General features: G+C 39.8%; 1 protein-coding gene and 1 long non-coding RNA gene across 8 annotated transcripts; one reads left to right on the top strand and one right to left on the bottom strand.

Moving 5' to 3' along the window:
- Window positions 1-2225: 2225 nt before the first annotated feature.
- On the bottom strand, window positions 2226-67478 carry LOC127432755 (PHD finger protein 24-like). Of its 5 annotated transcripts, XM_051684156.1 has the most exons (10): window positions 65763-67472; window positions 43533-43957; window positions 38087-38272; window positions 27946-28170; window positions 23897-23975; window positions 23167-23369; window positions 19264-19430; window positions 16407-16448; window positions 3822-3911; window positions 2226-3511 (listed from the first exon to the last, which is right to left on the bottom strand). In XM_051684156.1, the coding sequence occupies exons 2-10, from the start codon at window positions 43953-43955 to the stop codon at window positions 3415-3417; spliced, it is 1512 nt and encodes a 503-aa protein (XP_051540116.1). In that variant the 5' UTR covers window positions 43956-43957; window positions 65763-67472; the 3' UTR covers window positions 2226-3414. The 5 variants fall into 5 exon arrangements, with proteins under 5 accessions (XP_051540116.1, XP_051540117.1, XP_051540119.1 ...); XM_051684157.1 differs by lacking the exon at window positions 16407-16448 and having other exon boundaries at window positions 65763-67478; XM_051684159.1 differs by lacking the exon at window positions 27946-28170 and having other exon boundaries at window positions 65763-67452.
- LOC127432799 (uncharacterized) lies at window positions 34230-38290 on the top strand. Of its 3 annotated transcripts, XR_007895792.1 has the most exons (4): window positions 34230-34645; window positions 35491-35537; window positions 35693-35728; window positions 38144-38290. It is a non-coding gene; the product is annotated as an uncharacterized LOC127432799 (long non-coding RNA). The 3 variants fall into 3 exon arrangements; XR_007895790.1 differs by lacking the exon at window positions 35693-35728 and having other exon boundaries at window positions 34242-34645; window positions 38144-38285; XR_007895791.1 differs by lacking the exon at window positions 35693-35728 and having other exon boundaries at window positions 34242-34645; window positions 38100-38248.
- Window positions 67479-144179: the final 76701 nt, after the last annotated feature.

The raw sequence follows: 144179 nt of genomic DNA on the forward strand, positions 1-144179 counted from the left end.
TAATACGTAACGCCATTACATGTATTCCGTCACAGCCCAACCTTGATCACTGCTCATAACATGTCCTCCCTCAGATTCAAAGGAGGGTTCTGTCATATGAGTGCAGCGAGTACCAGGTTCCAGATTGACACCATGAGTATGGCTTTTCAATATTTAATGTGCAAAGACTCTAAATATCCAGACTGCATCTGAATGACTGTAACCTCTAGTCGGGGACAAGGCACTGGTTTCACTTTATGACCACAGAGAGTTTATCTGGCTTGGTAGAGGGTAATTGAACAAAAATGAAAATTCTGTTATCATTTACTCACCCTCATGTCATTCCAAACCTGTACGATTTTCTTTCTTCCTTGGAACCCAAAGGGAAAAGTATAGAATAATGTTTATGCTGCACTTTTCTAAACAATGAAAGTGAATGGTGACCAGGGGCTTTTAAGATTCAAAAATGAGAAAAATCGGCATAAAATCCTAAAAAAAAACTTGTGTGCTATATTCCAAATTTTCTGAAGCCATATGATAACTTTTTTTTTGTGTTCAGGAAAAACTGAAATGTATATTGTTATGAACTGATAATCTTCTTTTTCTGCCAAAGCTCTTAAATCTCATTCACTTTCGTGTACATTCAAAAATAAAATGTCACAAAATGTCATAGATACTTGCGTGTCTTATAAATTATTGAATTTATACATTTATACATTTTAATTTTAATTTACTTTTATTAATTGATGATCCTATTTGGATCTTGAACACCCCTGGTCACCATTTTATTTCATTGTATGGAAAAGAGCAGCGTGTGCATTCTGCTAATCATTTTTTTATGGTCTGCGAAATATAGAAAATCATAGGGATTTGGAACAAATCAAGGGTGAGTAAATGATTATGAATTAATATTTTTGGGTGAACTATTCCTTTAAAAGTATTGTAAGCTCAAAATGCTATTCAAAGTGATGTTCTTCACTATTCCATTCCAAATGGCAATCTGATATTTCCAAGAGAATGTCAGATGCAGGACAGACCCCATGGGACAGTACATAGACAGAGGCGCTCTGCAATCACAGATGTGAAAAAGCTCCCTGCCAGGGGCCATTTCATTCACACCTGCTACTGCAAGTTTCCTTAGTGCTTTTGGCTGAACTTCTGTTCATTTTAATATGGGGCCATCACCATCTCCAGATGTTCCTACTGATGAATGGCTCTGTATATCATTAGGGACGAGAAAGGTGTGAATATCACAGTTTGTAATGATATTTCACATTATCTGAATCAAAAAATGAATTTAATGAGCAGAAAAGTGCATACAGTTGACGGTGAAGTTGTGTCTCATGTTATATTTGTTAAGTAATATGAATGTGATGGAGTTTTTGTGTGTGTGGCTGATACATGATTATTTGAGCAATTCTACAACATGTTAATTTAGCAATCTAAAATAATTTATTTAACTGCTGCCCTGAAAATGTTCTACACCAGCTAAAAATGGCAGATAGCTCACAAAGGATAACACTGTGCACTACCAACAACACTTAGATTAGATTATGTCTCAACAGGAAAAACAATTCAAATTAAATTGAATTGAATTGAAGAATCCTTTACTGCACATTGATCTAGCTGGATGTTTGGATGTTTGTAGGCAGTTACTAGGGGGTTCTAGCTAGGTGGTTGCTATGGTGTTCTAACTGGTTGCTAGGGCATTTCTAGGCAGTTGCTAAGGTATTCTTGATGGTTGCAAGGGTGTGTCCAGGTGGTTGCTGGGGTGTTTCTAGGCGGTTGTAGGGGTGATCTGGCTGTTTGCTCAGCCGTTTCTAGGCAGTTGCAAGGGTGTTCTGTATGTTTGCTTGGCTATTTTTAGGCAGTTGCTAAGGTGTTCTGGCTGGATGCTAGAATGCTTCTAGGCTGTTAATAGGGTGTTGTGGCTGGTTGCTAGGGTGTTTCTTGGTGGTTGATAGGGTGTACTAGCTTGTTGCTAGGGATATTTTAGGGAGTAGCTTGCAAGTTCTGTCTAGTTGCTAGGGTATTGCTAGGCAGTTGCTAGAGTATTTTGGCTGATTGCCAAGGGGTTTCTTGGGAGTTGCTAGGGTGTTCTGGCTGGTTGCTAGGTTGTTTAGGAGGTCAATAGTGTGTTCTGGCTAGTTTCTAGGCATTGGATGGATGGATGGAACCTTAAACACTACCAAAAACACTCAGCTGAGATTATGTTATAATAATCAAGAGCCCACACAATTCTAGTATAATTTTTTGAGTTAATGTCATGCATTTATTTCCAGCACTACCAGCAAAACTTGGAGTATTGCACAATTCCTTGAAATTTCTGTCTTCAGTGATCCAACATGAATGAATTTTCCACAAGCAAATAAATAATGGAGACCATAAGACCATATAAACAGGAATATATGTTTCATAAACCTCATACAGTTTGATATAATAGGTGTAAAGTGAGGTGCCATTTTAAAGGAGAGTGCATGGTTTTACGCCTAACAATAAAGCGGTTTTAGATATTAGAAAGTGTTTTTGTCTGCTCCAGAACTAAAAGCAAATTCCACAAAATTCTATTGCAAAAACAAGGAAGAGTCAGTTTGTTCAGACAGTAAGTTCGAAACCTGATCATGAACAATTTGAGGGTGAAGTATTTGCTCTCTCTTGCCTTTTAATTAGCATTTGACAGTAAGTCTTTTGGAAGATTGTACATTTGCCATCTTTACAGGCGTTACATCTTTTACAAATCCAGTAAAATACAATACGTATGAAACTAGTGAGTTAAAGAAACAAAAAGCACAGGTATGGGAATAAATACACATACTAATATATATACTGTATATATATATATATATATATATATATATATATATATATATATATATATATATATATATATATATAAAGGCCTATATATATCATCTCTCTCTTTAATTCCTATGTGGAACCTTAGATGCCCACTATATATATTCAGATTTTGTGGTGACTGTAAAATTAGATAAGCAATGATTTGACCACAGCTCTCACATCGATCCTATAACTCATTTGGCTAGATCCACAATTCGGAAATGGTACAACAAAACACTATACGCAAACGCTGTGGTGCCGTAATTTCTGTGCTAATGAGTGACAGTGTTTTCTCCCTCTCGTTTAGCCACAGGCTCTCTTTAGATTAATTAAATGTTTTTTTTTTAAAAAAGCATACAGCTCCTAAAACCACAATTTTATAGTGGTGACAGATGTGCTATTGTTCAAGAGCATCGATTTTGTCTTTAGTGGAAGAATCAGTAGATGGCTTGTTCAGTCTGTTGACTATGGTGGTGTACTCTTTAGTTTTTGGCTCTCATGGTGACGGGGTTTAGTCCTCAGCACTTCTTTCTCATGAATCCGGACCAAGGAAATTCTCTACAGCCTCTCTGCAAGTCTCAGGCTATGGGGCCGCGGTTAGAGCGGCAAACGGATGTGCATGGCTGAGCTGTTGGGTCTTGCAGCCAAGATGTAAATGGCACTCTCTCTCAGGAAGTTGTCCCAGGTAACTGGTCTGGAAAACATAAGACATATTGTGAAGAAATGCGGTTGCTTATGTGTTTTGAGTGCTTTTATGTAGGTGTTCTGGGTGGTTGTTCGGTGGTTTCTCACTGGCAAAAGTGAAAAGATCCCACCCCCAAGTCTCTGCGCTATTCTGGGACCTATATATGGCTCGGTTCTCTCTTACAATACACGACTACAGGATCCCCCCCCCCCATGATATGTTCCCACAATGTAGGTTTATCAGGTTTTACAATATTTGTGGGGATATTCATCCCCTACATACTGTAATATCAAACCCTGACACACCACCACACACTAACCTGTTGTCATTCTCCAAGGCTTTATCTCTGCTTCTCTCACTGCTGGAACTGGCTGGACTGCTCTCAGATATTGGACCAACATGGCTGATACTGCAGATGAAGAAAGCAAGCTGAAACACATGCTGTTGTATTCAGTCTCACACACACAAACACACTATGGCAAGCCATTTTGACATTTATTCCTTAAAATTTACTAGTATCTATTTTTATGTTACTAGTACTTATTTTTTAGTGACTAGAAACCATTCCATTAGATACTAGTACTTGTTCATTATTTACTAGTACTTATTCTATTAGTGACAAATATCTATTTAAATGTTACTATCCTAGACAATATAAGTACTAGTACTTAATTTTAATGACTAGTAACTATTTAGCCCACAGATATCCCATACTTAATAGGCACTAGTACTATATCTAGAGCACATTTGCATTCTATGTAAATAGTATGTTGAATATTAATGCAACGTCACTTTTTTTCTTAAAAGGGAAGGATCACTTTACACCCAGTGTGCCTACTGACACCTAGTGAAGAAAACTGAAACATCAACGTTGCTGAATAAATTGACATTACAGAACTGCTGAGCAGCATTATGAAAAAAATAAATTAAATAAAAGGGTGTCATGTTTTTTCTATATATCCCACACATAATTTAGTAATACAATACATGGCTAATTTAATTATAAGAGGCAGTTGTAGTCACTTTATATTTCTATTTTAGATTGTCTTATTTTATATATATATATATATATATATATATATATATATATATATATATATATATATATATATATATATAAAGACAAGACATACAATGTAAACTTGACATATAATGTAAAAAGGATAATGTTAAATAATAAAAATGAAGTTGCATATAAAGGAAAAAGAAAATGTTACTAAAAAAAATAAATAATAAAAAAATAAGAGAGCCATAGTAAAATATTATAGAAACACAGAGTCAAGTCAGTTCACTCACTGTCTCTCATTCTGTGGCAGACAGACACATTGTACTAATAAGAAGGGCAGTTTTTCATCACTTGTTAAACGGTTGTCTGTGAATTTTATGCATTTTGTTGGGAAATGCAGCTCTGTCTCAATGTTTTGTGTTTTGATCACAGTGTGGACACAACCTTTCTTCCTGTGGTAGCCATGTTTTCCTGTGTCTGCCCTTTCTAGAGTGAGGTTGTGTCCACTGAGTCTGATCCTTGTCAAGGTGGCTCTCCGTTTTTTTATCTGTCACGGTGTACAGATATTCTGCCATGGTGCATTCTATTTTTAGGGCCGGACAGCATTGCATTTTACTCTGTTTTTGCGTATAAGTTTCCCAATAAGTGATATAATGTAGTTTTATTTGTGCTGTAATTTGTCTGAATCTAATTAGTTTAACAGTATTGTCCTGGTCCAGGTCTTCAGTGTGATGTAGAAATCATGATACCGATTATTTACTCATCCATCATTTAGCGATAAAAGGGACACCATTGAATATTGAAAACCCTGTTGCTCTTCCACCCGTTCACTAAGACATCACACAGAACAGAATGAATCTGTTACGATGTTAACAGCAGTAAAATATAAAAAAATGTTTTAACATGCATTAGAACTTCAGTTGTGTAATTAATGAAAGCAAACTATGGCTATCAAAGTTAATGTCAACCCGTTTTTGGTCGTTGAGTCGCATCTTGCTGTTTATTTCTTGCGTCATGAGCATTGCGTTTTTAAGACAGTGAGTAAAATTGAAAGCAAATCGAGACCCTTGCATTCAGTTCCATTCCGTTTTGATCCGTCTTTCTGTTGGACGCAAGAACGCGTATTGTGTGAACAGCCACACAGTTAAAGCAGATTTTGGGAATTGTTGGGTGTGATGACTTTAGGTCCTTCAACCAGTACTGTCCATTAAGTAACATTAACACTGATTAAATATTTCTCTTTCAGTGTTTACCTGATCCTAGCCCTGCACTGAATAATGCACTACTCCTGTCTGTCAATTTTTATCCTTGTTACCATACCTTTTAATTTGCTGAATATGTATCTTGTGCTTCAATGCTTTAGTATTTTTAATTGTCATGTCATGCTCTAGTTTCCCTATTCTTGGCATGCTCCAATAAAAAAATAAAGAATAAAAGACTAAAGTAATGTGTTTTCTTTATGAAGTAATAATAATAATGCAAAGGCAGCTAAGTGAAAATACAGATAGGCTAGATGCTATTTACAGTAAATAGCAACAAAAAGCATCTTCTTTGTACTAAGTGTGAATCATGTTAGATATTATTTGCACTCCCAATTAAATACTAACATGCAGTATAGCAGCATCTTTGCAGCGTGTTTATTGTGTTTATTTAGAGTCCCACACCATCCCCTACCCCTTAACCTAACCTTAACCTTACAAAAATTAACTATGGTTTTACTGCAGTAACCATATATTACCATGGTATTTTGTAGCATTTTTATTTATTATTATAAGTAGTATTAAAGGAAATATAAAGAGTAGAGACAGGAAACAGGATGGGGAGAAGTGGGGAATCCAACCCGGGACTTCTGCTTCATAAAACATTGATTTGAAACTTTTTTTTATAATTCTTTGATTTCTCTAAAGAATAGCTGTAAAGCTGGCAAGACATATCTTCTTTTGTAAAAAAACAAAAAACAAATAAAAAATACATTGTATTGAAGATTTAAGATGTATATCTGTCTGTATTTGATGGATAAGTGATGCAGACATGTAAAATTTGTGGTATAAGGCTGTTATGCATTATGCATTATGTGTACTTATGTACATGTGATTTTTTTTTATTTTTTTTTTTTATTTTTAATAAATTTGCAAAGATTTCAAACAAACTTCTTTCATGTTGTCATTATGGGGTATTGTTTGTAGAATTTTGAGGAAAATAATGAATTTAATCCATTTTGGAATAAGGCTGTAACATAACAAAATGTGGAAAAATTGAAGTGCTGTGAATACTTTCTGGATGCACTGTATATATATATATATATATATATATATATATATATATATATATATATATATATATATATATATATATATACACTGTATATAGCATATTTTATGTAAAGGACCCATTGGGAAAGATTAGTTTTAGACCTTTAATAGTTGTGTTTTATATGCCACATTGTGTTTATATATTTTTGTTTGAATGCACCCCTTTATCCCTGCACAAATATAAGGATTCTTATTTTGAAGTGTCTCCCAGTTCTCTGTTCAGAGACTGGTAAATGTTTAATTTGATGATGAATTTAATGATATAACATCCATCTTTTCAAAAACAAACGTCAGTCGAGTCTTGCCCTTCATTCCAACAGGGCACTATATCTTGCAAGATATAACTGATGCAACAAACAGCCAAATTCAACTCATTTCTCTTTCTTTGTGTTTTCATTGATGCTATGCTAATATTCCAAGAGCAGGTTAGCTATAATCATATTAAAATGATCCATTTCGATCTATATGGTAATATAGATGTGTTAAATCCATGTAAAATACCACGAATATGTTAATAGTTGAAAGGTTCTCATGTTTATGCAATGATCAATTTGAATGAAGATCCACATTCTTAATAGTTTGTTTTATTGTTGGAGATATCTCCAAATTTAAGATACTAGTACCTATTTTGTTTTTGATATAAACTGTTCACTTCTGACTAGTATGTATTCTGATAGTTACAAGTGCTTATTTATTAGATAGTAGCACTTATTCATTAGGTACTAGTACCCGTCAAATGCAATGACTAATTAGAATGGTTACTGTAGAGTAGAATTACGAATCTTACTTGTAAAATAAAAAGTCTAACTAGTAACATTTGGAATAAGTACTAGTATCTAATGAATAATAACTAGTATCTAATTAATAAGTACTAGTATCTAATGAATAAGTATTAGTATCTCTTGAATAAGTACTAGTACCTAATGAATAAGTACTAGTGTCTATTGAATAAGTACTAGTATCTAATGAATAAGTACTAGTATCTAATGAATGTGTAATAGTATCGAATGAATAAGTACTATTATCTATTGAATAAGTACTAATATCTAATGGGATAGTTACTAGTGTTTAATGAATAAGTACTAGTTTCTAATGAATAAGTGCTAGTATCTAATAAATAAGTATTAGTATCTACTGAATAAGTACTACTATCTATTGGAATACATACTAGTAAGAAGTGAATAGGTGATATCTGAACCACAGATCTCCATAGGAATCAATGGCAAAATTTTGAAATGTGTTACTAGTAGCTAATGAATAAGTACTAGTTTCTAATGGAATAGTTACTAGGATCTAATTGAATAATTACTTGTCACTAAAAATAAGTACTAGCTAGTAACATAAGAATAGATACTAGTAAGTTTTAAGGAATAAATGTCAAAACAGCTTGCCATAGACACACTCACTGCTGGACAGCTCACAGCAGGCAGCAGCTCTCTCAGTTTTCACTCTCTAATTTGTTTTCTTGACACCTCAGAGCCCAGACAATGATACCCAACTGTTGAAAAGACACAACTTCACAACACAAGACTCAGTTCATTCTGGTGAAGAAACATGTATTATTGTGAGAAATTATAGCTATTTGTATTAAATTTGCCACAGGGCACAGTATCAAGAATTACATTTTGGAATGCTGTGTAGCAGTGCAGCACAAAATGCAGAATTTAAGATTGGCTCCTTTTAAATTCATGAGTTGAAATTTGAATTGAATTGGCCACAGCCAAAGGATGTTCAATTTGGAATTTAGAATTTGAATGACAGGAAGAGGAATGTACTGAATTGCAAGAAAGACAAGAGAGGAATTTCATTAGTCCAAAGCAATAACAAAATGGATGAGAATTCTATCGTGTCAGCCTGCTTCATGTTGTTTAGCTATATTTGGAGGCTCTGGGGTAAATTAGAGCATATAATGAAATGAAGTGTTCTTCCACCATGTTTCAGAAAATATATACAAATTTATGAATTCACTGGTTCATATAGTCCTGAAGAGCATTAAGGAAAATGTATTTGGCATGCTATCCATAACAGAGGGTCTCAAGCCCAGGATTGGAGATCTGAGATCGGAGATCTCCCCCTCGAGTGGTTAAGTTCATATCTTCTGAAGCAATATGATTGGTTTTTCTTGATGCATGCTCAGCGCCCTGTACATGCGTTCTGTACAAGCACAGGGAAGTGTAATTGAGCTTCTATAATGAACGCACCAATGAGACTGCAGATGTCAAGATTTATTATTTAGGGCCCTATTTTAAGAGCGCTAGCACTAAGTGCAGCACTATGTGATAAATCGTAAGTGCAAAGTCAGTGGGCATGGCCATGAAGTTTTGGTATTTATGTACAAGCATGTAATTTTTCTCTATTTCACCCAAAACTGATTGTATCACTTTAGAAGACATGGGGTGCTCTCAATGCTAAGAACGATGAGAACTGACTTGCATTCTAATGAAGACCAGTCTTGCCAAGCTAGCTTGCAAGAATGAACTCGGAATGACAGGAGGACAAAGAACGCATCTATTGCGAGCTTTGAGATGTGCTGAAATATTCCTATTGCACAGTTGCCGTCCCAGCACATTTGTAGCCAGTGAGAGACATCCTTCGTCCACCACCGTAGTACCGCTATGACTTCTAGGACTTCAAGTGGGTTCTTGTCCACAAGTCACCATCCAATGCATCCTTGATATTCGGCCTGATCAAGAACACATTCAGGTAATTTTATACATTCTCTGTACTTATGTATTGGAATTGAGCTTGGGCAATGGATGATGACATTGAACGAGTCCACAAGAATGTAAAAATGCACAGTGAGAAACAGCCATAGATTAAACCACTAGAGTTGCATGGATTACCTTTATGCTCCCTTTATGTCCTTTTTGGAACTTCAAAGATATGGACCCCATTGACTATGAGTTTGAGACGGCATAAGGGTAAGTACATTCTAGAGAAAATTATAAAGACATTGATAATTTTGGGGTTAACCAACCCTTTTAAATTCTACTCCTTCAATTTAAATTCAATTACAGTTCTGGATCCTGTTTGCTACCTCTGTTTCCTGATCTGGAAGTCTGAATGGTGCACAACTCTGCCTTTCAAACTTCCAGACTTGAAGACAAACGTCATGTCATTCAGTACACTGGAATGATTTGACAAATTTCGTCCACTGAAATAAATTTATTTGAAACGAGAACTCCCGCTAATTAAGTTAAATGAAGTGTGAACTAAAACTGAGTGCAACCATGACCAGTGTGTGTTGAAAAGCAACCCAAACATCTCTTTCAAAACTGGGACTACTCCAAGTCCAGACTGTCTGCTTTGACCACAAAGCCCTTGGTCGATTTTAATAAGCATAAATTAGAATGCAGGCTTAATCATGCCATGAACGTGTCAAACATACACACGTAAACCCACACACAAGCACACTCACACCCAGGCACTCATTTAGCCTGCTGTGCCCCTTTAAGCTAATGAGAATTATTAAGGAACACTTTACAATATTGAAAGTTTATTGTTGGTGAATAAGTCCTAGTATCTAATGAATGTGTACTAGTATCGAATGAATAAGTACTAGTATCTATTGAATAAGTACTAGTTTCTAATGAATAAGTGCTAGTATCTAATAAATAAGTATTAGTATCTACTGAATAAGTACTAGTACTAATTGAATAAGTACTACTATCTATTGGAATACATACTAGTATGAAGTGAATAGGTGATATCTGAACCACAGATCTCCATAGGAATCAATGGCAAAATTTTGAAATGTGTTACTAGTAGCAATGGAATAGTTACTAGTCACTATTGGAATACATACTAGTATCTAATGAAGAAGTACTAGTATCTCATAAGTACTAGTATCTATTAAATAAGGAATAGTAGCTAATTAATAAGTACTAGTATCAAATGAATAAGCACTAGTGTCTAATGGAACTAAACTCAAGATGGCACCGAGTATGGCTGCTGCGTTGCGAGCTCCGACACAACATTGCAGTTTTTTGTTTGTTTTGTTTACAATTCTTATGTTTTTTGTCTTGGATGTTGTCTGCCTTATTGTCTATGACAGACAAACACTTTTGGACATTGGTTCTGCAATTGCACACCGTAAACCGGACTTTAAATACCTCGATGCCGACCCGCTGTTTACAAACACGCCAGCAGAGCCGTGAACACCGCTGCCTCTCTCCCGGATGAGCTTAATAATTTTTACGCTCATTTCGAGGGAAATAACACCGCCCTCGTGGAGAGAGCTCTTGCGGCCAAAGCTACAGAGGTTAGTTCACTCTCTGTCTCTGTAGCGGATGTAACCCGATCCTTCCGACGGGTGAATATCCATAAAGCCGCGGGTCCAGACGGCATTCCGGGCCGCGTCATCAGAGCGTGCACGAACCAACTGGCTGGTGTTTTTACGGACATTTTCAACCTTTCCCTCTGCTTGTCTGTGGTCCCCACATGCTTTAAAACGTCCACCATTGTGCCTGTACCAAAGCAATCCAAAATCACTGGCTTAAATGACTGGCGTCCTGTTGCTCTGACCCCCATCATCAGCAAATGCTTTGAGAGAGAGACTAATCAGAGATTACATCTACTCTGTGCTGCCTCCATCACTGGACCCATTGCAGTTTGCTTACCGCAACAACCGCTCCACTGATGATGCCATTGCATCTACACTACACACTGCTTTCTCCCACCTGGAAAAAAGGAACACTTATGTGAGAATGCTGTTTGTAGACTACAGCTCAGCATTCAACACCATAGTGCCCTCCAAGCTTGATGTGAAACTCCGGGCTCTGGGCTTAAACAGCTCGCTGTGCAGTTGGATTCTGGACTTCCTGTCAAGCAGACGACAGGTGGTTAGAATGGGCAGCAACATCTCCTCATCACTGACCCTCAACACTGGAGCCCCACAGGGCTGTGTTCTCAGCCCACTCCTGTATTCCTTGTACACACATGACTGTGTGGCAACACATAGATCCAATGCCATCATTAAGGTTGCTGATGATACGACGGTGGTAGGTCTGATCACTGACAATGATGAAACAGCCTACAGAGAGGATGTGCACATGCTGACACGCTGGTGTCAGGAGCACAACCTCTCCCTCAACGTCAGCAAGACAAAGAAGCTTGTGGTGGACTTCAGGAGAAAAGACAGAGAACACAGTCCCATCACTATCAATGGAGCACCGGTGGAGAGAGTCAGCAGCTTCAAGTTCCTCGGTGTCCACATCACTGAGGAACTCACATGGTCCGTCCACACTGAGGCCGTTGTGAAGGCTCATCAGCGCCTTTTCTTCCTGAGACGGCTGAGGAAGTTTGGAATGAACTGCCACATCCTCACAAGGTTCTACACCAGCACTGTAGAGAGCATCCTGACTGGCTGCATCACTGCCTGGTACGGCAACAGCACCGCCCTCAAGCAAAGCTCTGCAAAATGTGGTGCGATCTGCCAGACACATCATCGGAGGTGAGATTCCCTCCCTCCAGGACATCTATACCAGGTAGTGTGTGAAAAAAGCTCGGAGGATGATCAGAGACTCCAGCCACCCGAGCCATGGGCTGATCTCACTGCTACCATCAGGCAGGCGGTATCGCAGCATCAGGACCCACACCAGCCGACTTCATGACAGCTTCTTCCCCCAAGCAATCAGACTTTTGAACTCTTGATCTCTCACGATCAATATACATCAGCACTGCACTTTATTAATCTTATTATCTCACACTGGACTGTCATAATTAACAACACACTGGCAACTGACTATCAACCGACGGCCTGAATGTCAATACAGTACAATACAACCTACTGTATATTTTATATATATACTATATATACTATTTTTATTGTATAATGTGTATTCTATATTGTGTGTATTGTATACTGTACAGTGTATATTATTATTTGTATATTGTGTTGTGTAAATCTGATGTTTATTGTAAATTGGTATATGTCTCATCACTGTCATGACTGCTATGTTGCTCGGAACTGCACCCAAGACTTTCACCCACTATTGCACTTGTGTATGTGGTTGTGTGACAATAAAAGTGATTTTATTTTATTTGAATAGTTACTAGTATCTGATGAATTAGCACTAGTATCTAATAAATAAGTACTAGTATCTATTTAATAAGAACTATTATCTATTGAATAAGTACTAGTATCTAATAAATAAGTACTAGTATCTAATTGAATAATTACTAGTCACTAAAAATAAGTACTAGTAACATAAGAATAGACACTAATAAGCTTTAAAGAATAAATGTCAAAACAGCTTGCCATAGACACACTCACTGCTGGACAGCTCACAGCAGGCAGCAGCTCTCTCAGTTTTCACACTCTAATTTGTTTTTCTTGACACCTCAGAGCCCAGACAATGATACCCAACTGTTGAAAAGACACAATTTCACAACACAAGACTCTGATGAAGAAGCATGTATTATTGTGAGAAATTATAGCTATTTGTATTAAATTTGCCAAAGGGGTATTGGCACAGTATCAGGAATTGCATTCTGAAATGCTGTTTAGCAGTGCGGCACAAAATGCAGAATTTAAGATTGGCTCCTCTTAAATTCATGAGTTGAAATTTGAATTGAATTGGCCACAGCCAAAGGATGTTCAATTTGGAATTTAGAATTTGAATGACAGGAAGAGGAATGTACTGAATTGCAAGAAAGACAAGAGAGGAATTTCATTAGTCCAAAGCAATAACAAAATGGATGAGAATTCTATCATGTCAGCCTGCTTCATGTTGTTTGGCTATATTTGGAGGCTCTGGGGTAAATTAGAGCATATAATGAAATGAAGTGTTCTTCCACCATGTTTCAGAAAATATATACAAATTTATGAATTCACTGGTTCATATAGTCCTGAAGAGCATTAAGGAAAATGTATTTGGAATGCTATCCATAACAGAGGGTCTCAAGCCCAGGATTGGAGATCTGAGATCGGAGATCTCCCCCTCGAGTGGTTAAGTTCATATCTTCTGAAGCAATATGATTGGTTTTTCTTGACACATGCTCAGCGCCCTGTACATGCGTTCTGTACAAGCACAGGGAAGTGTAATTGAGCTTCTATAATGAACGCACCAATGAGACTGCAGATGTCAAGATTTATTATTTAGGGCCCTATTTTAAGAGCGCTAGCACTAAGTGCAGCACTATGTGATAAATCGTAAGTGCAAAGTCAGTGGGCATGGCCATGAAGTTTTGGTATTTATGTACAAGCATGTAATTTTTCTCTGTTTCACCCAAAACTGATCGTATCACTTCAGAACGAACTTGCAAGAACGAACTCGGAATGACAGGAGGACAAAGAACGCATCTATTGCAAGCTTTGAGATGTGCTGAAATATTCCTATTGCACAGTTGCCCGTCCCAGCACATTTGTAGCCAGTGAGAGACATCCTTCGTCCTCCACCATAGTACCGCTATGACTTCTAGGACTTCAAGTGGGTTCTTGTCCACAAGTCACCATCCAATGCATCCTTGATATTCGGCCTGATCAAGAACACATTCAGGTAATTTTATACATTCTTTGTACTTGCATATTGGAATTGAGCTTGGGCAATGGATGATGACATTGAACGAGTCCACAAGAATGTAAGAACGCACAGTGAGAAACAGCCATAGATTAAACCACATGAGTTGCATGGATTATCTTTATGCTCCCTTTATGTCCTTTTTGGAACTTCAAAGATATGGACCCCATTGACTATGAGTTTGAGACGGCATAAGGGTAAGTACATTCTAGAGAAAATTATAAAGACATTGATAATTTTGGGGTTAACCAACCCTTTTAAATTCTACTCCTTCAATTTAAATTCAATTACAGTTCTGGATCCTGTTTGCTACCTCTGTTTCCTGATCTGGAAGTCTGAATGGTGCACAACTCTGCCTTTCAAACTTCCAGACTTGAAGACAAACGTCATGTCATTCAGTACACTGGAATGATTTGACAAATTTCGTCCACTGAAATAAATTTATTTGAAACGAGAACTCCCGCTAATTAAGTTAAATGAAGTGTGAACTAAAACTGAGTGCAACCATGACCAGTGTGTGTTGAAAAGCAACCCAAACATCTCTTTCAAAACTGGGACTACTCCAAGTCCAGACTGTCTGCTTTGACCACAAAGCCCTTGGTCGATTTTAATAAGCATAAATTAGAATGCAGGCTTAATCATGCCATGAACGTGTCAAACATACACACGTAAACCCACACACAAGCACACTCACACAAAGGCACTCATTTAGCCTGCTGTGCCCCTTTAAGCTAATGAGAAATATTCGGTAACACTTTACAATATGGTTCCAACATCAGTTAATATGCACTAACAATGAACAATAGTTTTACAGCATTTAATAATATTAGTGTTAATTTCAACATATAGTAATAAATTTTAAATAAAAAAAGTTGTATTTGTTAACACTAGTTAATGCAATATGAAGTAACATGAACTAACAATGAACAATTGTATTTTTATTACCTAACATTAAGAAAGATTTATAAATGCTGTAAACAACAACAACATATTGTTAATAGTTTGGTTATGATACAGTACCTATAGCATTAACTAATGTTAACAAATGGAAACTTACTGTGAAGTGTTGCCATATTCTTAAAGGAATATTCTGGGTTCAATACAAGTTAAGCTCAGTCCACATTTTTTGTGGCATAATGTTGATTGGCACAAAAATAAATTTCGACTTGTCCCTCCTTTTCTTAAAAAAAAAAAAAAAAAAAAGCAGAAATATGGGGTACACTGAGGCACTTACAATGAAAGTGAATAGGAGCCAATTTTTGAACACTAAAATACTCACTGTTTCAAGTGTAGCCACAAGACAAAACAATATGTGTGTCAACATGATTGTGTAATAAATGAGCTTACTAAAATTTTCTGTTTAAAGTTTTAGCCAATTTTACAACCTCGTTGCCATGACGATGCAATGTCATTTTCAACCAACCCTAAACCCCAAAATGACTGTAAAAATTATGATTTAAACAAATTTACAGCTCAAAAAATACATGAGTTTTAACAGAGTTAATGTAAGAATTAATGTAAGTGCTTTAATAAAGTTAAAAACATTTCTGTTTTTAAACCCTCCAAAAATTTTACACATTCACTTCCATTGTAAGTGCCTCACTGTAACCTCGATTTTTGCTTTTTTTAAGAGAAAAGGAGGGACAATTTGAAATTAATTTTTGTGGTAATCAACATTATGCCACAAATGCTGTCAATTGAGCTTAACTTGTATTGAAACCGAAATATTCCTTTAAGGGCTTCTCTGTAGAGAACAAAAGCCCATCTTATGGTCTTGATAATGAGAAGGCAACTTTAGTCTTATTTAATACAGCCATAGCAGCTGAGAGAAAAATAAACTGAAGAGAGACTGAACAGTGATTACAGTCATAAACTACTGTTTAGTTTGGTACTTAGATATTTTTAGCCATTGAATCTTTGGCTTTCACTCTGGTGTACAGAATAAGCTGGAATAGTCCGTAAATGAGGTGATATGAATATGAATAGGAAATGATTGTAATGAGGATGAAGTAAGGAACAGGGTTTGATGTTTCTAAGGGGAGGTCCATGCAGGTTGAGTGACTTACCCAGTATTGAACAAAGGGGCACACAGTGACAGTCCCATAAGTCTTCAGGACAAATGGACATTCAGCAATGGTGACAAGGATGGAATGATTGAAAAAAAAAAAAAAACAATGAAGCATGGAGGATGATGTCAACAGACTGTCCTTCATGCACAAACACTAAACACAAAGTTCATTCAGGCTCATGTAAAATATATATACCTGTATATAACAAAAATATGCTTCATTTGGCAACAAAATTAACTGCTTTGATTCAAGTTAAAAGGTTTTAACTATGTTAGGTTAAACCAACAAAACGAATTTTAATGGTTAAATCAGATAGAAATAGGTAACAATAACAGGTAACAATAACCCTAAGGTAAAATTGCAAGTTACCACTTTTTACAGTGTAGAAAAGAAACTCACAAATGAGATCTCTTTAATATCTCAATTCTTTTTCCTAGGCAGCAGTTAGATTAAATGGAGAGCTCCTGCTTCTCAGATTTGTATAATCTCACATTTTTCTCCTCTTGAGTTTCAGAAGAGATCTTAAACGTGTTTCAAACTGTGCTCAGATTTGACAAGAATTTAAAAGCTGCAAATATGTCAGAGATTTCCATATGAAATAATTTCTTATCAAATTCTTCCAAGACCAAATTATTGAGCTATTATTTTTAAATCTCTAAACTCTTTTCTGCATGTCAGCAACTGTCTTTTTTGTGCTCACTTTTATTTATTTTAGGAGAAACTTCAGAAACCAAGTTTATATATAATTGAAGCATAATTGAGAACTCCATTATATTTAATGAGCTATGACAGAAACCTATAAAAATAGGTTTCCTTTGGGCTGACATGTCAAAAATGTCCCTACCTCTGAAATGACGTTCGGAATTGGCTAAACTGCCCAAAAGAATATTTAAAGCTGCTTTCTGTTCAATTACATTGCACTTCATCCAATCTGATCTCACGGGAAAACTGCTTATAGAAGGTCGATTTTATTTTTCCATTCTATGCTTTACGAATTTCAGAACTGCCCTCCCAGTGGCCAAAATTGGAACTAAAGTTGTGCATATGCGCACCTTCACGGGATGCTCTTCACATGAAGACATGAGCAAACATTATATGAATTAAACCTTTGAATGGATGTAACATGAAAGGCACATCATGTGTGATTTTCTGAAATAATTACTTCTGTGCAAAGCCGAAGATCAACAGGGATGTGACATCAAAGGTAGAGCACGGATGATTTTCGAAGCATTACAATTTGCCACATGGAGACGCTTGTCCATAATTTGGCAAATTATTTGGTAAAACAGGGATTACCTGTGTGATCTTTATAATAATAATCATTATAATAATCATAATAATAATTTATAAAGTGCTTTTTATTGCAAAGTAATCTCAAGGTGCTGGACAAAAAAGAAAACTAAGACGGCAGAAAGATTAGCTGGTAGAAATGGGTTTTTAGGACTTTCTTGAAAGCTTCGGGACATTCTGTATTACAGAGATGAGAAGGTAGGGAGTTCCATAGGCGAGGACCATAGACTGAGAAGGCACAATCGCCCATGGTATAGAGTCTATTTTTGGGGACAGTGAGGACTGAGCTTCCTGAGGACCTTAATAAGCAAAGTCTGTGCAACTCAGTAAAGTAGGAAAGGTCCCAGACCATGTAGGGCTTTAGTGTGATTATGGCTTCATCTAACTGTTTTTAACTCTAGAACATTTTCTTTGTTAACAGCCCCTAAAAATTTCAATTTATAAAATGAATGTAGATAGTATAGCTCAGATAATTTGGTAATGGAAGAATTTGAAAAGGAATGTTGACATGACTTTTGTTTGCAACACTGTGGTATCTCAACAAATAGGAGCACAGTTTTGAGAAACTGTTAAGATGTCATCTAAAAATTGAAAGGGGACACGCGTTAGATTACAGAAAGAACAGAACAAGCATTTTCTCACTTGCTCATTTTCCATTAATACCAATGCTGTCTAAGAGAAACAACTGAGATATTAAAGTGATCTTATTTTGTGATTTTTCATTCCAATGGGTGGTGGACCTTGAGGAATGAACGGTTTAGAAAAACAAATGATGCATTTAAGGTACCTGGCTCCACAAAACTCCACAAATCACTGCAGAAATTAATCATTCTGACTTAGGCGCTCTCAGAGTCAGGTCTGAATTATGATATGAAGGGCAAAATGTGCTTTGTCAAAGTCTGTCCTTGTCTCTGTTTTTCTCCGTCATTAAGTTTTTCCTTTTTTCCTTTTCCCTACCACAGATGTGTTACCTCAACAGTTATATCATCTACTTTAGGTGATGCATTATTCCCAAAGTCAGACCTGTCAGCTTAAATGATTAATATTCCCTCTGTACATCTTCTGAATGCAAAGTCATGCTGTAATTCATGAGCAAAGATGGGGCATACATGCTAATGAAGTGAAAGCAGTTAGCACTGGCTAACAGTTCATGCAAGCATCGGCTGCCTTTGATATGGCTATAAAAGCTGGCAAGCTTGAGCTGATTTGTTGCTCCCAGAGGCCAGACACATTGGACGAGTTCCTGAAATGATTTACAAGTATTTAAAGTTTATTGTTGGTTAAGCGATGATTGAAAAGCCGTTTAGGATTCTCTTGCTATCTGTGATTATCCTAAATGATTGTCATATACTTAAGATTTTCCACTGGAGCAGTCCTCAGAAATGTCCCTGTTTATTATTGTGTGCTAAAAACAGCCCATAAAGTGAATTAATACCCAATGTGGCAAAAAAATAAATATATAGATCATAAAATTGGACATTTAAATGATATTTTTAAAGCTGAACTAAAAATGCCACTGTTTTTAACTTCAGAAATATGGTCACCTTCCATATGCTTGGCTCACCTGACGTTGCAGGACTGTGAATCTTTGTTAATCTTGTGGAACCAGGAGGTCTGGGCCCGTTTGGCTTCTCCGATGGTAATGATTCCATCTTTGTCCTGGTCTAGACTCTGGAATATGGCTCGTGCCCGATCCTTCTCCTTCGCTGTGAGAATTCTCACCAATGAGTTCTGGATAAATTGAATAATTGTTTCAATTTAGCATAAATATTAGATTTTTGGAAGGCATTCAGAAGGACTTGCTTTAAAAAATAGTACATTAATTCTTAGATGAAGATAAGTTGCATTTTCTAGCAAAAGCAGAAATAAGTGTACATGTGACTTATAAACACTAAACGACCCATTGCATTGTTTGATTTTCCTCATTGGAAATTTCATGAACGTTTAAAATGTTCCGACTCAAAAGTACATTTTGATTGGATGAGTCTTGTTTAAAATGTCAATAAATGCACACTTGTGACCACACATTTTATATAAATGCCGTAAAAGCAATAATGTACCACAGTGTTTACCCCCTTTAAAGATTTTTTTACCAGAGGTAAAATCCCTGCAATCAACTGGATGTTTTTTTTATTGGATATACAGTATGTACTGTATACATATACTGTATATATACTCCTGAGACCCAAGCATTTTTCATTTCCCTTTTTGATTTGTAATAAGTAACCCCTAATAAACTTGCAATGTAGATATATATATATATATATATATACACTATATTGCCAAAAGTATTCGCTCACCCATCCAAATAATTGAATTCAGGTGTTCTAATCACTTCCATGGCCACAGGTGTATAAAATGAAGCACCTAGGCATGCAGACTGCTTCTACAAACATTTGTGAAAGAATGGGCCGCTCTCAGGAGCTCAGTGAATTCCAGCGTGGTACTGTGATAGGATGCCACCTGTGCAACAAGTCCAGTCGTGAAATTTCCTCGCTACTAAATATTCCACAGTCAACTGTCAGTGGTATTATAACAAAGTGGAAGCGATTGGGAATGACAGCAACTCAGCCACGAAGTGGTAGGCCACGTAAAATGACAGAGCGGGGTCAGCGGATGCTGAGGCGCATAGTGCGCAGAGGTCGCCAACTTTCTGCAGAGTCAATCGCTCCAGACCTCCAAAGTTCATGTGGCCTTCAGATTAGCTCAAGAACAGTGCGTAGAGAGCTTCATGGAATGGGTTTCCATGGCCGAGCAGCTGCATCCAAGCCATACATCACCAAGTGCAATGCAAAGCGTCGGATGCAGTGGTGTAAAGCACGCCACCACTGGACTCTAGAGCAGTGGAGACGCGTTCTCTGGAGTGACGAATCACGCTTCTCCATCTGGCAATCTGATGGACGAGTCTGGGTTTGGCGGTTGCCAGGAGAACGGTACTTGTCTGACTGCATTGTGCCAACTGTGAAGTTTGGTGGAGGGGGGATTATGGTGTGGGGTTGTTTTTCAGGAGCTGGGCTTGGCCCCTTAGTTCCAGTGAAAGGATCTCTGAATGCTTCAGCATACCAAGAGATTTTGGACAATTCCATGCTCCCAACTTTGTGGGAACAGTTTGGGGATGGCCCCTTCCTGTTCCAACATGACTGCGCACCAGTGCACAAAGCAAGGTCCATAAAGACATGGATGAGCGAGTTTGGTGTGGAAGAACTTGACTGGCCTGCACAGAGTCCTGACCTCAACCCGATAGAGCACCTTTGGGATGAATTAGAGCGAAGACTGCGAGCCAGGCCTTCTCGTCCAACATCAGTGTCTGACCTCACAAATGCGCTTCTGGAAGAATGGTCAAAAATTCCCATAAACACACTCCTAAACCTTGTGGAAAGCCTTCCCAGAAGAGTTGAAGCTGTTATAGCTGCAAAGGGTGGGCCGACGTCATATTAAACACTATGGATTAAGAATGGGATGTCACTTAAGTTCATATGCGTCTAAAGGCAGATGAGCGAATACTTTTGGCAATATAGTGTATATATATATATATATATATATATATATATATATATATATATATATATATATATATATATATAAAATAGTTTTCCTAAATATTGATGCCCTCATATGGGGACAGTGGGATTAAGTTGTGAAATTCTAAATAATACCAAGCTATAGTAATATCCCAGATTGTTTGTTTCCAGGAGTGTTGGTTATTCACGTTTTTAAGACGTTACAGCTGATTTTCTGTAAAGCTGCTTTGTAACAATGTGTATTGGGAAAAGCACAAACCTGTCATGAGACACTGAGAGGAGTGAGGACCAAAATGCAGAAGGACAACTCAATAGACTTTATTCAAAAATAAAAACAAAACCTCTCATGAGGGAAAAATAAACAATAACAGGAATAACCAAAACTAACCATAAACATGATCACAAACAAAACTAGACCAGCTGAAGAGAGCCATGAACCGACTACAGACAAACTCATGGAACAAACTGGCAAAGACATGAGGGTAAAAGACATAATAGGGAGGGAAACACAAGAGGAACAGATGATACTAATTAACACAACAAGGACGAAATGAGGAGGTTTGGTGAGGGGAAACAAGGAGGCGGACTTAGGGAAGCACATGGCTGACACAAACAAAAACCCAGCCATGTGCCACACACACACACACACACACACACACACACACATGCTGGTGTGGCTATCCTTATGATGACTCTCCATAGACATAATGATTTTTATACTGTATGAACTATAGACTCTATCCCCTAACCCTACCCCTAAACCTAACCCTCACAAAAAACTTTCTGCATTTTTCAATTTAAAAATAAAAAACATTGTTTAGTATGTTTTTTAAGCTATTTGAATTATGGGGACACTATAAATGTCCTCATATACCACATTTATAGCATAATACCCTTGTAATTACCAGTTTGTAACCTAAAAAAATGTCCTCGTAAACCACCCAAACCCGCCCACACACACACACACTCACATACACACATACACACACACAAACGAACCAAAACAGACAGAAGGGAAAGCAGTCCAGCCAGTGTGTGACAAAATAAAAGACTATACAAATAAAACTGATTTGACTTTTATGTTACTATGGTTTTTTTTTTTAAGCCTGAGAACACTTACCTGAAACATTTATTTGCTGTTATTAAGGATAAAGGATGCTCCACGAATGACTGACTTTAGGGGTTGAATATTTTTGACATGACATTTGTGGAGAGAATGAGTTATTTTTTTATTTTAAAATTTGGGTAAACTGAACTCTTTGTTCTCAACATCACTCAAATGTGTATTAAAAACTTACTTTGTTTACTGAGGTTTTAGTTGATGTGTTTTAATTCACATCACCAGAATGTACTGCTGGTCAGGGGGACTGTATAATTTTGATTGCAACTGTAGTTTTCTTGGCGTTTCTTCCAAAGATTTACTCTGCTGTGATCTGCGGCATATTGTTTTGTTACATGGCTCGGTGTGGCAAACCTTTAACCCTTAACTGACAGCCCAGAGTGCTCTGAACTGAAATCAGTCTGTTTAAATGTAATTAAATTATGCATATCATATAGCAAAGACAAAACACAATGTTCACAGGAGGATGTGGGGTCGCGCAAGGTTAAAACATTTATTTATTTGACTAATATGATAATGCTTTCTGCTATCAACAGAGTGTTTTGCACTGAGCTCAGTTTAACACATTTTACCATATTTAAATCCATTCCAGAAAATTCCACAGATTTTCCCCAACAAACATTTACTTTTACGTTTAAATGTCGACTTCCCGTGTGGAGGATATTACAGAGTAAAATTCTACAGAATTTATCTGGTAAATCTATTTTGTAGAATTCCACAGATTTTGCACACAAACATTTGCATTTGTATTTACATTTACACTAAGATGTAAATATATGTGAGGGATTGTGTTCTGTTACACCGATCCAGCTCTGCATGTGTTTACCTCGGTGCGGAACTTCTGCAATACTGAAAGTGTCTCATGGTAGAGGAAGTCAGACCACTCGATCTGGCCCTTTTTATCTGGATCCAGAGCAGCAAACTGGGCCAGAACGTCCTCTTCCTCCTCATCAGTCAAGTCCCTTTCAAAGAGCTGCTTGGTCACAAAGTGCCTGTATTGCAGGAGTTCATCGGACACCAGGCACGACTCTGATCAAAAAGTAGGTGAGAGAGAAGTTAGGGCATCATCGATTAACGGAAAAGAGACACACTAATTACAGAACTGATGTGATAAATTAGCAAACTTTTAATTAGCTACCTACATTTTACCCCACAAAGTCATTTATTCAAACCACAGCTCACGGAGATGCTATTACACTCTAAACTAGAGTAACTAAAAAAATTTGATTCATGTGGTAGCATCTAAATTAACTTGTTTTATTCAAGTCAAATCAAAAATAGGATTTCATATGACTGAATTAACCTGACAAATTTTTAAGGGTTAGATCAAATAGAAATTTATCTTTAAAGGCATAGTACACCAAAAAATAAACAATGAAAGTGAATGGTGACTGAAGCTGTCACGTCTCCTTTTGTGTTTTATAGAAGAAAGTTGTAAGGGTTTGTAAAAACATGAGGGTGAATAAATGATAAAGGATTTTTAGTTTGTGGGTGAACTGTTTCTTTAAGGTGCAGGTTTACACTGTATACAGTGTAGAATGAGACTGAGAGAACACCTGGAATGATCTTGCACTGCTTGAAGGTCTCCATCAGACTGTACATCTCTTCTTCAGTAAGTAGCAGGTTCACATTATCCTGAAGGATGAATAGGGAAAGACTTTCACTTCTGTCACACAATAAAAGACACATCACTTTAAAGAGCATATTAGATGTTAACTAATTCTACTATAATAATGGAGATTTTGTATGAGAATGTCTGTTTCAACAGGATATTCTTTGTGAATACTATTTCTATTAGATGTTTTTCATAAAATGACGATGAAAAAATATCTTTCACAAAGCCTCAGGGCCTTTCAGAAACTGTGTATTTAAATATGATTTTTAAAAATGTTTTACTGCTGAATAAATGAAAAGTACTTTAAAAAAATATGTTTAAAATCATGTACACTCATATGAGATGAAGACTGCAGTCATATCAGTATGCTAATGTGGCCGCCTCTTGGTGGCCACCATGTTGAGATCACATGACCAACCGAATACTACTTATTTTATCATGGTAACCCTCCTATTACTCGAAACCTTCACTCACAGAATAAATTAATCATGGCTGACAACAAACCGCGCATTTCTACAATGGCATCGCAAACCTAGAAATATAACTTTTGTGTAGATGCTGCATCCACACAACTAGGTGTCAGTATAAGTCGCAAAATAAAAAAAAAAATTTGAGTGCACCTTTAATTTGTGCCACTAAGGGCACCAAATGAGAGCCCTTCTATCAAGGGGAGCCTTTAAGGTTAGCAACAATATGAATAATGAAATGGTCCCATAGACATTCTTTGGCGGTACACTGGTGAGGAGTTGTCCATGGCAGAGATGCTTCAATGTGCTCAATAAACTTCTTTTGTGAGGAAACATCTTATTGAATTGACCGCCTGTCAACATGTTTTTCAGTAAACAATCCTTTTGGAGATTATTGTGGAGATTACTACCATAAAATTGCTGTTTTATAAGAGAAGACACAGACAATTTTGAGACATGTAGGTGTCAGTTTATGCCTCTCCCCATTCATTTGTATGGTATCCACAAACTTGACTTACTGTTGTAACACACTAGATGACCGTTACGCTCTATCCTATGGTAAAAACATGAAAGTTGTTTCTCAGTATAAAAGATCAAAGGAATTGCAATCTTTTTTTTTCTTTTTTTTTACCTAACAACAGGATGCGGGGCTATCTAAGAGGCAGGAGTGTTTTAAACTAGCTTGAAAACAGTCATTATTTTTGCAATTCTGTTTGGTGCTGCTAGCTTGTGGCACAAAAATTGTGCACTTCACCTTTACATTTTTACTTCAGCTGCAGGTTTTCTCTCTCTCCATTTATCTCGGCAAAAAGGCTAACAAACTCTGAACTAAAGGTATTAATCAACCTGTCTCAACTCTTAAAGATATCTAAAGAGTTTGAAGTGTGCGAGGTGCAGGAAGAAGCTCTCAGACATCAAATGCTGCCTTGTCCTTTCATTTCAAATGCACAGTGAGAATTTTTGTCTGGCTCAAGCCCTGCCTTCAAATAGAGGCTTTCATAGCCCAGTAGCCCTGGGAGTAGCTGTATTTTCAATCAGCTTTCCCCAGCCTGGTGAAAATTTCTCTGAACAAAGGCACTAGTGCAAACGGGGAGAGTGGGTCTCCATTTCCTGTCCGTTGTGTCTCATATGACTGTGGGATATATTTCACCTCTGAGGATGAAGATTTAAATGAGATCTCACATTCAGGTCCATCATTTTATTTGAGACCCATTCTCAACAGACATGGGTAAAAAACCCCAAAATAAAGAAAAGACATTACAAGATAATGCTTAGTAAGAGCTGGGATAGATTGTAGTTCAGAAAGGCCAGAAATATTGTCTATGTAAATAAACTGCAAAAATGCGAATACAAGGTCAACGCAATGGCAATGCGCTGTCCCGCTGTCCCGCTGTGTGGTGGTAACAAAATTCAGAAATCAAGGGGGTGGTAGAGTTACCATCAATAAGTAAATAATTACAGTCATAATCTCTTTTCTGACAATGTTGCAGTATTGGCATTTATTGAACAGGTATGCGATTATCATAAGACAGTATAATTTACCATATTTTGAACATCTGTCTCTGCAAACGTTTGCTAAGCAGCTTTTATTATGAGGTAATGGAGGAAATTTCACTCATCTATTGATATTATTTAATCAAAGTGAATGTGTATCTTTATTTACATCTGGGTGCCGACATGTTTTATTGACATTACGCAACTGCATCTCTGCGAAATTGGAGTTGAAGATTTCCCCACGAGTTTCCAAGCTGGAAGTCCGACTTCAGGGGGCATTCCATTGCACATTTCCTTGTAGGAAGTTGGAAATTCAGACTTTCCGAGTTGAATGGAACACAGCATAATGCCTACTATTTTACTTGTGGTGTCATTTTCACCACACTAAACAATTTTGACCCTAACAAAAACAAATTTCAAAGTAAATGTGCTTGATAACCAAGTCGACAAAAGTGCTAGTGACGAGAATGCTTGGATAAAATATGAGACAAGTAGAAAATAAAGAAAATTTAAAGTAAATATCACATGTAATTTCCAATCAAGCTATAATTTGGCCAAATTATGCAAAAAGTATGAAAATATAATGTAATTGCGTTTGATACTCAAAATGTTAGCTATGAAATTAGCCTTAGCAAGACACAGGTGTCAGCATTTTATGTCGGCTATACTATTGACCTGAAAACACTGTAAAAAAAGATGGGTATATGCTAATGCTAAATGTATAGCAAATGAGCATATAAACTAGAAGCTTTTGTGGTCACATACTAACGTGGTGTATCTTTTGAGCCTAAAGACTACTAAAATATATAATTTTCCACAAGTATTAGTTATGACTTTAGCCCTCATGTTTGCTGAAAGTCCAAAAGATTAAAATTCCACAAGAAGTCCAAAAGATTAAACTAGCATAAAGAGCATAAACACAGCTGAACTAGCCATAGAATAAACAGAGAAACACTGCAGCAGTTTCAGCACAATGTACCCCTGCTGGGTGACATTTTCAAACCAGAAATCTCCAAATATATCAGTCTTACTCTCTAACAAGAAAGAAAAGATCACGTCTAGACTATTGGGAGGCAGGGACAGCTACCTGGAAAGACAATACACAGCTTATCTGTTCCAATACACAGCTTATTTCTGTTTACTGTGTGACCAGATCACTTAGAGATGTCCAGGGCGTTCCCAATCGTCTATGACTTTCCTGAATTATTAAAAAAAAAAATATGTGCATATCTCCACACCAGGTGCATGTCATATCAGTTTGATTTTGCTTTCAAGTGGAGTGTCATGATTAGGAGTTACATGTAAATGTATGGCCAAGTGTAGTCGTATTTAACTTGGAATTCTCAATGATACCCAAGTTGTGGCGTTGGAAGGGGTGTGTCCACGTTAAAGATGGCAGAAAGCAGTCATACAAATTTGGAACAAAATGAGGGTGAGTAAAATAAAAAATTTTAGTGACCCTTTAACTAAACCATAATCAATGCATGAATAAATGTAAGTTGGTTGTGTATTCACTTATGCTTATCCTCCACTTGTACTAGAGAAAAAAGAGATTTTGCTGTCTTCATTTGTTCTGATTGTGCTACCATAGTATTTCCAAATGAAATGCTTGACAATTTGTAAAGGCAACCGCCCAGCACCAAAGTAGGAGCTCCTCAGGTGCATAAGAAGGCAGCTGTCTTGTTTAGTGTGTATGTGTTTTTGTGCGAGGAAGGGCTGTAATTATCTAAATTGTCACACACACAATGACACTGCTAATTCTATTGACTGTAGAACGCTGCTTGACAAGTGCCAAAATCAGTTTGACAACCTCGCTCGGACTCTCTTAAAATAAATTTTTCATCCCGGTCTTCTCACTAAAACCTGCTGATGCAAAATGTCATGCCTATGTATTCTCCATGCCTCTATCATAATTTCTCTGTAACAGGGTTTAGAATGGGCAAGGAGGAGGTGGGAACCGGCTGAACAGTCAAAATAATGTTTAATGAAAACTTTAAAAGACACAAACATAAACACACAAGGTAGCTACGTGTGTCTCTCTCTCTCTCGAACTGCTGAATCCCGGCTTTATCCCTCTCCTCGGCTGATTAGCCCGATTGGGGGCCGGCCGTGTGCACCCATCCTCCTCCTTGTCACGCTCCTCCCTCCTTTGCCTCAGGCTGGAGAATCCCCAGCATGATGTACATCCTTTCCAAGGGGGGAGCGTTGCCTCACTGGCCGCGCCTGCCGGCAGGCTTTCCAAACCTCTTGAGACCTAGGAGGGAGACAAGGGGAGGGAAAAGGGGAGAGGTAATGAGCGAGAAGGATCGATAGTGAGAGAGAGGAGAGAGTGAAAAAAAATTGCTCGCCGATTCCCAGACACACCTTCGCCTGGTCCTCGACCACTCCTCCACCTTCTGGCAGATGACAGCCGCTCCTCCCCTGGTGGACAGCAGTGTGTCCTCTGACCTCTGGTGGATGGAATACCCCTCCATGTTCTGGTGGCCAGTAGTGAGCCCCTACGCCCCTGGCAGCAGCTCCACCACTCCAGGTGGTTGGTAGAGAGCCCCTCCTCCCCTCGCGGATGACGGCCATTCCTCTGACCCCTCCACGTTCTGGCGGCTGGTAGTGACTCCTCCATCCCCCAGCGGACGGCCGCGGCTGCTCCTTTCGGTGGACGGTGGTGGCGAGGACTCCACGACAGCGCATCCCTCCTCCATCCCGTGTTTTGGCACCAATGTAACAGGTTTTAAAATGGGCGAGGAGGAGGTGGGAACCGGCTGAACAGTCAAAATAATGTTTAATGAAACCGTAAAAAGACACAAACATAAACACACACGGCAGTGCATGTGGCTCTCTCTCTCTCAAACTGCCGCATCCAGCTCGGCTTTATCCCTCTCCTCGGCTGATTAGCCCGATTGGGGGCCGGCCGTGTGCACTCATGGCCCGGGCCACCCTCCTCCTCGTCACATTTTCATTAAGCCCAGGTTTGTCCCAATGCACTGAAATACACTTGAAGATATTGTATGATGCTACACGGTATGATTGCAACAAAACATCTGTATCCCTTGAAAGCTGTACGACACTCTAATCCCCATTCTCAAAATCTCTAGTTCCTGACACACACTTATACACATGTGGATTAGGTAGTAGTGAGGGCATAGTGAGAAAAGCTTAGCTTGTGAATTAGCTTTCTAAAGAAATATGCAGCAGACATTTTGGCAACATCGTAGAACTTTGCATATTGTTTCGAAAGATGTTATTGTTGCAGTGCAGCATTTTTCAGTGTGAATCTAGCTGGATACCCAACTTGTCCATGACAAGTCGTAACAATAGTACAAGATCAATCATACAGCCCTGTTATACAGCTATAGTCTCTTACTTGCTATAACGTTATTAATCGGATGCACAACTGGCCATAGCTTTAGAAAATCAGATCACAGATGAGATATTGCCTGTAAAACTAAGATATCGTAACCTCTAATAATTTACATTCTACAGGGGAGAGTGTTTTTACAGAAAAAGCAGCCATGCTCAGTGCATCATATCATGAAAAGAGCTATCAATGTCTGAAGCAAACTCACTCACAAATGCTGATAATTTCTGGTAAATCATCCAATTTGACAAGGAATCAGTTTACTTACCACTAAAAATTAGCATCCTGGATGGGAAGGTGTTTTTTATATAAACTGCAACAGTGCTCAATGTATCATATCATGAAATAGATACACTATATTGCCAAAAGTATTCGCTCATCTGCCTTTAGACGCATATGAACTTAAGTGACATCCCATTCTTAATCCATAGGGTTTAATATGACGTCGGCCCACCCTTTGCAGCTATAACAGCTTCAACTCTTCTGGGAAGGCTTTCCACAAGGTTTAGGAGTGTGTTTATGGGAATTTTTGACCATTCTTCCAGAAGCGTATTTGTGAGGTCAGACACTGATGTTGGACGAGAAGGCCTGGCTCACAGTCTTCACTCTAATTCATCCCAAAGGTGCTCTATCAGGTTGGGGTCAGGACTCTGTGCAGGCCAGTCAAGTTCTTCCACACCAAACTCACTCATCCATGTCTTTATGGACCTTGCTTTGTGCACTGGTGCGCAGTCATGTTGGAACAGGAAGGGGCCATCCCCAAACTGTTCCCACAAAGTTGGGAGCATGGAATTGTCCAAAATCTCTTGGTATGCTGAAGCATTCAGAGTTCCTTTCACTGGAACTAAGGGGCCAAGCTCAGCTCCTGAAAAACAACCCCACACCATAATCCCCCCTCCACCAAACTTCACAGTTGGCACAATGCAGTCAGACAAGTACATTCTCCTGGCAACCGCCAAACCCAGACTCGTCCATCAGATTGCCAGATGGAGAAGCGTGATTCGTCACTCCAGAGAACGCGTCTCCACTGCTCTAGAGACCAGTGGCGGCGTGCTTTACACCACTGCATCCGACGCTTTGCATTGCACTTGGTGATGTATGGCTTGGATGCAGCTGCTCGGCCATGGAAACCCATTCCATGAAGCTCTCTACGCACTGTTCTTGAGCTAATCTGAAGGCCACATGAACTTTGGAGGTCTGTAGCGATTGACTCTGCAGAAAATTGGCGACCTCTGCGCACTATGCGCCTCAGCATCCGCAGACCCCGCTCTGTCATTTTATGTGGCCTACCACTTCGTGGCTGAGTTGCTGTCATTCCCAATCGCTTCCACTTTGTTATAATACCACTGACAGTTGACTGTGGAATATTTAGTAGCGAGGAAATTTCACGACTGGACTTGTTGCACAGGTGGCATCCTATCACAGTGCCACGCTGGAATTCACTGAGCTCCTGAGAGCGGCCCATTCTTTCACAAATGTTTGTAGAAGCAGTCTGCATGCCTAGGTGCTTCATTTTATACACCTGTGGCCATGGAAGTGATTGGAACACCTGAATTCAATTATTTGGATGGGTGAGCGAATACTTTTGGCAATATAGTGTATATATACAGTACGATACAGTACTGTATATATACAACAATATATATTCAGTATATGTCAATAGATGAAACAAACTCATTTTCTGACAGGGTTTCCCACACATATTTTGTTTTACTATATCGATGTATATGGTTACAGACAAATTACAAAGAACAGTGAAATCAATGATTAACTTCTCTGTCTTGCCTGAACTCGACACCAGTATCTCACATGGTACAGATGGCATGAATTTCACTCCTATTGGTAGTTACTGCACAATATCATTCTGCATTTGCATAAAGTTAAACTTTTTCCAACTTTGTTGCGTCTCTTGACACACCCTCATTCTGTCGCCAGCTCTCATTGAAAATAAATGGTTTCCTGTCGCTTTGTGGCTGCAAGTCGCTTACAGTGTGAATGGGGTTTGTGAAAACATATGACTTTTACTCCATAAAGAAAAATAAACTAACCAGCGAGAGATGTTATTGTAACGGGAGCCAGCTTTTACGTGTTAGCTGTGCGGTATGTGTAAACCTCAATCCCCTGGCCTCAAGAGGTGCTCTAGCGACTAATGCTAGGGGCTGTAGACTTTAGTCTCCTCGTTAGAACTCCCGCCTCCCATGCCGGCTGACGCTGATTCAAATCCCGCTCGGAGCGGGTCGAGCAAGACCAGTTACATTATTACGATTTTTCCTAAGTATAACCCCTAACTCAGACCTAAACCTAATAATTAAGTCTAACCCCTTGCCCAAACCGTAAACACAACCATTATTTTAATTGTACCACTGAAGAAAGAGAAATATTAGGGTTTTGAACGAGCGTTCTTAAGATTTTTCCTAAGTTTAACCCCTAACCCAAACCCCAAACCCCAAACCTTAACCTAACCATAAATTCTAAACCCTGCCATGCTTTTAAAAGTAAAATAACTTGTGTACCATGGAAGAAACAAAATATTATAGTTTGGAATGAGACAAAGGAAGCATATATGATTTGTTGGACTGAAAGCCAAATTGTATGATATTTTCGATCTTGTCATCTCATGAGACAATGTTGGGACATCAGCAAGTGCATCTAAAAAATGCACTGCAAAAAAATCTTTCTCTTAATCAGTATTTTTGTTTTAGTTTTATAGATAAAATACTTCAAGATAAATGTACTTGAGGAGCAAAATTGCATAAGATCTTACTGTAATCTTGAAATAAATTATATTTCTTACCCCATCTGCAATTTTTTCTTGTTTTAAGCCTAATATCTTTTTATGGTTTATGCTTGAATAAACCTTGAACTTAAACATAATTCAGATAAGAAGATGAAAACAAGTCTTATTATGTTATTTTGATTGATAAGGTTGTCTCTTTTAAGGATGTTTACATATTCTTACTGGAAAACAAGAATAAACAAAAATACTGGCAATTAAATTATTTTTGCAGTGTATTGCATGCCATGGTCCCCACAAGGAAAATTAATTAATAAACATACTAAATGTTGTTTGAAATAAAATGTTGTTGGGCCTCATGTATTCAGATAGAAGACAAAGGCAGGCCTAACACAGTCGTAAAAACCTAACTCAAGCCCCCACATTCCAAGTCGTAAATTATACTGATAAAAATCGCGCCAAAATCAAACAAAGGGAGTCCAAAACAGACTACAAATCCCATGAAGCCTTTCTCACTAAAGGATCGAACTCTCAACTCCTATTGGATGAGGCACACAACAGAACGTCCCTCAAACATGACATCATCAGGAGTTGAAATACCTCGGAATGCTTCCGGGATTTGCTTCCAGCAACTTTGTTCACCGAGTATGGACATAGATTATCGTTGCTCTCAGGTGCAACCTCGTGGCACAAGGAAGTAACGTCTGACTTGAAACTGTGGCCATACAATCTCCATCTCGCTGGGCGAGTTGAGATTACTCTGTGTTCAACCGAACACTCTAACGGATCCGAAGGAGACCACCGAGCAATTCACATCTTCATCCGTTTGCCTACAGAAGTGAAGAGATTAAAGATTTCTCTTCCATCTTCAATCAAGTCGACATTTCTGAGTTCTCCGCCAGCCCGCCGAGAATCAACAGCCGTACCGCCCGCCGAGAGAGCGAGGAAACGGCCTCCCATCATCACCCGAGCCTCAAGGAACCGGGTCGGAGTTAAAGGACGGAGGAAAACACATTGTACCTGTGTCCTCATGCGATTCAAGTAAGAGGTTTACGTCTGGGCAGTGATAGAATATTATAGTGTGTTATTCTTGTGTTTCAAGGTTTTTTGCTTGTACAGTTTACGGACCGCCATGTCCGCTCATTATTAATACTCAGGGTATTAATTATCACGAAATTGTGTTGCTGTATTGTGGTCCAACCAAATTGGATTATTGTGCAATTTCGCATCGCGGGTAAGACAGCAACTGAGTTCATCCATTAAAGAGTCAAATAACGCGGGACTTTTACGAGCCGTCCACCGCGTCTCTGAGTGATAAACTAACAGCTGCTTTCTCTCCCACTATCGCGAAATCGGCTTTAGGGCTGTCACTTAATTCTCTCTCTCTCTCTCTCATACTAACCACACACCCACACACACACACACACACACCTTATGTGTTATAGGATTATTTTTATTTCCATATCTAATCATATCACCGTTTAGTTTGTAGTTGTAAGTCGGAAGTTTATTGACCGCATTGTATTAATTATTAATTGATATTACTGCATAAATAAACTTTGTTTATATTACAAAGAGAAGTGTTTTGGTTTGTTTTGCATACGCCTGTGTCATGCTGACGGGATGTCAGTGCTCGGATTCAAACCTTCATTCATTGTTTTTTTCCCGAAAATCAATATTCTTCGGATGTCGATTTTCCTAATAAAACAATCTAATATTGAGACTGTTTTACTATTTGGTTATTAGTCCCTGATTTCAGGGTGGTGCCCCGTCAATGTTAATCCTAATTAATATTCTATTGATTTTTGATAATTGATAATTATCTTTGATGATTGTTGAATTTGAATGATCAATAAGCTAGTGTTAATTTTAATTAATGTTTCATCGATGTTAACAGTTAACGATTATCTTTGATAATTGTTGATTTAAAGGATTTTTAAAAGCTAACATTGATTCTCATCAATGTTCTCTTGATTTTAATAATTAATAATTATCTTTGATAATTATTAATTATTGCTAATAACCAAACCCGCTCCTAACGTAGCACACTACATTTATTGGAGCCCCATATGAGGTTTTAATGAGTTAGATTCAATTGATTAATTTAAATATTAATTAATAACTACAGAAATAATTATTAATTATTTCTGATAGTAACACTGATCTAAACAACCAGTAAAGCCCTACAATGTATAACTGCAAAAAGTTTCCTGTAAGGGGTAGGCTGAGTGGTAGGCATAGGGTTAAGGCATAGAAAATATAATGAACAGAAGTCAATGGAAAGTCCGCACAAAGATATAAAAACAAACATGTGTGTGTTTGTGTGTGTAGCAACAGGCTGTTTCACCATCCTAAGAGTGTTACAAGAAATGTCTTACACCCTCCAAACAGCCAACAGACGATTTAAGCATCAACAGCCTGTGTGACTGAGATAAGCCCTCTACTTCACTTTGAGGACGCTTGCACGCTTTGACAGCCCACTCTGTAATTTTAGTGTCAGACTCATCTAATGCATTGAGAATGAGCAGTCTGAACAGACCCTCCAGAATAACACCATTAACTTGACATGCTCATCTCCACAGTGACCTTTGGGAAGTGCTCTACGGGGTAAGGATCTGCAGATAAATGCTACCATTCCAGGTGAGATATACAGTATATCTAAAGCAGTGTATCAGCACTTTTTGCAAGATAAAGATATTATATAAAGACGACAGAAAATCTAAATCAAAATGATGATTCATTAGTGCATGTTATTCTAATTTTAAAAAAAGGTTTGCTTTAATTAAGTACATGTCCACGCTAATAGATTAAATTACAGTGACGTCACCCAGCAAGCAACTGCACTTTCTTTTTGTAATCTTTAATGGTGAACAGCTGCAGTTTTAATAATCTTTTAAGCATTATATAATGTAATAATATTTGTTAATGTGTAATCATGAAATCTGTAAATAATGCAACAGGGTTTTCAATGAAAAACGCACTACTGAATCAATATATATTTTCTTCTGATGTAAACAAGGATGTACAGAGGAGAAAATTAATGTTAGAAATTAAAAGAAGACAATAATATAGTCTACTTTTCACAATTCAAACCACAATGGATAAAAACAAGCCCTGCGTTATTTCCCTAAATATTTAGTTTAATAAGTCACATTATGGAAGTTAAATGCATTGCAAATGCCATTTTATGAAAGCATCTAACCAATTTTCCAAGTGTCTTAATGCACCATTTTTGAGTATATTAGCAAACACCAATGAGATTTGAGAGCTACGGTGGAAGGGAAGACTGCCAGTATATAAAGACGTCGCTCTCTTACTCACTCAAAGCCTACATTTTGCTTTAAAATAATTGGAATATAGTACACAAGTTGTATGATCTGTACTGCTTTTTTGTTATTTTTGGAGTTTGACAGCATCCGTTCCTATTTACTTAAAAAGTATGGAAAAGAGCAGCATAAGCATTCTACCAATGCATTCTCCTTTAGTGTTTCACAGAAGAAAGAAATTCACACTGGTTCAGAACAACATAAAGGTGGGTAAATAGTATGAGTAAATAGATATTGTTCATTTTGGGGTGAAACATTCCTATGAGACATCAAGGTATAAATAACAGCTAATAGTGACATTGAAATATCTTAGTAGTGCAGTTTTACAGACATAAATATGCTGCTGATTCTTGCATAACAGATCAGTTGATTACTGGTACCAATCCATGTGTTGGAGGTGAGTAGATACAGTATGCATTTGTATATATGTACAGGATATGAATATGTTGTGCATCTGCATGTGTGTGTTATGTCTGTGTGTGGGTAGTACCAAAGACTGTTTAGCTATTGTATTAAAGGAATAGTCGCCCAAAAATGAAAATTCTCTCATCATTTACATTGGCAGCCAAAAGTATGGAATAATGTCCAGATTTTGCTATTTCGGAAGGAAATTGGTACTTTAATTCACCAAAGTGGCATTCAACTGATCACAAAGTATAGTCAGGACATTACTGACGTAAAAAACAACACCATCACTATTTGAAAAAAGTCATTTTTGATCAAATCTAGACAGGCCCCATTTCCACCTTATCCTTGAGTAATTATGCTAAATTGCTAATTTGGTACTAGAAAATCACTCACCATTATATCAAACACAGTTGAAAGCTATTTGGTTTGTTAAATGAAGCTTAACATTGTCTTTGTGTTTGTTTTTGAGTTGCCACAGTATGCAATAGACTGGCATGTTTTAAGGTCAATATTAGATCAAAAAATGGCAAAAAAGAAACAGCTTTCTCTAGAAACTCATCAGTCAATCATTGTTTTGAGGAATGAAGGCTATGCTTGAAATTGCCAAAAAACTGAAGATTTCATACAAAGGTGATAATACAGAAAGAGATGTGAAAGGCCAGATGTACAACTAAACAAGAGGATAAGTACATCAGAGAATCTAGTTTGAGAAATAGATGCCTCACATGTCCTCAGCTGACAACTTCATTGAATTCTACCCACTCAACACCAGTTTCATGTACAACAGTAAAGAGAAGACTCAGAGGTGCAGGCCTTATGGGAAGAATTGCAAAGAAAAAGCCACTTTTGAAACAGAAAAACAAAAAGAAAAGGTTAGAGTGGGCAAAGAAACACAGACATTGGACAACAGATAATTGGAAAAGAGTGTTATGGATCTTAACCCCATTGAGCTTTTGTGGGATCAGCTAGACTGTAAGGTGCGTGAGAAGTGCCCGATAAGACAGCCACATCTATGGCAAGTGCTACAGGAAGCATGGGGTGAAATGTCATGTGAGTATCTGGACAAACTAACAGCTCGAATGCCAAGGATCTGCAAAGCTGTCACTGCTGCACATGGAGGATTTTTTGATGAAAACTCTTTGAAGTAGTTTAAGAAGTTCTGAAAACATTTTTCAAATTGTAATAGCTATTTTTCACGTTATTACTGTCCTGACTATACATTGTGATCAGTTGAATGCCACCAATTTCTTTCATTATGAGTAAAATCTGTACATTATTCCAAACTTTTGGCCGCCAGTGTGCTTACCCTCATGCCATCCCAGATGTGTATGATTTTCTTTCTTCTGCAGAGCACAAACAAAGATTTTTAGAAGAATATCTCCGCTCTGTAGGTCCATACAATGCAAGTGAATGGTGACCAGAACTCAAAAGGCCCAAAAAGCACATAAAGGCAGCATAAAAGTAATCCATATGACTCCAGTGGATAAATCCATATCTTCTGAAGTAGTGTGGTTGGTGTGAGAGAGAAACAGATCAATATTTAAGTACTTTATTACTGAAGATCTACACTTTTTACTTTCACTTCCACACTCTGGTGTGGAAGTCACTTTCACATTCAGCCACCTACTGGTCGGGGCTGGTCAGAGGTTGAGCTTTATTGTGAAAAAAAAGGACTTACATTTTTATCTGTTTCTTACCCACACCTATTCTATCAATTCTGAAGACATGGATTTAGCCACTGGAGTCATATGGATTACTTTTATGCTACCTTGATGTCCTTTTTGGAACTTCTGAGTTCTGGTCATGCATTGTAAGGACCAACAGAGATGAGATATTCTTTTAAAAATATTCATTTGTGTTCTGCGGAAGAAAGAAAATCATACACATCTGGGATGGCATGAGGGTGAGTAAATGAGAGAAATTTCATTTTTGGGTGAACTTTCCTTTAAAATTAATGGAAGAAATTGGAACACCCAATATGACAGATGTTGAAAAGGAAGTCCAGCCTTCTAGGTAAAAGATCCAATCAGTTTTTAGATACAGACATCGCCTGTCAGTCAACTTAAGAAAGTGCATGTGCATTAGCCTAACTAGCCTGAAAAAAAGCGTTTTTTTGTGTGATCTGAGCTAAAGAAGCTAAATTTGTGATATCAGCATTGTCATATTTAACTGCTTATTTGAAATATGTTCTTGGATCGTAATCTTGACCAACAATTTTGGAGATTTAGATAGATAGAAGCTGTACTTTAATGCCACTTGTATCTATAGAAAATAGCTGCCGGAAGTGTTCCATAGATGGCAGCCAAGTGGACTGACTTTCCTTGAAAGGGACTTTGGTAGTACTCACGCAGTAATAACAGCTCCAGCCGGTGGTGGTGTGGGCTGTCTCTCTCATTTCCTGCAGGGCTTCTGTGCTCAGGTAGCCCATCTCCCTCAGACAGCCATCATGGAAGACCCGTGTGCACATCCGGCAGGGGAACAGATCATCTGCTGTCCACACCTCACAAACCTCACACATCTCATCGTTGACAGGCTGATTGCAAAACAATGGGAAAGCAGACAGACAACCAGACTGTTACTGATTTTCTGAAAGAAAGTCCATAATGCACTTTGAACATGCATAACTACTCGTCACAGGAAGTGTGGTGACACACCTACAGTGTGTGCTAACACTTCCATACCTCCCTCCATTAAAGATCAACAAATATAGAAATAATCTCACTTGACATTCAGTGCTCATTTAGCATCTCCCATGGAGCAGAGTGCTACAGCATTTGAATCTGCATGTGGTTTATTTTCATGTCATGTTATGAAGACTTCATGCAGGTTTGATGAATGCTGTACAAGATAAGATTTAACTGCACTGATGCAAGGATGGAAATTAATTTTAATAAGTAATATTTAAACTAAATTCAATCAATAGAATACAATAGAATAGAACAGAATAAATTAGAATTACTTGAACCTAAACATGTGTTTCATGTGGTAATACCTAAATAAACTGGTTTTATTCAAGTCAAAATATTATTTAGCATTACTAAATCAACCTGAATCCATTAGGTAAAGAAAATAATTTAAGAGTTAGATTCAGGTATACATTATCTCCTTGAGGTAACAAATGTGTACCACATTTTACAGTACCTTTTTTTTTTTTTATTCCTTTGTTAATCACTGTGCCAATGTGGTCACATGCATTTTCAATGTTTTGGACTCTGTTTACACCTGTCTTTAGCATTGTCCTGTTTCAAACGGATCACCCAAAAATAGCATCTTGATACCAGGTGTAAACTGGGCCTCTGACTGTGTTTAAATAAAACTGGCAAAAATGCCCCAAAAAAATATTTAGTGAAAAATATATATATATTGAGCCTGGTCTATAATAACATACATACTGTACCATTTTAATGTATTTACATACATTATGGCCCTTACATTGCATAGCCAAATTAAAATAATCATTACTGATGTTAGGAGTCATGCACTTGTACATTTAATTTTTATTTACATTTTTAATCAAATCAAATTATAATAAAATCAAATAAAAAAATATTTTAAAGGGATAGTTCACCCAGAAATGAAAATGCACTCATTATTTACTCACCCCCATGATATCCCAGGTGTGTATGACTTTCTTTCTTCACCAGAACACATTTATTGAACAGCTGGTGTCGTATCGATGACGTTTATGCTGACTATCTGTGATTTTTGGAGCTTCAAAAGAGAAATCTCCATTCACTTGCATTTTAAGGACCTACTGAGCTAATATATTTGTCTATTTATCTTCAAATGTGTTCTGGTTAAGAAAGAAAGTCATACACACCTGGGATATCACGAGGGTGAGTAAATAATGAGAGAAGTTTTATTTTTGGGTGAAATATCCCTTTAATTGTATTTAACTTTATACATTTTAATGTTGGATGGACAGGAGAACCTTTAGCTGAACTTTAGATTCTTAACCTTAGTTTTGGTTAAGTTATATTGTATTTTTGTTTCACATATATTTCCATTTTTTCACAAATATTGCTTGAGCTCAACCAATAAATGGTGGATCCCCTGCAGTACCACCATGGACACACTGTTGAAGACCCCTGGTGGATCACTAATGATGGAATCTGCATATAGTCAAGTCAAGTCAACTTTTATTTATAGAGCACATTTAAAAACAACAGAAGTTGACCCAAAGTGCTTTACAGATCAAACATATAATTAAATAATGATATATTAATGATAATAATATAGCGAGCTCTTGCATTGTAGGTGTCTTATTGCATGCTGCTCATCCTTGCTGTGTTGTATTCTGCCCAAAGACAGACTGTGTAGACTGGGTATAAATATTGACAACCTGTCATATTAATGCAGCTCAGGGTCAAGGCATTTTAAAGGCTTGGGAACAAGTGGAGACAAAAGTCTAGTTCAGAGTGTTAACCCTAGAATGTGGGTGTAGACCCAAATCTGTTTGGCACTGGCTGCGTTCCACTTCACTTTAAACATCCACTCACTAACTCCCCTAAGCACTTCCGTTTGGTTGAATCCCCTCTGCCATTTTGGAAGTCCGTTCCACTTTGTTAAGTTGGCGAGGGAAATGTCTGCTGACAGACCCTCTACACCTCGATTTTGACAGAGGGAGTGAGCCTACTTTGATGTACACTTCTAGCAGCTCCATATCCCACAATGCAACTCAATTGTGACAACACAGCACAGATCGCGCTTTAATTACCCCACCCCCAAACAACTCTAGTGTATGATGGAAGTTAAGTTTGGTCAATTAAGTAGTTTAGAAAAGTTATATTGAGATTTTACAGCATAATGCTTGTAGCTACCTTAAATTAACTATTTGTCACACAGTTATAGCCCATATGTTCATTGTTATGTTACCATTTTCATTTTTTTAAAAAAAAACTTCATTAATCCTTTCTAACAATTAATTCTAATAATTTTTTTTTTTTTTTTTTTTTTTTTGCATGAATCTCCAAAATCATCTTCTCAGGTGCAAAAATCACTAAATAATTCTACAAAATGACATCAGCCCTCAATGTGCTCCAAGTGATCAAGGGCTTAGGGTGCTCCAGTTAAACCCATCGCACAGGTTCAGCCAGTAATGGGCACTCGTGCAACGTAAGCAATGACGTACATCCGAGTCCATGAGATGGAGGGAAGTTAGCGAGGGAAGGGCAGAAAAATTTGAAGTTAAACACAGCCACTGGCAATTTCGTTGCCTTGCTATCGTGGGGCAGCTGCTACTTTTTCTCAAGTTGGTACCACGGTTTTTGCCACACTGTAATAGATCAGATACACCTGCCCCTATTGGCTTATAAAAATAAAACCAACTGTGGTTGGTTGGTCTACATGATGGTCAATGAATCTTGGCCAGAATAAGCTGCAATGTGGATCAGACTATTTATCATCTAAGCAACGGTCTGGCTACACTGTTCAATTATTCTGTTTTCTCTCCATATAATCAAATTATTTCTTTATGAAATCACTTCCTTAAACAGGAGCTTTACACACTCTACACTTAATAATAATTCTAGATGTCATGGCACCAAGAAGCCAGGGATCAAATACATTTCTGACATTCCAGGCATAACATTCATCCTGTTCTTGCATAGGCACCAGACACATTTTTATTTTATTTTTTGCTCTTCAAATTGTGACATCTGTCTCTGTGGAGAGTGTGGATCGTGATATGAGTGAGGGGGAGAGGTGCTGAATTTAGAACTGGGGTGATTAGATCAGCCAAAGGATGGTCACTTTGCCAGTGAATCTGACTCAATCTATGTATCAGAATCCTGGGCATCATTAGGTCTGATTTGTTTTAACTGCTGAAAAGGTCATCGACCTCTAGTTTCCACGAATGATAAAAACAGATATGATAAAAGTGTCATTACACAATTTTGTATGTGTGGGATTTATAAATACTGTATGTTATATATTATTATGGATCACCTCACAATGTTGGCTTGACAGAGCCAACATTATATTACAGTAAAACTTGACAAAAGGCCAACATTTCTAAATGTAACCCCTTGAGCCTGTTCAGAACTTCAGCCTGCTCTGACTTGGGTTGCTTTATCTTTTCTAACTGATCGGATTGACAGTTTTCCCTTAACTGACAATCAAACATCTCGCATTCACGTCATGGCAACCAGAGTCGGAATAGGCCTTCAGCCTGTTCTGACTTAGAATGCTTTATAATTTTCCAATTGATTGTCTGTATGGTTGTCTGTTAACTGCCTAGCAATGCCCTGGAAACCACCCAGAATACACCAGCAATGTCATAGCAACCACTCTGATACTCTTAACTACATAGCAACACCCTAGCAACCACCATGAACGCCCTAGCAACGCCATAGCAGCCACTCAGAAACTCTTAGCAACTGCTTAGCAACACCCTAGCAACCACCTAGGACAACCTAGCAACCACTAATCTCTGTTTTGAGCTCTGTGCAACCAGCTAGAAACAGCCTAGCAACCAAATCTGAAACTCTTAGCAACTGCTAGCAACCTAGCCACCGCTTATCTTTCTGTTTGTCTTTAAGGCCTGTTATAACCTTCAAACTTCAAACAAGCCTTTAAAACTATTTTAAACTTTCAAGCAAGGCTTTGTCAAGCCATCATCAAAGTTTGTCTTTGCTAGTCTTTATAGTAATATCTTGTTCTAAACCTAACTGTTAATTGTTGCTTAAGTCCTTTGGTGCAGTGACGGTGTATTTAATTTAACTGTATTCAATTTGAATGTGATGTCCAAAAATGCTGTCTAGGTAGGCAACTTAGGTTTCATATATATTTTGAGACACTCCATGTATATTCTCCATTGTTAAATTAAAAGTAAGCTTGCTTAATGAACATTATATCCACCAATCCACCATATATTTTACATTCCTGTCATAACTGAAATGTATTTTCCTGAGAAACCCAACATCAACAAATATATCTTCACATAACTCACAAAGACAAGCCAAATTGCATCTCGTGCCTGCTCTTGTTTTTAGTATCTGATGTGAGAGACAATGCAGGTAAACAAATACGTTCTTTGGAGTGGAGTTGCGACTCAATTAATTTCGTACTGAACACGGACGCCACTGCAGATCGCCCAGCCTGTACCCACTACCTACGCACTGTCAACAAACCTAAACTGCCATTTAGGTTGAGCTGGGTTCAGCTTTCCTTTCTCTAAATCTTGAAGATGTCCAACATACATGAGACATCGAACTGGTTTCTGATCAGAAAGAAAGGATAACCTCCACCAACACCCCTCCTTTGTCAGCTGAAGGGAAAGACAGACTAGTTTTATAAGTACATAGAGTATAGCTACGTCATCAGCTCTCATGTATTTTTAGTTAGTGGGCTTTCTGGTAGTGCAAATTACCAGATGTGAAGGTCAAGAGAGGTTGTATAATGAGTATTGGGAGATTTCTTAAATCTATGATTGTTTCTATGATATCTCATTTTTTTAAATCCAGACTAATCACACTGTGAATTCAGAAACAGTATGTCAAATGTTCTGCTGCTGAAATCTGTCTGTGCTTTTAATGAAATTCAAATCACTGCTCCCAGTGGCTGAAACCGGTAGTATTGTTGAACTTATGGGCACATGTAAGCTCCAGTGTCCTGGTGAAATGTCCACAGAGTGGCGCCAAAAGCAGGTTCATTGCATTTCAAAGCATTTAGTTGTAAATGCTGTAATTCAGTCAACAGGAACATATATTTTATGAAAACTACCTCCTAACCTCATATGTGAACATAATTATTTCCTGGTTTTCTTGGGACCAGTTATTATTCAGCCATATTACCTGTTCTTTTTGCCCAAGCGGCACATCTACTGGCTGGTCGTCGTTGGCCTCTCTCTTTGGCCGCACAAATGCTGGAGGAATGAGCTGATGTGCCTTGTTTAGTTCTTCAGGCTCCACCCCCTTCCCATCACGGAGACGTCCCCAAGCCTCCTGATTGGCTTGTTTCTCCTTTTTGGCCAGGGCAGAGTCCTGCTGAGTAGATAAAGAGCATGGTTTGTCATCTTTCTCTTTCTGTTCAGTCTGATCTGTGTTAGGCTGGTGGGATTCTTCAGCAGATCCATCACCGTTCTCGGCCACGACCTCCGTCTGGACCACAGAGTCCAGGGCCGCCCGGTCCTTCAGTCCATCTTTAAAAGCCGAAACCACAGCACTGCACTTCTGCACCTTTTCCACCTGCTGTTTCTTGGACATCAGCACACCCATGGCTGCAATGGAGTAACATATAAAATGTTAGATCAACATAAGATGTTATTATATTAATAGATGATTCTTCAATTAGGGACACTGTTGAAGGAATGGAGCTTAAATTTACTAATTCTTTTTACATATCCATTTAAACAGCCTTTTCAAATAATGTTTCAACATAACCACAAAAGTTTGAATAAGATGTTATTATACTAATAGATGATTCTTCAATTAGGGACACTGTTCATGGGATGGACCTTAAATTTTCAAATTTTTTTACATATCCATTTAAACAGCCTTTTCAAACAATGTTTCAACATAACCACGAAAGTTTGATTACAAGTTAGTCACAGTGCGTTTTTGAGCCTAAATAGATGGTCACAAGAACGTTCACCTGAAGAGGTTACCATAGTAACAGTATGGTGCTCGAACAATTTACATTAGTACAGTGTCAGTATTGGATGGTACAGTAGGTACATCAACAAAAAACTTTACTGTTATGTTAAAAAAGGTTTTGAGACATTTGGCTAACTGTGCTAAGGGCAGCAAATTTAGGTTGCATGACACAAACTTCAACAGATTGCTGCCCAATATTTACCTGTACAGATAACTGAGTGAGATGGAAATGACATTTTTAAGTTTTTAGAGAAAAAGTTGAATAAGACTTTTTCATTTGCTAACATTTTACAAGTTAGCTAGCAGTCCATTAACTTTGAATTTAAAAGGAAAATTAAGCCCAAAATATTGAAATTCAGATAAATTTACCCTTCCATCACTCAAGAAAATAAATAACTAAAAATAAGGAGACAATAAATTTTTTTTTTTTTTTAAGCTTTAAAAATAACATGTCTTTTAAAAATTATTGTTTTTAAGCATTTTTCTTTTACCCTCATGTCTTAATAAATGTTTTAATGTTTGAGGTCCCAGAGACCACAGTGATGTATGAGTTAGAATAATTTTGAAATTGACCACTTACGCAGATATTATTGAAGCTTTATCCCTCTGTTGTATCACAAACTAGACATGCACTTTACAGAAATGTGTGTGGTAAAGTTATTTCTGTCTAGGATTAATTTGACGGCAGCAAAAACACAATAATTTGTTAAACAAATTTATTTGAAAAAATCAAATTAAAAGAAATAAAAATAAACAACTGGCAAGAGTGTACGTATCTAGGAGTGTATTCATTGTTTGTAATCGTGTTTTAATGTGGGGTCTCTGGGACCCCAAACAATAGTTATGTAATATTTTTCATGGAGAATGTAAGATGTGTGTTATCAAGTTGAAATTTTGTTTCTTGTAAGATTAGGAAATGTCATAAAGTATAAACCTGATACATTAAAGTTTATTTAAGTATATATTTCGAGCTATTAAAATGGCCTTGGGGTCGCTGACACCCTAAACAGTACATAAGGGTTAAAATCATCCTAAGGAACAGAAAGGTTGCCCTAATTAAAGAATCACAGTAATATAGTAACCATCGGGCTATATTATAGGCTATACTGTACTAACATCCAAAAGCATGAGAGGAACCAGACGTGACACAAGCCACATACATCAAAGGGTTCAACAGACATCAGCTTCAAATTCAAGATTATATTCATAACAAGAGTCAGTGTTCATCACTTGTTGCGCTGGTGTTCGTGACCAGTTACACAATAAGTAATGAGTCTCAAAGCAAGCCCAGTTTTAATGACTCTGGCTGCAAATCATTGCTATCGCAAAAATAACATACACCCACTTACTAGATCAAGCAGATTATGTGTAGCAAACCACCTCGCTAATGTCTCCTGAGCTGTTACTCCTGTGATTGATTGATCACTAGAAGACCTTCTTGTATTAATAATAATAATTCCTTACATTTATATAGCACTGTTCTAGGCACTCAAAGCACTTTACATAGTATAGGGGGAGTCTCCTCAACCACCACCAGTGTGCAGCATCCACCTGGATGATGCAACAGCAGCCATAGAGCAACAGAATGCCCACCACACACTAGTTATTGGTGGAGAGGAGAGTAGAGTGATGTAGCCAATTCAGGGATGGAGATTATTAGGAGGCCATGATAGATAAGGGCCAATGGGGGGGGGGGTTACCAGGATACCGGTGTTATACCCCTACTCTTTACGTGAAGTGCCCTGGGATTTTTAATGACCACAGAGAGTCAGGACCTCAGTTTAACATCTCATCCTAAAGACAGAGCTTTTTTTTACAGTATAGTGTCCACATCACTATACTGGGATGTTAGGACCCACACAGACCATAGGGTGAGCACCCACTGCTGGCCTCCCTAATACCACTTCCAGCAGCAACCTTAGTTTTCCCCAGGAGGGCTCCCATCCAGGTACTGGCCAGGCTCAACCCTACTTAGCTTTAGTAGGCAACCAGGCGAGAGCTGCAGGGTGATATGGCTGCTGACGGTATTGGTGCGCTGCCACAGTTCATCAATCATTCCTAATGGCGCCATGTGGCAACTTGTGATAGCAAGGTGTACAGGGAGAAAAACCAATGTAAACCTGTTAAATCATAAGAATTTGTGATTCGAAAACAAAGGGTAAAATTCAAAGTCTTTTACAAGGCAAGTCAGTCCACTCGGCAGCCATCTTTGGAACACTCTTGGGCAGGCTGTACAGCTATTTTTCTATGAATACAAGCAGCATAAAAGTACAGTTTTTGAAAATCAGATTAAAAAAAAAACAAAGGTACAAGACTGTGTACTTATTATCGTTCATGAAGGCATGAATACAAACTACAAATGATGCAATCGAATATAAAATGATGGGAATATATAAAAGTATTGATTTTAGGTTGTTGGTCATAAACAAAATAGTTTACACTTATTGCAAAATATTCTGATATATACAAATATACAGTATAAGTAGTTTGAGGGTGAAGGAAGACCAATTCGTTTGCGTCATTGACAGTCAATATGGGAGTGGGCGGATGTTTCTGGGCATGTTTGGCGGGTATTCTTGGCTGCAGCTCTCTGATTGGTGGATATTTCCCTGCTGGACCATGGGTAATGTAGTTGTTCACCAGGAACTCCACATTAATTAAAAAAATAACATGCACTGATGGCTTCAACAGACACATATACCATTGATGAACAACCTTGGGGCTCACAATTTGTCTGTCTTTAACAGTTAAAAGTTAAAATTAATTTGTCTCCCTTACAAAAAAACTAAACTAGCCGCTCGTTATTTTCACATGCGAATGAGCTTTTGATTTGCCGCAAATGTTTGCCAGAAGTTTGCAGCTCTTCGTCGGTAGTAGTGAACCTCAGGCAAACCTTTGGCAACAATGGACAATTTGCCGCAAAGCTCATTTGCAAGTGAAAATGATCAGTGGTGAATTTGTGGCAAGTTTACGGCAAATTTCCCATGAACTCTTGAACACTTGTATGAAAAAATTAATGGGATTTTTACTTCCAGAACCCGGCTGTCACACTTTATTTCTCCCATTCATTTTAATGCTAGTGGCCCGTCTCTGCTAAACTGTCTGTACAATTTTAGCTGGCTAGCATGCTAGCAGTTGGCCCCTGCTGGTAGATGATGAAACCCCACCATACGGGGCAAAATGGATCTTTCTTTATTGACAGCGATTCAAAAGAAGCCATGTTTTAAAAAACATTTTTTTTAAAATGTATTCTTTATTTTTTATATTTTTATTTTGCAAAAGTAGAAAATACTTCATTATGTTAATTATATGCTATTATTTCAGGAGCTCATGTTTTCATGTTTGATATATAATTAAATAATTGAAGGTTTTAAAATTTTTCAAAATGTTTGAATATTTGGTTAAATATGTCTGTAACAATCTGATACCTGTTTTTGTCATTTTGCACATTATTGTTAATTAAAGTGTTATTTTCATTTGTTAAATTCATCTATATAAACTGTCCGCAATAGGCTGAGAGGGGCTGGACTGAGGGCTTGTTTACCAGACATCAACAGCAACAACGTCGCCTATGGGCACAAACCCACCTTCGCTGGACCAGACAGGACTGGCAAAAAGTTCTCTTCACTGACTAGTCACGGTTTTTTCTCACCAGGGGTGATGGTCGGCGTTTATCGTCGAAGGAATGAGCGTTACACAGAGGCCTGTACTCTGGAGTGGGATCGATTTGGAGGTGGAGGGTCCGTCATGGTCTGGGGCGGTGTGTCACAGCATCATCGGACTGAGCTTGTTGTCATTGCAGGCAATCTCAACACTGTGCGTTACAGGGAAGACATCTTCCTCCCTCACGTGGTACCCTCCCTGCAGGCTCATCCTGACATGACCCTCCAGCATGACAATGCCACCAGCCATACTGCTTTTTGAAAAAAGGGGAATTGGCGAGTGGATTTTGCATGCCACTCCCCCGGACATACTGATATAAAAGGAGCTGGTATGCAACCACTCATTCAGATTTTCTCTTCGGAGCCCAGCGGTTGTGTTCAGTGAGCTGAATTACTCTACCGATCCATTTACCTCAAAAAACTGTTGGATTTATGGATTTACGGCGCAATACAGAGGCTTCTTCCCCTCTTGCACTGGTGAAGTGCAGAGAACGCCCCTGGGCACTTCAGCAGCTAAAAGAGTATATTCTTCCTACTAAAAGAGTATATTTTCCCTTCTTAAAAGAGTAGCATTAACGGAGAGTATCTTTTTAAAGATGCCTCTCCGTTTGTGTGTATTTCCTGGTTGCGGTCATTACCTGTCCACTTCCGATGGCCACGATCGCGGTCTTACGTGCTTGGGCGCTGCCCACACGGAGACAGCGTTCGTGGACGGGTCATGTTCTCACTGCAAGAGCATGACCTTGGCAATGTTGCGGTCACGGTTTTTCCTTCATTAGAGGGAGAGACCACCATAGCGGCTCCCCGCCTCGGCCCTTCTACCTATGGGTTTGAGGCCATGTCGGTTAGCACTGGGGGCAATATGGGGACCCCAATGGGAGCCACTCTGCCGGGTAACTCCCCACAGACCTCCCATTCCCCAGTACGCTCGTTTGCCCCCCTGGGATGAGACCGCCGGCTCGTCTCAGGGCGGGTTTGCAATCTCATTTCGGCACTCGCAAAGTGGATGAGCTCTTGATTGCAGCATCGGAGAGCGGGCTGTCCAGTCTGATGCTGAGGACTCGACTGGGCTCCCACCTTTGGGTGTGGTCACCCAGTTGCAGCCGGACACGCAGCTGGCAGCCATGTGTCGGGCTGGAGTGGAACCCTCCATCTCCCCTGAAACTTCGCAACCTGAAGATTGGTTCCTGGGCCCGGAGCGCCGCTCACAGCCGCACCCGGCACCTTTCACTGCCTGGACCCAGTCTCTGAGCTCCTCCGCTCTCACTACCCTCGATGGTGGGGCTGCCAGGGGGTACTCGGCGATTTCCCCAGATGGACAAGGCGGTTGTGGTGCACCTGTGCCCGCAAAACGGCGCCACCTGGTGGGGCCATCTGAGATCCCCATCCAGCGCCTGTAGGGTTATGTCGTCTCTGGCGACTAAGGCCTGCAGTGCCATTGGACAGGCCACCTCTGCCCTGCACGCCATGGCTCTCCTGCAAGTGCACCAAGCCAAGGCACTAAGAGAACTGCACGAGGGTAGTCCTGACCCTGGATTGATGCAGGAGCTGCACTCGGCGACCAACCTCGCTCTCTGGGCGACGAAGGTCATGGCATGGTCTCTCGGGCAGGCGATGTCCATCCTGGTGATCCAGGAGCGCCACCTATGGCTCAACCTGGTCGAGATGAGCGAGACTGACAAGGCACGGTTCCTTGATGCTCCCATTTCCCAGGTCAGCCTGTTCGGCGACACCGTCGAGAACTTCGCCCAGCAGTTCTCGGCGGTGAAGAAGCAGACGGAGGCTAAACAGCATATCCTGCCCCGGCACGGCTCAAGACCCCGCATCCCATCTGCTTGTCACCAAGGGTGTCCTCCTTCAGCAACAACACCGGCTCCACAGCAGCCTACCCCCGTGGCCCGGCCCCGGCGTGGAGCCCACCGCAGGAAGCAGATGCCACCCGTTTCACGGCCGGCCGCCAAGAACCCAAGGATGGCTTCAAAGCGTCCCTGAGACGGGTGACCCAGGGACAAGGAGACCCGCTTCTATGGAGCTGGTGGACAGACGACTCGATCCCCTGGTGAAGGGCCGGGAGGAGAATCTTTTTTTTTCATTTTTTGCCTCATGTCCAAGAGGTTGTGGTATCCAAACTTCAACAAAAGAGTGGTTTTCTTGTTCCCTGGTTCACATGTCAGGTGTGCACGGGCGTCGTTATGACCACCGTCCACCGTCCTATTTTGTCAGGTTTGACGCTCCAGCGGTGGACCCCCCGCCCCTGTGCGCCCAGCTGTGGCACAAACATGCCCACACCGAGTTGGTTCCGACGGACTGCAGGGACGATATTCCTCCTCCCCTCTCCTCGACCAATTTTATGGTGAACGTCAGGAGCCATGTAAGTGCTTCGATGTCTCCAGACTCAGCACAGCCACAGGGTTTGAACCCCCTCGACATGGCGCCTCAGGCTCCGCCCCACCACGAGGCCCCACCTGCCGGTATGTCCGACTTGATTGTCCCCTTGGTTCCCCTCGGCGTGGATGCGTGGCTCGCGCTTTCCAACCCATTGCAATGGCTGACCCAGACCGTCCGACTTGGCTACGCGATTCCATTCGCCAGGCACCCGCCCAGGATCAGCGGTGTCCGCTTCACCTCAGTGCGTGTGGAGATCGCTACCCTTCTACGGAAGGGTGCGATAGAGCCTGTCCCTCCGGTCGAGGTGAAAAAGGGATTTTACAGCCCCTACTTCATCGTACCAAAGAAAGGCGGTGGGTTGCGGCCAATCTTGGACCTGCAAGTACTGAACCAGGCCTTGCACAGACTCCCATTCAAGATGCTGACACAAAAACGCATTTTAGCGAGCATCCGGCATCAAGATTGATTCACGGCGGTAGACCTGAAGGACACATACTTCCACGTCTCGGTCTTACCTCAAGATGGGCATGGTGCCACAGGACACATCGCGTGGTCATCATGCCGATCTGTCACCGCCTCTTCAGCCCTTGGACCAACCTTGCATTTCTATGGGTAGGGGTTCCACTAGAGCAGGTCTCCAGGCGCACCGTGGTTACGACGGATGCTTCCAAGATGTGCTGGGGCGCCGTATGCAACGGGCACACAGCCACCGGCTCCTGGACTGGCCCGCGGCTGCGTTGGCACATCAACTGCCTCGAGTTGTTGGCAGTACTGCTCACCACTTTACACATCTATTTGGATCACACACAGAGCTTTAGAAGCTCCGAGCATCTCTTTGTCTGCTTTGATGGACAGCGGAAAGGAAGCGCTGTCTCCAAACAGAGGATCGCCCACTGGGTCATTGACGCCATCGTGATAGCATATCACGCTCAGGATGTGCCGCCCCCCCGTGGGGTTACGAGCCCACTCTACTAGGAGTGTAGTGGCCTCCTGGGCCCTAACCAGTGGCGCCTCTTTGGCTGGCATCTGCAGAGCAGCGGCCTGGGCAACACCTTTGCAAGGTTCTACAATCTCCGGGTTGAGCCGGTTTCATCCTGTGTATTTTCAGGTACGAGCAGGTAAGTTCCTGGACAGCTGGCTGGGTGTACCGCTTGCGCATAGTGCCTTTCCCCTCCCTTGAGGTGAAGACGTACGCTTTTGACTCCCAGTCGTGTTCACAAGCTGTGATCCCTGGATGACTTTCCTCCTTAGCCCTGTGGCAGACGAGTTTGTGGCGAAACTCGCTGCCGGCCCAGTACGTGTGCTAATTAGTTCAATCCTGTTGTTGAACACAACATCACCGTGCAGCTGGGTGCAACTAAAGTAACGCCTTCCAAATCAGTCAGAAATCTAGGGGTAACCATCGACAACAGACTAAAGTTCACAGACCACATCTCAAAGACTGCAAGATCATGTAGATTTACACTCTACAATATCAGGAAGATAAGACCCTTCCTCTCTGAACATGCCACACAACTGCTTGTCCAGTCACTTGTCATAACTAGACTGGACTACTGTAACACTCTCATTGCAGGCCTCCCTGCATGTGCAATTAGACCCTTGCAAATGATCCAGAATGCAGCAGCATGTCTGGTCTTTAATGAACCAAAGAGAGCACGTTACACCACTCCTTGTCTCTCTCCACTGGCTGCCAGCTGATGCACGTATCAAATTCAAGGCTCTGATGCTGGCATACAGAACAGTCACTGGGTCTGCTCCAGCATACCTAAAATCATTTATGCAGAGCTACGTGCCCACTAGAAGCCTGCGGTCGGCTAAGGAACGTCGCCTTGTTGTACCTACACAAAGAGGCACCAAAACACTTTCCCAGACTTCCAGCTTCATCGTACCACGTTGGTGGAACGACCTTCCTAACTCCATCCATGAAGCTGACTCACTCTCTGTCTTCAAAAAATGACAAAAAACACATCTTTTCCATGAGCACTTAACCAGTAATAAAAAAATAATATAAAAAAAACACATTTCCTGTTGCACTTTATTCTGTTTTGAATACTATTATTATGCTAGTGAAACTTTGTAATACAGCACTTTTCATACCACTGTCTCCTTAAGATGATTCGCTTATGTTTTCCTCTTTTGTAAGTCGCTTTGGATAAAAGCATCTGCCAAATGAATAAATGTAAATGTAAATGTAAATTAGGCCCTGTTCTGAGGTAGGTGCTCCACATGTGCTGGTTCCCCATAGGTGACCCCATGTGATATCTTCCACTAAATCATTTCCCTGTCGGTAAACTGCATCTTCATTGGGCAAAGGCCCCTCTGCCCCTGGTCACCATGTTTGTAGAAACTCTCCCCCCCCCTCAGGTAGGACCTACCATACGACTTCTCTACATGACATACTTCCGACAAGACTCGGTAAGACCATGTGATGTATTTCCACTCAAAATACCCCCCCGGGCAGGGTGTGGTCTCCGCGGTGTCTTCCCCTTGGGAGTGAGTGTCAGCATGATGACAAAAGACTTTCTCATTCAACTGAGAGAAGCTGTCAGTATGGAAAGAGAGGATAGAAAATACAGTTGAAGTCAGAAGTTTACATACACCTTAGCCAAATATATTTAAACTCAGTTTTTCACAATTCCTGACATTTAATTGAAGAAAAAATTCCCTGTCTTAGGTCAGTTAGGACACTACTTTATTTTAAGAATGTGAAATTTCAGAATAATAGTAGAGAGAATGATTTATTTCAGCTTTTATTTCTTTCATCACATTCCCAGTGGGTCAGAAGTTTACATACACTTTGTTAGCATTTGGTAGGTTTGCCTTCAAATTGTTTAACTTGGGTCAAACATTTTGGGTAGCCTTCTACAAGCTTCTAACAATTAGGTGCTAGAATTTCAGCATATTCCTCCAGACAGGACTGGTGTAACTAAGTCAGGTTTGTAGGCCTCCTTGCTCGCACAAGCTTTTTCAGTTCTGCCAACAAATTTTCTATCAGACTGTGGTCAGGGCTTTTCTGATAGCCACTGCAATACCTTTACTTTGTTGTTGTTAAGCCATTTTACCACAACTTTGGAGGTATGCTTGTGGTCAGGCATTTGGAAATTGCTCCCAAGGATGAACCAGGCTTGTGATGGTCCACAGTTTTTTTTCTGAGGTCTTGGCTGATTTCTGTTCATTTTCCCATGATTTCCCAAGCAAAGAGGCACTGAGTTTGAAGGTAGGCCTTAAAATACATCCACAAGTACACCTCCAATTCAGTACACCTCCTATCAGAAGCTAATTATCTAATTGCCTAAAGGCTTGACATAATTTACTGGAATTTTCCAAGCTGCTTAAAGGCACAGTTAACTGACCCACTGGCATTGTGATATAGTCAATTAAAAGTGTAACAATCTGTCTGTAAACAATTGTTGGAACAAATACTCATGTCTTGCACAAAGTAGATTTGCCAAAACTATAGTTTGCTAATATTAAATCCATGGAGTGGTTAAAAAATGAGTTTTAATGACTTCAACTTAAGTGTATGTAAACTTCTGACTTCAACTGTAGAATTTTACAACTGCTCATGTCTATCATGATATTACATCATAGGAAAAAACTGTTTGAAATCTGATTGGACTGTTCAGACTGAGACACAATCCCAAAAATATGATTTACGTGGTTTTAAGTGATTTAAGTGATGTGGTTTGGATCAGGTTTGCAATCATTGGATTTCATGTTCTGTTCTGTTCTGTTCTATTCTGTTTTTATGACTATAAATAATAATAATAATAATAATAATAATAATAAAAACATCTTTGCTTTGTGGGCACTCACAATTCTGAGCCAATTAGATAAGCTGTAAATGCCATGTGACTGATAGGGTACAACTGGGCTAAAGGCACACCGTAAGGAAAATTAGCTTTTTTTTTCTGGCCACAAAATGTATAAAGATTCAGGGAAATCCATTTGTTTTTACTGAATAATGATGGAGGAACATTATATGTGTGAAAATAAATAAAAACAGACAGTTGTTTTGAATAAAATTCAATAAAGGCCTCTAGGGTTTTTTTGTTTTTTTTTCTCCCCAATTTGGAATGCCCAATTCCCAATGCACTCTAAGTCCTCGTGGTGGTGTAGTGACTTGCCTCAATCTGTTTTGGACGAATCTCAGTTGCCTCCATGTCTGAGACCATCAACCCGTGCATCTTATCACGTGGCTTGTTGAACGCATTTCCGCGGAGACATAGCACGTGTGGAGGCTTCACGCCATCCACTGCGGCATCCACACACAACTCACCACGCGGCCCACCGAAAGCGGACCACAATATAGCAACCACGAGGAGGTTGCCCCATGTGACTCTACCCTCCCTAGCAACCGGGCCAATTTGGTTGCTTAGGGGACCTGGCTGGATTCACTCAGCACGCCCTGGGATTCAAACTCACGAACTCCAGGGGTGGTAGTCAGCATCTTCACTCGCTGAGCCCTCCAGGGGGTTTATAGTGATATTGTGTAGGTACCGGGGCATAGGGCACAACTGGTCAGCTTATGCTAATACTTTTGAGACAGCAAGATACTTTTTTTTGTAAAAAATTAAGATAATGCTTTAGAAGTGTGCATACTTTCTTGTTAATTTAAATCACATTTAGCATTTCATAACATCTCATGTATTCTATTAACAAATGAATCTCCATTGTGATTGGATCAGTCAATGTGAGCCCATTTTGAAAAATTGTCATAACAAATCTATTCCCCCCACTTAAAATACAAATACATTTTTCCCATCTGAATCCATACATTAATTTCTGAGTGCCGAAACCTTTAGACATTACATACAATGATCTCATGGATCGGGAATATTTTGCAGTGTATTGTGACAAATAGGTGTTTAGGAAAGTGGTGTGGTAGTTTTTGATGACATTTAGTGTTTTGAGAGATAATTAAATCAAAGGAGCCTTTTACCCCTCGGAGCCTTTAGCCCCGTTGTACTCTATATTAGAACTCTTTGTAGCAAACAGGGAAAAACACAAGTGTACTTTAAACTGTTCTGAGCCTTAAAAAAATAAAAATGGTCACTGGTGAAACATCTATTCTAATATTCTATTTTGTTTTCTAATATACTCTATGTATTCAGATAAAAAATAAATAAATAAATAAATAAATAACATTATTTCATTAAAATACATGGCTACTTTTGATTGGCCATCAATGGAGAAATATGCTTTTTACCAATATATAATGGTGTAGTTCATCTACCAGTAGGGGCTAACTGGGCCATGCTATCCAGCCAAATCTTGACCACTTGACTTCCACAGCTTTATCTGGCAACAAAATGCCCTCTTAGACAAGGATAACCCACCTGACTGACATGTAAACCACAGTTAAATGTTTTCGGTTATGTTTCAGGGCAATCAAATCTGAAAATGGACGTAACTCTTAGAACAAAGCAGAACACACAGTTCAACAATAGTTTTTCCTCTGAAGATTAATGTACAGTATCAGCCTGGGGTATTGTAAACGTAATTTTGTTTCCCCACAAGATCTGTGCACCCTGATGCCCGGAAATTGCGTATAACCCAGACAATCAGATTGAAACTAGCGATTGCAGTCAGCTATTGCCATTTCAGTGTGCAATATGCATCAGACGCTCCCTGAATGGTCTGAGGATTGAACTGGAACTGTTAGACATACTCTTGTGAATATATACTGAAAGATGAAGAGTCCTCAGAGGCAAGAGGCAGAGGAAGAGAAAGGTCACAGCAGGTCATCTCTTGGAGCATAAATGATGAGAACGTCTCTGGCTATAGAGCTGTTGAGTCAATCTCTTTGTGAAACCCTCATGATAATGACTTCTGACAAGAAACCCCACTGCAACAGTGCTTTCAGCACACATTATAACATGTACATTCCAGTGGTGGCTGGTGCTTTTCAAAAATGGAGAAGTACAGATGTCACAACTCGATGGACAATGAAAAAAAGATCTGTTGTGCACTCAATCAGATTTTGTCTGCAATATTGCTATTTAAAGCAGCTTCTCAAACTACTACTAAACACTGAAATAACTTCATGAGTATAATTGACTAAGCACAGAATTATACTCTTAAAATAGGATAAAGTATTTTAAAATCACATTTATATAACCTTTCAAATTTACAAAGAATCAAAATAACCAAATTGACTTTCTTTATATGTGTTCCTTTTGATTTGCACGTTTCATTGGTGCCTGTTATTCCCCAAACAATAATTTGTAAAAAAAAAAAAAGTATGTTATCAACATGTAATAACTTTCTTTGTCTCTTTATGATAAAATTAAACACAATCAAGGATTTACAATACCTCATAAGTAATTGTAAAAAATTCTTATGAATAGGAGTGGGATATAGCTATGACACATCGAGGTAACTATACACTAAATATCCCTAACACTAACCCATTCTTTATTAAAAGATGGTGCCTGTGTGTGTCGGCATGCTGTCGCTCTCTAGCCTTTCTATATTTTTTATTGTTGAGCACCTACTTTTTTACAGTAATGGACTTTTCTCGCTTGGTTTACGATCGGCAAATGTTGTTCGACATTCGCATTGTGGTTATTGAAAGATGTTCGTGGGAATCTGGAGGCGATTGGTACTCATACCCTCAACCCACGTCATTCAAAACAACAAACAACTGGAACCTAATAAGCATTTTTATCTCAAGTTTAATACCGGACTAGAGCGGAGGAGTTCCTGTCTACAGTATATCTGTCCGATTTCATGTGTGCCTACGGTACGAACCGTCTCGGCTAGATTATGGAAAAGTGGCAGAGGAATACAGCACAGCAATTTACGACATGTGGAATACTCACTACCATCAGCTAAGGCCAGTAGCCAACAAAAAACTGTCACTTCTGTTTGTACTACAGCGACTGTAGCACTGGTCACTGCTAGATCAGTTGTGAACAAAACTTTTATTTTAAATTATTTCTTTATATCATGGGACCTGGACCTTTTATTTATTACCGAAACATGGCTTAATATAGGGGATTTAAGCCCATTATCCGAACTTTCCCCACCTAACTGAACTTAAAGTTTTAGATAATAATTTCTCTGACCATAAGCCTATTGAGTTTAATATTACATTTCAGTGTGACCCTCCAAAACTACAGTCACATACCTGTCTCGCTCAAGTATTTTCTCGAAATACAGTCAAGACTTTTTCAGAAGCATTTAATGCTCATTCATTATCAGAATCTATTGAACTTTTTCCTTCTTCTGTGGGTACAGAGGAATTGGTTACTTTGTTCAATATAGTATGTACAGAGATTCTAGATAGCATTGCTCCATATAAAATAAGGAGAAAGAAAACTAAAACTCAACTTTGGCTAAATGAAAATACTAGGGCCATTAGACAGCAATGTATGAAAGCAGAACGAAAATGGCAAAAAGATAAGTTTCAGGTATCTTATGAGGTCTTACAAGAGTGTTTAATTAAACATCAAAAAGCTGTTAAAACGGCAAGAGCTGAATACCTCTCTGATTGCACAGAATGTTCATAGCCCTCAAGTATTATTCAAGACTATAAATACCATTTTAAAACCAGGAGACAATGTTTACTCAGATCTATCAACAAATACCTGTGAAATGTTTTTAAAGTTTTTTTATTGAAAAGATTGAGAATATAAGAACTTCCATTACAGCTGATCCATCTGATTATTTGATATAATCCCTTGCACTAGTAAATTCAGTCAGTTTGAGGCAGTGTTACTTTCACATATTAAGGACATTGCTTCACACATAAAATTAACCTCCTCACCCTGTGATGTTGTCCCTCCTAAATTGTTTGTTCAGCTTCTTGACATAATTGGTCCTAGCATTCTCTCAATTATAAATAGCAGTTTAACCAGTGGTTTTATTCCATCCAGCCTTAAACATGTGGTTGTCCAGCCACTTATCAAGAAAATAAATCTAGATCCTTCAGATCCAAAAATGTTTTGGCCTATCTCTAAGTTGTCATTTATATCCAAATTATTAGAAAATATTATTTATACACAGCTTTCCTCTTACTTAATAGAAGATGAGATTTTTGATTAATTCCAATCTGGTTTTAGGTCTGGACATAGCACTGAATCAGCTCTTCTTAGGGTAATGAAGTTGGATACTAGTAGCTGTGTTGCTTTATTGCTGTTGGATCTCAGTGCAGCATTTGATATAATAGATCATAACATCCTTATTGAACGGTTAAGGTTGCATGTTGGAATCTAGGGAAATGCTTTAAGTTGGTTTTCCTCATACTTGAATAGGTCTTTTTCTGTAAAAATGGGCAATTTCGTGTCATCATCAGCTCCGATAACCTGTGGGGTTCCGCAAGGATCTATTTTAGGACCAGTTTATTCTCATTATATATGCTTCCTCTTGGTGCTACTTTTTAAGAAATATGGTATTTCGTATCATTTTTATGCGGATGACATGCAAACGTACCTCCCTTTGAAGCCAGGTGATGATGTATTTGTTAAAACTCTCTGTGAATGTATGAAAGATGTAAAAAGCTGGATGATAACAACTTTCTCCAATTAAATGATAATAAGGCAGAGGTTGTCATTTTTGGCCCTAGTAGCTGTGTAAATAATTATACAGAAGGTCTAAGCCCATTGTCATCTAATCTGTGTGCCTATGTCAAAAATCTGGGTTTTATTTTTGACTCAGAGTTAAAATTTGATAAGCAGATAAATACTGTGGTAAAGAACAGCTTCTTTCAATTCAGAAATATTGCCAAACTTAAATCTGTCTTATCATTTAATGATTTGGAGAAAGCAGTTCATACTTCATTTCATCACGTCTCAATTTTTGTAATGCACTATATCTGGGTATTAATCAACAATCATTATCAAGACTTCAAAGGATACAGAATGCTGCAGCAAGACTGCTGACAAACACAAGAAAGTGGGATCATATATCCCCTATTCTGGCATCTTTGCACTGGCTACCTGTCCAATTTAGAGTGCAATATAAGGTGTTGTTGTATGTTTTAAAGCCTTACACAATCTGGTTCCTGATTATATCTCTGAACTTATTGTCATTCGTAACTCCCATAGATTTCTTAGATCGAATAACCAGCCGCTTCTCGATTCCCCGATCACGGTTCAAGGGTAAAGGAGATTGTGCATTCTCTGTTGCTGCACCAAAGTTGTGGAATGGTTTACCTTTGTCTGTCAGAGCCTCAACATCTGTCAATATGTTTAAAACCCGAATCAAGACAAATTTGTTTAGTGAAGCATTTGGAACATTATAAAGGTTCTTGTTATTTTTCTTTCTTTTAATTTAATTCAATTTAATTTTTAAGTCTTTTTATATTATTGTATTGTTTTATTGTAATTGTACAGCACTTTGGTATACTTCGTGGTTTTTTAAAGTGCTCTATAAACACATTTTGATTGATTGATTTTGATTGATTACAATCCATGCACAGTCAAATACAATATTCACATCCTAAAATTGATAGTCATAGCTGAATATTTGTCTTTCACCAGGGAAACCGTGCGGTCCCTGAGAATGAACAGACTTGGGAATGCATTTTTGCACAGTACAGATGATGCAGGGAGTCAGCAATTTCATAGAATAAATAAGTGGGACATTTTTCCTATAAGCTCAAAGGCTGAGTTGTAGTTTTGGGCAACAGCTGTCTCACTAACACTCACAGTGCAGCAAGACCTCCCTGAAAAATGCTGATGACTCTACTAAAAAAAAGACATGAACATTGCATCATTATATGACACAATGAGACACAGTTGTAGTTTAACGTTGTCTAACGCTGTTTTATAATTCCAGGAATCATTCATAAAATACATCCATTAGTATCAAATTTAATACCTTTAATGTATTAGACAGACAGACGGATGGACAGACATACAGACAGACAGCCAGACAGATAGCTAGATAGCTAGATAGATAGATAGATAGATAGATAGATAGATAAATGGACCCCATTCATCTCAGAGAAAGACTGGGTATTAGCTGAATTTTTTTCCCACAATATCATGTCAACAGATGTGCAAAAACCATATATGCAAGGTATGCAATGCACAGGGGCGGCATGTAAAGGGGGGCAATCCTCGACCACTCTAACACCCCCCCCCCCCACACACACACACACACACACACACACACACACACACACTTATTATGGATGACATAACCCACCACCAACACCCCCCCCCAACACACCACCCCTCGCTTGACAGATACATGGAGCACAAAATTTTGCATACCCACTCGGAAATGTGTAGTTGTGCCCATGCATGTCAACATTCTTGAATAACTGTAAAAAAATTATGATGATGGTAAATTTTATATAAGTTCATCTCCTGGAGGTTTGTTTGGTCAACTTTTAAGAGTAAAGTATCACATAGGTGGCTACAAAGCTAACAAACATGGACTAAAAGCCACAAAACACCCATTTTTATTTCATATACTTGTTTGCTGTTGCAAAAACTCTGAGTCTGTCTGTTACTATTTGTGATGCAGTGCACCTACAGGTTCAGAGGTCTTTGTTTTCCCCTCTAATATTATTGTAATACCATGTTTCACAAATCAGCTTCGCACTGTCAGTTGTTGCTGACTGGAATCCCAACAAACAATGCCTTTCATCATCTGCTCCTGTGGGGAACTGTTCTGTGAATAGGATGGCTACAAAGCATCCTTTTTTCCATGGGAATGCTTCCCATTGATGTGAATATCCCATCCCCAAGCACATGAAGCAAAGGTCTGGAACTAATCACACTAACGAGTTCACTAAGGCCACCTCCTGCCAGTGAGCAGAATCACAAACACCCACCGGAAAAAAAAAGCATCCAAACTTTGTAAATAAATTCGCCGACGCTCTCTGTAAAAGCTAATGAAGTGATAAAACACATAATATTATTTTTTTGTGCCATATGTGCTTGTATATTTGAGTTTCATAACACTCTCACCATTTTTTATTTTTTTGTCCCATAGTGTCTGGCCTTGGGCACTCAGTGGCCCAAAAGCAAAGTGTTAGGGCCAAACTATAAGGATAGGGAGTTGAAATTCCACTCGCACGCTGGCCCATGGGCATGGAGGCGTTGCAGTGTGGAGGAATTTGAATGTAAATGCAACTAGAGAGGTAGAGGAGCCCCCACGTTGGCATTCAGTTCCTGTCAGGCCCAGAGTCTATGCCAGGAAATCTTCTGAGAAGAGCTGACAATGAGCACCGTGAGAGAGATGAGGGAATGAAGACTGACTGCAGGGTTCCAAAACTGACACTCATGGTACTTTGTGTCTAAGAGGTAGGACAGTAGAGAACTGAGTTCCAAAAGGTGGAGGACAGTCCACAAGATGTGGGACAGTGACAGGCAATATTTGCACCCTGGAATTGACTTCAGGGACATTTTTACCTATGAGGGCTTCTTCTTTACCTGATTTAATGAATTGAAGTAAATTCCTAATCTGAACAATTATTGCTGTTGCCTATAAATCTATATCAACATCAAATACAAAAGTAGCTGTAAATAATGCATATCATATCACAAAAAAGATATCATATCAAAATAAACACTCTCTCAGATCTATTTTAAATTATTAGCTAGTGACTATGTTAGATCAAACATCTTTCTCGTTTGGTATAATCACCGTTTCACATTTTGAAGTTCTTTGGAGTGTCTATGTTTGATGTATTCAGGGTTGAAATTGTAAATATTTTGGGCACTTTTGTCACTTTCAGTGGCATTTCTGGTTCATTTCCGACCCTTGTGGGTTGGAAATGCTATATAGATTAATGGGCACTGTTTTGTAAGTTCCTTAAAAATAGTAAACTACTACAAATTACTTCTCTAAATTTGTAAGCAAATGACTTTACTGATTTTTTCAGGGGAAAGTAATCACATTACTAATTACTTTACCTTTTTTTATTAACAATTTTTTATTGATTCCATATACAAATGTAAACAAACAACACAAGAATACGTGGAACAAATTTTTAACAATTATATTTCTCAAGAGTCCCATAACACTGTAAAGACCACAGGTGAGACAGGCCGATAGAGAACACAAACATTGCGGTCCAGAGATAAACAAACATCCTCAGTAGTATTTCACCGCTAAACACCATAGCATAGATGGCAGACAAAACAGGAGAGAGTTCACAGCAAGGACGTAGTTATTGCGCAAAAGAACTTTAGACACAAATGGTCCATATTTCTATTATTCTAATGTTTACATACAGCCCATTTACACCAAATTATTATGAATAGGCTTTCTTCATTTATATCGACATTGAGGGAATGGGATAGGTAATGGGATAATCGAACACAGACGACGGTACAATAACCAGAGAAAATACTCAGAATTGAATTGCACTTGACCCAGCCCAATAGTGCTTTGTAGGCTATGCTCAATTTCACCAACCCATTTGTGCCTAGACTTAGCAAATAGATACGCAAAAATATTAAAACTTCATGGCCATGCCCACTGACTTTGTGTGAATGACGTATCGCATAGCACTGTGCTTAAGGCAGAGCACTCTTAAAATAGGGCCCAATGTCTCTATTTCCTCCTTGTTCAATGTTGTTATCCCTTCAGCTGACACAGAAACACAAATATACATCATATGAACATAATTAATGTTTTAAATGTATTCTCAACAAATAATATTATTGAATATATGTGCGTAACACATATATACACATATATGCATTTAAAAGTAAATGTAATTGTAGAAAATTTTCTCAAAGATGGAAATTATAGGCATAATAGGCATAATATAGAAATTATATATCCTATGAATCATGTTTTATTTGTTTGCATAATAGACTAATATTATTTTTATAATAAATGTTATTAAAATTGTTATAATTAATATCACTTTATTAATATTAGTATCTAAAAGATAAATACAACGTATTAAATTAATAGAAACAAAAACATCTACATGACCGGACCTGAAATGTAATCACCATAGGGGCCGTTTACACGACAACGTTTTCAACTAAAAACGGAAAACTTTTTATGCATTTTGGTTGTTCATTTACACGACAACGGCGTTTTGGGGCCTGAAAACGCAAACTTTTGAAAACGGGTTTCAAAGTGCAAGTTTTTGAAAACGATGCTGTTATCGTCTCCGTGTAAACATACAAAAATGCGAATTTGTGAAAATGATGACGTCATGCGCACGCTTATTACGTGTTATATAAACAATGATGGATTGATAGGCATCGATTTGAGAGTATAATTATCAATATGAATACTGGTGTCTGTGCAAATAACAATAATCAACAATGTATTCATTTGGAGTGTTTTGTATGGAGTGTGAACATTGTACAGTAGGCAGAACCTGCAATTTGAAAATCTTGAAATTAATGTATGGATTCAGATGGGAAAAATGTATTTGTATTTTAAATATTATTTATTTACTTAATTTTATTTGATGTACCTTTACCCTGCAATTCATTCACCCACCGCTTATGTATATAGCCTATAGACAGAGATGTGATGCCATGTACAGTATTCAATGATATGCTTAGAATATGAAAACATGAGGCAGTGAAAATGCATGTTAGATCCAGTGTACACAAGACCTCTCTCTCGTCGGAAGATACCCATATATCAGAGTTCTGTCTGATATCCAAAACCAGTCAACATCAACAGCTTGTTATGTTAACTTACTCTCCTACCAGCCCAAGGGGGAATACAGAAGAAGGCAGGAGATGAAGTGATGGTAAAAATTAGCAGAGTTTATTGAATAATCTTGAGAGTTCAGTCTATAGGCATGCGCGTGAGTACTTCAAAACAACGCGCGAGACATTCAAAACTACAATGGCGGACTACAGGACTGTTTATTGATGCTTCTCCAGCAAAGTAATTGAAGAAATAAAGCAACCTCATCGTCCGTCCAGACAAAATTGCTCGATGCTTTCTCCATCTTCATTGTTTGTATTCACCGCTCTGTGGAAGAATGCTTATGTGCGCAGGCGCGTAGTGTTTCTTTACAAAGTGACATCGCCAACTACTGGCCTGGCATGCATAATACAGCATTTTTAGTCGTTTTCGTGGATCCGTGTGAACGGGGATCGTTTTGACAACGTTGTCGTCTGTACGTTAAACTTTTCAAAAACGCAAAGGAAAAACGTTTCCGTTTTTAGTCCATCGTTGTCGTGTAAACGTACCCTTAGAGAGCATTTGTAAATCAGAGCACCTCACTTCACTGTCTTAGGGGCCATTAACACGACAACGTTTTCAACTAAAAACTGAAAACTTTTTATGTTTTGGCTGTTCGTTTACACGACAATGCCGTTTTGGGGCCTGAAAACGCAAACTTTTGAAAAAGGGTTTCAAAGTGCACGTTATTGAAAGCGATGCTGTTATCGTCTCCGTGTAAACATACAAAAACACGAACTTTTCAAAAACGCAAAGGACCACATCGTTGTCGTGTAAACCTACCCTTAATTGCCACATAAAGCTGCGTTCACACTGCCAGAGACTTTATCGCTGCATGTCGCCAGTGACTGGCGGTTAGGTCGCTAGTGGTGTGTATGGAGAGTCCTTTCCTCCATCTTTCTGTCACTGCAGGAGTTGAGAGAGAGAAGGATCATGTGAGCTCTACTGTCTTCTCTCGTATTGGCTGTCGCTTCCGAAAGTCCCTCTTCATTTGCATAAAGTTAAACATTTCTCAACTTTGTCGCGTCGCCGTCGCTCGTGTCGCCGGAAGTCTCCAGCTCTCATTGAAAATGTATGAGATGAGGTCGTTTTATCGCTGCATGTCGCTGGCAGTGTGAACGCAGCTTAACACACTGCTGGGCTGTGACGTCAGAGTTGATGCACAAGGGTCTTGCGAAGAGAGACTGCAATTGATCTGGCAAACATACCTCTGCAGTGCTGCTCCTGGAGCGTGCACATAACTTCACGCACATATACGTAACACAAATGAATTTAAATTAATATCCATTCTTAAAGCAAAGATGTAGCATGCAACGATCAGTGTCTGTTGCAAAAGTTATTGCATAAATAATACTGGCCTATATTATGGGTATTTCTCAGTCATCCAGAGTGGGGGGAAAAATGCTATTTATTTATCTTGCATTACGTAGCTGAGTAAGATGCACAAACTCGGTTAATAATGCGTGGTTGTCTTCCACATCCGTCTAACAACACTGACCTACATCGCCCAGGTAGGACAGCCTGCACAGGGTGTTTTTCTGCACCCACACACACAACAGTGATGCATGAATTATCTAGCTCGCGATATTTACATCCGTGTAGTAAGTTGCACGCTTACATGACGCGTGATTTAAATGCGCGTTAAAATTCTAAGCTGTCAATCTTAATTGCACCTCTTGCAAGATTTGAGTTTCGAAAAGCTCGATTGTCTTGATTTATTATGTATCACAGTTCAAATAAAAATAAGACAAACCTGGGATGGATTCAGATGGTGCTCCGGGACTTGGGACTCGATTTCTTCTGTTCCTCTTACGCACTGCCAGCAGTCATTTCGAAGGGTTCGCTGTCGTCAATGAATGCTATGTGTCTTGGTATATACTACAGCCTTTTCGTATCGTGTGTAACCCCGTGAAACAAATATTCCGCAAGCCAAGAAAAACAACGTTGTTTGATGAAGCGCGAGCTCAATGGAGCGTCTTGCAGGAAGGCGGAGAAGAACTGGACAGCTCCGGTGCTGAATTCTTCAGACTGTGAATGAAAAGTGTAACTTTGCTCTGGGTACAACCTACGGCTCCAGTAAATAGGGCAGCCCTGTTAAAAGTTGTATAGCTGCTTCAGCTGACTAGACAGCTAATAGATTTACAAGGTTCCAGTGTTCTTTGAGCCTCTTCGGGGGACTTGTTTTCAACCTGCTAAAGGAGACGTTTCATTGGTCTGCTCAAATGACGTTCGCACTGGGAGATGCGATGAGCCAATACGTAGAATATGGATGCAAACTTTGTTTTAATATTTCAGGTTTATGAGAAATGAAGATACATTCCCTTGCTGATTTTGGTAATAATCATTAATGGTTGACCAATATGGGGTTTTCAATGCCCAATGCGGATGCAAATGATCTAGACAGAAGAGTGGCCGTTTGATTAATATTCATATCATATAGAGGACGTATGTAATAGTGATAATATATAGGACGGGTCACGTACTATTAAGCTATTCAAATTCAGCTATTCTATTAAGCGATTCAAAAATACTTTATAAACAAATATTACTTGAATACATCTCTACTATGAGTATGATGAACATGTTTTAAATTTCTTGGGGGGCTTAAAGTCAAAAAGGTCCAAATGCTTAAATAATAAAATTAAATTAAAAAAATAAAATCTCATTCAAGGCTAAAATTCTTGAAAAAATAAATGTTGGTAAGCACAATTTAGAATAATCTTTTATTACTATTACTTAAAAAAAAAAAAAAAAAAAAAAATCAGTAAAGCCATTTTATTTGAAAATATTATTTGAAAAACTTTTGTTCACCAGATCAAAGTCAGCTGGTGTTACCAACCTGCAGGTAGCTATTATGTTCTCATGTCAAAAACATAAAACAGAAAACCCGTTTAGGCACTGTGTGTGAAGTTTTAAAAAATATATCAGAAAGTTTGTATTTTTTGTATATATCAGAATGTTCATGTGTCTTGTTTTCATTGTTTCATTGTTTGAGTTACTCTTTATCAGTCTTGCCTTTTCATTGGTTTTAGTTTATTAGTCTTGTTATCTTATTTATAGTTCTGTCTGTTCATTGGTTGACTTGTTACCCATGTCCATGTATTTATACACTCATGTTTGCCATAGTCCTTTGTCAGGTATTGTTAATGTATCATTGGTTGGTTGTCAAGTCAAGTCAAGTTAAGCCATGTCAAGTCAAGTCAAGTCAAGTCCAGTCTAGTTCATGTTTATGTTTATGTTCATGGTTTTTGGTTTTCACGTTTATGAATAAACTGCACTTGGGTCCTTCATATCATCATCGTCTTCGTCTGCCTGTCTTTGCCAGCCGACGTTGCAATACCTTTTACCTGATATTTTTAAGTTATTAAATGTATATTTTTTGTAGAAAATTCTATCATAGTTTTTAAAAATGTATGAAACCAACATGGATACAAAGATAATATTTTTACAGACTTGACATTTATGTTAAAGACTATTTTTTCCACCTCGGACAACCTTGTTTGTCAATGACCCATTCATAAAATTGCTGAAATTAAATGCACATTTATTTAACACATTACTTAGCCAACTCAAAATTAATAAAAAAATACCTGAAAACAAAAAATGTGCTCAGATTTTGTTTATCAGACAAATAAACACAGTTAATGCAAGTATACAGTATGTCCAATACATAGCCAAATATCAGCAGAGTAATCTGCTGGGCCTATATATTGGTTAATCGCTAATAATCATCATGAGAAATGAGGGTTGAGGTTTCACCAAATGGGGCTTAAATATTTCATGATCTAAAGACCACTAATTAGTCACATTTTGTTTTTGTTATGTAGCCTTGAAGTAATAATTATGATTACTAACAATTCTTCTTACAGTTTTTTTTTTTTTTTTTTTTTTTTTTTTATCAAGATCTCAAATAGTCTCATTTTAGTCCTGCGTAGGCAGTTATGTCCAACATTTCCCAGTATGTGGTCCCAGTGCATGCTGGGTCAAATGGAGACGCATACATAATTGATGGTGAAGTAAATGCATGCTGAGCAATTGCTCCCCCAGGGACCACTACACCTATACTGTCAAAAGGAAATGAAAGAGAAGATCGAGCCTTTATGAATTAAGCCTGGTACCATGCCAAACACACACTCTGTTACCTCCTTCTGGTCTTTCACCAGGAAACAAAGAAAACTTCACTGATATAAAAGGCAAGGTGGATAAAAGGAGGCTAATGATGCTTTGTGTGATGGAATTTTAGTTTTATTTTTTTTGTCTTTGTATATACAGTATGTAATTTTAAAACATGACACTGTAGACTTCATTTTCAACAGCTGGTAATTGTTTGGGTTATGTTTTGGGTTTTGTCTGTTGACAAAACACTACATCTTTGTCAAGCTCAGATTGAGCAAAGAAATGATTCAAGGGCAGCCAAACTTCAGTCTCTCAACAAGTGCTTCACTGCTTTTTAATACAGACAAATGTTCCTGACAAGAACACAGGCACAGTGGAGCCAAACTCGGTGCTTTCACCATGTATGGTGGGGACAGCAGCAGTTGCACTAGCTCCTTCACCATTAGTAGCCTATCCACAGCACAATCTCCTTGCCATTAGTGTTCATTTGGTGGGACTCTGGGGAGGAGCCCAACATCCAGCTCTCTGCTAACAATCTGATGAATGAGAGAACAGTGCTGACAGAAACTAATAATGGATTCTTCTCTTTGGTTGCCTTTGTTGTTGACTGTAGGTGCCAGAGTTCTGACCCAAACTACACTACTTTGAAACTGTAGCTTACCAAGCTACTCATAATTAAAAATAGTCCAACTATAGTTTAGTTTAGTTATAGTTTAACTACTGTAAACATATATTTTTGAAAAAAGTAGTTTTCACTAGAATATAAGACACTAACAAAAAGTATATTACCACATTGAAGCTACTAAAGGGGGAAATATCTTTTTACATACTGTATGTAACTATCTGATTAGAATTTGATCAGATCAGTATTTTGCTAGCACTAAACGATGAGGGGTGAGTAGTTGTTGTTTTGTTTTTTTGCCACTAACAGAACCAAACGGAATTGCAAAAACAAACATTGTTTTCAAACAGCTTTCCCAAACATTCCCTCATCTGCTGTTGATCAAAAAACAGATAAATCCACCCCAAACTTATGCCATTGGTTGCGCCAATGTTGTTTTGTCAGGCAGTATGCTCAAACAAACACAATACTTTTCATAGCGCCACAGAGTTGCAGTGTTTACAGTTTTAAAGGAAATGAACCTATGAATGTAGTTTCTCAGTTAATATGAGGTCATAAAACTGTGTGCATAATAATACTGTAATAACATTGATAATAATAATAATAATAAAGAATTACAAAAAAACAAAGGCTGTTTAAAATAATTTTAGATAAAGAATACCCTGAAAAAATGTTAACCCTAAAATGTGCTTCACAACTAAATTATATGGTTTTATTCAAGTCAAAAATGCTACTCAACATCACTGAATCAACTTGAATACATTAGGTTACACCAACAAAACAAATTTCAAAGGTTAGATGAGGTAAAAATAGCAGACAGATCTTACAGTGAAATCAAAATCAGTAGGTTAACTTTTCTTTAGTTAAAATCGGTCTGTGCTTACCAAAATTCGAAACACTGCCCCCAGTGTCCAAAGTGGTAAGTGTTGTTAGGCGTATTGGCACGTGTAAGCTCCATTCTCCGGGTGTAATGTCCACGGAGGGGCACCAAAAGTAAGTTGTGAAGTGAGTTGTTTTCAGCTGTCCAGGTTGTAATACAGTGAAAAGAAATGTGTATTTTACAAACTGTACCCCCAAACCCCAACCCTAAACCTAACCATCAGTGGAGTAAAACTGTAAGGTTAGAGGGAAAAATGCGATCTCGGAATCACGCTGGTCACTGATTAACATGCTTCCGGTCACACCACAGGGGAAGGTAAACACATGAAAGCTAATTCAAAAATGTTTGATCCTAGTGTACCAGAACTCTCAAAAACAATATTCCGACTTTCCTTGTGATCATGTTGCAAATAGGTCCTTAAAGTCAAGGCAAGTCAAGTCATTTTTATTTGTATAACACTTTTCACAACACACATCTTTTCAAAGCAGCATTACAGAAAATCATACCTTAACAGAAAATGAAACTGTAATATCTTTAAAGTCATCATTGTGTAGTATGATAGTAAATTGTGTTTAAAAATAAATAAGTAAATAATAATTGTATATAGAATCCCAGTGAGCAAGCCGAAGGCGACTGTGACAAGGAACACATAACTTCATAAGATGTTGGTTAATGGAGAAAAATAACCTTGGGAGAAACCAGGCAGAGATCAGTGAGGTGCATCGCATTTCAACTGGCAGGTCATTTCGGTGAGGTCCATCCTAAATCTAAGGTTCAGGCAGTGGTATATGAAGTATCCTATGTCTTAAAGTTGGAGTTAGCATCAGTTCATCCTCTGAAGTCCATCGTAGTAGATTGAAGAGATGTCTGGATGGCACCGGCTTCAATTAGTCATCATCACTCAGCAACATGTAGCAGTGGAGTCCGACACCAAGCAGGAACAGAGTTGGATAGGAATCCAGAGGTTGAGACAGAGAAACAAATAGAATAATATTAGCGTAAATGCCATTCATTTTATTGCAGAGTTATAGATTATGAGAAGTGTTTGTGGTTCCGGCAGACCTAACTAAAGCAGCCTACCTATGAGGTAAAGGATAAATTAAGTGTATGCCTGGATAAATAGATGAGTCTTTAGTCTACATTTAAACTGAGAGAGCGTGTCTGAGTCCCGAAAAATGTTAAGAAGACTATTCCATATCTTAGGAGCCAAATAGGAAAAGGATCTATCTCCTTTTGTGAATTTGATATTCTAGGTACTATTAACAGGCCAGAATTTTGCAACCGTAATAAACGTGATGGAATATAGAATGGTAAAAGGTCACTTAAGTACTGTGGAGCTAGACCATTCAAAGCTTTGTACGTAATTAACAGAATTTTAAAGTTAATAAGAAATTTAACAGATAGCCAGTGTAACGATGATAAAATGGGGCTAATATGATCATATTTCTTAGTTCCCTATCTGTTACTCACTCAACGTTGTGTCGATGTAGTGTCACTAGGTGTCACCCTTGGGAGCCCCAAACACCTCTGATCTTTGAGAAAAGGCCAATGGGAATTGGCGAGTGGAATTTGCATGCCACTCCTCCGGATATACGGGTATAAAAGGAGCTGGCTTACAACCACTCATTCAGATTTTTTCTTCGGAGCCGAGCGGTTGTGTTTCAGCGAGCTGAATTCCTCCGACGATCCATTCACCTTGAAAGCTGTTGGATTTACGGTGCATTACAGCGGTTTCTCCCCCTCTTGCTCCGGTGGTGTGCAGAGAACGCCCCTGGGCACTTCAGCAGCTAAAAGAGTATATTCTTCCTAATAAAAGAGTATATTTTCCCTACTAAATTAGTGGCACTTATGGAGAGTGCCTTATTAAAGATGCCTTTCCGTCTGTGTTTATTTCCTGGTTGCGGTCGTTACCTCTCTGCTTCCGATGACCACGATCGCTGTCTTACGTGCTTGGGCGCTGCCCACGTAGAGACAGCTTTGGTGGACAGTCATGTTCTCACTGTGAGAACATGACCATGGCAACGTTGTGGTTGGCGCTTTCCATCGTTAGAGGGAAAGCCACTCCAGTGGCTCCCCACCTCGGTCCTTCTACCTACGGGTTTGAGGCCGCGTCGGTTAGCACTGGGGTTATTTGGGGACCCCAATGGGAGCCGCTCTGCTGGGTAACTCCCCACGGACCTCCCATTCCCCAGTACGCTTGTTTGCCCCGGTCGAGTTCTGGGATGAGACCGCCGGCTTGTCTCAGGGCGAGTTCATGATCTCATTCAGCACTCGTGAAGTGGATGAGCTCTCGATTGCAGCATCGGAGAGTGGGCTGGTCCAGTCTGATGCTGAGGACTTGACTGGGCTCCCACCTTCGGGTGCGGTCGCCCAGTCGCAGCACAACATGGAGCTGGCGGCCATGCTTGCCTGGGCGGCTGCAAGTGTCAGGCTGGAGTGGAACCCTCCATTCCCCCCTGAACCTTTGAGGCTTGATGATTGGTTCCTGGGCTCGGGGCGCCGCTCACAGCCATGCCATGCCCCGTCCCGGTCCCTTTCTTCCCGGAGGTGCATGAGGAGCTCACGAGGTCATGGCGGGCACCTTTCCCTGCCCGGACCTGGTCTCTGAGCTCCTCCGCTCTCACTACCCTCAACGGTGGGGCTGCCGGGGGGTACTCGGCGATTCCCCAGGTGGATAAGGCGGTTGCGGTGCACCTGTGCCCGCAAAACGCTGCCACCTGGCAGAACCACCCGAGACTCCCTTCCAGCGCCTGTAGGTTTATGTCGTTATTATTATTTTTAACACATTTGTCATATACTGTCTACAAATAGATTATCCCAATTTTAAACTGAAAGCCGCTTTGTTGAGCTTTTAAAATGGAAAAGGCCTAAGCTTAATTATGTAGAAGAAAATGCTTGACAATTATTATTTTTTTTTTTTATTTTTTTTTTTTATCTTTCTGCACTGACTGCAGCTTCATTGATTAGGCATTAAGTAGTGTTTTTTAAAAATGAAGAAAGATAGAAACACCTCCATGTCATTGTAATAAAGTGATTTTCATTTTAATCGTATTAGGGGCCGTTTTTACTGAATGTGTTTTTGCATACATCCATGCTGTTTTCCCCTGTAAACTAGCTCTACATGGACCTCTTTAACCGTTGAGCAGGGTCTTACATGAGAGCTCTGCTGGAAATAAATTGTCCCATATTTTGAGCACGTAGAATGTTGGCAACCCTACTCAGGACACTGCTGTCACTGAATAAAATGTCATGTTAATGACCAAGTGGCACTTAGTCCTTGTATTCTAATAACTTTAATAATCTGAATATTCTTACTGTATTTAGTTTTTGATATTGCTCAGCTGTAATGAAATGTCCTTTGTTGTGGCATTTGTGCAATATGACCACCTGCATCTTTGATCAAGCTACCACTGTTAAGAAGCAATAACTTTTCAGTGACATACTGTCTTCACTGTATGAATAAGCCTACAGGTATATGCATAATTAAATTAAGACTAGTGATGTATAATGCTTCAAACATTATAAAAACATAAATAATAAGATTTTCAGGCAAAATTTCACATTGTACATCTATCAGTCTGTACAGTATGGAAGCCCAGGAGTGCCATTTACAAAAGAATGAAGGAATAAATTATCAATCTATTAATTTGAAAATAGAAATATGAATAAATAAACCAATTTATAAATGGACAAATAAAAAGACACATTTAAATATCTTTATTTAATTCATGTTTAAAAATGTCATTATATTTAACAATAAAATTGTGCATTAATAAATCATATTTGTTTCATGTTTAAAATGTCATTAAATGTAGCAATAAATTAGTACATTAATGAGTCTTTTACATGCACTTTTTAATGCACTTTAAAAGCACCTTTTAAATTGCATTTTAAAAAGGTATTTGGCAATTGCTTTTCTTAATTCATTTGCCAATTGCTTTTCCTCATCCATTAGCCAATGACTTTTTATTTTTCATTTTGCTTTTCCTTTTCTTTTTCCTTTTCATTCTCCAATTGAGAATCGAGTTTAAAAAATGCCATTGGACTGTTGACTCAATTATAAGAGTGTGTCAAAATATAAGACACACCCCCTCTCCCACATGCCACTCGAAGAGGATGTAAGACGGCCTGTCACTGGACAATGATACGAGCAGTTTATGTGATATTATTGGATCTCCGAATCCCATGCAAATGAAATGGATGCAGAGCATATCAGAAGTTAATGGGATGCTCGTTCACTGTCTGTGAAATGCCGAACGCAGCCGTATCTGAGCGTGCACAGTAATACGTGTCCAGGATGGGAGCTGGTAATCGTGATGCTGTCAACAGAATCAGCCTCCCGACCCGCACCCGTATTTAACAAGATCATGCAGGCTGGAGACAGGTGAGAGTGATTGACATGGGGTTTAGCCTGCGCGATTTCAAGGCTCCCAAAAGCTATTTTGTTAAATACAAAGAAAGGAAAACGTTATGATGTTTCTTTTAACACCATAAATCAAGCACAAATGAACGGCACCGGTTTGGAGTGATTTGGACCTCATGGGGTGGAAATTTACATCACACAGCCAAAAAAACTATGTCTAATATCTCAAACACGAACCAGCACAAACTTTCTTTTTTTAATGGTATAGATTTGGTAAATATTTAATTATATGGGGTGCCAACTTCACGGAGGTGCTTAGTACAGGATCTGGTGGAATTCTTCATTGGCTCGGCACCTCAAGCGGTGAAGTAGGGTGAGATAAATGGCAGTTGCTGCATGTGTTTCAGTTCAGGGTGTGGGTCGGGAGGCTGGTCCTGCTGACAGCATCACTATTACCAACTCCCATCCTGAACACGTATCACTGTGCACGCTCAGGTAGGGCCACATTTAGCATTTCACAGCAACAGTGAACGAGCCACCATTAACTTCTGATACACTCAAAAAAAAAACTCATCAGTTGAATGTATTTTAATCATGTAGCAAATTTCCACATAAAATCACATTAATATGTATCTAATCATGTTTGTTGGATGTAATCAAACTGTTTCTATCAGAATTATCACAATCACATTGAATCAATATGATTTTCCTTAAAATCAAACTTAGCTATATTACATTAAACCAATGTGTTTTCCCTGAAAGTCAATCTTAGCTATATTACATTGACCTAAAGTAATTTTTCCAGAGTAAAATGTAACTATGTTACATTGATAGAATATGATTTCTTAAAATATTAACATATTTATACTACACTGATCCAATATAATTTTCCTTAAAATCAAAATTAGCTACATTATATTAAACCAATTTGTTTTCTCTCAAAGTCGAACTTAGCTATATTACATTGACTTAATGTGATTTTTCCAAAGTAAAATGTAACTATGTTACATTGATAGAATATGCTTTTGTAAAATATTAACATATTTATATTACACTGACCCAAAGTAATTTTCCAGTAGATCTAATAGAACTGTCACATTAATCTAATGTATTTTTCCTTGAGTAAAATATACCAAAATTATATAGCTCAAATCCATTTTTCTTTTGTCTGTATTACACTAATACAATATTGTGCTGATCTTATAGTTGTTTGCATGCATGTCTTTCACATTGTTGCATACATTAACATACCTTTACAAACGTGCAGTTACAGTATGTACACCAAAAAAGCAAACAAATCATATAGCCTTTGTGTTTATTAATTTCATAAATTTAGCACAACTGCACAATGGCTAAAAAAACAATTGGACACATGACAATGTACATATTAAAAAGTAAACATTAGTGCTGCTGATGTGTCACATTAAAAGCTAGCAGAGCTCTGTTAGCCATGTCATTAGGAATAAAAACTGGTCTACATAGCAGAATAAAAACTGGTCTTGCTGGCGCAAGAGTGGTTTGTATGAACCAGCACAAATCCAACAGTTCATCAAGGCAAACAATACCTTTTACCTTGCTGTGCTGTCCTGTTGTCAAGGCCACTCATGGCTTGGCGCAAGGATGTTATGTGTTAATGGTTAAAAAAAAAAAAATGATAAGACAGACCATTTGTAAACGTTCACAGAACAGTGATGCATAGCAGCACAGTTACGTTGGGCTACTAGCTCCACTCACCCCTCAACACACTACGATCAAAACTTTTTACTGGCAAATTCGGTATAACATTTTGATCTTGCACAGAATGATAAAACTGATAAAAGTATGGAACACACAGTATAAACTCGAAAGTGCTGATGCATTGTACAGAACTGAGGTGCACTCCAATATTAGACAGTGGCAGTAGAGGAACAATTTGCTCACTTTTACAACTGCTACAACTAAACAAACACACATTAAAATTCTACATATTGTTGTTGTTGCCTCATAACACAAGCCCACAGTTTGTGAATCATATTTAATTTTAGGGTTTTAACACCTATCTGTAATTGAACAATATATCGGCTGATATAAGCTTAATGCAGATATACCAGTATCAGTGTATATGTCGGCCATAAGTAACAACAAATGTTATAACAGAAATGCCATCAATATATAAATTTCTCCATGTAAAACATAAAAAAATAAAAATAAATAAATAAATAAAATAAAATAAAATAAAAAAGTTATTTACCAGTTTCTAGACCCATTACCAGATCTACTCAAACATCTTAAGCTTCAGCTTTTGGAATCTGTCTGACAGCCTTTGCCCATCCAGATTCAAAAACAATTTTTGAAAGACCTCGAAGGTATGCTGCAGGCTGGATGGGTATCTCAAATCCAAAGTGTGGGTGTGTGTGTGTGTGTGTAATGGTTTAATAATACTTTAACATATATACTTTAATAAACACTTTGTGAAGCCAACTGACTCACAGTCGTGTACATCCCAGTCTCAAACATGCACCAATGCCTCCTCATGGATGGAAACATTTGACTGAATGGTATTTAAAAAAAAAAAAAAAAAAAACTTTCCCATGAAATTCAGTACATTTCAGTTCCAATAGAAAGGAGTGACACCATTGCTATACAACACTCTCAATACCACTCACCGTCCAAACAGAAACAAAATATTCACATATCTTACCAAGCACTCCTTGATAAAGGCCCTATAGTGCTCCTTGAGGTATTCACACAGGCATTTAATCACCATTTTTCTCTTTAGGCCAATGCTGTTGTTGCAAAGGTGTTGAATCCTGCTCTAGAACATATAAGTACTTTGAAAGAAAGTCAGTGACAGAAGGAAAGGAAGAATGAAAGAAGTAATTCAGGGATGAAAAGAGGAAATAGAAGTGCAAATAAAGAAGAGAAGAAGGGAGGGAAGAATTGGGGGAAAAGGGGCAACCAGGAGAAAGGAAGCTAAGGAGGAAATAGAAGAGAAGAAAGGGGAAAGTAGGGAAGACAAGTTTGTAAGGAGGGCATAAAGGCAGGGTATAAGAAGAGAAAGAGGAGATGACTGACAGAGCATTAATAAAGACTGGAAGGAGGACAGAAAGGGTGTAAGAAGGAGAAAAGAATCACAAAGAATGAATTAAAGAGGAGGACAAAGATTAAAGAGAGTCAAACTGAAAGAAAGAAGGGGTAAATAAGAATTAAGGAAGGAGTTGACTATTTTGAAAGGTATGAAAAGTATGATACAGTTAAATCTAATAATTTTTTAAGTAAACAAGCAGAAGTTTTGCAAATTATTTCTTGCTGAAAGTATAAGTAATTCTTCACATCTCTAGAAAACAAGGAGAAAACAAGTTTCAAAAACTTTTATTAAGTAAATTAAGGAAATAACAAAAATAATTAATATTCTGGGATTCAATGAGTAGGTCACAGAATAATGACCAGGCACTGGCTGATAAGGGCAAGTACCTCAGATTTGTACTACTTTAAGTACTACAGTACTTGAATAAATGTACTTGGTTACATTCCACCACTGACACAATTCAAAAGTACCACACACTACATGCTACAAAATGATAAAATTGAATCAGCACCTCTATAAAATGATTTCAACAAAAAGTGAAGAGAAGCTAGGATTTATTGCAGGACTGTTGTATTAGAATGCATTAGTTTTAGCTAGGTGGACCTAATAAACTGGCAACTGAGTGTATTTTACTGATCCTTCTTCAGCTGAAATAAATAACACTGCTATCATGACTCTTCATGTTGAAATGTAATATAAAATCAGTAGCTACTTAATTAGTGTGATGAGGAGGAGGGCCGGGCCAGGCTGTGAGTCCACACAGCCAGCCCCCAATCGGGCTAATTAGCCGAGGAGAGGGATAAGGCTGAGCCGGATGCGGCAGTTCGTGAGAGAGAGAGCCACACGCAGCTGCCATTTGTGTTTATGTTTGTGTCTTTTTAAGTTTTCATTAAACATTGTTTTGATGGTTCATCCAGTTCTTCCCGGTTTTCGGCACCGTGTTACATTGGAAGCAACCACAAGTGATGTCTGAGGGGTCCAGTGCCATTGGAAGCACGACAGCGATCTGAGGGCCAGTCGATGGTGTGTCCAGGGCCGGCGAGCCCATCTCTCTCTCCTCTCTCTCCCCTCCCTGCTTTCTCTCTCCCTTTTGTTATCCCCCCCCCACACACACACCACCTTCCCTTTCTCCTTTCTTTCACCTTGTTCCCCCTCCCAGGCACGCACAGGTCGGATCCGGAGACCAGTGTGTCCCGTCGAACGGCATCTGGGCAGAGTGAGGCCGGGAAGATAAGTTGCGAATGACTTCCACCTGCACGCCATATCGGCCTCGCATTCCAGCAAGGGGAGGCGGGAGTATTTAAGGAGAAGAGACAGTGGAAGATGGGAGAGAGATGCACGAAGCTTGTCCGTGTTCTTGTGTGTGTTTTATGATTTGACGTAGCTGGCTGAAAAGCAGTGCGTGTTTTTGTTTCTTTACACACTGAAAAGTGTCATTAAATGTCTATGTCATTTGTAAAGCCGGTCCCAGCTTCCTCCTTACCATAATAGTTACAATTATGTGCACACTTGTACATTCTAATGCAATCCAATTCAACAAAATTATGAAGTTTATAATGTTCAGTTTTTATTGATGCTGTCAGATGTTAATTTAACTATGTTTATTATTGAAGTCATGGTTAATGTTTTGTACACCCATTTACATACATGAGGGGGCAGAATATTAGAGACACCTCTTAAAATATAGTGCAGTCATGTAACGCTTTCAATAACTATGATTTCAATAAAAATATAGTTGCATTAACAAACCTCTCTAGGGGCCTGGGAAGCTCAGCAAGTAAAGACGCTGACTACCACACCTGGAGTCGCAAGTTCGAATCCAGGGCGTGCTGAGTGACTCCAGTCAGGCTTCCTAAGTAACCAATTGGCCAGGTTTCAAAGGTGGGTAGAGTCACGTTACGTTAACCTCCTTGTGGTCACTATAATGTGGTTCTCACTCTCGGTGGGGCACGTGGTGAGTTGTGCGTGGATGCCGCGGAGAATAGCATGAGCCTCCACATGCACTAGGTCTCCGCGGTAACGCGCACAACAAGCCACTTGATAAGATGTGTGGATTGACTGTCTCAGACACCGAGGCAACTGAGATTCATCCTCCGCCACCCGAATTGAGGCGAGTCACTACGCCACCATGAGCATTTAGAGCGCATTGGGAATTGGGCATGCCAAATTGGGGAGAGAAAAAAAAAACTCTCTGACACTGTCAACAAAACCTGAACACTAAGCGTCATTAAGGCAGAATTTATGGCAGATCTGTTGTATTGGATAGCAATAGATTGTACAGGGGTAGCTAATTAAAAGCTGAAACATACTTCACACAAGTACGCGAACACAGACGCGAACGCTTGGCCAACGCACGGCCCCATTGTACATACTTTACGTGCGCTCTTGCGTTGCTCTGGTGGTTACAAATCTCACACCACAAGGGGGAGACAGAGTTTTTTTAGGCACTACGAAACCAAATCACGAAAATTTGACTCTGTGGTCCAGTGTTGAAGTCAAAAAGCCATCCCAACATGTCCAAAATAACTGGACATCCATAGCTAGCGGACGCCTTTCCATTTCTTCCTGGCTCAGACAAATCGGTCCCATAGTTTTTTCCATTTACTCTTTACAGTGTCGTTATAGAATTTAGGGAAGTTGCAGTTTCTTGCCAAGCATTTTTAACCGCTGTTTTATTCGAATGGAGAAGGGAGGAAGGGTCATAAATATGTTTGCATAATCTAACTTGTTCGGCAAGACTCTCCTCAAATTGCTGCTACGCCATGACAGTTGTTGACTGAAAATAGAAAATCCACTCTAGCGTCCCTTGCGGCAACACAGAGAATGCAGTGCGTACTTGCGTTAGGTTATGAATTGAATGTGGACACATTTCACTATACAATGATGCGTGGAATCGAGCTTGCGTAGCAAGGTGCGTCTGCGTTCGTGTACTTGCGTGAAGTATGTTTGGGCCTTAAGTGATCACTATGTGTAGCTTGCATGTTCACAAACAAATAAGGTCAAATTTCAGTACTTACAGCCACTAGGAGATTGCCAAGAACATATTTTATCTGCAGACTGCAAGGAAATCCACTGGTCCAAGATTTCTATTTAAGAAAATATAGAATTTCAGTTTTAGTCAAAAACTTATGTGAACATTTTCAGCATTTATGTTCAGACTGTTGAATGTACGTTCATGGACCCCCTGCCACATGACGATTGGGTTACATTTGTGTATGGAGATTTGGGACCTTTTTCATATATTTTGAGTGGAAAACAGATCAAAAAGAGGAGCAGATCAGAAAAGGAGGCTTCATACTAAAATATGATCAAATATACTTATCAGAGGGAATTAGAAATACAGGCCTGTCTCTAATATAAGCCTGATACAAATAGACCTCTCGCTCTGCTGCACACAGATTAAAAAAATGCTCCTCAATAAAACAAGTACATTTTTTGTTGATTACATTCTTTCTCAGTTCAATGGCAGCTACTGCCTTGCACTGCAGGCCTTTAACCACATTGTACCAGCTGAATAAATTAAGTTTTGCATGTATATTTTAAATAGAATACACAAACCAAAACACCTTAGCCTATAATACCTACATTGCTGACAATTTCAGAATATTCCAAGCTTAAAACTAATGGTAACTAAAGGTGACCTAATGTGGCAATTTTAACCAAAAACTCTGCACTCACTTTCCAATAGAAATGTTTTTTCACCATAGAATATAACTTTGCCTACCAAAGAAATACATCAAGAGGAAAAAAAATACTTATTTTAACTGTGAGTAAGAAATTGCACAGTTATTGTTAGACACGTCTTAAATACTCACGAAATTAGAAGGACCTGCGTCGAAGGTTACCGAATGCCAGCAGAAAGTTCCAGACCTGGCAGTCCACAGCATAACGTCTCCCCTCTCACTGACATGTACAGTAGGCGGGGTCAGGGAACAAACCCAAATTTCAGTCATTAATCCAAGTCAAATCAAATCAAATCAAATCAAATCAAATCACTTTATTGTCACACAGCCATATACACAAGTGCAATGGTGTGTGAAATTCTTGGGTGCAGTTCCGATCAACATAGCAGTCGTGACAGTGATGAGACATATACCAATTTACAATAACATCAAATTAACACAGCACAATTTAAACATCTGTTATACATAATTACACTCAACTTAAAACATCACATTAACACAACACAATTTAAGCATCTGTTATACACATAATTACACTCAACTTAAAACATCAAATTAACACAACACAATTTAAACATCTGTTATACATAATTACACAACTTAACACATCAAATTAACACAACACAATTTAAACATCTGTTATACATAATTAAACTCAACTTAAAACATCACATTAACACAACACAATTTAAGCATCTGTTATACACATAATTACACTCAACTTAAAACATCAAATTAACACAACACAATTTAAACATCTGTTATACATAATTACACAACTTAACACATCAAATTAACACAACACAATTTAAACATCTGTTATATACATAATTACACTCAACATTATACAAATAATAACATACACTGTACAGTATACAATATGCTGTTTTTTTTTTTTTTTTTTTTTGTTTTTTACTATATAGATACACATTATTCAATAAAAATTAAACATTAAAATATATATAAAAAAAGTATATATATATATATATATATATATATATATATATATATATATATATATATAGAATGTACAGTATTGTACTGTATTGACATTCAGGCTGTCGGTTGATAGTCAGTTGTTAAGAGAGACATAATATAATAATAATAATATAATTTATGACAGTCCGGTGTGAGATAAAAGAGTAATAAAGTGCAGGGCTGATGTATTTTGATCGTGGGAGATCAAGAGTTCAGAAGTCTGATTGCTTGGGGGAAGAAGCTATCATGGAGTCGGCTGGTGCGGGTCCTGATGCTGCGATACCGCCTACCTGATGGTAGCAGTGAGAACAGCCCATGGCTCGGGTGGCTGGAGTCTCTGATGATCCTCCGAGCTTTTTTCACACACCGCCTTGTATATATTTCCTGGAGGGAGGGAAGCTCACCTCCGATGATGTGTTTGGCAGTTCGCACCACCCTTTGCAGTGCTTTGCGGTTGTGGGCGGTGCTATTGCCGTACCAGGTGGAGATACAGCCAGTCAGGATGCTCTCCACAGTGCAGGTGTAGAACCGTGTGAGGATGTGGCGGTTCATTCCAAACTTCCTCAGCCGTCTCAGGAAGAAGAGGCGCTGATGAGCCTTTTTCACAACGACTTCAGTGTGGACAGACCATGTGAGTTCCTCAGTGATGTGGACACCCAGGAACTTGAAGCTGCTGACTCTCTCCACCGGTGCTCCATTGATGGTGATTGGACTGTGTTCTCTGTCTTTTCTTCTGAAGTCCACCACAAGCTCCTTTGTCTTACTGACGTTGAGGGAGAGGTTGTGCTCCTGACACCAGTGTGTCAGAGTGTGCACCTCCTCTCTGTAGGCTGTTTCATCATTGTCAGTGATCAGACCTACCACCGTCGTGTCATCAGCAAACTTAATGATGGCATTGGAGTTATGTGTTGCCACACAGTCATGTGTGTACAAGGAATACAGTAGTGGGCTGAGAACACAGCCCTGCGGGGCTCCAGGGTTGAGGGTCAGTGATGAGGAGATGTTGCTGCCTATTCTAACCACCTGGCGTCTGCTTGACAGGAAGTCCAGGATCCAGCTGCACAGCGAGCTGTTTAAGCCCAGAGCCCGGAGTTTCTCATCTAGCTTGGAGGGCACTATGGTGTTGAATGCTGAGCTGTAGTCTACAAACAACATTCTCACATAAGTGTTCTTTTTTCCAGGTGGGAGAGAGCAGTGTGTATTGTAGATGCAATGGCATCATCAGTGGAGCGGTTGTTGCGGTATGCAAACTGCAGCGGGTCAAGATTGAGTGGTAATACAGAGCAGATGTAATCTCTGATTAGTGTCTCAAAACATTTGCTGATGATGGGGGTCAGAGCAACAGGACGCCAGTCATTTAAACAAGTTATTTTTGATTGTTTTGGAACAGGCACAATGGTGGATGTTTTAAAGCATGTGGGGACCACAGACAAAGAGAGGGAAAGGTTGAAAATGTCCGTAAAAACACCAGCCAGCTGGTTCGCGCACGCTCTGATGACGCGGCCCGGAATGCCGTCTGGACCCACGGCTTTGCGGATATTCACCCGTCGGAAGGATCGGGTTACATCCGCTACAGAGACGGAGAGTGAACTAACCTCTGTAGCTTCGGCCGTGAGAGCTCTCTCCACGAGGGCGGTGTTATTTCCCTCGAAACGAGCATAAAAAGTATTTAGCTCATCCGGTAGAGAGGCAGCGGTGTTCATGGCGGAGTTTTTATTCCCTTTAAAGTCCGTGATGATGTTAATTCCCTGCCACATGCTTCTAGAGTTGGTGGTGTTAAACTGTCCTTCAATCTTGCTCCTGTACTGGCGTTTTGCTGTTTTGATAGTTTTTCGGAGGGCATAACTGGCTTGTTTATGCTCCTCCGCGTTCCCGGAATTAAAAGCGGAGGTCCGCACATTAAGTGCCGCGCGAACATCGCTATTGATCCACGACTTCTGATTCGGATAGATTCGCACAGTTCTGGTCGGAATCACTTCCTCTACGCACGTTCTGATGAAACACATTACGCTATCAGCATAAAGCTCGATGTTGTCATCAGAGGCGGACCGGAACATCTCCCAGTCCGTGCGATCAAAACGATCAGAAGAAAAGTAACTTCACTCTCATATGTCCAACCTGGGCAATTTACATTTCTCCAAAAAAACAAAAAGACATCTGGTTATAAATGTATAATATTTTAATTGACCTAAAATGAGTGATTTATGGTCATACAGTGAATGCCCATAAGCACTTTTCTGAGTGTATGCTTCCGTTTCTTATGCGTGCTAATCGCATATCCAATAATATCACATAAACTGCTCGTACCGTCGTCCGGTGACATGCCATCTTACATCCTCTTGGAGTGGCACGTGGGAGAGGGGGTGTGTCTTATAACTGAGTCGAAAGTTCATTGGTTGCTCTCATGAGTCAACAGTCCAATGGCATTTTTTAAACTCGATTCTTAATTAGAGAAAGTAAAGGAAAAGGAAAAAGAAAAGGAAAAGCAAATCAAAAAAGAAAAGCCATTGGCAAATGGATGAGGAAAAGCTATTGGCAAATGAATTATGAAAAGCAATTGCCAAATACCTTTTTAAAATGCAATTTAAAAGGTGCTTTTAAAGTGCATTAAAAAGTTCATTTAAAAGACTCATGAATGTACTCATTTATTGCTACATTTAATGACATTTATACATGAAATAAATATGATTTATTAATGCACAATTTTATTGTTAAATATAATGACATTTTTAAACATTAATTAAATAAACACATTTAAATGTGTCTTCTTAATTGTCCGTTTATGAATTTATTTATTTATTTAAGTTTTTATTTTCAGATTAATAGATTGATAATTTATTCCTTCATTCTTTTTTAATTGGCACTCCTGGGCTTCAGCTGGGATGGACTGACAAATGGTAAAAGAAAAGGAAAAGTCAAACAATAAAGAAAGGCAATTGGCAAATGGATGAAGGACATCAACTGGCAAACGGATGAAGAAAAGCAATTGCCAAATGCTTTTTAAAACACAATTTAAAGGTGCATTTAAAAATGACTTATTAATGTGCTGTTTTATTGCTAAATATAAGTACATTTTAAGACATTAATTAAATAAACACATTTAAAAATGTCTATTTATTTGTCCATTTATAAATTGGTTTATTCACATTTTTATTTTCAAATTAACAGATTGATAATTTATTCCTTCATTCTTTTGTAAATGGCACTCCTGGGCTTCCCTAGAACAGTACATTTGTACACATCAACTGCCTGCACATTTAGACTAGTTGTGGTAGTGAAATAAATATACACTACATGTGTGGCACACACTCATCTCTTATTTTTAAGATGTCTTTGCCCTAAATCCTACAATTAATAAATTATACGATTTGTCATTCATAAAGTATGAATACTGAAAGTAATGGCATCTGTTCCCCTCTCAGTATCTAACAGTGAGTGAATGGGTTAAAGGCTTTTTCAGTCCAAAGCTTCATGTAGGCTATTTGAAACCAATTTAACAGCATGGCATCATGGATGCTGTATCTGATTATGTTGGCTTGTGGCTAATAAAAGGCTTTGGCTGAGTTAAAGTCGCAGGTTAAAAAAAAAAAAAGAAGAAGAAGAAGAAACAATATAAAACACAATCTTCCATCTAATCTGGAGCAATTAGATTACTGAAAGGATTAGTTCCCCCAAAAGCAATTGAAATTGTGTTCTGTTTCTCAAACAAATCTATTGTATACCTTTAAAACACTTGAAATATAGCAAGTCAAATGGGTTACTTTTGTGACACTATCATGGTGCTTTTTTGTCATTTTGGAGCTTGACAGCCCCAGTCCTCATTCACTTTTATTATATGGAAAAGAGTGGAGAGGATATTCTTCAAAAATTAGTTTTTTTTGTTCAGTGAAGAATGTAAGTCATACAGGTTTCGAGGTTTGGAATTACATGAGGGTGAGTAAATAATGGCACAATGTTCATTTTAAGGTGAACTATACCTTTAAAAGATCACATCTATGTTGTTTTAAATTGTTTAAAAATGCACAGCATCAACGATTACATTTGAATGCTGTTTGCTTGTGTAGTTGCAATCTATTTCCTATTTTTATTCTTTTTGGCATCAGCTGAAGTAAGTCTCCCTTACATTGATTTATCTCCTGTAGAAGGCTGTTAGGGTATTATTCCTCCACCATGATGAAAGCAGGGTGAAACCATAACAAAAAATGAATGACTTCAGATCTGGCACACTTGCGAGGCACTGCTGCAAAAATCTCATGATTTTGATGCCAAGTTTGTTGCCTAGCAACTCTCTCAGCCTGGGTTTGGTTCTGTCCCATTTGTGAAAATAAAACAGACAGAGTTTGGCAGAGGCTATTTGCAATTATATATACCAAAGCATCTTCTTTGCACTAAGTGCAAATAGTGTAAGATACATTTGCACCCCTAATTAATTACTAGCATACAGTATCACTGCAGCATGTTTTTTGTGTTATTTAGAGTCTCACAGACACCCTTCGCCAACCCCTACCCCTAAACCTAACCAAACTGTACAAAAAATAATCATGGTTTTACTACAGTAACCATAGTATCACCATGGTATTTTGTAAAAATATAGTAGTAAAATCACAGTAATGACAAAATTAAACATGGTTGCAATATATACACCATATTACTGTAGTAATTCAATGGTTAACTGCATTAAAACTATGGCTTCTTCCAAAAAACATGGTTACTACAATATTACTATAGTAAAACATTGGTTAATTTCACCCAGATCAAACCTTTCTCTCAACTCCCCGACCTTCATTGTGACCAAATCACTGTGAGGAAATCAACCTTTATTCATTTTTATGCAATTTTACGATTAATAAAGAAATATTAAGAGTGGAGACAGGAAACAGGATGGGGAAAAGTGGGACAAAAGGTGGAATCGAACCTGGGTCGTTCAGACGAAAAAACCACATTCACACCATCTTTACAAGCTTCACCATTGCAGCAGCACCAGGGATACAGTTAATCTTCAATTTCTGTGTTTCAACCAGACTATTGGATTGCAAATAGCTGTGCTGTGTGGCAGGTGCCATTTACATCTAGTGCAAGCTAGTCACTTTGAAAAAGTTTCACCTAAAAATAAAGAGAACATCCCTTCAAATACTCATAACTCATGCTATTGCCTGAATTAGACCGTGTGTTCTACCAAATGTCAAAATGTACACAAATTTAAGAATGTTTAATTGGTATGTCCTCCTTTTTTTTTTTTTATGACAGCATGCACTGGAGCTGGCATGGACTCCACATGTTTGCTCAAAACCTGATGATCCATGTCATCCAAGCACGATTTGACAATGTTCCAAAGAGATTCTTATGTGTTTCAATGGAACCCTGACATTAACTACAAAAGAGTTAATATGATCAATGTCATTAACTTGCTTACAACTTTGATTTGTGACCTAGAAATCGTGCAGAAAATTATATATTTCTTATTCATTTTACCTCAGAACGTTTCTTTGTTATAAACTGTTCAATCCTTAAAAGGCCAGTGCAGTTACCATCATCATCAGAGACCGGAAATGCCTCCCTGCTTGGGATAATCATATGGCATCGTAACTGTATTACAGCAGCAATGCTGAAATTTGATAGACACAACAGCAATATGTGCTCCTTTTTCTCTTCTGCTCCTGATTTCTGCCGTAGCAGAACCTCTGTAAAGAGACGCTTTGGTGAGGCCGCATTGCATTAGCAAAGCTAAATGAATTTTCCATTAAGAGTCAGAGGTACATTGTATTTTCATTGCATCAGAAGGAACATTTAGGCCATAATTAGATAACTATTATATGATTAGATGATGGTTATATCATTGTTATTACTTCAGCTGTGTTTTGCCCAGTCACTTCCCACTATAGGCAGGGCAAGGGACCATCTGTTTTAATTACCACAGATATGAGGAGACAGATATGTGACAATAAAGCGATAAGCCATGAGAGCCTGTGCATTACAGTGATTTTACCATGGGAAAGAGTTGTTCTTAGACACAATGCAAATAAACAGTCTAATTTAATACGAATCTTAAAACGGAATAATCAGTTTTTCCACCAAATACAACAGTTAATTATGTCAAGTGTAGGCTATTTAAGGTTGCCAAGCAACACAGCAACCTGGTGCATTTGTGTACAATAAGCGGTCACAGGTGTGCATGTAGTCAATTTATGTCTTCAAAATGGCGAAAATCATCCAGAATTTAGAAGTGTATTTTATAATACACCTTAATCAATGTGAAAATTAGTCTTTAAACTTTAAATCAGATAGCACTTCATGAGCCAAAAAATTAAATCATTACTTCATTGTGAATCTGTTGCTTGCCACCAACATTTTTCAACTCTAATATCATGGCAACACATTATACTATCAAGTTTCTCAGGGAAGTTTCCCAACAGTTAATTCAAAGACTGTCTTGGAAATGAGAAACCAAACCAAAATTGTTCTGTGAGTGGGCGCCTCTCTGTGACTCATTCCAGAGAAAACAACCAGACAACCTTTCATATTTACTTATTTATTTAAATATTCTGTTCACTGTTTTGTTTATGAGATATAATGTGACCCATTTTTTTTCCTCAGAGTAATTGGGGAAAGACTGTTATATTTATCGGAGCAGTCTCTGGGTAATTAAAGGAATAGTTCACACAAAAATTACAATTCTGTCATCATTCACTCATCCTCATGTCTTTGGTGACTTGTATGACTTTCTTTCGTCCGTGGAGCACAAAAGAATAGCATAACAATTGGTAACCTGGTCCCCATCTACTTTTATTGTAAGAGAGCAACTCAGAAATTCTTCTAAATGTCTTATTTGGTGTTCTACAAAAAAAAAAAAAAAAAAAAAAAAAGTCGTACAGGTTTGGAATGACATGGGTGAGAAAATGATGACAGAATTTTCATTTTTTGTTTGAACTACCTCTTTAAGACCTTCCCATATGCATGCCATTAAAGAGATAGTTCACCCAAAAATTATAATTCTCTTATAATTTACTACCTCCTCATGCCATCCCAAATGTGTATGACTTTCTTTCATCTGCTGAACACAAATGAAGATTTAACCACTGGAGTCGTATGGATTACTTTTATCATGCCTTTATGTGCTTTTGGAGCTTCAAAGTTCTGGTCACCATTCACTTGCATTGTGAGGGCCTAGAGAGCTAAAGTATTCTTCTAAAAATCTTAATTTGTGTTTAGCAAAAGAAAGAAAGTCATACACATCTGGGATGGCATGAGGGTGAGTAAATGATGAGAAAATTCAAATTTTTGGGTGAACTATTTCTTCAAGGTGTAATATAGATGCAGCTTGTTTATAAGGACCTCAGACATGGTATTGATCTATTCAAAAAGGTGGGAATAACACCAAACATCATCCATAGCCTGTTTCCTTGAGCTGTTAGACTGCCCCAAGTGTATCTCCCTTCCAGTTCAATCTGGCAAAATGTTTTATTTGCACCTCTGGAGGAGGAAAGCTTTTTATAAACTCTACAGCGCTACAGCTTCTATCTGCCCGAACATACACCATCGCTCAAACCCAATGGTCTGTCGCCATTGATTCGATTGGAATGGTGACATAAGCTGGATTTGTGAGTGTAAAACCTTGACAGAATTTTATACAGAGCTTGAACCAGTACGATTTTGACAAGATATCCTGACATTCAGCCAGCGTGGAGCACAGATATCCATTAGAGGTGTTAGAATGGGCAGGCGAAGTCCCTGACAGCAGAGCGAGATTCTTTAATTAAATGTCTGTAATGCTCTTAGCACAGATACAGCGCTACATTGTTAAAAGGATAGTTCACCCAAAAATTGAAATTATCTCATTATTTACTCACCTTCATGCCATCCCAGATGTGTATGACTTTCTTTCTTCTGCAGAACAGTAATGAAGATTTTTAGAAGAATATTTCAGCTCTGTAGGTCCATACAATGCAAGTGAAAGGGTGTCAAAATTTTGACGCTCCAAAAAGCAAATGAATGCATCATAAAAGTAATCCATAAGACTTCAGTGTTTTAATCCATGTCTCCAGAAATGATATAATAGGTGTTGGTGAGAAACAGATCAAAATTTAAGTCCTTTTTTTGCAAGAAATTCTTCTCCCTGCCCAGTAAGGGGCGATATGCATAAAGAATGTGAATCAACAAAAACAAAAGAAGAATGTGAAAGTGAAAGTGGAGATTGGCTGAGCAGGGAGGAGAATTTATAGTAAAAAAGGACATAATATATGATCAAATATTGATCTGTTTCTCACCCAAACCTATCATATCGCTTCTGAAGACATTGATCTAACCACTGGAGGATTACTTTTATGCTGACTTATGTAATATTTGAAGCTTCAAAATTCTGGTCACCATTCACTTGCATTTTATGGACCTACAGAGATTAAAATTTCTTCTAAAATTTACATTTGAGTTCAGCAGATGAAAGAAAGTCATACACATCTGGGATGGCATAAAGGTGAGTAAATGATGAGAGAACTTTCATTTCTGGGTGAACTATTCCATTAAACATATTTTATAGGTTATCCTCAAGAAAAATTTACTTGATGTGGTAACATCTAAACTAACTGGTTTTATTCAAGACAAAAATACTATTTAGTATGACTGAATAAATCTAACTATATAAAGTTACATCAAAGAAAGAGATTTTTAAAGGGCAGATCAGATCATTTTATCTTTATTTTACTAGGCAACGTCATTTAAACATGATGTGTGTATTTAACGTATGCACCACTCTGCACCATTGGCAAAAAAAGAAAAATTTGGAATATAAAATAAATACAGTAAAATACAATACAAATTACAATACAAATAATTCTGACAAAATAAACAGAGTTGGTTTATTAAAGAAAGCTAGCCAAATATGTCTTGCTCCACATCTTCATGCAGGATAGTCATGGTGGTGATTTTAGATTACCGCCTCAGGTTCATACGACATCAAACATAGAGAAGCTCTGGATGTTTCGCAGTGCAGGCAGATGTGGTTTTCAGCTCACATTTAAATGCATAGCCTTTTAAATATATTGTTAGTTTCACACACTGCAAATGAAATCAGACACTGCAGAAAGTTTTAAGCCTTTCTTGAGCTGTCAAGGGTCAGATCTCCCTCTTCGTCATAGCCCTCAAATTTAAAAATGTGCATTTTATCTACATTAAACCTGCCATTCCATATATTGATGCAGCATGGTTCAATATATATGAATGTGATTTGAGAGCTACAGTATAGCAAAGGGGAAGATTAGCAGTGAATTACAACACACCAAAGCAATATGGCTTCAGAAGACATGGAATAAAGCACACCAGTTATATGGACTTCTTTTATGGTGATTTATTTATTTTAATTTTTTATTCACTCTCACTGTATGAAGAAAGCACCATCTACAGAAGGAAGATAGAATCACACAGATTTGGAATAACATGAGGCTGGGTAGGGTAACTCAAAGTGGTAATTTGATGCAGAATCCTCAACAAAAGTCTTCCTACATCAGCATGGGATGAGGCAGACTAAAAATCAGATGTTGCATAAACTTGTGTAGCTCAGGTCTCTGAAGACCTGCATGAGCTGATTAATTAGAAATTAACTGACAAGGATGATGCATTCAATCTCATCTGAGGACTGAGGAAGAGGTCTAGCTTTGTTACTAGCTGAATAGAACTGAAGTTTGTATAAATCAAAACTCAGTCGTGTTTTAATCTTAGGAAAATATTAATTGTAGGTCTGTGTCATTCCAGTAGAACATTTCCCAACACATCTTCTACATGGGATAAAATATTGAACTCACAATTTTTAAAGATGGAAATAATATTAGTTGTTTTTCTTTTGTCACAATATATCACAATTAAATAAACAAAGCAGTGAATTTTAAATGATTTTACTACTTTAGTTTGATTGTATGTCGCCATTTCTTTGCATTGTCCTGAAGTGCTACACATTAATATCTAAAATGAAAAACTGACAATTTATTTAGAAATATTCCAGGTCTTTCTTAATTTATAAAAAATGTTTTCTCTCTAATTGAAATGCTTCAAACAAAACATGTTTTCTTGGGATTTATTTTTATTTTTAAATTGGTAAGCTGCATAAAGGTTTTTGTGTCCTCAATATCACTTCCCATCCTTCCTTAATGACATGATGCTCCAGGAAGTGACTTCACCCTTTTATAGAAATACTTCCTAAATTTACAACACAAGCATATTCATTTTTTAAAAGCTCAAAAGGTAAATTCAAAAGAACGACCCAACTAGTAAAAATACTCAGCTTTGGGGTATTTAGCAAACAATTATGCCATCCACATCTTTAATTTATCATGACAGCACTTCAGGATGTTTATGGTTTTAAGAAAGGAGGTGCTCTTAAATCTTTAAGTGCATAATGGAGTGAAATGCATGCAGGGAGAGATAATAGCATGACAGGAGAGAGAAACAATCAAAAGTTTATATCAATACCTAAGACTTTACTGTAAGAGTTTACTGTAAGACACATCCCTATCATAGTTTGGCTAAAAGCATATCTGTGCTGTCTAAATCAAGGGCTTTCATTTAACCCCATTAGAATACTCACCTAAAGAGATTATAGCCACACACTTAAAATGTGGTGAAACCACAGTTACCCACCGCAGCTTATTAACACACCACAAGCTCTTTAAAATTCATGAGATGGATATTTATACAAAAAACACCATATTATTAATGTATCCATAATCTCATTTTATGCAAACATTGTACCACCTAGCCAACGAAATAGATATGGGCTGAAGCACTGAGTACAGTAGAACATTAGTAGCAGAGAAACGTAAACTGTACACGTTATACGTTAGAAAAACGTAATTATCTTCAACATCCATGTCTAAACAACATGTGAAATGTTCAGAAGTTATAGAGAGTCTTGGACCACACAAATTTAAATGGATCTTTCTGTCTACTTTCATAGTTTATTGGAGACAAAGAATACCAAATGATATTAATGCATTTTGATTATTGCAGGGCCATTATACATTTTATTTGAGAAATATAAAAAATCTACAGTCTATGCCTAGGCCTGAATTTGCAATTGGGTTTATGTTTAGTTTATGTAAGCTTATCTGGGGCCTAAGGCTTATTGTGGTAAAGGCCCAAAATGTAATAATTTTATTACACAGTAGGATACAACAGAGCTAAAAGTCCCGCAGGGTAAAATGCTCCTTTGATTTGATTTTCTTCTAAAACACTAAATAGCATCAAAAACTACCACAGCACTTCCCTAAACACCTGTTTGTCACTATGCACTGCAAAAAAAGAACGCCTCGCCACCTTTTAATCCTATACATTTTACACAAAACAACCTTCTGTTGTTATTTCTTTTCAAACAAATTATGTTTCTCCATCAGTATTCAATTAACACACAGTAAATGTATTGCTTGAATCTTGATACACTTTGTGACCAAAAAAAAGCTAATTTTCCTTAAAGTGTGCCTTTTGCCCCGCTGTACCCTAATACATATAGATAACTAATATTTGCATTATATTCATGCTGTATAGTCATGTATAGTCCTTGGCTTGCTCACTTTGAGCCTGAAATTATTTTTTTTAAGGCATGATTTTCAATTATGTAACCATACAATGAGGACTTTAAGATATCACAGGATAATTTTCTATTACTACATAATATTCTATAAAGCTGCTTTCAAACGATTTGTGTTATAAAAAAAAAAATATACAGATAAAATTGACTTGACACTGTCACGATCCTGTCACTCTGTCAGTTTGGGGTTTTGTCTGACAGGACCGTGGCATCATCGTCCCATGTCTGTCTTGCGTTTCGTTGTCTGTCTTTGTGTGAGCGCACGGTTTCGGTTTAATTCCCTGCCGTACGCTCTTCGGTAAGTCTTGTTTCATGTCCGGAGCATGGTGTCTAGTCTGTGTCAGGATCCGGACACTCATGCTTCATGTTCTGTCTGTTATTGATGTGAGTGCATCGCACTTATGTCATCTTGGCGGCATGCACTCGCATCCGGGTCACAAGCTGTCTTGTGTTTCATGTCCGGAGCATGGTGTCTGGATTCTGACTTCCCTGTCTGGTTCGGTTTCAGTCTGTGTCGGGATCCGGACACTCATGCTCCATGTTCTGTGTCTGCCTCTCATGACCGCGGACACGCATTGCGCTGCACGCCCAGGTCGCAAGCTGTCTTCACGTTGTGCTGAGGTTCGGTCACTTCAGTCTGAGATTTCTGGTTTGTGTGTGGCCGAACTCTCGCACAGGTGTCCTGTCTTGTTTTTGTCACCTGTTGCGTGCATCGTGTGGCATCCCCTACGCTCAGGTTTTGTTTAGTGTGATAACGCATGGTATCGCTTTGTTTGGCATTGCTAAGCATTCTCTCGTCTTGTTTGTCGGTTGGCATGAGCGTATATTGCATTATTGTCTTGGCGATGTGTGCTCATGCCATTCGGATGTTTTGTTGTCTTGTGTTGTCTTCGTGTGCCTCTCTGTCTTACGTCATACCCCGCCTCCTTGTTTGCTTATTATTAGCTCATCTGTCCCCTGTTAACCTGTTTGATTTCTCTCCCTATTGTAGCCTCCTTGTGTGTGCTGTCCAGTGCCAGTTCGTCTTGTTTTCCAGTCAGTCTTCTGTGTTTGTTGGTTCCAGTCGGTCCTGTTTGTCGGTCCGGTCCGTTTGGTTCTGTGCCCTGTTTTCCCTACCCCAGCCTGGATATCCTTTTTCCCCTTTGGGGTAGTTTATGTAGTTTTATGTTTTGTGCCCTTTTGTTATATTAATAAATCCTTTGTTTTTTACTCTGTATTTAGGTCCTGAGCCTCTCTGATCCTGACATTACGAACTGGCCAAAATAGACCCAGCAAAGTTTTTTTTTCTTCAACTGGTTCTCCTGCTTGTCAGCGTGCAGAGCACGTCAAGAGGCTGTGTGGGGTAAGACAGGAGGACAAGTCTGTGTGGGGATATGCCCTAGAGTTTTTGTCATTGTCCTCGGGTCTGAGATACAATCAGACCTGTCTAATTTATCTTTTTTGGACCTATTAGATCTTGTGTCCCAGAGGATGAGTACTTTTTCGAGGCAGTCAGGCAAGCCCTTAAATGGGAGGAATTTATCACAGCTGGTGCCTCGGGAGACTTCCCATCCTCGTCCCAACCCAAGGACGAGGACACTCCCCACATGGAGAGGGAAGCCCAGCCCATCGACCGAGCCCACCACTGCTGACTACCTGAAGGCGATGGTCGTTCCCACTGCTGACCAACTGGAGGCAGCGGTCATTCCCTCTGCTGACCGTCAGGAGGCGGAGGCTTTCACAGCAGCAGCAGTACTCCTCGACGCCCGGAAGAGGAGGAGGAGAAGGGAACCTACTCCTAAGTCACTGACAATGGCCACAGAGGACGTTCCCCTGCCACTACCAGCACCCACGGCTACGGAGGCAGTTCCTTTGCCACTGCCAGCATCCACGGAGGTCGTTCCCCTGCCACTGCCAGCATCCAAGGCCACAGAGGTTGTTCCCCTCCGCGGCCACAGAGGCCGTTCCCTTGCCACTGCCAGCATCTACGACCATGGAGGCCATTTCCTTGTCACTGTCAGTGCTCACGGCCACGGAGGTCATTCCCATCCAGCTGCACAGTATATAATGTACTATATAACATTACAATATCCACACCTCACATATTCTTTTCTACAAAAAAGATTTGTGCAGTGCCCTAAAAGGAAATCACCTGAGAGTCTGAAATATAAAAATACAGCAAAAATTGAGAACATGTATTGTTGTTAGAAAAAGTATGTGAACCCTTTGGAATTAGCTGGTTTTCTGCATTAATTGGTCATAAAATGGTTTTTATAATCTTATAAGTATAATCTTTCATGTCTTTATTGAACACAACCCATTAAGAATTCACAGTTCTGTGGAAAACGTAATGAACCCTTGGATTTAATAACTGGTCAATCCTCTTTTTCAGTAGCTGCAGATTAGATGTGCACAACGTTCAGAAGAAATTTTGGACCATTCTTCCTTACAGAACTTCTTCAGCTCAGCCTTTTACCTAAGATGTTTGGTGTAAACAGCTCTCTTGAGGTCATTCCACAGCATCTCTATTGGATTAAGGTCTGGCCTCTGACTGGGCCACTCCAAAAGGTGGATTTTCTTTTTTTGAAGCCATTCTGTAGTGGATTTACTTGTGTTTAGGGTCATTGTCCTGCTGCATCACCCAACTTCTACTGAGCTTCAGCTGACGCACAGCCACCCTGACATTATCCTGTAGGATATCTTGATAAACTTGGGAATTAATTTTATCCTTGATGATGGCAAGCGGTCCAGGTCCCGAAGCAGCAAAGCAGCCCCAAATCATGATGCTCCCTCCACCTTACTTCACTGATGGGATGATGCTTTCATGTTTGTATGCGGTGCCCTTTTTACAGCATACGTAGTGCTGCATGTTATTCCCAAACAATTCACGCCGAGTGTCAAGGTGGTCTTTGGCAAACTTCAGGTGTGCAGCAATGTTTTTGTTGGAAAGTAGCAGCTTCCTTTGTGGTGCCCTGCCATGGACACCATGCCTGTTTAATGTTTTCTGTATAGTAGGCTAATGAACAGGGATGTTAACCAGTTCCAATGATTCCTTCAAATATTTAGCTGTCACTCTACGGTTTTTTATTAACTCATTGAGAATTCTGCGGTGTGCCCTTTGAGTCATCTTGGCTGGACGGCCTCTTCCAGGGAGAGTAGTCACAGTACTTAACAGTCTCAATTTATAGGCAATTTGTCTTTTAGCCTAGGTTTTTAGGTGAACTAATCCTTTAACTAATGGCTTATTTTTTTAACATAGACCTGACAAGGACATACTCAAAGTAAAACGGCTGCAGCAAATGAACCCTGGTCTCTTTTTAAAGAAGACACTTAGTTACCAAAACGTCAGAATTAATTAAAGTCATTAAAAAAATAGTTAGAAAAACTCGCATTTATTGTAAATTATTTGTAAATAATATTTACAAAGTCCTTGCCACAACCTAAAAACAATGGAGTCAAAACCACAGGTCTTACTATGATTTAGTTAAATATGATGGTTAAAACTCTCCTACTTTGAGTTTTATGGATCTTTTTTTAATAAAATGTTAAGTGAATATTCTAAAAGACAACTTCAAAAGCTAGCTAGATGACCACATTTATTCAAAATATGTACACGTTCATTCTTTGTCTTATGCCTGATATGCTGAAAACTGCTCTGTAAATATTTTCACATAATTACCAATGACATACAAATCATGTACTGTACATGACATATTTTCAATTCAAAACAGCAAATTTTCCCAAGAGGTGAGTAGTTTGCATTCTTGGAAATTTCTGTAGGTCTGTTCAACATTTCTATTGTAAAATAGAGGGCAAATATCACAAGATACTTATAACTTACATGTAATCTGAAATGCTGACCGTGCTGATGTGTAGCACTAAAATAATCCACGCTTAAATTCTATGAAAAGTTAGTCCAACGTTCTTTGATTTGATTGGTTATCGCAAATGACATTGAAAATAAAACTTTTTTAAACCATTATGTAATCCCTGCAACAACTTAATGACAATTAAACAGAAGTTTGGACTGCAGCAGAATAGCAACAAGGACAGGGGCATCATGCACCTACTTTTTTGAGGGGACACCAGGGTCAACCAAACTCAACCCAACCCACCACCGCCATTTATGCAAAGTTCATATTGCTGCAACAAGCAATATAAATCACAGGAAATGACATAAAACACCTGTTTTAATCAGTATTGTATCAGTAATTGTTGCATTCGATTGCATTTTTACATCTTCATACAGTTTTACATCGCTTTCTTGTGCTCCTGCCACTTCTTTTGTGCACATATTTTCCATACACGACATAAGAGGCAGTGCAAAATGTGTCTCAGCTCAACAGAGAGTGAGCTGAAGCCTATCTCTAAAGAAGGTGAACATGTAGCCTTCCCCTGAACGAGGTGATTACTGTAAATGTCATTTTCCATGTTCAGTGTAAGTAATAGATTATAAAACTAACTAAATGAATTTACTAAAAGAAAATTAACCAAATAAAATGGTTTGTATTTTGTGTCTTGTATTTCTCTTTAAATCATCCATGCAAACTCAAACTAGATTTGAAATAGGTGTCATGGCTGGAGGGCTTGGTTGACACTTAAAAGCACTCTAAAGTAATACAGGTGCATCTCAATAAATTAGAATGTTGTGGAAAAGTTCATTTATTTCAGTAATTCAACTCAAATTGTGAAACTCATGTATTAAATAAATTCAATGCACACAGACTGAAGTAGTTTAAGTCTTTGGTTCTTTTAATTGTGATGATTTTGGCTCACATTTAACAAAAACCCACCAATTCATCTCAACGAATTAGAATACATCATAAGACCAATAGAAAAAACATTTTTAGTGAATTGTTGGCCTTCTGGAAAGTATGTTCATTTACTGTATATGTACTCAATACTTGGTAGGGGCTCCTTTTGCTTTAATTACTGCCTCAATTCGGCGTGGCATGGAGGTGATCAGTTTGTGGCACTGCTGAGGTGGTATGGAAGCTCAGGTTTCTTTGACAGTGGCCTTCAGCTCATCTGCATTTTTTGGTCTCTTGTTTCTCATTTTCCTCTTGACAATACCCCATAGATTCTCTATGGGGTTCAGATCTGGTGAGTTTGCTGGTCAGTCAAGCACACCAACACCATGGTCATTTAACCAACTTTTGGTGCTTTTGGCAGTGTGGGCAGGTGCCAAATCCTGCTGGAAAATGAAATCAGCATCTTTAAAAAGCTGGTCAGCAGAAGGAAGCATGAAGTGCTCCAAAATTTCTTGGTAAACGGGTGCAGTGACTTTGGTTTTCAAATAACACAGTGGACCAACACCAGCAGATGACATTGCACCCCAAATCATCACAGACTGTGGAAACATAATACCGGACTTCAAGCAACTTGGGCTATGAACTTCTCCACCCTTCCTCCAGACTCTAGGACCTTGGTTTCCAAATGAAATACAAAACTTGCTCTCATCTGAAAAGAGGACTTTGGACCACTGGGCAACAGTCCAGTTCTTCTTCTCCTTAGCCCAGGTAAGACGCCTCTGACGTTGTCTGTGGTTCAGGAGTGGCTTAACAAGAGGAATACAACAACTGTAGCCAAATCCCTTGACACGTCTGTGTGTGGTGGCTCTTGATGCCTTGACCCCAGCCTCAGTCCATTCCTTGTGAAGTTCACCCAAATTCTTGAATCGATTTTGCTTGACAATCCTCATAAGGCTGCGGTTCTCTCGGTTGGTTGTGCATCTTTTTCTTCCACACTTTTTCCTTCCACTCAACTTTCTGTTAACATGCTTGGATACAGCACTCTGTGAACAGCCAGCTTCTTTGGCAATGAATGATTGTGGCTTACCCTCCTTGTGAAGGGTGTCAATGACTGTCTTCTGGACAACTGTCAGATCAGCAGTCTTCCCCATGATTGTGTAGCCTAGTGAACCAAACTGAGAGACCATTTTGAAGGCGCAGGAAACCTTTGCAGGTGTTTTGAGTTGATTAGCTGATTGGCATGTCACCATATTCAAATTTTTTGAGATAGTGAATTGGTGGGTTTTTGTTAAATGTGAGCCAAAATCATCACAATTAAAAGAACCAAAGACTTAAACTACTTCAGTCTGTGTGCATTGAATTTATTTAATACACGAGTTTCACAATTTGAGTTGAATTACTGAAATAAATGAACTTTTCCACGACATTCTAATTTATTGAGATGCACCTGTATTAGTTATTTTTAACATGTATCTATTACCATTAAATTCTATTTTATAAAAAAAGAAATAAAAACTTTTTCAAGAAAAAAATGTCATAATCTGCATTTTTGCGGGATTTAATCTCAGGGTACGCACAATAACCTGACCAATAAAAGAAGTGTAACCTTATTGTCAAGGGGGGTCTGGGCATAATCCCTAGGTTGAAGTTTTTAATTTTCTTGAGCACTATATGGACAAAAGTATTGGGACACCTACACATTACACCTACAGGAGCTTTTATGACTTCCCATTCTAAATCCATAGACATTAATATCGAGTTGGTCCCCCCTTTGCAGCTATAACAGCTTCCACTCTTCTGGGAAGGCTTTCTACAAGATTTTGGAGTGTGTCTGTTGGAAGTTTTGCCCATTCTTCCAGAAGAGCATTTGTGAGGTCAGACACTGATGTTGGACGAGAGGGCCTGGCTCGCAATCTCCATTCTAGTTCATCCCAAAGGTGTTCGATATGGTTGAGGTCAGGGCTCTGTGCGGGCCAGTCAAGTTCTTCCAAACCAAACTCATCCAACCATGTCTTTATGGATCTTGCTTTTTGCACTGGGGCACAGTCATCCTGGAACAGAAAAGGGCCTTCCCCAAACTGTTTCCACAAAGTTGGAAGCATAGAATTTTCCAAAATGTCTTGGTAAGCTGAGGCATTAACATTTCCCTTCAGTGGAATTAAGGGGCCTATGCCAACCCCAGAAAAACAACCCCATAGCATTATCCCTCCTCCACCAAACTTTACAGTTGGCACAATGCAGTCAGGCAGGAAACATTCTCCTGGTATTCGCCAAACCCAGACTAGTCCATCAGACTGCCAGATAGAGAAGCGTGATTCGTTACTCCACAGAACACGTTTCCACTGCTCCAGAGTCCAGTGGCAGCGTGCTTTACACCACTCCATCTGACGCTTGACCATGGAAACCCATGCCATGAAGCTCCCGGCGCACAGTTTTTGTGCTGATGTTAACGCCAGAGGAGGTTTGGAACTCTGAAGTTACTGAGTCAGCAGAGCGTTGGCGACTTTTACGCACTATGCACCTCAGCACTCGGCGACCCCGCTCTGTAACTTTACGTGGTCTGCCACTTCATGGCTGAGTTGCTGTGGTTCATAAACGCTTCCGCTTTGCAATAATACCACTTACAGTTGATCGTGGAATATCTAGGAGGGAAGAAATTTCACAAACTGACTTGTTGCAACGGTGGCAATTCAGTTAGCTCTTTAGAACGACCCATTCTTTCACAAATGTTTGTAAAGGGAGACTGCATGGCTAGGTGCTTGATTTTATACACCTTTGGAATTGGGACTGAATGAAACACCTGAATTCAATGATTAAGAGGTGTGGCCCAATACTTTTGTCCATATAGTGTATGTATCTGTTGGCTAAAGCGTTTCTAAAAGAGTCCGTTCACACCAGAGTGATATATATTAACCTTTCCATTAAGAGGCAATATCTGGCGCTGTTTTTCATGGCCGTTTTTAACATTTTAAGAGGGCATTGTTGGGCCAACATCTGGCACAACAGTTCTAATTCATGTTTCACCTTTGTGGTTTTAATAAACTATAATTGTCACATACAACCAGTGCATCATGAGTCATTAGGATTTACAATGAATATATTAATTAATTACATTTCAACAACACAACGGCTAGGGATGTGTAAAACGGCATAATTAGAAAATCGACTAGTCGGTGGGTTACGTCGATGATTAGTCAAAGCCCTGTATAATTAGTTTGGAGTAATTTCCACAAGACACCAATCAGACACATTTCTTAGACACTAAGCACAGCCCTTCAATAGGATAACAGACATTTAAAAAATAAATAAGCTTAATAACTAAAATCTTTGTTTGCGCAAAACTGTCAAAGTCATCAAAATCAGAGTGGAAAAGTCAGATAGTAAAATATTGTTGTGGTGCTTTGTTTGGTGTAGCGGTGTTTTTCACCCTTAGATGCATGTTTATCAATACATCTTTTTGTTTGTGTCTTCATTACGTAAAATTCATAAATTTGAATATAAACGAAGTAAAAGCAATAGAACAAATAAAAACACCCAGAATGTCTAAAACAGCATGTGGGTAGTAACATTACGCATAGCTGCTCATAAAATCATTGTGATATATGCATTTGGGTGTATTAACTTTGGGTGTATTAACTAAGACCAAACAAGAAATAAGAGAGCACTAATAACACTAAAAACCAACAGATATGCTGTAATAGTATATTTATAAAGGTGTGAAATAATGTAATGTTATTTAATGAGGTGCAAATTTAGCCTACCTCTGTTTCATAAATGAATTCCAAGGACTAAATTCTTTAGTTTGACCTCTAATTTCAACTACAGAGTATTCAAACCTACACTTAAAGTCTAAATATAGAAATAAAATGACACAAATATATCAAATATCAACTTTAGAACAATCAAACCAAACATTAATTTACAAAAGGTAGCCTAACACACCTTTAGAAGATAGTCTAAATTCCAGGTCGAACGTCAGTGTTTCAAAATACTATGACAGTAAATTAATGGCTCATATGTAGGGTATAAATAAATAAATAAGTAATCTGTCAATGCATTTAAATAAATAAAGAACTGAACAGGTGTGAGGGACTCAACGTGGAGGCGAAGGTAGAACCCATATGCAGGAAGTTTATTACAAACAGCAAACAAATCCAAAACACAGGGCAGAGACGTAATTGTTGAAGCAGGCAAAGTAGTCGTTATTAAGTAATCAGTCCAACCAGGCAAACAGAGCAAAACATTAATCCAAAACTCAGTAATCCAATAAAGAAGGCACAATGGTCATAACAAGAAGGCAATGAAACAGGCAATGGGGGAAAACCCGCTTGGTAAGGCAGTGAAACTGACAATACTTTACGAAGTCACGTTGGAAAAGCATGGCTATTTATATAGTGCAAACAGGAAGTCACCATAGAAGAAATGGTTCAATGTTAGTATTCGGGAGAGGGCTCCCTCTAGCGGTCGGCTGTATGAATACCAGTCTCATTCGTTACAACAGGGCATCACATTTTAAACATAGGCCTCACCACATTAAAATGAAATGTGTTTTAAATGCCAGCTTTTTATAATCCACAGAGAGATTTTTAGAAATTATTATTCATGAGAGAATCAAAAAGTAAATAACAACTTTCCGTCCAAAAATGCTCACAGTAAATAATAAAAATATTCTTGATATTTCACAGAAAATTTACGAAGAAATGATGCAAGGAAAGGGAACAAGGGTGTACAATTTTATAAAAGAGAAGAACCCACTGACGAGAGAGTCACTGCACCATTTATAATAACAGTGATTGGACGAATACTGCGGAAATGTCGCCAAGCAAACCATGTTTGTCTTTCGTCTTCTGAAACATGCCAAGAAAACACGGAATACTGTCTCTTCATCACGCCAGTTATCGCAATTGCCATCACTGTTTGACACATTACAGTGTTCCCCTAGACAGAGAATGTAAACAGCATGGGTCGTCTGGATCCGTTCAGCTGCCTGCCGCCTGTCGCCTTTCTCAATGGATACAAAATCTGCTGCTACAGAGGAACCATGTAAAACTGCCTTTCATTACTTAAAAAAAATAAAATAACAGTTTTTATAATGACTGGAAAGGAGAGGAACTGCTGCTTTCTTTAAAAATGAAGAAAAGAGAGTGTTATGCTGAAAAACTGCTGAAAAACAGCAACCGATCAAAAACAGAAATATTGACAATCTATTTTAGACTATGAAAAAAAAAAGATTGACTGAGACAGACACAGTTAGGAAAGGTTAACTGCACATAAGTTGATTCAATTAATTAGCTTAACATCACGCTTTCCCATATGTGCTCGACCTTTCCCGTGAGCGCGATCCAAGGTGTCATGGATTTACCAGTCTCTCTCGCCACACACACACAGACTTCCTTCTCTCCCGAATACTAATCACCTGCACCTGTCTCTCATCACCACGCTAATCAGCTCCCTACATAAGCCACACTCACTCCTCCATTGATGTCTGTCTCCCATGGAATATAGACCCACTTACCTGTTCTCCAGAGAGGTCTTCAAAGTTCCACTCCAGCGATATCCAACGGTATCTCCAAGGTTCCTCTCCAATGTTCCCAACGATCTGTTTCCCCTGTTTCTCCTCTCCTCATGTCCCTGTCTGATGTTTGTGAATATGGCTCATCAAGGACTCTCACTTGAATGAATATAGACTGTTATCAGTGTACTGCTCATCATTTACTGTTCAACATCTGATAGATACTCACCTGTTTACTTATACTGTGTGTTTAATAAATACCTGCCTTCGGGTTCAAACATCATCTTCACGTCTGGGTCTCAGTTACACAAGGCAGCCACAGGACGTGGCATTTAGCGGAACATGTGACTCAACTGGACTGACAAAAAAACACAATTTAGAACGTGAATAAAGATTTCTGCCACATACACATTCTTTTTTACATGCAATAATCATTCAATTTAATAATCAAAGGTAGAAATATTTTTTAGAAGTTCAAATAATCCATTTAAAATCCTCTCGGTTCAGATATCTGAGGGGGCACGTGCCCCCTTACTTTAAATGGGCATGACACCTCTGAACAAGGACATCAATTATTGGAGGGGACAATCTGGCCATATCTGATTATGGGGGGGGCATGTCCCCCTCAGTGTATTGTGGTTACAGCCCTGATCCTGTCATACTTTTCAAAAGGCCACTAAGAAAACTATATCTGTGTTCCTGTGTAAACACAGAAAAAATCTGCTACAGTACTGGATGCAAATAGGTAATAAGACACACTTAGTTTTTAATTCTCGCTGAAACAACAAACCAGCTAAATGGTGAGACATCAGGAAACTACAGGACTGCGGTGCACTTCAGATGGAATGACTCCATGTATTATTCATGAATCTTATTCATGAATTAGATTTGAGTGTTTGAGTTCATAAAAGATGGAGAGAGGAAATACTTATTGCTCCTCGGAATAGAAAAATGGCAGCCAATTGTGAGCACTAATATGTTTCTCCCCTTGACATACAATAAAAAAAGACAAATATAAAGAGAATGACTTTAAGGACAAGAGTTTTCAGGACTGAGAAAAAGGATTGAGAAACAGTGCCATATGACTTTATCTGCTTGTCAGGGGATTACAAATTATCTTGATAAAATGAAAAAGTTTTGATGAGAAGATCCTCTCTTTCCATTAACTTAACTGTAAAACTGAAAACTGGAACTTTTTTTTAGAAAAACTGCATCAGCCATCTCCAATAAACCTACTGTACCTACTGTAATACCTATTGATATAGAATCATAGCATATATAGAATAATCTTTTTCCATCAGTTATGTAATAATGGCTGATAAAGACAATAAAGATGTTCTGTCATTCAGGCAGAAAATACAGTTTGTTTTCTCACACAGTTATAGGTGGAAACTCAAGGCATGGCATGGCTTGGATCACTGGCGCAATGTCTGACAAGACGATAAAGGAAACTGAGCTTAGAAGGAATAACATTCCTAGAGGCATTTCCTATACTGTGTCCTGTCACTCTGTCACTCTGGGTTTTTGTCTGACAGGACCGTGGCTTCATCCTCCCATGTCTGTCTTGAGTTTCGTTGTCTGTCTTTGTGTGAGTGCACAGTTTCGGTTGTATTCGTTGCTGTGCACTCTTGAGCTCCAGGAGGTGGAGGCTGTCACTGCAGCAGTACTTCCCTCCACCCGGAAGAGGAAGAGGGCACCCACTCCTCAGTCACTGACAGCTCCCACGGCAACTGTCAGTGTCCACAGCCACAGAGGCCATTCCCCTGCCACTGTCAGCGCCCACAGCCATGGAGGCCATTCCCCTGCCACTGTTAGTGGCCACGGAGGCCATTCCCCTGCCGCTGTCAGTGGTCACGGAGGCCGTTCCCCTGATGCTGTCAGTTCCCACAGCCACGGAGGCCATTCCCCTGCTGCTGCCAGCGCCCACGGCCATGGAGGTCGTTCACCTGCCACTGCCAGCGCCCACGGCCACGGAGGCGTTTACATGCTGCTGCCATCTCCCATGGCCACAGAAGCCATTCACCTACTGCTGCCAGCGTCCACAGCTACGGAGGCCGTTTCCCTGCCGCTGCCTGCATCCATGGCCACGGAGGCCATTTGCCTGCTGCTGTCAGAATCTATGGCTATGGAGGCCGTTCCCTGGTCGCTATCAGTGCCCACTCCTGGCATGGTCAATGAGCCAGCACCCACGCCTGCCAGGCCGCCAGACCCCGCCTCCGCCCTGAGGCCTCCTCAGAGGCCACCAGACCCTGCCTCTGCCCTGAGGCCCCCTCCCAGGCCACCTGACCCCGCCTCCACCCTGAGGCCTCCTCCCAGGCCGCCAGACCCAGCCTCTGCCCTGAGGCCTCCCCCAAGGCTGCTGGACCCCGCTCCTTTCCTTAAGTTCCCTCCCTAGTTTCCCTCCCATTCTGATGTGTTTTATGTTTTATGTTAGTGCTCGTTTTGTCTGTCTTGTGTATTGTTTGATGTTCCTGTTTTGGGATGCTGGGAGGGGGGTACTGTCACAGTCCTGTCACTCTGTCGGTCAGGTTTTTTGTCTGACAGGACTATGGCATCATCGTCCCATGTATGTCTTGTGTTTCATTGTCTGTCTTTGTGTGAGTGCACAGTTTCGGTTGTATTCGTTGCTGTGCACTCTTGAGCTCCAGGAGGTGGAGGCTGTCACTGCAGCAGTACTTCCCTCCACCCGGAAGAGGAAGAGAGCACCCACTCCTCAGTCACTGACAGCTCCCACGGCAACTGTCAGTGTCCACAGCCACAGAGGCCATTCCCCTGCCACTGTCAGCGCCCACAGCCATGGAGGCCATTCCCCTGCCACTGTTAGTGGCCACGGAGGCCATTCCCCGGCCGCTGTCAGTGGCCACGGAGGCCGTTCCCCTGACGCTGTCAGTTCCCACAGCCACGGAGGCCATTCCCCTGCTGCTGCCAGCGCCCACAGCCATGGAGGTCGTTCACCTGCCACTGCCAGCGCCCACGGCCACGGAGGCGTTTACATGCTGCTGCCATCTCCCATGGCCACAGAAGCCATTCACCTACTGCTGCCAGCGTCCACAGCTACGGAGGCCGTTTCCCTGCCACTGCCTGCATCCATGGCCACGGAGGCCATTTGCCTGCTGCTGTCAGAATCTATGGCTATGGAGGCCGTTCCCTGGTCGCTATCAGTGCCCACTCCTGGCATGGTCAATGAGCCAGCACCCACGCCTGCCAGGCCGCCAGACCCCGCCTCCGCCCTGAGGCCTCCTCAGAGGCCACCAGACCCTGCCTCTGCCCTGAGGCCCCCTCCCAGGCCACCTGACCCCGCCTCCACCCTGAGGCCTCCTCCCAGGCCGCCAGACCCAGCCTCTGCCCTGAGGCCTCCCCCAAGGCTGCTGGACCCCGCTCCTTTCCTTAAGTTCCCTCCCTAGTTTCCCTCCCATTCTGATGTGTTTTATGTTTTATGTTAGTGCTCGTTTTGTCTGTCTTGTGTATTGTTTGATGTTCCTGTTTTGGGATGCTGGGAGGGGGGTACTGTCACAGTCCTGTCACTCTGTCGGTCAGGTTTTTTGTCTGACAGGACTATGGCATCATCGTCCCATGTATGTCTTGTGTTTCATTGTCTATCTTTGTGTCTTCATTTAGTGTGAGAATGCATGGCATCGCTTTGTTTTGTGTTGCTACGCATTCTCTCATCTTGTTTGTCGGTTGGCATGGGCGTATATTGCCTTTATTGTCTTGGCGATGTGCGCTCATGCCATTCGGGTGTTTTGTTGTCTTGTGAGAGCATGTGGCTTTGTTTTGTTTTGTCATACTCTGCCTCCTTGTTTGCCAGTTATTAGTTTATTGGTCACACCTGCCCTGTCTTGTTAACCTGTTGATTTCTCTCCCTATTTTAGTCTACTCGTGTTTGCTGTCCAGTGCCAGTTTGTCTTGTTTCCAGTCGCTTGCTTGTTCTCCCATGTTGGTCCTGTCCGTTGGTTTGTTTCCTCCTTCCATGGTTCCAGTAGCCCAGTCCAGTCGGTCCTGTTCCCTGTTTCCCCTGCCTGGATTATTTACTTTGTGTTTCCCTTCGGGGTAGTTTGTTTATTTTTCGTTTTTGGTTTGTGTTTTTGCCCTTGTTGTATTAAATAAATTCCCTTTATTTTTCAACTCTGCATTTGGGTCCTGCCTCTGCATTCCGTGACATACAGACAAAAGAAAACTCCTCCCCCAATGCCATCCAACTGGGTGTGAATGTCCCATATTTCATGTCATATAAAGCATGCATTCACACTGTCTACACCAAGAGCCAGATTGTGCCTACTGAATGCTTTAGCCCATCCAAAGGAAATATCTAAAATAAAACAACTGACCACATCCCTATAAATAGTCTACTAAAATAAAACTTTTATAACGGGTTTCTTATTCATGCTACAGCACTTTTGACTGAGGTAAAACTACTCTGTCTGTGTGCTCATGGTGTTCAGGGAACTTTGCATTGTATCTCATTATACAGTCAAATGCAAATTCATTAAATTTCTGGGAACTCAAGCTATAAACGAAGTCATCAAGTTCTTTAATATGCAAGTTCACAGGATTTCTTCAGTAGAGATCATAAGTGTATTTGCCTTATTGCCATATCCTTTATTCAGTAAATCTGAATAGTGCTTATTGATCAAAAGTATTTTGTCCTTTTGCAGCAGAACAGATTGACCTTTCCTCTCAAACATCTTTGGCAGCACTCTGCATAACTTTGTTAAACTGTCTCTGTGGATAAATTTTCTGCATTAACATCATGTCATAACTGTGTTATTTTGAATGCAATTAATATTTTCCATGATTTTATTAAAGGAATAATCAAAAAATGCTTCATTATATTCCAAACCTGTATGCTGTTATTTTTTCTGTGGATCACAAAAGGAGAAAATTTTGAAGGAATCTTTACACAGCTCTTACCATACAGCATCAGTTTATAGTGACCACCTCTGTCAAGCTCCAAAAAAAACACCAGCATTAATCTATATAAAAAAGTAGTATACAACAGCTTTATGTGATACAGACCAATGAAAAGTTGTTAATCACTTATAATCAGCTAACCAGGTTTCAGTAGTTCGCAAGTTAATGTAATCCTGCTTAGAGGCACGTTTGTGGCTTGCTGTCCTGGGCGAAGGGCTTGAGGCTAGAGGCTTGACCTGAGCACAAATACCCCCCAAAAGATGCCAGAAAAAGGGACAGCAAGCTGTTGTCTATGGAGTCTTGTATTTAAGACGAGATGAAGTATTTTATGACACCTCTTGCATTTGAGATGAGGTAGAGTATTTATGATACCTCCTGTACCCCCCAAAAAGGAGCGTGGAGCGATGAAATGAGTTTGGGGAAGGCGCTTGCTGAGCCCTGTGAGAGGTGGGCAGAGGTGCCAAAGTATGATAGAATGAGCGGGGGTTGCTAGTGGAGGCAGCCTCATACTGGGGTCCGCTCGGGGGATAGGAAACTGGGAGGTATAGAATAGGTAGAGGTGGAGAATGGAAATTAGGCGGAAGCACTGAAGAGACAGTGGCAGTTGTGGCCGCATAGAAATGAGCTCTGCGAAAGCTGAAAAGCATTAGGGCCGGGTTGCCCTGGATGGAGGCGAGAATCCTAGCTGCCCGGACTGAACCTTAAGTCTCCCTTCAGGCGTGGGTGCTGCACAGCAGCGAGCTTGCGCTAAAATGTCTGCGTTGGTTTGAAAAGAAGTTGAAATTAGAGTATCAGTGGATTGAAAGGAATTCGCTGTGCATGATTGCCCCCGTGTTCCGAATGGGATAAATCATGCTCCGGATGGCATTTTTGAAGGGAGTACGATCGTGAAATTCATGTTAGACGTAGACAAACAGAATCCCTAAACGAGCTGCGCGGCGAGGTAATGAGGCTGACAGGAATCAGCTGTGCAGGAGAACCAGACTGAAATGCTGGGAGCGTTGGAATGATGATTTAATTAAATAGTTAATCTTTGTTTCCCTCACGTTCAAATGGAGCTGGGATAGAATTCAAGTAGCATGAGCTGGAGCAGCACCCGTTCATGGAGGCAGCTCGCACGATGAACCGCTCCGGGTGGAAAGTTTAGATAAGAGAACATATGAGCAGTCGTAGAGAGCTGTTTCACATGTATACAATGCCGAAGCAGCCAGTTTGCGGAAGCAACTTCACGCTATAAACTGCTTCGGCGGATGGAGCATAGAAAGAAAAAAGAGTAAAAATGTAACACTTAATGTGCTAGCAGTCAATACTGTCAAAACAAATGAGCTGCTATGGCAGCTTCTGTTAAATAACGAGTTTTAACATAATTGTTTGGATGGAAGAGCTGTTCTGATGAAAAAGAATGCTTTGTAGCGAAGTTGCATCCAATGATCCGAGTCACTGCATGGGTCTGTTCATGGGCAATGGATGCTGGAATGCTGGAAGACTCGATGCCATGTAGAGGTAAGCGGCTGTTTATATATGCTTACTCTAGCAATGTGATTGGTCGGATTAAATTACCTTGTTTATAAAACTCCATTTCATCACAACTTGTACTAATAGTATAAGATGGCTAAATCGTACATGTTGGTTTGTCCAAAAACGTCTGACTTGATGAACCAACGAACAATATTATTTCAGTTTTTTTTTTTTTTTTGTCAGTTTAACCCAAAAATAAACCTTACCATATACTGTAACCCCTTACCCCAAACTCTAAAACTAACCATGATTTAAAAACCAAAATAACTTGAAAGACAGCAAACACTGACTTTGGAATGAGATGAGGGAAGCGTATTACAGGTTACAAGAATTCATCAGTCATTTAAGTCAAATCAAGTCATTTTTATTTGTATAGCGCTTTTCACAACACACATCGTTTCAAAGCAGCTTTACAGAAAATCATGCACTGACAGAAAATGAAAGTGTAATATCTATAAAGTCTTGACTCTATAGAGTCATCATTGTGTAGTTTGATTAAATATGATTGTAAATTGTGTATAAAAATAAATAATTAAATAATACAATTGTATTTAGAACCCCAGTGAACAAGCTGAAGGCGACTGTGGCAAAGAACACAAAACTACATAAGATGTTAGTTAATGGAGAAAAATAACCTTGGGAGAAACCAGGCTCACTGTAGGGGCCAGTTCCCCTCTGGCTAAACAGCATGAATATAATGCCAATGTCAATTAGTTATTTATGTGCAGTGCAAGTCACGGTTTAAAATTAGTAAACGAAGTAAGTGTTAAGGGCCAGTGTTTAAACAAAGATTTTGTATGAACTGTAAGATTAATGACTAATGTTTTTGAAGTCCATCCTGGATTAACTGCAGAAGTTCACATAGATGCATTGTCCTTTGTTAGTTGGCTGATGAATGCTTTTGTTGGCAATAAATTGATAGTCTATGTATTACATTTTAAGAGTGTAGTCCATCATTAGACCAAGGTGTTGCAGGCAGAGATTGGTGAGGTGCATCTCAGTTCAACCGGCAGGTCATTTCAGTGAGGTCTATCCTAAGTCCAAGGTTCAGGCAGTGGCATATGAAGTATCACATATCTTACGGTTGGAGTTGGCATCAGTTCATCCCCTGAAGTCCATCGTAATAGACTGAAGTGATGTCTGGCACCGGCTGCATTTAGTCATCAGAGACACGTAGCAGTGGAATCCGACACCAAGCAGGAACAGAGCTGGATCTGGCCAGCTCGGGATATGAATTCTGAGGTTGAGACAGGGAAACAAATAGAATAATATTAGCGTAGATGCCATTACATTTTTTGCAGAGTTATATATCATGATAAATGTTTCTGGTTCTGGCAGACCTAACTAAGCAGCCTAATTGTGATTTGATGGATAAATTAGGTGTATGCCTGGCTAAATAGATGAGTCTTTAGTCTAGACTTAAACTGAGTGAGTGTGTCTGCGTGTTAGGGAGACTATTCCATAGTTTAAGAGCCAAATAGGAAAAAGATTTACCACCTTTTGTAGATTTTTATATTCTAGAAACAATTAACAGGTCAGAATTTTGTGATCGTAATGAACGTGATGGAATATAGTGTGGTAGAAAGTCACTTAAGTACTGCGGAGCGAGACCATTCAAAGCTTTGTACGTAGTTAACAACATTTTAAAATGAATACAAAATTTAACAGGTAGCCAATGTAACGATGATAAAATGTGGCTAATATGATCATATAATTGCAGGACATCCTCCCAGTAATGCATTACAATAATCTAGTCTTGAGGTCATGAATGCATGAATTAGTTTTTCGGCATCAGCAACAGAGAGCATGTGTCGTAATTTAGCAATATTTCTTAGGTGGAAGAATGCTGTTCTACAAACATTGGAAATTTGATTTTCAAAGGACAGATTGGTATCAAATATAACACCTAATTTCTTCGCTGTAAAAGACGATGTAACATTTTATCCATCGAGAGTCAAATTATATTTTACCTGGTTATTTTTATTTACTGCATATTGCTTAAATAAATATGAAAAAAGTAACTAAATTTGTTCATAGAAGTTTTCTGAAATGTTGGAAATGAGGCTAGCTAAAATGGGATACTTGCATAACATCGATTTGAAATTCTGTAGGTTGATTGGTTGGTCTCTATGGGAATAAAAGTCATTCCTTTTTGTTATTATCCAAGTCGCACGATATCTTACAATTTCGCCATAACCTACAAATTTTATGAGCTGGCATGAGACTATTGTAATGGGCCCTTCTGTCAAAGCTTGCATCTAGCCCACTCTTTCATCCAGAATTAAAAATTGTCATGCAGTGGTTACATTATACATCCATGATGTTTGCCTTCATAGACAGTATTTTTATATTCTGGATGGAAATGTTTTTGCATGGATTATTTTTTTTTTTTTATCATTGTTTAAGTAATAATAAGGAATTCGTTTTGTTGATTTTAGGAAACGTGTTTGAAAAGATTAATTATTATATTTTTCTGTTTGGCACCAATACTGGCGAATAAATCACTCAAAGCAGCGTTAGTAACTCACAATATCCCTTCTAATAAATGGCTGAAGTTCAGACATGAATTTCTACATGGTGCAAGCTGATGGATTCTTTGAACTTGTTATCTGTTAGCCAATCAGCTCACTCGCATGTGATATGTCAAGCCAATCTGCTCACACGGTGTAAGCTGATAGGTCATTTTACATATAATTGGGTAGCCAATCAACTCGTGTACTCTGTCTTTGTCTAACATTTAAAGTGCTCAGTTTTACTGATGAGCTGGTTTCACTGCAGTGTGCTGCAAGAGTTTTTCTCTGAAACCCTCGTCTTTCACAGCTCCACCTGCCTAGATCTGCTACATGGGGATTGTTTGTATATTGTTTTTGCAGCAGTATGTCCTACATGCTTGATGCAGCATGTCTTGAGTTTTTCTAATTGTGCAGGAGCAGCAGCATGTCCTCATATGTTCTGGCTGTAGCAAGCCTTCATATTCTCTGCCGCAGCGTAGCAGATGTAGTCCGCCAAGTCCAAAATCCTACCCACATTAACATGGTAAATCTTTCCAATAGTTGTCATGACTAAACTCAATTCAAGCACTAACATGATACTCTGATTTTACATATTTCTGCTCCACTGTGGGAATACAGTACATGTTTTGCCCATTTTAGCATTCTCCTTGTGTGACTTCCAACAAATCCAGGTCATTGTGCTACTAGCATAGAAAGTCCCTCACTTCGACTCTGCTTGTGCTGCAGCCACAGGTGATGTCGGCAAATAAAGGGCCTTTCCCTCTGGCAATACTAAAGCTCGTTTTAGGTACTTTTCCTAGAAACTAGTGCTTTTCATCGCTTTCGCACCTGAGGAACTATAGTTCCTCGAAGCCATTTTAGGGGACATTTTTAGCTCTTAATAGGTAGTTTTGGGGCGTATAGGGACTGTGGGAGGTGCTGCAGCCTGTGATTGGTCAAAAATCTGCATTGAGAAAGGAGAGGAGCTCCATAGCCACCAATAGGCCTTTATCACACTTCCGCATTCACAGAGCTGAAGCTTCGTTTAGTAGCGTAAAACAACTTCCGCTGCAGTCTGTTTCAATGACGGTGCCCACAGCATGGAATTATTATGGACAATTTTATGTACAATTCATCTCAAATACTTAATCTAAACAGATCTACATCACAGTTCAATCATTACTCAAGGATGATGAAGTAAATAAAAACGGTGTCATGTTGTTTTATTATTTTAAACAGGATGTATGTGAGCAGGGAACACTTCACAGAATATACGTAAAAAAATTTATTCGATGAATGCAAGAATATATACAAACAAGAGTACCTTTACACATTAAAGAGCATTAGAACAAGACAGGGGTATACAGTAAGTCACAAAAAAAAGGATATTCCAAGTAAAGATTATACAGGGTATTTGCATAAGATCGATTTAAAAATGTTCAAATACAGAAACCTTTCCATCCCAGAGTCTGATTACAGAAAATAACTGGTTTAATCATTGTAAATGTGAAGTTATATCCTTGTGGTTTGAGTACGATGATTGGGGAAGCATCCACTCGCGAGTCGCAACCGAATGCAATGTAAATAAAACAAGCTGAAAATGTACCAGCGTCTACAACTGTATTATATTTATAATAATGAAAACAACAACATTAAAACACTTAAACGCTGTCTCTTCAAACTTGAGAAGAGCACAGTATTCCTCTGGGAGTGAGCTGAACAGCACGCGCAGCTCCTCATGAACTGGGAAAACTATGCGCTGATAATCGCCTCGCTCAGATAGTATTACACATGAAAGTGGTAGATAACACATATGGTGAAGTGCTGTGTTAATCCAAAGAAACAATTAAACATCTGATGTTTACTGCCAAATGCATCCAAGTTGAAAGTTTAAAATAGTTGGAAGAGTTGGAAGTTTGAAGGTCTTACAGTCAGACTGACAGAAGGAACATCATACAGATAGACAGCCAGCTGCAAGACGTCCTATGCAACCCGACCCTTGCTTGTTTTTCTGAATGGCAAATTGGTTGCTAGGGTAACCCCATTTGGTTGCTAGGCAGTTACCAAGGTGATACGCAAAAGTCTCCTTGCTACCCTGAGTCAAATGAAAGAAACCCAAAGTCTCTATGATGTTCTGGTTCAGAGATATGTCATTTGTTTCTTGGTTGCTAGGGTAACCCCATCTGGTTGCTAGGCAGTTACCAAGTTAATACTCAAAAGGCTCCTTTCTAGCCTGAGTCAAATTAACTAAACCAGAAGTCTCTACGATGTTCTGGTGCAGAGATATGTGATTTGTTACTTGGTTGCTAGGGTAAATTCATCTGGTTGCTAGGCAGTTACCAAGGTGATACTCAAAAGTCTCCTTGCTACCCTGAGTCAAATGGAAGAAACCCAAAGTCTCTACGATGTTCTGGTTTAGAGATATGTGATTTGTTACTCGGTTGCTAGGGTAACCCCATCCGATTGCTAGGCAGTTACCAAGGTGATACTCACAATGTTCCTTGCTACCCTAATAACCAGTCATAAAAAAAAAATTCCTGTTGCACTTTATTCTGTTTTGAATACTATTATGATGCTAGTGATATTTTGTAATACAGCACTTTTCATACCACTGTCTCCTAAGATGATTTGCTTTGTTTTCCTCTTTTGTAAGTCGCTTTGGATAAAAGCGTCTGCCAAATGAATAAATGTAAATGTAAATGTACCCTGAGTCCAATTAATGAAACCAGAATTCTCTACGATTTTCTGGTGCAGAGATATGTGATTTGTTACTTGGTTGCTAGGGTAACCTCATCTGGTTGCTAGGCAGTTACCAAAGTGATATGCAAAAGTCTCCTTGCTACCCTGAGTCAAATGAAAGAAACCCATAGTCTCTACGATGTTCTGGTTCAGAGATATGTCATTTGTTTCTTGGTTGCTTGGGTAACCCCATCTGGTTGCTAGGCAGTTACCAAGGTGATACTAACAATGCTCCTTGCTAGCCTGAGTTAAATGAACAAAACCAGAAGTCTCTACGATTTTCTGGTGCAGAGATATATGTTTTGTTATTTGGTTGCTAGGCAGTTTTCAAGGTGATACTAACAAGGCTGCTTGCTGGCCTGAGTCATTCGAGCCAACAATGAAGTCTTACAATATTCTGATCTGGAGATATCCATCTAAACTCATTTTAATGGAAGTCAATGGGTTTCTGTTGCTAGGGTGCAATAAATGGTTGCTAGGGTGTGGCTAAGTATTGTCCAGCATGATATTTAAAGGCTCCTTGCTGGTCTGAGTGAAATAAGCAAAGTTGAAGTCTCTACAATGTTGTGGTGCAGAGATATGTGTTTTGCTACACGGTTGCTAGGGTAAGCCCATGTGGTTGATAGGTGTGATACCAAGAAGGCTGCTTGCTGTTCTGAGTCATACAAGCCAACAATGATGTCTCTACGACATTCAGATCCTGAGATAGCCATATAAGCGATTTTAAATGGAAGTCAGTGGGGTTTGGTTGTTAGGATGCTCTAAATGGTTGCTAGGGCATGGCTAAGTAGTTTCCATGATGATACTTGAAGACTGATTGCTCACCCAATTCAAACAAGCCAACTCTCATGTCTGTAAGACATTCTGATCTGAATATATCACACACAGCCTTTTTGAATGGAAGTCAAAGGGGTTTGGTTGCTAGGGTGCTCTAAATGGTTACTAGGGCATGGCTAAGTAGTTTCCATGATGATACTTGAAGACTGATTTCTCACCCAATTCAAACAAGCCAACTCTCATGTCTGTAGGACATTCTGATCTGAAGATATCCATCTAAGCCATTTTGAATGGCAGTCAATGGGTTTTGGTTGCTAGGGTGCACTAAATGGTTGCTAGGTTGTATGCAGTTGCTAGGGTGTTAAAGTGATGGAGTGAAAGAAAGAATAAAAAGAGTGGAGTGATGGAAAGATAGAAAAGAGAGTGATAGAAAGTAGATTGAATCCTCTAAAGGAGTTATTACAGGGAAAAGTTTTCACACCTTGAATGGGAGTCAATTTAAAATCAGTCCTGTTCGGAAGTCTGATATGGGAATACCGGAAGTCCGATCAGTTAGAAAAGAGATAGCAACCCAAGTCAGACCAGTCTGAAAGTCTGTGATGAGTTTGGTGTTTGTAGCTTGAAAGCTCTAGGAGGAGATACTGTTTCAATTTTGGCTCAGAAGAAGAAGAAGAAGAAAAAGAAGAAGCTTAAATAGTAGATCAGTATGTTGGCTTTGTCAAGCCAACATGACTAGCTGCTAGCCTGCTACTGAGAGGATTGTGCTAATTTTACAATTCCCTTAAAAAACAAACAAAAAAAAAACACATAAATAAAGTATCCAAAGAGAATTACCCATTTCACATGTGTGTGTGTGACTTCATGGGGAGACACGATTTAAGTTTTCATTGCATCTGTACTGTGTGACTATAAAGAAAATAATGTGATTTCTGGATTACTACATCGACTTTTTCCTGGGATGACAGATTGTTTATCGAGAGTGGGTAACTGAACTTTTTTGTGCACTAAACCATCATTAAATCTAGTTTACATGAGGGAAGTATTGCGTGACTGTTACTGCATGGTTAACTTGCATCAAGATGTCTTTTTTAAGTCAATGAGTGAGTATTTCAGTACAGAGTTGAGTAATTAAAGCCTTTATTGTAAAGTATCGTGCTGATAAATAGGTTTATAGTGCATTTTTAACATGTTGTCCACTGAGTTCAGCATGTGCTGCACAGTTAAACAGCACTTTCGCCTCCTCGTCTCATCTCTGTTGCATGGAGCACCGCACACATGCCTCGCAAGCCCAGTTTAAACTAACCTGAAGACACAGGCTGTGTCTGAAAACTGGAAAATGCTGCCTTGGGAGGCTGTATAAGGTTGGATAAAGGATAGGATGAAATTGGGTGCCTTATAAACTGTTCAGATAGTTACATTCAACCAAATGCTGCCTATGTATAAAACAGCCCTAAACAGACAAAAGTGTAGCTCCAATCCTGGCGTCCTCCATTGGTGTTGTTGATTTTGTTGTTGTTGCTGTTGAAATGTGCATACAAATAACGTCAGAATAATAATGGTCGATATTAGATGGCGTCACTACAGTGGTTACTTTGCGAGTGCGAATGCAACAGGGGAAAATCTCCTCGGGTGTTCCCTTCCTCGTAAGAGTTCTCATGTAGAAAGTGACAGTACCAGGACTTTAGGTGGGAAAGGGCCTTATGACTATAAAACATGTCTCAGTGTGATCTCTAACTGGAAACTAAACCTTCTTGAACATTTCTCCACCTCACATTTCATTTTCTATGATGAAATGGGGTCCACTAACACCATATGTTCAAGAACTTCTTTTTTAATAAATAAAGTTTAAATATCAGTCTTTTATCAGTGTAAAGGTCTCAGTGTGACTCAGTAGATGTTTTAATAACACAGGGTTCAGTTTAAGCCCATTGTTTCAGATCTTAGTGTCTACCATTGGTCGGAACAGATAGTCCCACCTCAAACTGAAACTATGCTGGGTGGGTGGTACGATCAAAACAAACAGAGCAATGTTTTAAACACATAATCTTTAAAGTCTGAGAGGAAGTTACCCACAAAGCTGCTTCTGAGATTAGAGCCTTCTGCGTCATCTTTATTGGCGTGGGTGTGCAAATGTGTTTGTGTATTATATCATTGCACTATTTTTTACAGGGCACAGTTCAATCAATGTTTGAATCATCCTGTGTCAGTTAAAATTTTGTCCCGCTTGTACAACTGCAGTAGATGAATTTTGTAAGCCAAAGCTATCAAAACTATGTGTTTTTGCTGCTAAGGCCTAATTATGGATTTCAGGCTGGCACATTTTCTACAAATTTCTGGATTACTCTATCAGGGTCACCAGTGTAGCAGAACATTCAGAAAAAAAAAAAAAAAAAAAAAAAAAAGACATTAAGGCGCAAGATAGATAACACAAAATCCAAAGAAACAAGGCACAAACCACCTAATCATCTCTCTGCTATGCAATTCCAGGGTCTCACCCTCTTTAAACGATGCCATAAATTCCCTGCAATTATTGATCTCTTGTCTTTTTCTCAGGAAGTAAAGTACTGCGGGGAAAAAGGCTCTCAATGTTTTTCAAGTCCACTTGTTCCTTCCATTTGAGCTTGCGTAGAAGAGTCTCAATCAGCTCCCTTGTTCAAAAGTATGTACACTACCCAGGGCTGTCCAGCTGTCATAACTGTTCCAATGTACTGAAACATTTGTTTCCTAGAAGTTCTTAGACTACACCATATAAACCAGTTAGCATCGGCTGCTCACCATATTCACTTACTGTCAATGTTGTCATCTCTTTTTTTAAGTCTCTCAATTCATCAAAGGATGAGCTCAAGTGTACATGACTGTAATTTGACAAAGCCTTATTTTTCAGTTTTTAAAACAGTTTCTGTTTAAAATTATCTTTCATCTCTTTTTGCACTGAAAACAGGAGTTCTCAGTTACTGATGTCATTCACTATTTGCAGTCAGCCATGATTAATTTATTCTGTCAAATTCTGGATTATTGAGATAAAGCTTCTGCTGTTTGGCTGGTCATATGATCTCAATATGGTGGCGTTCATAAATGTTTGCTCAGCCTCATATGTAGAATAAAGCCGCTTTTTTTCTCTAAAACTGATGTGACGAGTCTCATGTGAGGGTACATCATTGTAATATATTTTTCAAAAATAGTATTTTACTATTACTATTTATTTCTGTTGAAAAGTTTAGCAATGAGCATAAAAAATATATACTGAGTGCACCTTTAAGTATTATTTTTGCCCACGCTTTGCTTTTGATGTCACATCCCCTAACTACATTAGCAAAGAAGTAAGTAAAATAACACTGTTTTGGTCTTAGTACTGTTAGGGTTAAGATTAAGCTTTGGTTAGGGTTAGGAGTATATTTATGGAATAACAACTCAAATGCTTTTAAAAATTTTATGTGTTGTGACTTTCACATAACATCCATTCAAAGAAGCTAGTTCTTTTGCTTGTGCGGCGCATCACAAATATAGTTCCGGCTTTGGCCACTGGGAGGGGCATTTCAGACATTCAGAAGGCATACACAGATTTTAGAAGACAAAATATTCAACCTCCTGATGCCTATTTTTCACAATATCAGTTTCATTCGTTTTCCAAATATACTGATTCACAACATAGAGAACTAGGAAGTGGAATGAGACATAGCCAGAGAGCCCATTTTATGTGCTTTGTCTACCACTCTACCATCAATAAGAGCAAGATACTTTGCTAATCCTCGATCATCACTTTCCAGGCTAATGTCCAGCAATGCAACTTTATGTGCATGTACGTCTACATGGCACTTAAGGGAATTACTGGAGATATAGAGTGGACCAATCAGACAATCCATTCTACTGTCATGGGAATGCACAATTTCCATCAATAAGAGTGCTTCTATTAGATAAGGCCCATAAACACCCATCGAGAACTCAGCACTATAAATTCAGTGCAATGTACTAGTGTTAAACCTGCACCTCTGCATTTGGAGATACTGTATGAGCCAATTGACCCTTTTATTCTTTCAACATAGACTATTCTCTAATTATCTAGAGAATATCAGCGTGTACCCGCTGTTGGGTTCTTTTTGTATGCCTGTTCCGCATGCATCAAGTGAGCAGAATAGCTTTATACATTTGAGCAAATGCTGGAGAGGAAGATCATAATTGGCCTGTGCATAGACTCGTCAGTAAGAGGCCTGGTGGGTAAGATCCCCACTAATGTTCCCTTTTTGACACATCTGTCTGATTAACAAAGTCAATAAGCTTGTGCTATGACGCAGATCGTAAATTTTGGCAGTGCTTACCCCTTTTCGCACAAAATATATATTTTGAGTTTTAAAATGGCCTTGAGGTCTATGAGACCCAGGAAGAAAATTAGGTATATTAAAATGTTGTCCTTCTTTTTGCCTGCCACAGTATCTTCTACACTGGGATGCTTTCTCCTCCTCTGTCTCTATTTCCCATAAAGGCATCCATCTGCTAGGTTTCTCTATGAAATATAAACATACTGCTTGCAGGAGTGATTCATCTAAGACACAGTTTACACTCTCATATCAGACTTCCTTTCAGGAGTAGCAGCATCATTTTTCTGGTGGAAGTTAGTTTATATATAGCACACTGACCCAGGATAAATGTGGCTGTAGAATAAAGGACAAAGAAGGCAGTCTTTTATTTTGGTTCTAAACATGTCAAGTATTACCAGCTGCTGCTCTGAAAGAAACTTTTGGTGCATTTGAACAACTCCAAAAAAAATAGATTAGATAAAAATATGGGTGCTTTTGTCATCAAAGCACAGATGGAAACTGTTCCATATGAAAAACCTAGGCCAAAGCAAGGCTACAGCGTTAGCTGTGAGGTGTCCAAATTTGTCTAGCCTACTGTCCATCATTAAAAGTATAGAATTGGTGCATCCCAAATCATTGTACATAGAAAATAGTAAGCCAAAGGTGGTCAGTGATGTACTTTTTGGTTGGATCCTTGAAGAATATTGTATATCTATGAATGCTTTTCGGCTAATATTGCTAACAAATCTTTGTGCATCAGAAAAGCACAAGTTTGTGACGGATCTCTTTCTACTATTTAAGTTAAGGAAAAGGAACATAAGGCTGAAGCTCCACAAACAGTTTTTAATGTATGAACCAAAAATTTAATAATGAATTTAGGGGCCTGGGTAGCTCAGCAAGTAAAGACACTGACTACCACACCTTGAGTCGCAAGTTCAAATCCAGGGCGTGCTGAGTGACTCCAGTCAGGCTTCCTAAGCATCCAATTGGCCCGGTTGCTAGGGTGGGTAGAGTCACATTGGGTTAACCTCCCCATGGTCGCTATAATGTGGTCCTCGCTTTCGGTGGGGCACGTGGTGAGTTGTGCGTGGATGCCGCAGAGAATAGCGTGAAGCCTCCACACGCACTAGATCTCCGCGGTAATGCGCTCAACAAGCCACATCATAGGATGCGGAGGCAACTGAGATTCCTCCTCCACCACCTGGATTGAGGCAAGTCACTACGCCACCACAAGGACCTAGAGCGCATTGGGAATTGGGCATTCCAAATTGGGGAGTAAAGGGGAGAAAAAAAAGAATTAAAAAATAATAATAATTAATTTAAAGGTAATTAACTTAAAGGTGCACTCAGTAATTTTTTAAGTATGTTGAAGGATGACTTACACTCACACCTAGTGGCCTGGATGCTGCATCATTCAAACACAGTAGTTCCCTTTTTGTCACTCACTCGACGTTGTGTCGATGTAGTGACACTAGGGGTCACCCTTGGGAGCCCCAAACATCTCTGATCTTTGAGAAAAGGCCAATGGGAATTGGCGAGTGGAATTTGCATGCCACTCACCCGGCCATACGGGTATAAAAGGAGCTGGCTCGCAACCACTCATTCAGATTTTTAATTCAGAGCCGAGCGGTTGTGTTCAGCGAGCTGAATCCCTCTGCCGTTCCATTCATCTCTGGTGAAAGCTATTGGATTTACAGCGCATTACAGCGGTTTCTCCCCCTCGTGCACCGATTGAGTGCAGTGAACACCCCTGGGCACTTCAGCAGTCTAAGAGAGTATATTCTTCCAATAAAAGAGTATATTTTCCCTTCTAAAAGAGTGGCACTGACGGAGAGCGTCTTTTTAAAGATGCCTTTCCGTCTGTGTTTAATTCCTGGTTGCGGTCGTTACCTCTTTGCTTCCGATGGCCACGATCGCTGTCTCACATGCTTGGGTGCTGCCCACGCAGAGGCAGTGTTCATGGACGGGTCATGTCCTCACTGCGAGAACATAACCATGGCATGACCGATGTTGCAGTCGCGGCTTTCCTTCGTCAGAGGGAAAGCCACCCCAGCAGCTCCCTGCCTTGGTCCTTATGAGGCCACGTCGGTTAGCACTGGGGGAGATTTGGGGACCCCAATGGGAGCCACTCCACCAGGTAACCCCACACGGACCTCCCATTCCCCATTACGCTCGTTTGTCCCAGTCGAGTTCTGGGATGAGGCCACCGGCTCGTCTCAGGGCGAGTTCGTGATCTCATTTGGGGCTCAGAAAGTGGATGAGCTCTCAATCGCAGCATTGGAGAGGAGGCTGGTCCAGTCTGACGCTGAGGACTCAACTTGGCTCCCACCTTCGGGTGTGGTCGCACAGTCGTAGGTCGACTTGGAGCTGGCGGCCATGCTTGCCCGGGCGGCTGCGAGCATCGGGTTGGAGTGGAACCCTCCACCCCACCCTGAACCCTTGTGGCCGCGCCCCGCCCCGGTCCCTTTCTTCCCGGAGGTGCATGAGGAGCTCACGGGGTCATGGCGGCACCTTTCACTGCCCGGACCCGATCTCTGAGCTCCTCCGCTCTCGCTAGCCTCCATGGTTGGGCTGCCAGGGGGTACTTGGCGATTCTGTGCCCATCCAGGGCCTGTAGGTTTCCGTCGTCACTGGCGACTAAGGCTTGCAGTGCCGCTGAACAGGTGCACTAAGCCAAGGTGCTAAGAGAATGCACAAGGGTAGTTCTGACCTGGGATTGATGCAGGAGCTGCGCTTGGCGACCGATCAGGCTGGGAGGAGAATCTTTTGTTGCCTTTACTTTTAATTCTGCCACATGCCTGAGGGGCTGTGGTACCCACATTTTCAGAAAAAGAGCAGTTTCCTCATTCCCCCGGTCACACACCCGGTGTTTACAGCCATCATTATCACGATCACCAGACAGCACGGTTCTGCGGAGTCGGGCTACCCGCCCCTGCACACCCAGCTGCGGCACAAACACACCCATGCCCGGGCGGTTGTGATGGATTACGAAGACGGTTCCCCTCCTCCCCCATTGCTGACTGGTCCTATGGTGGGTACCCGGAGCCAGGTAAGTGCTTCAATGTCTCCCGTCTCAGCACGGCCACAAGCTCGGGGCTCGAGCACCCTTAATGTGGCACCTCCGGCTCTGCCCCGCCATGAGGCCCCACCAGCCGGTATTTCTGAAGTGATTTTCCCCTTGGTCCCCCTCGCCCGGAGCTTGGTGGCATGGCTTGCGCTCCCCAACCCGTCGCAATGGCTGACCAGGACCGTCCGACTCGGCTATGCGATTCAGTTCACCAAACGTCCACCTGGGTTCAGCAGCGTCCGTTTTACCTCAGTGAAGGGCGAGAATGCCGCTGCCCAGCGTACGGAGATCGCGACCCTTCTGCGGACGCGATAGAGCCTGTCCCTCCAGTTGAGATGAAGAAGGGGTTCTACAGCCCCTACTTCATCGTACCCAAGAAAGGCAGTGGGCTGTGGCCAATCTTGGACCTGCGAGTACTGAACCGGGCCTTGCACAGACTCCTTGTCAAGATGCTGACACATAAACACATCTTAGCGAGAATCTGGCATCAAGATTGGCTCACGGCGGTAGACCTGAAGGACGCGTACTTCCGCATCTCGGTTTTACCTCGGCACAGGCCTTTTCTGCAGTTCACCTTCAAGGGCCAGGCATACCAGTACAAGGTTCTTCCCTTTCGGCCTGTCCCTGTCGCCTCGCATCTTCAAGAAAGTCGCAAAGGCAGCCCTTGCCCCGCTAAGGGAAGTGGGCATCCACATCCTCAACTATTTTGACGACTGGCTGATTTTAGCTCACTCTCAAATAAAATAAAATCACTTTTATTGTCACACAACCATATGCACAAGTACAACAGTGGGTGAAAGTCTTGGGTGCAGTTCCAAGCAACATAGCAGTCATGACAGTGATAAGACATATACCAATTTACAATAAACATCAGATTTACACGACACAATTTACATATCTATTATACACATAATTACACAACACAATAATTATATACAATGTACAGTATACAATACACACAATATAGAACACACATACACATAATATAGAATACACATACAATAAAAATAGTATATAAAGTATATATAAAATATACAGTAGGTTGTATTGTACTGTATTGACGTTCAGGCTGTCGGTTGATAGTCAGTTGCCAGTCTGTTGTTAAGAGAGAATATAATTTATGACAGTCCGGTGTGAGATATAAGATTAATAAAGTGCAGTGCTGATGTATGTTGATCGTGAGATATCAAGAGTTCAAAAGTCTGATTGCTTGGGGGAAGAAGCTGTCATGAAGTCGGCTGGTGCGGGTCTTGATGCTGCGATACCGCCTGCCTGATGGTAGCAGTGAGAACAGCCCATGGCTCGGGTGGCTAGAGTCTCTGATGATCCTCCGAGTTTTTTTCACACACCGCCTGGTATATATGTCCTGGAGGGAGGGAAGCTCACCTCCGATGATGTGTCTGGCAGTTGGTACCACCCTTTGCAGGGCTTTGTGGTTGTGGGCGGTGCTATTGCCATACCAGGCAGTGATGCAGCCAGTCAGGATGCTCTCTACAGTGCTGGTGTAGAACCGTGTGAGGATGTGGTGGTTCATTCCAAACTTCCTCAGCCATCTCATGAAGAAGAGGCGCTGATGAGCCTTCTTCACAACGGCCTCAGTATGGATGGACCATGTGAGTTCCTCTGTGATGTGGACACCAAGGAACTTGAAGCTGCTGACTCTCTCAACTGGTGCTCCATTGATGGTGATGGGGCTGTGTTCTCTGTCTTTTCTCCTTAACTCCACCACAAGCTCCTTGGTCTTGCTGACATTGAGGGAGAGGTTGTGCTCCTGACACAAGCATGTCAGAGTGTGCACCTCCTCTCTGTGGGCTGTTTCATCATTGTCAGTGATCAGACCTACCACCATCATATCATCAGCAAACTTAATGATGACATTGGAGCTGTGTGTTGCCACACAAACATGTGTGTACAGGGAATACAGGAGTGGGCTGAGAACACAGCCCTGTGGGGCTCCAGTGTTGAGGGTCAGTGATGAGGAGATGTTGCTGCTCATTCTAACCACCTGGCATCTGCTTACAGGAAGTCCAGGATCCAGCTGCACAGCGAGCTGTTTAAGCCCAGAGCCCAGAGTTTCTCATCAAGCTTGGAGGGCACTATGGTGTTGAATGCTGAGCTGTAGTCTACAAACAGCATTCTCACATAAGTGTTCCTTTTTTCTAGGTGGAAGAGAGCAGTGTGTAGTGTAGATGCAATGGCATCATCAGTGGAGTGGTTGTTGCGGTATGCAAACTGCAATGGGTCCAGTGAGCGAGGCAGCACAGAGCAGATGTAATCTCTGATTAGCCTCTCAAAGCATTTGATGATGACGGGGGTCAGAGCAACAGGATGCCAGTAATTTAAGCAAGTGATTTTGGATTGCTTTGGTACAGGCACAAAAGTGGACGTTTTGAAGCATGTGTGGACTACAGACAAGGAGAGGGAAAGGTTGAAAATGTCTGTAAAAACACCAGCCAGTTGGTTCGTGCACGCTCTGATGACGTGGCCCGGAATGCCGTCTGGACCCGCGGCTTTATGGATATTCACCCGTCAGGAGGATCAGGTTACATCCGCTACAGAGACAGAGAGCGAACTAACCTCTGTAGCTTCGGCCGCAAGAGCTCTCTCCGCGAGGGCAGTGTTATTTCCCTCGAAATGAACATAAAAAGTATTTAGCTCATCCGGGAGAGAGGCAGCTGTGTTCACGGCGGAGTTTTTATTCCCTTTGTAATCCGTGATGATATTAATTCCCTGCCACATGCTTCTAGAGTCGGTGGTGTTGAACTGTCCTTCAATCTTGTTCCTGTACTGGCGTTTTGCTGCTCTGATAGTTTTGCGGATGGCATAACTGGCTTGTTTATGCTCCTCCACGTTCCCGGAATTAAAAGCGGAGGTCTGTGCATTAAGTGCTGTGCGAATATCGCTATTAACCCATGGTTTCTGGTTAGGGTAGATCCGTATTGTTTTGGTCAGAACAACGTCCTCTATGCACTTTCTGATGAAATATGTTATGCTATCAGCGTAAACCTCAATGTCGTCTTCAGAGGCGGACCAGAACATCTCCCAGTCCGTGTGATCAAAACAGTCTTGTAGCGTGGAATCTGATTGGTCCGACCAGCACTGGATCATTCTGAGGGTGGGTGCTTCCTGTTTCAGTTTCTGCCTGTAAGCGGGCAGAAGGAGAACGGAAGAGTGGTCTGATTTGCCAAATGGTGGGCGGGGGAGGGATTTGTAGCCATCCCGGAAGGGAGAGTAGCAATGTTCCAAAATCTGGTCCCCTCGTGTGTTGAAACTGATATGTTGGTGGTATTTCGGTGCGATTGATTTGAAACTGGCTTTGTTAAAGTCCCCGGTCACAATGAATGTGGCCTCAGGGTGCGCGGTTTCCTGCTCACTTAAACTCCCATGCAGTTCCTTGAGTGCCCAGTCTGTGTCAGCTTGTGGCGGGATGTACACAGCAGTGATAATGACCGCTGTGAATTCCCTCGGTAGCCAGAATGGTCGACACAGAAGCATGAGAAATTCCAGATCAGGAGAGCAGAAAGACTTAATAGAATGTACATTCCTCTGATCACACCAGGATTTGTTGACCATAAAACTTACACCACCACCTCTGCTTTCACCTGAGAGGTCTTTCGCTCTGTCCGCTTGGTGCACGGAGAACCCCAGGGGTTCGATGGCTGAATCTGAAATCTCCACAGACATCCAAGTTTCTGTAAGGCAGATAATGCAGCAGTCCCTCATCTCTCATTAGAAAGAGATCCATGCTCTCAGCTCACCGAACTTGTTGTCCAGAGACTGAACATTTGCCAGTAGAATACTGTGTAGCGGGGGTCGATTTGCGTCCAGCCCAGACAAAGGGCTCCGCTGGCGTATTTGTAAACAGCGGGTCGGCATTGAGGAATTGGAAGTCTGGTTTTCAGTGTGCAATTGCAGAACCAATGTCCAAAAGTGTTTGTCTATCGTATACAATAAGGCAGACAACATCCAATACAAAAAAACATAAGAACTGTAAACAAAGCAAACAAGAAACTGCAATGTTGTGTCAGAGCTTGCAATGCAGCAGCCATACTCGGCACCATCTTGAGTCCAATGACTTGTTGTGTGCGCACAGGGACCTGGTGCTCAGGCACCTCAGCCGGTTGGGGCTTCGGGTCAACTGGGAAAAGAGCAAGCTCTTTCCGGTATAGAGCATCTCTTTTCTCGGGTTGGAGTTAGAATCAGTCTCTATGATGGCACGCCTCACGAGCGAGCGCGAGCCAATATATACTAACTGAATTTAATTATAGAATTTGGGATGCACACCAATACGTTGAAATGAATTGTTGCCTAACCTAGCCTAATCCTAAGCATTTTTATGCAATATTTCCTCAAAATTCACTAAAAATAAATAAAAAAAAGAGAATGTGCATTATCCATTGACTATAGGTTGTTGGTAAATTTTGGAACTGACACAAGGAAGCGTTAACCCTTCTGTTCATTAGCCAAGCTGACAAGGTTCAAAATGGCGAAATATCGGGCAGTATATCGGCCTGGCTGATATATGAGTCTATCAACTCAACATGATTTAATTATTATTCACAGTACAGTAGTTTGTTTTATCTTTTCTGCCTTTCCCAGACCCTCCCCTACAACAATGATGCATAAATAGAAAAAAAACAATGTGGGGGGTTTAAAACTCGCAAAAACCTGGGGCTGCTTATTTTGGTTTATTTTGGATGGAGCAAAATAAGTGTATTTTTTCAGACCAGGTTGCTTGTTTCTCTTGCAATATCTGGCAACATTGGTGCATTATCACACATGGGGGGGGGGGGGTATCCATTAGCTCTAATGTGTTTCACTAGTCCATTTAGCCTGCTAACCTCCACCCCCACACCCTTGATCTCTCTCTCTCCCTTCATTCCCTCACTCCACCAGACATTGCTTCAGGAAACAAAAACAGAGAGCAGGGGAGCAGAGGCCAGCTCTTTTATTCTCAACCATATCTGCAGGGTACTGAGCGATACTGAGCATGGAAGACTGAAGGGTGGAATAAAGAAAAAAAAGACATAAACAAAGAAAAATTCTAAGAGGATGTTTGAGAAGCCACTGGGCTTGGCATAACTCAAAGAGGAGTGAAAGGACAGGAATAAAAGACTGAAAAAAATAGAATGCAAAGACTGTGTAAAGGGCAAGGAATTTAGCTGAGTAAGATCCCTCCATCTGCTGCAGATTTTAAAGGGATAGTTCACCCAAAAATTGGTTGTCAGGCAACCAAACCAAAAAATAAAAATCCTGAACGAGGACTTTCAAGCTTCAGAATTACAAAAAAGCATCATAAAAGTATCAAAAAGGTAGTCTATACAACTCCATACAATAGCTCTCTATGATGAACAAACTGAAATTTAAGTAGTTATTCATTTATGAATATGCGCATTAAAAATATTTGGTCTGTTCATTCCACAAAGCTATTATGTAGCTTTAGAAGACTTGGAATTTTTCTGCACAAGTCATAAAGTCTAATTTTAAAGTGCTTTTTGTCATTTTTGGAGCTTGACAGCCCCTGGTCCCTAAGTTATTCTCATTTTATGGAAAAGACTTTTGGAAGAAAAATAATCTTATGGGTTTGGAACGTCATGAGGTTTAGTAAATAATGACAGAATTTTCATTTGGGTGACCAATTCATTTAAAGACCAAGAGTCTTATTTTTCATGTACTGTATGTCTCTCTACAGATTGCCTTAATATTTGACTTCTGTTATTAGTGCGTTCTCTGCTGGAGGGATGCAACTGGACATCTGAACTGTGTACACATGAGTGGTTGTGTGTAAAAATGTTGGTGTCCACAGGCTAAACTTTTTCTTAATCCTTGAGATATCTGGAATCAACCATAGCTTTAGCACAGCTGAGTCCAGTGCTCTGGATTACTGGCCAACTAATGGAATGTCAGCAATACAGCCAATATACTGCTATCAAATATACAAGATTAGACGTTTTATGTCTATACTGTACATGCAGAGCATTTCAATTTTCAGCATGTAAAATGTTATATAAAACCCTAAATCCGAAAAGTTGGGACAGTATAAAAAATGCTAAAAATAAAAAAAGTAGTGATTTGTACATTCTTTTCACCCTGTGCTATACTGAAAGCACTACATCAACACATTATTTGATGTTTTACCTTGTGTTACCTTGTGTAATATAAAAAAAAAAAAAAAAACATAAGCAAATTTCAAATGAGATGATTGCAACACACTCCAAAAAAGTTGGGACAGTCGAGTGTTTACCCCTCTGTAACATCACCATTTCTTCTAATAACACTTATTAAGCGTTTGGGCACTGAAGACACAAGTTTGGTTAGGTTTAGCAAGCATAATTTTTCCCCATTCAGCCATTATGCAGGTCTATAACTGTGCAGTTGTACGGGACCTTCATTGATGTATTTTACGCTTCATAATGCACCACACATTCTCAATTGGAGACAGGTCAGAATTGCAGGCAGGCCAGTCTAACACAGATATTCTCTGTTTACGCAGCCGTGCACTTCTAATCCGGGCAGCATACTGTAGACCTTATTCACAATAGCACCATCTTTGATTTTTAACAGGAATGAAAATGAGGCTGTGAGGGATAGACTTACCATCTTTTCAATAGCACGACTGGAATAAAGTTGTATTAAACTCCTAGATCCCATCTGATTTTTTCACAACTCATGTTGTCTAAAACTTTACGTCTACTGAAATTTCTTGGAAAGATATTTTTCAATGTTTTGTGCGTGGAACAATCCAAAAAAACTAACCTCTTATGCTCTCCAGAGATTTTGGGCTGCCACCTAAAAATTTTCACACTCAAATTGTAAGGAGCAATAGCTAGACAAACAGACCCAAATGCAGAGGAACAGTTGAAAGGATTTATTTACAATGAATGTGAGCAGTCAATGTGGATGTTGAGGACCTCAGCAACGGCTGCAGCAGCGGGGAGAAATGACAGAGAAGCAAGCGTGCTGTGGCCGCACCTGGGGCAATCCATGAAGAGTGTGTTCGTAGAATGAGTGTGTGCATTGTGGAAGTCAGGAATAGATTAGTGGAATCCTCCGTTGAAGCTTAGTGAGGTGTAGAATGATGCCCAGCAGTGTAGGGCAATCTAGCTCCTGACAAGCGGGCAAAGACGAGGTATCCTCCGTGGAAACCCAGCTGACACGCAGCGAACTGGAAGGCAACCCCACACCCGAAACATGGGCAAACAACAGATACACAAGGCATGAAGAACTGGGCATAGAGAGTGACATTAGTTACTTCACACCAAACATCCATCTAGCAAAGATACTGAGAACACGAAGGGCTTAAGAAGGGAGTGAATTAGAGGAGAACAGGTGTTGCTCGGCATGCTAATCAGTTGCATGATCGCATGAAATGCCGATCATGCATGCCAGACATGCCTGCGAGACATGAGGGAGAGAAAATAACAAAACATACAAAACCAGCAAACTCACCGGAGCCACATCGACTGGGAGGTCATGAATGCGGAAGACGTGGTTAATGACTGCAACCACTTTCTCCCTCGCTGAAGGTAATTTGGGGAGGGGAATGAAATGAGCTGCCTTCAAGAACCGGTCCACCACAGTCAAAATGACTGTGTTGCCATGGGTGGGGGGACCAGTTATGAAATTCATGGATATGTGTGGCCAGGGTCTCGAAGGGACAGGCACCAGTTGGAGGAGCCCTGCTGGGAGTTCACAGGACATCTTATTAGTCGCACAAACGGGGCAAGCGGCTACGAATCAACATACGTCCTGTGCAAGTGATGGCCACCAGAATCGCTGTCTAATGAAAGTCTGGGTGCGAGTCACCCCTGGATGGCAAGCATGTTGGATGAATGATCCCACTGTAGGAAGTACATCCAAACAGATCGCAGAACAAATAACCAGCCCGCTGGGCACGTAGAGGGAGGCGCCCACCACTTTAACCTCCACCTCCCAGGATACCATGCTCACCATGCGAGTGTTGGGTAGAATGGTATCCGGTGGGGTGGGGGAGGTCTCGACCTCAAAACATCAAGATAGGGAGTCGGGCTTGACGTTTTTAAAGCCTGTGCGATAAGACAGGACGAAATTAAATCACGTGAAAAATAGTGTCCAACGAGCCTGTCTAGAGTTGAGGTGTTTGGTGCTACGAATATACTCTCGGTTCTTATGATCTGTCCAGACCATGAAATATACCCCCGAACCCTCTAACCAATGATGCCACTCACCCAAGGCCAACCAGACAGCCAATAATTCTCGGTTGCCGACGTCGTATTTCCCTTCAGCTGGTATTAATCGGTGCGGGAAAAAAAGGCACACAGATGCATCTTTCTGTCCGAGGAAAGAGCGCTGCAACAGGACCACTCCGACACCAAACTCAGATGCATCTACCTTCAACACAAACTGACTTGCAGGTTCAGAAGTTACGAGAATGGGTGTGATAGAAAACCACTGGTGTCCTGGCTAAATTCCCCCCATTGGCCCTTCTCAATATTGGCCTCCTAATAATCCACATCCACTAATTGGCTCAATAACTCTACTCAGCTCTACCAATAGCTGGTGTGTGGTGAGCATACTGGCGCACTTTGGCTGCCGTCGCATCATCCAGGTGGATGCTGTACACTGGTGGTGGTTGAGGAGAGTCCTCTGTACACTGTGTAAAGCGCTTTGAGTGTAGTGTCAGAAAAGTGCTATATAAATGTAAATTCATATAAATTCATTCATTTCTTTAATTTAGAAAACGTAGCCTCAGCTCGCGGGGACCAACAAAAGTCATTAGACTAAAGAGGTGAGGTCCGTCAGAGATGTGGCGAGTTGGCTGTAGTTCCATAAACAAGGTTCAGGAAGAGCAAGATAATTTAATCTGACCAATCACATTGCTAGAGTAAGCATATATAAACAGCTGCTTACCTCTACATGGCGTCGAGTCTTCCGGCATTCGGCCCCACCCATTGCCCACGAACAGACCCACGCAAGCGACTCGGACCATCGGATGCAACTTTGCTGCAAAGCATTCACCTTCACCTTCACCTGAACATCCAAACAATCTTGTCATTCTTGACAGCAAGAACAGTGTTGGTTGACCAGTCTATGTGTGGGTTGTATGTTACCAACCAAGGATGCCCAAACACTACCGGTGCCGATGGAGATTGGATCCAATAGAAGGACAACTGCTCTGCAAGACTACCAGATGAGTGATGACAGACAGCGGCGTGCCACCGAGGGTGTGGGCGGTGATGGGTTTATCTAACTGGACTATAGAAAGCCACCATTTAGAAGCCAAGTAGAAATCCATAAAGTTCCCTTCAGCTCCGGAAACAAAAAAGGCAGAAACCGTGTGACAGGCAGATCCATACTGCAGCTGGGCTGGGAGAAGTGTCCAATGGTGTTGCGCTTGCCAGTAACCCCTTTCTTACAGATGAGCGGTGTCTTTTACCGGACAGAAAGCAGAGAGATGATCAGAACGAGCACAATGAAAACACAGTCCATTAACGAGACATCGCTGTTTCTCCCTACGTGAGATTTGGGTACTTCCGACTTGCATCGGCTCAGTGTCGGGCTGTGATACTGGTGAGTTGGCTGAAGAAGCAGACTGAGTGGGAGGATCAGCGTTATGGCATTGATCGACTTGGATAGCCAGATCCACCAAGTCATCAAAGTGCGGAGGCAAATCCAAAGAGTAAATCTCGTTCAGGATGTTGTCGTAAAGCCCATGCAGAAATCGATCCAACATGGCATGGTAATTCCACTCACAAGAAGCAGCCAGGGTCGGAAATTCAATTGCATAATCTGTGACTCATCGATCTCCTTGAGACAGTCCCAACCTTGAGCCGAGTGATCAAACACTCGGCAGAGTTCCGTGGAAAAGGTGTGTTAGGAAGCGCAGCAGGGATGTCTGTTGTCCCACATGGCAGTGCCCCATTCATCAGCCCTTCCAGGGAGGAGCGTGATTACACAGGCCACCATCATCATATCTGACGTAAAAGTAGAGGGCTGTAACGTGAAGAACAGGGAACACTGCAAAAGGAGTGCTACAGGATTTATCCCCAGCTGAATACGGGTCTGGAGGGGGAATGTGGGCTTCAAAGCGTCCAGAAACCAGGGGAAACTCCGGAGCCGGATGCTTCCTGAGACAGGCCAGCAGGAGATAGGTGGAGCTGCTGCACAACAGAGGTGATCTCAGCGTGTTGCGAAGCCATCATCTCCAGAGCCTGGTTAGATGCAGATATTTGATCCTGCTGATGTCCCAGCAAGGCTCCCTGTTGTCAAAGGGCAGAGCAAACATTGGATTCCTCCGCTGGGCCCATACTTGGCTAGATTGTTCTATAATGAGCGATAGCGAGACAAACAGACCCAAATGGATCTATTAAGGATTTATATACAATAAATGTGAGCAGTCACTGTGGATGTCGAGGATCCCGGCACCAGCTGCAGCAGTGGGGAGAGATGACAGAGAAGCGTGCTCGCTGTGAACACACCTGGGGAAATCCGTAAAGAGTGTGTTCGTAGAATGAGTGTGTGCATGGTGGAAGTCAGGAATAGATTCGTGGAATCCTCTGCTGTAGCTTAGTGAGGTGCAGACCGACGCCCAGCAGGGTAGGGCAATCTAGCTCCCAACACGCAGGCAAAGACGAGGCATCCTCCATGGAAACCCAGCTGACACGCAGTGAACTGGAAGGCAACCACACACCCGACACGCAGGCAACCAACAGATACACGAGACAGGACCAACTAGGCAGAGAGAGTGAGGTTAGTTAATTCACACCAAACAACAATCTAACAAAGATACTGGGAACAAGAAGGGCTTAAGAAGGGAGTGAATTAGAGGAGAACAGGTGTTGTTTGGCATGCTAATCAGTGGCATGATCAGTGTTCCCCCGGGAACAATCAGTGTTCCCATGGAAATGCCGATCATGCATGCTGGCTGCGCCTGCAAGACATGAGGGAGAGAAAATAACAAAACATACAAAACAAACTGGCAAACTACCGGAGCTGTGACACAAATTAAAAACTCCCTCTTCACACATAAAGTGGACTATTTCATAAAAATGGTCTCATTTTACAGATAACCCCCTAAATTGCAAGAAATTATTTAAATAATTAATAATTAACATTGTATATGTTTACAATTTTATGATATATATTTTAATGTCTAAAATTTAAAAGCATGACATTTCAGTTCTGTGTCCGCAATTTTCAAGCAAAAAGACTTATTTTATTCCACTGGATGGCAGGAAGTACTAGAAAACAAGTAATTTCTTAAACTCATTTTAAAGCTAGCAACACAAGGTAAGATTTGATATAAAGTTTGAGGCTATTTGGGTCTAACAGGTCAGTGGTCAACAAAGAAAAGAGACATTTGCATTTTATTCATTATTGAAATAAAATTTCAATTTGTGATATTTTTTTAAATAATTCAAACTGTGTTATAATGGCATGATAATGAGAGTTCCCTATCTGTCACTCACTTGACATTGTGTCGATGTAGTGACACTAGGGGTATTGGTCGTAGTCACGCTGAGACAACCTTCGTAGATGGTTCATGTTCTCACTGCGAGAACACGACCACGGCGACATTGCGATCGCGGCTTTCTTTCTTTCATAAAGGGAAAGCCACTCCAGCTGCTCCCCACCCTGGTCCTTCTGCTTACATGCACAAGGCCGCGGCGGCTAGCACTGGGGGTGATTTGGGGGCTTCAATGGAGCATGTCCGCCTGGTGAATCCCCACGGACCTCCCATTCCCCAGCACGCTCGTTTCCACCGGTCGAGTTCATGGATGAGTCAGGTGGCCGGCCCCAGGGTGGGCTTAATGTCTCATTCGGGGCTCGAGATGAGGATAAGGTATCGATCATAGCATCGGAGAGTGGGCTTTTGCAGTCTGATGCTGAGGACTCGGCCGGACTCCCATCATCTGGTGCGATCGCCCAGACAGAGGCTGACGCGGAGCTGACAGCCATGTTTGCCCAGGCTGCCACAAGCATCGGGCTGTAGTGGAACCCTCCACCCTGCTCTGAGCATTTGTGGCTGGACGATTGGTTCATGGGCTCAGAGCGCCGCACACAGACGCACTCTGCCCCAGTTCCTTTCTTCCCGGAGGTGCATGAGGAACTCAGGAAGTCGTGGCGGGCACCTTTTACTGCCCGGTCCTGTTTCGTGAGTTCCTCCGCTCTCACATTAATTTAAAAAAAAGAGTGGTTTCCTCATTCCACACACTCGAAGTCTACGACAGTCGTACACCGAACACTCGCACACCCAGCTGCGACACACATACCCACGATCAGGCGTATGTGACACACCACGAGGACTGTTGTTCTGGGATTGAATTGCACTTTTCGCACCAAACTCTGTTCATCTCTAGGATACAGAATGCGTCTCCTTCTTGAGAGGTATGATGGCTGTGTGGTCCCTTGGTGTTTATACTTGCGTACTATTGTGGTACTAGGTGGTACACAGACCACTCCATCCCCTGGTGGAAGGCCGGGAGGAGAATCTTTCGTTCCCTTTTTCTATGATTTCGCCGCGTGCCCAAGGGGCACATTTATTTAAAAAAAAAAGAGCGATTTCCTCATTCCACACACTCGATGTCTACGACAGTCGTACACCGAACACTCGCACACCCAGCTGCGACACACACGTACCCACGATCAGGCGTATGTGACAAACCACGAGGACTGTTGTTCTGGGATTGATTTGCACTTTTCGCACCAAACTCTGTTCATCTCTAGGACACAGAATGCGTCTCCTTCCTGAGAGGTATGATGGCTGTGTGGTCCCATGGTGTTTATACTTGCGTACTATTGTTTGTACAGATGAACGTGGTACCTTCAGGCATTTGGAAATTGCTCCCAAGGATGAACCAGGCTTGTGGAGGTCCACAATGTTTTTTCGGAGGTCTTGGCTGATTTCTTTTGATTTTCCCATGATGTCAAGCAAAGAGTTTGAAAGTAGGCCTAAAAATACATCCACAGGTACACCTCCAGTTCAGTACACCTCCTATCAGAAACTAATTGGCTAACTGGCTAAAGGCTTGAAATTATTTTGCTTAAAGGCACATTTAACTTAGTGTATGTAAACTTCTTACCCACTGGAATTGTGATATAGTCAATTAAAAGTGAAACAATCTGTCTGTAAACAATTTTTGGAAAAATTACAAATTTCATGCAGAAAGTAGATGTCCTAAACGACTTGCCAAAACTATAGTTTGCTAATATGAAATCTGTGGAGTGGTTAAAAAATGAGTTTTAATGACTTCAGCCTAAGTGTATGTAAACTTCTGACTTCAACTGTAAGTGCTATGTGAAGGACTTTTATGTTCATTTTAAAAATTTCTACTATGTAACCTCTAGGTGGGGCCAATTTGCAACACAAATATATTATCGGTCCTTATTTTGTTATTTTATGTAAATAAATGCAAAAGTGATGGGGTTCTCTGAAAAGTACAGATTCAAACCCAGATACCCAGACTGACATAGAATCAACATAGAATCAACATCTCTCGCTGCACCGAAATGACATTGATGTCTGACGTTGATTCGGCATCTTTTTGCTCATCAAAGTCATGTTGATTCAACGTCAGTCACACCATTCAAAACTAACGTAAATTGGTTTGCTTACCTGACGTTGAAACGACGTTGATTTCAATGGGGTGAAACGACGTCATAAAATCAACACAGTTTCAGTGTAGAATCGATCTAATTGGTTTGCTTTTCTTACATTGAAACTGTGTTGATTTCAGGTGGGTTAAACGATGTTATACAAACAGCTTATTTTCTACTTAAAGCTTAAATGAATAATATATATATATATATATATATATATATATATATATATATATATATACAGTAATTTATTAAACACACAGCACATTCAGTAATTCATTGTTTTATTTATAAAAAATATACATTTACAAACACATATAAATGTAAATACACATTTAAAACACATAAAATATAGAAAAATGCCTTCACACTGGTAAATTCACAAATGGATGTATAATAACAAACACATTAAAGGCTAATTTAACTAGTCTTAGTTAAAGTTTAAGACAGCTAGCTCACCCCCAAAAATAAAACTGTCATAATATAAAAACCCTCATGTTGTTTTGAAACTTTATTACTTTTTATTCTGTGAAACAGAAGATTTGAGGCAGAACATTAGGGACTGACATTCGTAGTCACCATTCACTTTCAGTGCATCTTTTTTATTTATTTATTTTTTTTATAAAAGTGAATGGTGACTAATTATTTCAATATTGTCTTTTGTGTTCTACAAATGAAAGACATATATATGGAGCCTCTTAAGCAAATAGGGAGGGATATTTTTTTCTGCTGAAAAAGTTTGTGTTCCCTCACAATCAATTTTGTGTCCTCTTACAATAGTTTTGCATTCTCTAACAAAATATTAACCATAGTTTTACTACAGTAATCATAGTTTAACTAAGGTATTTGTAGTGAAACCATAAATACAGGACAATGAAAACTATGGACATAAAAATCATAATTTTATGGTTTCTCTCATTTTACTACAAATACCACAGTTCAGCTAAGGTTACTGTAGTAAAACCCTGGTTAACCATTAAAATCAAACATTGCTTTACTACAGAAACCCTTGTTTAACCATGGCACTTTTCGTAACTGTAAAAAAAAAAAAAAAAAAAAAAAAAAAGACGGTTACTATAGTCTACAATATTACTGTAGTAAAACCATGATACATTTTTTGCAAAGCACAAAACATAATGTGAGGGAATGCAAAACTATTTCAGAAAGGGGCTCCATATGAAGCATAGGATTGTGAGTAAATGACAGGATTTTTTTTAACTATCTCTCACTCAATAGGCACATTATAGAAAAAATTGATACCCTTTAAATTAGAGGACAGAAAAAAAAAACCAATGGATAAAATCTTTTCATTAGCAATTCAAGGAAAAGTTCTCCCAAAAATGATAATTCTCAAATAATTTACTCATCCTTATGTCATCTAAAGCTTGTATGACTTCCTTTCTTCTGCAGACACAAACTGGGATATTTTAAAGGCAGCATTAAGGTAATCCATGCAACTCCAGAGGTTTATACCAATTATAATTTCAAAATTGTATATTTATTGCTCTAGTCACTTCCTGGGAGATCTCAGGGTGCAAGCCCAGTCCCATACTTGAGCCCCTCCATTATGGACAACACGCCAAATCTGGTTACCTTAATGCGCTCCAGGACTATATGAGTGAACGTGTGAATTGGTTTTGGGAGAGAACAGACCAAAATGTTGCTCCTTTTTCACTGTAAATCTTGCTTTTGTAGTCTCTAGGCGCGATCATGATTCTAAGCTTGAATACACTTCCTAGTGCTGGGAAGAGTTTAAAATCATGATCGCCAAGTAGACTGCTGATGGCAAGATTTTTCTGTTCTCACCCAAAATTGACTGTATCGCTTCAGAAGACATGAATTATACCACTGGAGTTGTATGGATTACCTTTATGGTGCCTTTATGTCCTTTTTGGGGCTTGAAAATTTGGTCCCCATTTACTTGGATTGTATGGAAAAATATATGTATTGACATCTAATCTCCATTATGACATCTTTGACTATGTTCTGCAGAAGAAAATTTTTGGGTGAATTATTCCTTGCAATATTTAGTTTTTATGTCCCAGAGTACATTTGCATACATCTAATTTTGAAGAGAACTTGCTAGTAGACAGCCATCCATGTAAAAGCAGTCTGGTGTGGTGAAGGGTAGGACTGGAATAGACTACTGTCCAGGTTGTCAACAGGTTACGTCCAAAATCTTTAAGTTCTCTATGTCTTGAACTGAGGCTCACAGAAGACCTGCAATAAAAACAATGTAATTCAAAAATAGCCATACCTATTTCAAAGTATCATATCTCATCTGGTCACAGGAGTGTTCCCATAACTGTAAAAACTCTTATGATGCCTTGTAAAAACCTACAAAATTTTTTGAAGAAGCATTTGAGAGGCTGAGGTCAGGAGCAGTGAGTGAGTCAGCTAAGTTTCTGTGAAAATTATTAAAAAATAAGGGTCCCTGCAAATACTGAAGTCATGTGACTTTGTATTAAAACTCACAATCTTAACTTTAAACATTGACGTAACCATGTCTTGAACACTGGAGGGGACCAGACCATTTTGGGGGTGGGGGGTCACGAGTGTTGAGGTAACAAACAAATATAATGGTCCTCTTTGGTCCTTTAATATAGTAAAGGCGTCGAATGCAATAATTTTCTAAATGAAGCCTTGAAATGCGATAAAGGCCCAAAATTGTATAATAACGTGTATTTTTAAAGTTCACACAGTACAAGACAAACACTGCATCTGCATTGCTAGCAATTTGCCTGTTTCAGTCATCTTTTCTTTCTTTTTTGTGCTGTTTCAAAGAAAAGATTAATATAATTTGAATTTCTTTTCATCACTGATGTATCTGTAAAATGACATGACTGTGTCAGCTGGCTAGCAAAAAGAAAATACACAAAATTATTTACTGCCCTCACGTTGTCCCTTATTGTTTTTTCCTCCCAGCAGAATCTTAACACAATATTTTCTTCAAGAATCCTAACACTGCTCTTTTCTATACAAAAACAGTTCATATTGACAACTGCTGTCAAGGTCCAAAGAGAGAGAAAAAAATATATCATTATTAAAACACCATAAAAGTAGTCCATACAACACATAGCTTTTGTATGGCCCCAGAAAGCTTGGAATAAAGTGCACAAGTCATATGGACTACTGTTATGATGCCTTTAAACTGAACCTTTAATAGTGCTTTATAGTATTTGTCCTTTTTGAAGCTTGACAGCTCCTGCTCACTAGAAACTGTTATTCTATGGAATAGAGCTGCTTAAAAAATCTATTTTTATGTTCCAAGAAAAAAAACAGCATATGGGTTTTGAACAACATAAGGGTGAGTAAATGAGTGAGTAAAAGTAAATTTTTAGGTGAACTACTCCTTTAACTGGTGGCTCTTTTTTGAGCACAGACCTGACAAGACATACTCAAAATAAAATGGTCTCTTTTAAAAGTAGACTCTCAGGAGATGCTGTACAAAATTCAGAATTAATTAAAGACAAAGAAATTATTTAGAAAATCTTAAATTGATTTTATTACCTAATAATATTTGCATTAAGAATATATAACACTGTCCTTGCCAAAACCTAAAAACACAATAGAAGTCACAAGTCAGGTCTTACCATGTTCTAGTTCTGATCTGGGTGATAATGCTCTACATTGTGTTTTTTTTATTTATTTATTTATTTTATAGAAACTTTTCTTCCGCCAAATGGTGAATAGCTTGCACCCTTGGAAATTAATGTCGGTCGGTACAACATTTCATTCATAAAATAGTGGTCAAATATTGCATGTTTAGTTAGATACATCTCACATGAAACAAACACTCTTAACCTGAGGTTCCCACTTAGCGACTTAAACTTGAGTCCCGCCTTCATCGATTTGATTGGCTATCTCATATGACATTGACAAATGGTGTTAGACTACTGAGAGCGGTAAAAATTAAACCATTATGTTATTCCTGCAATAACTTAATGACGATTAGACAGCGGTGCATAATGGACTGCAGCAGAACAGCAACAAGGATATCAATTATTGGGGGGTACAATCTGGCCATATCTGGTTATTGGGGGGGACTTGTCCCCCTCAAAGTATATTGTGGTTACGGCCCTGACTTTAAAGTAACATGGCAGTAATGTGAGAAGTCCACTGAATTCATGGCAAATGTTCCTACCTCCAACATGTTATTTTCACAAAAGATACATGCTGTAAAATTGTCAGTAAAAGCAGAATTTTGAAGAGAAAATTTTACAATTTATTATTTGGGCTGTAATGTGTTAGGTGAAAAAGCTAAGGTATTTTTATGTTCTTGCCTTTTTAAAGGTTAATGATTAGCAAGTTTACAAAATATTAAAATAAAATAAGTATTTTTTCTACAGTAATTCATGTGCTTCAGTAAGTGTAGAGGCAACATTTATTTCCTTTTCCATTATCTGTACAATAAGCTTGCAAAGGTGGAAAATTGTCATTAATGTTACACAAGAGAAAGCCTTTACCATTTACTGATATGTTGCGATGTGGCTCTGTTGATGAGTTCCTCCCTAAAGGTAAAAATTCTTAAAGGATTATTCTCCCAAAAATGAAAATTCTCTCATCATTTAATCACCTTAAGATGTCATCCCAGATGTGTATGACTTTCTTTCTTCAGCAGAACACAAACAAAGATTTTAAGAAGAAGATAGAGCTCTGTCAGGTCCTAATAATGCAAGTAAACAGGTTCCAAATTTTGACGGTCCAAAAGGCACATTTAGGTAGCATAAAAGTAATCCACACAACTCTAGTCTATCAGTTAATGTCTTCTGAATTGAATCGATAGGTTTGTGTAAGAAATAAGTTGATAATCAAAACGTTTTTAACCTTAAGTCGCTGCTTCTGGCCAACGATCGGTTGCTGGTTGAATTGACATAACTTTCCTGTGACGTTCATTCTTCTGTTGTAAACAAAAGCGGCACTTCCAACTTCTTGTGTGAACGCACCAATGCGCTTACATCACGTGACAGCTATGTGATGCGTCAAGTGCTGGCAGGAAGCGATTTTTTAAAAGTTAATAAAGTTTTGATTATCGAATTGTTTCTAACACAAACCTATCGATTCGCTTCAGAAGACATTGAGTGATCGACTGGAGTCATGTGGATTACTTTTATGCTGCCCAAATGTGCTTTTTGGACCGTCAAAGTTTGGTAGCTCTTTCCATGCATTGTAAGGTCAAACAGCTCAGATCTTCTTCTAAAAATCTTTGTTTGTGTTCTACTGAAGAAAGAAAGTCAAATACATCTGGTATGATATTGTAACAAATGAGGCTGGTATCCATTCAGCCAACCGCCAGAGGGAGCCCTCTCCCGAATACTAGCCATGAACTGTTTCTTCTACGTTTACTTCCTGTTAGCACTGTATAAATAGCCATGCCTTACCATAAATACTTTGCAAAGTATTGCCAGTCATTTTACTGCCTTACTGAGCATTTTTCCATTGCCTGTTTCATTGCCATCTTGTTATGACCATTGTGCCTGTTTTACTGGATTACCAATTGTTGGATTACAGTTTTTGCTTTGTTTGCCTGGTTGGACTGATTACTTGTCACTGTTTACTTTGCCTCTTCATCGACTATGTCTCTGCCTTGTGTTTAGGATTTGTTTGCTAAATTTATTAAACTTTCTGCATTCGGATTCTATCTTCGCCTCCATGTCGAGTCCATAACAGAATACTTTGCCACCAATGAATCCAGCAGAAGTTTCTCAGTTCCAGGCTGCCTTAAGCAAACTTCTCAAAGGTTACCAAGAGCAACTGAGCAACCTAAGAGCTGCAAATGAGAGCCTCACCCATTACATCCACTCGCTTCCATCCACTCAAGCTACTACCGGTAAGATTCGCTCTTCCTGATAAGTTTGATGGCTCACCAGAGAAATGTAAGGGATTTCTACATCACTGTAGAATATATTTCTCCAATCAACCAGAGTCATTCAGCCAGGATTCAAAGAAATGTGCATTTATGTTGACATTACTTACCAGAAAAGATTTGGACTGGGCCTCTGCTGTTTTGGGAGAATGATATGCAACTCCAAACATCATTCGATTACTTCACTTCACAGATCCATTAAGTGTTTGAATATCCAGAGGGAGGTAAAGATGTATCTGTTCAGCTGCTTCATTTATACTAAGGTTCACATTCTGCAGCTGATTACGCCGTACACTTCTGGACATTAGCAGCTCAAAGTGGATGGAATGAAATCGCTCAAGACGGTTTTCAGAGAGGCCGAAACAATCTGCAGGCCGAACTCCCATGCAAGGGTGAGGATTTCACTCTTGCAGAATTAATTTCGCTGGTTGTAAAGATTGACAATTTACTGCGTAATTCACCATGCTCAAAGATTAGCCCCAAGTCACAACCATCAGTCCATAGTCAAGTCCAGGCATGCCCTGAAGACCCTGAACCTATGCAGATCGCCTACGCCAGAGTTTCAACGGAAGAACGTGATCGTCCTCATAATGAGGGACTGTGTTACTACTGTGGTGAAAGGAGTCATCAAAATTCTGCATGCCCCAACAAAGGCAAGAAATATCAAAGCTCAAAGAAAAAGTAAGTACCAAGAATATTTCATCCCCCATACACCACAGTTTTTCTCTTCCCATCGAGCTCTCTTTTGATGATAACTTCAAATGTGTTTCAGCATTAGTCGACTCAGGGGCTGCAGTAAATTTGATTCATCAAGGTCTTGTGCATGAACTCCATATCCCTACAGTACCTTGTATAACCGCCATTAACATCACTGCTGTGGATAATGTACCCATTGGCACAGGCATGACTCACCAAACCATTCCAGTGACACTACAAATTGGATTATTTCACACAGAAACAATCTCACTTTATGTTATCAACTTACCCAAGCATACCCTCATCCTAGGTCATCCATGGCTGGCTGTCCATGATCCCATCATCTCCTGGAACTGGGGTGAGCTAACACAATGGTCAGATTACTGCCGTTCAAATTGTCTTCATGTCACAGTATCCATGCCATGTTTAATCACTAGCATCGAAAGTCCAGCGGTTCAAGCTCAAACCAAGATCCCCAAGGAATACTCAGAGTTTTCTGAAGTTTTCAGCAAAATCAAAGCAACTCATCTACCCCCTCATCATCCATGGGACTGCGCTATTGAGTTACTGCCCCACATGGCTCCACCCAGGAGCAAAGCCTACCCATTGTCAAGACCTGAAATCATGGCCATGGAAACCTACATCGAGGAGGCTCTAGCTTCAGGTTTCATTCGTCCTTCCACTTCACCAGCTGCAGCAGGCTTCTTC

The sequence above is a fragment of the Myxocyprinus asiaticus genome, chromosome 42, assembly GCF_019703515.2.
Source record: "Myxocyprinus asiaticus isolate MX2 ecotype Aquarium Trade chromosome 42, UBuf_Myxa_2, whole genome shotgun sequence".
Lineage (NCBI taxonomy): Eukaryota > Metazoa > Chordata > Actinopteri > Cypriniformes > Catostomidae > Myxocyprinus > Myxocyprinus asiaticus.

Coding starts and splice junctions, on each gene's coding strand:
- LOC127432755 (XM_051684156.1), bottom strand. CDS start 43,955: ATGGGTGTGCTGATGTCCAAGAAACAGCAGGTGGAAAAGGTGCAGAAG. Junction 23,976..27,945: donor CGAGAGAGAGAGAGACACAC/GTAGCTACCTTG, acceptor TTCATCCTTCAG/GATAATGTGAACCTGCTACT. Junction 19,431..23,166: donor TGCAGAAGTTCCGCACCGAG/GTAAACACATGC, acceptor CAATTTATCCAG/AACTCATTGGTGAGAATTCT.